General features: G+C 51.0%; 3 protein-coding genes across 6 annotated transcripts; 1 reads left to right on the top strand and 2 right to left on the bottom strand.

Annotated features, from left to right (window-relative positions):
* Window positions 1-41,402: 41,402 nt before the first annotated feature.
* Window positions 41,403-52,612, bottom strand: NDUFB9 (NADH:ubiquinone oxidoreductase subunit B9). The gene is made up of 4 exons (XM_066578821.1): window positions 52,454-52,612; window positions 48,687-48,879; window positions 41,843-41,956; window positions 41,403-41,629 (listed from the first exon to the last, which is right to left on the bottom strand). Exons 1-4 carry the CDS (start codon window positions 52,537-52,539, stop codon window positions 41,501-41,503), a joined length of 522 nt encoding a protein of 173 aa, XP_066434918.1. The 5' UTR covers window positions 52,540-52,612; the 3' UTR covers window positions 41,403-41,500.
* A 150-nt stretch (window positions 52,613-52,762) lies between these two features.
* Window positions 52,763-111,371, top strand: TATDN1 (TatD DNase domain containing 1). Of its 4 annotated transcripts, XM_066578816.1 has the most exons (12): window positions 52,769-53,017; window positions 53,328-53,393; window positions 54,446-54,495; window positions 62,724-62,787; window positions 72,198-72,341; window positions 72,632-72,674; window positions 73,563-73,648; window positions 75,168-75,208; window positions 77,028-77,104; window positions 81,466-81,536; window positions 109,625-109,751; window positions 111,219-111,371. In XM_066578816.1, exons 1-12 carry the CDS (start codon window positions 52,978-52,980, stop codon window positions 111,322-111,324), a joined length of 915 nt encoding a protein of 304 aa, XP_066434913.1. In that variant the 5' UTR covers window positions 52,769-52,977; the 3' UTR covers window positions 111,325-111,371. The 4 variants fall into 4 exon arrangements, with proteins under 4 accessions (XP_066434914.1, XP_066434913.1, XP_066434915.1 ...); XM_066578817.1 differs by lacking the exon at window positions 72,198-72,341 and having other exon boundaries at window positions 52,763-53,017; XM_066578818.1 differs by lacking the exons at window positions 52,769-53,017; window positions 53,328-53,393; window positions 54,446-54,495; window positions 62,724-62,787; window positions 72,198-72,341 and adding an exon at window positions 72,533-72,551.
* Window positions 111,372-115,437: 4,066 nt separating this feature from the next.
* On the bottom strand, window positions 115,438-121,205 carry RNF139 (ring finger protein 139). Its single transcript, XM_066578815.1, has 2 exons — window positions 120,938-121,205; window positions 115,438-117,444 (listed from the first exon to the last, which is right to left on the bottom strand). Exons 1-2 carry the CDS (start codon window positions 121,083-121,085, stop codon window positions 115,634-115,636), a joined length of 1,959 nt encoding a protein of 652 aa, XP_066434912.1. The 5' UTR covers window positions 121,086-121,205; the 3' UTR covers window positions 115,438-115,633.
* Between the last annotated feature and the right edge of the window lie 22,974 nt (window positions 121,206-144,179).

The raw sequence follows: 144,179 nt of genomic DNA, 5'->3' as shown, positions 1-144,179 counted from the left end.
TTCAATATCGAGCGCGCTCCCTGGTCTCTAGTGGGCCTTCAATATCGAGCGCGCTCCCTAGTCTAGTGGGCCCATAATATCAAGTGCACTCCCTGGTGTCCAGTGGGCCCTCAATATCGAGTGCACCCCCTGGTGTCTAGTGGGCCCTCAATATCAAGTGGGCTCCCTAGTCTAGTGGGCCTTCAATATCGAGCGCGCTCCCTGGTCTCTAGTGGGCCCTCAATATCGAGCTCGCACCCTAGTCTAGTGGGCCATCAATATCGAGCGCACTCCCTGGTCTAGTGGGCCATCAATATCGAGCGCGCTCCCTGGTCTAGTGGGCCCTCAATATCGAGCGCGCTCCCTAGTCTAGTGGGCCATCAATATCGAGCGCGCTCCCTAGTCTAGTGGGCCATCAATATCGAGCGCACTCCCTAGTCTAGTGGGCCATCAATATCGAGCGCACTCCCTAGTCTAGTGGGCCATCAATATCGAGCGCGCTCCCTAGTCTAGTGGGCCCTCAATATTGAGCGTGCTCCCTAGTCTAGTGGGCCCTCAATATTGAGCATGCTCCCTAGTCTAGTGGGCCCTCAATATTGAGCATGCTCCCTAGTCTAGTGGGCCCTCAATATCGAGCGTGCTCCCTAGTCTAGTGGGCCCTCAATATCGAGCGCGCTCCCTAGTCTAGTGGGCCCTCAATATCGAGCGCGCTCCCTAGTCTAGTGGGCCCTCAATATCGAGCGCGCTCCCTGGTCTAGTGGGCCCTCAATATCGAGCGCGCTCCCTGGTCTAGTGGGCCCTCAATGTCAAGCGCGCTCCCTGGTCTACTGGGCCCTCAATGTCAAGCGCGCTCCCTGGTCTAGTGGGCCCTCAATATCAAGCGTGCTCCCTAGTCTAGTGGGCCCTCAATGTCGAGCGCGCTCCCTAGTCTAGTGGGCCCTCATAGTCGAGCGCGCTCCCTGGTCTAGTGGGCCATCAATATCGAGCGCGCTCCCTGGTCTAGTGGGCCCTCAATATCGAGCGCACTCCCTAGTCTAGTGGGCCCTCAATATCGAGCGCGCTCCCTGGTCTAGTGGGCCCTCAATATCGAGCGCGCTCCCTAGTCTAGTGGGCCCTCAATATCGAGCGCGCTCCCTAGTCTAGTGGGCCCTCAATATCGAGCGCGCTCCCTAGTCTAGTGGGCCCTCAATATCGAGCGCGCTCCCTGGTCTAGTGGGCCCTCAATGTCAAGCGCGCTCCCTGGTCTAGTGGGCCCTCAATATCAAGCGTGCTCCCTAGTCTAGTGGGCCCTCAATGTCGAGCGCGCTCCCTAGTCTAGTGGGCCCTCATAGTCGAGCGCGCTCCCTGGTCTAGTGGGCCATCAATATCGAGCGCGCTCCCTGGTCTAGTGGGCCCTCAATATCGAGCGCACTCCCTAGTCTAGTGGGCCCTCAATATCGAGCGCGCTCCCTGGTCTAGTGGGCCCTCAATATCGAGCGCGCTCCCTAGTCTAGTGGGCCCTCAATATCGAGCGCGCTCCCTAGTCTAGTGGGCCCTCAATATCGAGCGCGCTCCCTAGTCTAGTGGGCCCTCAATGTCGAGCGCGCTCCCTGGTCTAGTGGGCCCTCAATCTCGAGCGCGCTCCCTGGTCTAGTGGGCCCTCAATCTCGAGCGCGCTCCCTGGTCTAGTGGGCCCTCAATCTCGAGCGCGCTCCCTGGTCTAGTGGGCCCTCAATCTCGGGCACGCTCCCTGGTCTAGTGGGCCCTCAATATCGAGCGCGCTTCCTGGTCTAGTGGGCCCTCAATCTCAAGCGCGCTCCCTGGTCTAGTGGGCCCTCATTATCGAGCGCGCTCCCTAGTCTAGTGGGCCCTTATTATCGAGCGCGCTCCCTGGTCTAGTGGGCCCTCAATATCGAGCGCGCTCCCTGGTCTAGTGGGCCCTCAATATCGAGCGCGCTCCCTGGTCTAGTGGGCCCTCAATATCGAGCGCGCTCCCTGGTCTAGTGGGCCCTCAATATCGAGCGCGCTCCCTGGTCTAGTGGGCCCTCAATCTCGAGCGCGCTCCCTGGTCTAGTGGGCCCTCAATCTCGAGCGCGCTCCCTGGTCTAGTGGGCCCTCAATCTCGAGCGCGCTCCCTGGTCTCTAGTGATTCCATTGCCCACTTATAAACATTGATATTATCCACAATATGGCCGCCCCACTTCGTACAGGATCGGTTAGCACAAGGACGCAGTTGGTATGAAGTTCGTGATAGCTATTCTCCAGTTGTAGGAGAACCGCACCGCGCTCACTGTAGGATTTCACCCTCTTTTTACTTGTTTTGTGTTCTTTTCGCATATTGTATCGCAGTGTCACGGCAGAAGTGGCAACTACAATAAAGCCACTTCTGCTCTTGTGTTTAGTTGCTAGTTTGTACTGAGAGTTGACCTCTCTCCGTCATGTCGTTTTCATGACTTTTTGCTGTAACTGTGCCTCCTTGTACATTGTGACGACTGCTTCAGCCTACATAAAAAAAGAATAAAGAAAACCTGGAAAAGGCCTCGCCGTGTCTGCTGTAGTCTTTCCTGTGGCCACCAGATCTGCAGGACGCCATCTGTAAAGTCCAGCTTTGTAATAAAGTACTTTGTGTTGCCGCAAACTGGAATCCATCAGCAAGCAGGGAGCTACTTACTGACTCCTCTTCGTTTTATTTCAGGTGTTCTTGCTGACCTGACGGTGGTGAACACTGTGCACTTTGTCCACACCGCGCGCAGCGTCCGAGGAGCGGGTCCACAGCTGAGGAGATAACGCGGTAGAGAAAGCCCTTGTCACAGGGCTCTACCATCTCCTCCCTTGGGGGTGGATCGGGACCCGACCATTACTGCTGGGGGAGATCACAGGGGTTGTAACCAGGGGTTACCTTAAGTCCAATTGTCACTTGTGACGCCACCGCTCCGTCCTCTGCGGCGGATTTTCCAGGTGAAATAAAGTAGTCCACACACGGGGCAACTTTCTGAACAAGAACTGGGAACGGTCAGTTCTGTCGTTTACTGCAAACTTCTTGAACATGAAATTCCTACAAACCGTTCTGGTACAGGAACAACAAGCCAAAGTGGTGCAACAGGGAGGACTCTCGGGGCGTTCGGACAATCCACAGTCCCAGTTATCTGTGTGATTCCCACTCCCGGCGACTCTTTCTCTCTACCGGTCAACCATCACTCTGCTGTTTCTTCCCGCTTTCGCTGTAGAACGGTTCCTTTCTCTTCCAGTCCTCACCAGAGGCGTTGAGGATTCCTGGAGTAGTTGGGCCCAGGCTGAGCAGCAGGCCATCGCTTGGCTTCCTCCGTGCTCCACACACAGACCGACTCGTCTAGTGCAGAGGTCCCCAACTCCAGTCCTCAGGGACCGCCAACGGGTCATGTTTTCAGGATATCCTATGGTAAGAACACCTGTGGCAATGTCTGAGGCACTGACGATAATTACATCACCTGTGCAAGACTAAGGAAATCCTGAAAACATGACCTGTTGGTGGTCCCTGAGGACTGGAGTTGGGGAACCCTGGTCTAGTGTGTGGGTGTCAGATTCTCCTAGACAGGACTCCTCTCACAGACTGACACACTTCACTCTGCATTGCCTTCTTGCAAACATATATGTAAAACATGGTCACATGACTCCCAAAACGTTACATTAGTCAGACAGGACATCACATACCAGGCATTAACTCTTGCAGTCCTGCAGCCATCCAATACACATAAATCAAATGCATTCAAAAATTAAGACGCTGACAATATAGTGACAGAAGACATAAAACATTATGGAGGGGCCCCACTAACTGTGGGCCACTACAATAGCAGATCTGCGCTGTAGATAATCAGGATTTATGTAGTGCCAGAATATTCTGCAGCACTTTATAAATGGGGGAAATAAGTCCTCTGGTATTCAAACGATGCTTGAACAATAGGTGTGAGGACCCTGCTCATAGACTACAAGGAGGTAGGGGGACACAAGGTAGAAAAGCTTGTTTTGTACATCCGGAGGGGGAGGGATATATACCTTGTGCTGACAGAAGTATGTACCCTCCAGCAGTCTTGCAGTCAGGTGATGTGTAGCATTAGGTATAAAGTAGAGGATCACATGGGAGATCCCACAACAGAAACCATCAGATGCTACCAGGTGTAGATCTGACAACGGGGTCTGGTGGGGGGATGTCACCGGGTATAGATCTGACAACGGGGTCTGGTGGGCGGATGTCACCGGGTGTACAGCTGACAACGGGGTCTGGTGGGCAGATGTCACCGGGTATAGATCTGACAACGGGGTCTGGTGGGCAGATGTCACCGGGTATAGATCTGACAACGGGGTCTGGTGGGCGGATGTCACCGGGTGTACAGCTGACAACGGGGTCTGGTGGGCGGATGTTACCGGGTGTAGATCTGACAACGGGGTCTGGTGGGGGGATGTCACCAGGTGTACAGCTGACAACGGGGTCTGGTGGGGGGATGTCACCGGGTGTAGATCTGACAACGGGGTCTGGTGGGGGGATGTCACCAGGTATAGATCTGACAACGGGGTCTGGTGGGCGGATGTCACCGGGTGTACAGCTGACAACGGGGTCTGGTGGGCGGATGTCACCGGGTGTACAGCTGACAACGGGGTCTGGTGGGGGGATGTCACCGGGTGTACAGCTGACAACAGGGTCTGGTGGGGGGATGTCACCGGGTGTACAGCTGACAACAGGGTCTGGTGGGGGGATGTCACCGGGTGTACAGCTGACAACAGGGTCTGGTGGGGGGGATGTCACCGGGTGTAGATCTGACAACGGGGTCTGGTGGGCAGATGTCACCGGGTGTAGAGCTGACAACGGGGTCTGGTGAGGGGGATGTCACCAGGTGTAAAGCTGACAACGGGGTCTGGTGGGCGGATGTCACCGGGTGTACAGCTGACAACGGGGTCTGGTAGGGGGATGTCACTTGGTGTAGATCTGACAACGGGGTCTGGTGGGGGGGAGGGGGGAAGATTCGGGTGCCGGCACGGAGCGGGGAGCTGCAGGGGAGAGCGGGGAGGAACGGAGGGGAGATCTTTCTCTCCCTCTCTCCCGCCCGCTCTCCCCTGCTCCCCGCTGCGACTCACCTGTCAGCCGCAGTGGCACCCGAATCTTCAGACCCGAGCACAGCGATGCTCGGATAAAGCAAATTACTCGAGTGAGTAGTGCTTTTCCGAGTACGCTCGCTCATCTCTAACTGGGACCATTGGTTATAGTGAAGTCCACCCTCTAAACCAAAGGGTACAGAGACCTCCCGGACAATGTGGCATCACCTCCCCTGTGGTAATACTCTTGTACAGCTCCGTGGCTCCACCAACATGACCGATCACCATGTCATACAACACACAGGGTGGAGGAGCAGAACATTTGCAAACTTCATTGGCCGGCATAAAGTCCGGATCTCAATCCCATCAAGTGGGATAAACTAGAATGTCGTATCCGTTCGCCCAACATACCCATCATCCCCTGCATCACTATCTGAAGCTCCTCCAGGAATGGAGGCAAATCCCCCCACACATCTTTGGGGATCTATTGGAAAGTGCAGGGCAAGTGCAGTCACTGAGGACAAAGATGGCCAGGGAGAAATGGGGGAGGGGGGCTCCCATCTACAAGGGGGTGCAGAAGCAGAGAAGATGGAGAAGAGCTTACATTTGGGAATACGGTCGGCCTCCTTGAGAAGATGTTCAGAATATGCAGGATAAATTGGTGTGCTGTGACTCTATGATCTGCAACCATGGTCAACGTACGCTGCAGATTTGTGGATGAGACTTCTTCAGTTCTCACCGCCTCTGTTGCTGCTGCTCACACGCTAGAATTATCCAAAGACATACTGGATCAGAGTCACGGTAACCTCGCCTCCTCAATGTCACTTATGTCCTGGAATGGAAATCTGCACTCGAGTTGAAAAAAGAAGGAAATGCTGCTTCTAGATGCAGAATGTGAAATCTACATGGAGCTGCTGTATGGGAATCGCAAAACAATAGGACCTGCTCTATCTTGTGTTAGCGCACCAAAAAGGCCCCTAGCATTCAAGGGGAGGTGCTCAAACGCTCACATCTGCCCTAATTAGCCATTTAAATAAGGGCAGGGTCATTCCCCCATCCATGTGTACAAGTGGTGCTTGCTCAAAATACTCATTCACTACACACAAAAAATGTGCAGGAGCGAATGCATTGCGTGACAAGCTCATCTGCTTAAGCCCTTAGTCGTGGATTTTTGTTACTGATTTTGAGGTGGAAACTACATGGTAAAAATCTAATGTGAATTCTGCTGTGTGAACAGGGACTACAATGCTGCAAGCTGTCCGCAGTGAAACGCCACAATACTTCTGCTACACGTGAATATGTCCTTACACAGAGTTCTGCCTGTGCAGTAATTACAGGTGAGGCATGTGAAGAACCTGGTTTTCACCTGTAATTCCTGCAGCAGTGTGAGAGTTCTGTGTGCACAAAGCACTACTAGTGCATGACGGTAAGTACAGGGACACCCTTATGGGTATGTTCCAACATAGCAGAACATGTTGCAAAATGTCCCCAATGGACATACTGCACCAAACTCCGAATCATAACCACAACAGAAAATAGGTGCCATAGGTGAGAATTTTGATGCAGCTTCGGTTGCGGAGCTTCAGAAGATTTCACCTTTTCAATTGAAGGGAAGGTAGCCGCCGGCTCACATACGGCAGCCAAATGTTTCACTACAACATCCAAGTTGTCAAACTAGCATCTCAACACCTACTACATGCGGTGGTCAGGGTTATAACAGCATTGCTGCTTTCTTCCAAATGCAGCACCACCTCTGTTCACATGGTTGGGTGGGGTATTGCAGCTCCACTAAAGTAAATGGGAGCTGAGCTACAATATCAGATACAACCCACAGATGTTAGTGCAAATAAATGTTTGCTAATTGTTCATATTCAAGCTTGAAGAAAATTACAACTCAAGCACACACTGGATGTGATTGGAAGTCTGTTTATTCCATTAACAAGCAGAAGTATATATACAAAGACATTAGAAACGAGGATAGAACACGCCTCACTTGAAATAATTATAATTTATTAAGGTTCATTTATTATCATTAGTTATTAAAGTTCAACGAGAACAGTGACGTCTTAGTTCAAGGCAGGACTTCTCTCAGGCCGATTGGAACTGTTTTTCATGAGATTTCTGTGAAAGTGGCCTTATCTTGGAGAACTGGTGCTGATAGCACCAAGATTGTGTAATCTTGTCCTCTTGTCTCAGAGTAATAACCATACGGGATGTACTTACCAAGCAAGGTTGTGCTAGATGTACATCTGCAGTTTTCATAAAGGAAAATGTCAATATGACAGGCTGAAGTATAGATGAGCAAACACCAAAATGCTCGGGTGCTCGTTGCTCGAGTCAAACTTTTCGCGATGCTCGAGGGTTCGTTTCAAGTAATGAACCCCATTGAAGTCAATGGGCGACTCGAGCATTTTTGTATATGACCGATGCTCCGCTTAGGTTTTCACTTGTGAAAATCTGGCAAACATACGAAAGTCATGGAAACGCCACAGAAACGGATAGGGCAGGGCAGGGGCAGCATGCAGGGATGCATCTCAGGCTCCCAGGTCCCACTATTAAGCCACAATAGCGGTAAGAGTGGCGCCCCCCCCCCCCCCCCAACAATTTTTACTTCGGACAAACCCTCATTAGCAAGGCACACCTTGCCGAGCAGGTCAGATAAGAGCGGGTAGTTTTTCAGAAACCGCTGAACCACCAGATTGAAGATGTGGGCCAGGCATTGCACGTGTGTGAGGCTGCCGAGCTGCAGTTCCGCCACCAGGTTACGGCCGTTGTTACACACGACCATGCCTGGTTGGAGGCTCAGCGGCGAAAGCCAGAGGTCGGTCTGCTCTGTCAGACCCTGCAACAGTTCGGGGGCTGTGTGCCTCTTATTACCTAGGCTGAGTAGTGTCAGCACGGCCTGCTGACGCTTGCCCACCGCTGTGCTGCAGCGCGGCGCCACACCGACTGCTGGCAATGTGCTGCTCACATTTCTTAATTGAGAGGTAGAGGTTGCGTAGGAGGGGGAGGGTTTAGAGGAGGTGGCATAGACCGCCGCAGATACCAGAACCGAGGAAGGACCCGCTATTCTGGGTGTGGGTAGGACGTGTGCGGTCCCAGGCTCTGACTCGGTCCCAGCCTCCACCAAGTTCACCCAATGTGCCGTCAGGGAGATATAGTGGCCCTGCCCGCCAGCACTTGTCCACGTGTCCGTGGTTAAGTGGACCTTCCCAGTAACCACGTTGGTGAGGGCACGATTTAAGTTGCGGGAGACGTGCTGGTGTAGGGCTGGGACAGCACACCAGGAAAAATAGTGGCGACTGGGGACCGAGTAGTGCGGGGTCGCCGCCGCCATCATGTTTTTGAAAGCCTCCGTTTCCACAAGCCTGTACAGCAGCATCTCCAGGCTGATCAATTTGGCAATGTGCACGTTTAACGCTTGAGTGTGCGGGTCCGTGGTGGCGTATTTGTGCTTTCGCTCCAACACTTGCGCTAGCGACAGCTGGATGCTGCGCTGAGAGACATTGCTGGATAGGGTTGAGGACAGCGGAGGTGAGGGTGTGGGTGCAGTCCGGGAGGTGCTCGTGCCTGTATCCTGAGAGGGGGGTTGGATCTGAGTGGCAGGGTTGGGCACAGGGGGAGAGGCAGTGGTGCGACCCGGAGCCGGTGAACGGCCTTCATCCCACCTTGTGGGGTGCTTGGTCATCATATGCCTGCGCATGCTGGTGGTGGTGAGGCTGGTAGTGGTGGCTCCTTGGCTGATCTTGGCGCGACACAGGTTGCACACCACTGTTCGTCTGTCATCCGCGCTCTTACTGAAAAACATCCACACCTTTGAACACCTCGGCCTCTGCACGGTGGCTTGGCGCAAAAGGATGCTTTGGGAAACAGTTGGGGGATTCTTCGCTCTGGCCCTGCCTCTACCCCTGGCCATTCTACTGCCTTTTCAACCTGTCCTGCTGCTGCACTTGACTCCCCCTCCGAAGCCCTGTCCTCAGTTGGCTTAGCAAACCAGGTGGGGTCAGTCACCTCATCGTCCAGCGGCTCTTCCTCCGAATCCTCTGTGCGCTCCTCCCTCGGACTTACTGCCCTTACTACTACCTCACTGATAGACAACTGTGTCTTATCCTCATCGTCCTCCTCACCAACTGAAAGCTCTTGAGACAGTGGCCAGATGTCCCCAGCCTCATCACCCGGACCCCGGGAACTTTCCAAAGGTTGGGCATCGGTCACGACAAACTCCTCAGCTGAGAGAGGGATCATTTTTTCCCAATCAAGGCAGGGGCCCGAGAACAGTTCCTGGGAGTCTGCCTGCTCATCAGAATGTGTCATTTTCATGGAGTGAGGAGGCTGGGAGGAAGGAGGAGCAGCAGCCAGAGGATTCAGAGTTGCAGCAGTGGACGGTGTAGAAGACTGGGTGGTCGATAGATTGCTGGATGCATTTTCTGCCATCCACGACAGGACCTGCTCACACTGCTCTGTTTGTAATAAAGGTCTACGACGAGGACCTGTTACGGCACTCTGACCCCCGTGCGCCAGATGGTGTGCCCTGAACTTACTGCACCCCACTGTCCCTGTATACTTGCCTCAACCTGGCTAACCCCAGGCGGACAACTGGGCGTCGGTCCCTACCCTGGCTAGGGACCTGGCGACTGCACAAGATGACCCTAACTAACGGGGGACAGAGTGCCGACAAGAAAGGCAGATGGAGTTACCAAACAGGAAATGCTGAGCACAAGACAAGCTTGGGGAAGGGAGCTGACGAGCAAACTAGAGAACTGCAGACAGGACTGACTAGTAGCTAACAGAACCAATAACTGGCAGTGAGCTCAGGTCACTGCCAGCCTTATAACTACAAGGCTCCACCCAGGGGTGGAGAGTGGGAGGAGCCAAATCCCCCACTCACAGTACAAGAGAGAGGGGGGGTGCGGCTGGCGCCCTACGGATGGACCCGCCCACGCCGCCGCACATCGGCTGCCCCACGTCGCCGGGGAAGCCCTGACGTCATAGCTCCAGGATGCCGAAGCCGAAGCAGCGCGCGCCGACCGCGGGACCCCGCACGCACTGCATGGTAACATTACCCCCCCCCCCCCCCCCCTCTGACGGGGGACCTCCGGGGGACAAAGGGTTTCAACAAGGACTTGTGGAAAACCCTATGCACTTTCCACGTGGCTAGCAACTCAAGTTCGTAAGCGAGCGGGTTAATTACACGCGTGATGGTAAAAGGGCCTACAAAGCGCAGTGCAAGCTTTAAGGACGGGACCTTCAATCTTAGGTTCCTGGATGATAGATACACCTTCTGACCCACACTGTAAGGTTCAGAAACTGAGAGGCTTCTCCCACTGCGCAACTGCATGCGAGACCCCACTACCTCCAGATTCTTCTGTACTTCCTTCCATACCCCCCTGCAGCACACCAGTGGTGACAGCAGCTGTAGGACAGGCAGACGGGGTAGGAAGAGAAGTAAGGAAACAAGGATGCTGGCCATAAACGCACAAAAATGGAGAAACCCAGTGGAAGAACTGCTACGGTTGTTCAGCGCAAACTCAGCCAACGGCAGAAACTCAACCCACCGATGAGCCTTCTCGCTTGCAAATAGCCTTAAATATTGCACCAAATCCTGGTTCTTCCGCTCAGTTTGACCATTAGTCTGCGGGTGGAATGCTGAAGAGAATGAGAGCGACGTCCGAAGGTTTCTGCAGAAGGCCGGCCAAAATTGTGCCACGAACTGAACCCCGCGATCGGAAACAATGTTCTCAGGAACTCAATGGAGGCGAACAATTTCTTTAACAAAGACCTGGGCAAATTCAATTGCCGAAGGAAGTTTCTCTAACGCTACAAAATGGGCCATCTTGGAGAAACGGTCCACCACCACCAGAACGGTGGTGAATAAAGATGAGCGAGCGTACTCGTCTGACCTTGATACTCGTTCATGTATTAGGGTGTTCGAGATGCTCGTTACTAGAGGCGAGTACCACGCGATGTTCGAGTCACTTTCATTTTCTTCCCTGAGAAATTTGCGTGCTTTTCTGGCCAATAGAAAAACAGGGAAGGCATTACAACTTCCTCCTGTGACGTTCCAGCCCTATACCACCCCCCTGCAGTGAGTGGCTGGCGAGATCAGGTGTCACCCGAGTATATAAATCGGCCCCTCCCGCGGCTCGCCACAGATGCGTTCTGACATAGAGGAGGGAAAGTGGTATCTTGGTGGAGCTGCTATAGGGAGAGTGTTAGGAGTTATTTTAGTCTTCAAGAACCCCAACGGTCCTTCTTAGGGCCACATCTGACCGTGTGCAGTACTGTTGAGGCTGCTTTTAGCAGTGTTGCACAATTTATTTTTTTTGTATATCGGGCGTGCAGAGCATTGCGTCCTCAGTCTGCAGTCATTTTACAGAGTATAGGGGCAGTACTGGTGAGGCAGGGAAAGAGGTATACTGGCTATATAGGCAGTGGGCTTTTTTCCCAAAAAGTGGGGAAAAAAACTATATTTGGCCTGCCTGTGACTGTCTTCAGTTTACTGCGTGTCTGCTGGGGGGAGTAGTCGATGATTAATACCCAGCCTTGCGCATAATTGTTTCCTGGCTGCACTGGGCTTTCAGTAACCACAGTCAGCCTCCAACAGGGAAATCCAAATACAGTGTATATCCGAGGCAGTGGGCTTTTTCCCAAAAAGTGGAAAAAAACCTATATTTGGCCTGCCTGTGACTGTCTTCAGTTTACCGCGTGTCTGCTGGGGGGAGTAGTCGGTGATTAATACCCAGCCTTGCGCATAATTGTTTCCTGGCTCTGCTGTGCGCTCCGTAAGCGAAGTCAGCCTCCAACCACAGGACAATAAGCGGCACATTTAATTACAGCGTTCTGTTTCTGCTCTACTCGTAATACACCATGCTGAGGGGTTGGGGTAGGCCTAGAGGACGTGGATGGGGGCGAGGACGCGGAGGCCCAAGTCAGGGTGTGGGCACAGGCCGAGCTCCTGGTCCAGGTGTATCGCAGCCGACTGCTGCGGGATTAGGAGAGAGGCAAGTTTCTGGGGTCCCCAGATTCATCTCACAATTAATGGGTTCACGCGGTAGACCTTTATTAGAAAATGAGCAGTGTGAGCAGGTCCTGTCGTGGATGGCAGAAAGTGCATCCAGCAATCTATCGACCACCCAGTCTTCTACGCTGTCCACAGCTGCAACTCTGAATCCTCTGGCTGCTGCTCCTCCTTCCTCCCAGCCTCCTCACTCCATGAAAATGACACATTCTGAGGAGCAGGCAGACTCCCAGGAACTGTTCTCGGGCCCCTGCCCAGATTGGGCAGCAATGGTTCCTCTTCCACTGCAGGAGTTTGTCGTGACCGATGCCCAACCTTTGGAAAGTTCCCGGGGTCCGGGTGATGAGGCTGGGGACTTCCGGCAACTGTCTCAAAAGCTTTCAGTGGGTGAGGAGGACGATGACGATGAGACACAGTTGTCTATCAGTGAGGTAGTAGTAAGGGCAGTAAGTCCGAGGGAGGAGCGCACAGAGGATTCGGAGGAAGAGCAGTTGGACGATGAGGTGACTGACCCCACCTGGTTTGCTAAGCCTACTGAGGACAGGTCTTCAGAGGGGGAGGCAAGTGCAGCAGCAGGGCAGGTTGGAAGAGGCAGTGTGGTGGCCAGTGGTAGAGGCAGGGCTAGACTGAATAATCCACCAACTGTTTCCCAACGCGCCCCCTCGCGCCATGCCACCCTGCAGAGGCCGAGGTGCTCAAAGGTGTGGCAGTTTTTAACTGAGAGTGCAGACGACCGACGAACTGTGGTGTGCAAGGTTTGTCGCGCCAAGATCAGCCGGGGAGCCACCACCACCAGCCTCACCACCACCAGCATGCGCAGGCAAATGATGGCCAAGCACCCCAGAAGGTGGGACAAAGGCCGTTCACCGCCTCCAGTTTGCACCACTGCCTCTCCCCCTGTGCCCCAACCTGCCACTGAGATCTAACCCCCCTCTCAGGACACAGGCACGACCGTTTCCCGGCCTGCACCCACACGCTCACCTCCGCTGTCCCCGACCCCATCCAGCAATGTCTCTTAGCGCAGCGTCCAGCCGTCGCTAGCGCAACTGTTTGAGCGCAAGCGCAAGTACGCCGCCATGCACCCGCACGCTCAAGCGTTAAACGTGCACATAGTCAAATTGATCAGCCTGGAGATGCTGCCGTATAGGGTTGTGGAAACGGAGGCTTTCAAAAGCATGATGGCGGCGGCGGCCCCACGCTACTCGGTTCCCAGTCGCCACTACTTTTCCCGATGTGCCGTCCCAGCCCTGCACGACCACGTCTCCCGCAACATTGTATGCACCCTCACCAACGCGGTTACTGGCAAGGTCCACTTAACCACGGACACCTGGACAAGCACAGGCGGGCAGGGCCACTATATCTTCCTGACGGCACATTGGGTGAATTTAGTGGAGGCTGGTACCGAGTCAGAGCATGGCACCGCTCACGTCCTACCCACCCCCCGAATTGCGGGCCCCAGCTCGGTGCTGGTATCTGCGGCGGTGTATGATTCCTCCACTAAACCACCCTCCTCCTCCTCCTCCTCCTCCTCCTACGCAACCTCTGTCTCGCAATCAAGATGTGTCAGCAGCAGCACGTCGCCAGCAGTCGGTGTCGCGCGGCTTGGCTGCACAGCGGTGTCCAAGCGTCAGCAGGCCGTGTTGAAACTACTCAGCTTAGGAGAGAAGAGGCACACGGCCCACGAACTGCTGCAGGGTCTGACAGAGCAGACCGACTGCTGGCTTTCGCTGCTGAGCCTCCAACCGGGCATGGTCGTGTGTGACAACGGCCGTAACCTGGTGGCAGCTCGGCAGCCTCACGCACGTGCCATGCCTGGCCCATGTCTTTAATTTGGTGGTTCAGCGGTTTCTGAAAAGCTACCCACGCTTGTCAGACCTGCTCGGAAAGGTGCGCCGGGTCAGCGCACATTTCCGCAAGTCCAACACGGACGCTGCCACGCTGCGGACCCTGCAACATTGGTTTAATCTGCCAGTGCACCGACTGCTGTGCAACGTGCCCACACGGTGGAACTCTATGCTCCACATGTTGGCCAGGCTCTATGAGCAGCGTAGAGCTATAGTGGAATACCAACTCCAACATGGGCGGCGTAGTGGGAGTCAGCCTCCTCAATTCTTTACAGAAGAGTGGGCCTGGTTGGCAGACATCTGCCAGGTCCTTGGAAACTTTGAGGAGTCTACCCAGATGGTGAGCGGCGATGCTGCAATCATTAGCGTCACCATTCCTCTGCTATGCCTCTTGAGAAGTTCCCTGCAAAGCATAAAGTCAGACGCTTTGCGCTCGGAAACGGAGGCGGGGCAAGACAGTATGTCGCTGGATAGTTAGAGCACCCTCATGTCTATATCTCAGCACGTTTTAGAGGAGGAGGAGGAGGGGGAGGGGCATGAGGAGGAGGGGGAAGAGACAGCTTGGCCCACTGCTGAGGGTACCCATGCTGCTTGCCTGTCATCCTTTCAGCGTGTATGGCCTGAGGAGGAGGAGGATCCTGAAAGTGATCTTCCTAGTGAGGACAGCCATGTGTTGCGTACAGGTACCCTGGCACACATGGCTGACTTCATGTTAGGATGCCTTTCTCGTGACCCTCGCGTTACACGCATTCTGGCCACTACGGATTACTGGGTGTACACACTGCTCGACCCATGGTATAAGGAGAACCTTTCCAGTCTCATACCCGAAGAGGAAAGGGGTTCGAGAGTGATGCTATACCACAGGACCCTGGCGGACAAACTGATGGTAAAATTCCCATCCGACAGCGCTAGTGGCTGAAGGTGCAGTTCCGAGGGCCAGGTAGCAGGGGAGGCGCGGAGATCAGGCAGCATGTACATCGCAGGCAGGGGAACACTCTCCAAGGCCTTTGCCAGCTTTATGGCTCCCCAGAAAGACTGTGTCACTGCTCCCCAGTCAAGGCTGTGTCGGCGGGAGCACTGTAAAAGGATGGTGAGGGAGTACGAAGCCGATCGCACGACCGTCCTCCGTGACGCCCCTGCTCCCTACAACTACTGGGTGTCGAAGCTGGACACGTGGCCTCAACTCGCGCTGTATGCCCTGGAGGTGCTTGCTTGTCCTGCGGCTAGCGTCTTGTCAGAGAGGGTGTTTAGTGCGGCTGGGGGAATCATCACGGACAAGCGTACCCGCCTGACAACCGACAGTGCCGACAGGCTAACACTCATCAAGATGAACAAAGCCTGGATTTCCCCAGACTTCTCTTCTCCACCAGCGGACAGCAGCGATACCTAAGCAATACGTAGGCTGCACCCGCGGATGGAAGCATCGTTCTCTATCACCATCAAAAACGGGGACCTTTTAGCTTCATCAATCTGTGTATTATATTCATCCTCCTCCTTCTGCTCCTCCTCCTGAAACCTCACGTAATCACGCTGAACGGGCAATTTTTCTTAGGCCCACGAGGCTTAGTCATATGACTTTTGTAAACAATTTTTATATGTCTCAATGCTCATTAAAGCGTTGAAACTTGCACCTGAACCAATTTTTATTTTAACTGGGCTGCCTCCAGGCCTAGTTACCAATTAAGCCACATTAACCAAAGCGATTAATGGGTTTCACCTGCCCTCTTGGTTGGGCATGGGCAATTTTTCTGAGGTACATTAGTACTGTTGGTACACCAACTTTTTTGGGCCCTCGCCTACAGTGTAATTCTAGTAATTTTTATGGGCTTCGCCTGCACTCATGGTACAGCAAGGTGTGTGGGGTTGGCCTACACTTTTGCTACATAAATGTAACTGGGGCCTTGTCTATACTGCAACTACTGAAATGTGAAAGAGACTGTTATCTCCCTAAACTGCTGCAACGGGAATGTTACTGTGGCCTGTCTTGACTGCTACTACTACTGAAATGGAACTAATACTGTGCTCCCCCTATACTGCTGCTTCGGAATTGTTACTGGGGCCTGTCTAGACTGCTATTATTACTGAAATGGAACTAATACTGTGCTCCCCCTATACTGCTGCTTCGGAATTGTTACTGGGGCCTGTCTTGACTGCTACTACTACTGAAATGGAAATAGTACTGTGCTCCCCCTATACTGCTGCTTCGCAATTGTTACTTGGGCCTGTCTGGACTGCTACTACTACTGAAATGGAACTAATACTGTGTTCCCCCTATAATGCTGCTAGTGATATGTTACTGGGGCCTGTCCCTAATGCTACCGCTGAAATGTTACTAATTCTGGGCTCTGTCTATACCGCTGCTAATGCTATGTCACTGGGGTGTGGAAACGGAGACTTCCCAAAGACATGATGGCGGCGAGGCCATTTCCCACCAACGCGGTTACTGTTAAGGTGCATATCACCACGGACACGTGGAGAGGACACGTAGTGCCTCAAAAACATCCCCCTCCTCCTCCAAGAATGAAAACATTCTTGGCAAATACCTTTGCATTGGTCCGTCTGGTGGCAGTCCAAGAATTTCACCTTTAACGACACAACAAGAGAGCCCCCCCACCATGGCCCACTTAATCCTGGCCACATTCCGAAAACCAACTAAATAAAACCGCACTACTAGGTCCGCAGTCGCCACCACATTCCCACCAACGCGGTTACTGTTAAGGTACACATTACCACTCTGACTGGGGCATGCACTGTTGGCCCGAAGCCCACCTGTATTGTATGTGACGTTAGCTCTGCTGAGCAGGGCACTGCAATGGGATTTATTTATGTACCGCCGGTGGGTTCCAGGGAGCCACCCATGCTGTGGGTGCACATGCAATTCACATAGGGGAGTTGTACCTGCCTGTGACTATTTATAAAAAACCCCAGTCTGACTGGGGCATGCAGTGTGGGCCGAAGCCCACCTGTATTTAATCTGATGTTAGCTCTACTATCCGGGGCACTGCATTGGGACAAACTACAGGAGCAATACAGCGCTAATGAGACGTGCACAGCTACGCTAGCATTGGAGTCCACTGTAGGCCCGCGATTGCTGAGGGTTTGTGCAGAGGCCTATGTCCTGGGTGCAGTGACAGTCCGCTTCCTGCCTAGGATTGCTGAAGCTGTGGGCCGAGGCCTATGTCGTGGGTGCGGGGCAAGTCTGCCATGTTTGGCTGCTCAGATCAATTTTTTGTTCATGTCTTGGGCTTCCTAGGACCCCCCTATGCTATTGGTGCAAACTTAGTTCCCATTGCGGTGTTTGACCTGTCTGGCACAAAGACACTGACTGACTTGAGTAGAGGGCAGAGCGCTGACGGCTTTCCCCTTGCAGTATGGATTGAGCTATGCGACACCTTGACAGAATGAATACTGTGTGGCACATGGGTTCCCCATTACTATGCCCACGTGTGCAGCTCCAGACGGAGGTGGCACAGGATTGGAGTTCTCATTGCTTCTGTACAGCATTGTGGGCTATCGCCCCGCCCCTTTTAAAGAGAGTCGCTGCCTGGCCCTGCCAACCCTCTGCAGTGTGTGCCTCCGGTTCCTCCTCATGGCAGACGCACTTATGAATAGACATGAGGGTGGTGTGGCTATGAGGCCAGCGTGTGGCATGAGGGCAGCTGAAGGCTGTGCAGGGACACTTTGGTGTGCGCTGTGGACACTGGGTCATGCGGGGGGGTTGGGCAGCATGTAAACCAGGAGAAGTGGCAGCGGACTGTCATGCAGGCAGTGCTTGTGCTTTGTTGGAGGTAGTGTGGTGCTTAGCTAAGGTATGCCTTGCTAATGAGTGTTTGTCCGAAGTAAAAATTGTTGGGGGGGGGGGGGCACTCTTGCCGCTATTGTGGCTTAATAGTGGGACCTGGGAACTTGAGATGCAGCCCAGCATGCTGCCCATCGCCTTGACTTCAATGGGGTTCGTTACTCGAAACGAACCCTCGAGCATCGCGGAAGGTTCGACTCGAGTAACGAGCACCCGAGCATTTTGGTGCTCGCTCATCTCTAGTGGTGAACCCTTGTGACCCTGGCAAGTCGGTAACAAAATCTACCGAAAGGTGAGACCAGGGGCGCAACGGCACAGGCAACGGTCTCAGGGGACCCTCCGGACGCCGCCGGCTATTCTTGCCGCGAGCGCAAACAGAGCACCCCCTTACGAAGTCACGAATCTGACGAGACATGCCAGGCCACCAGTAGAGCCTGGAGCAGAGATCCAGAGTCTCTTGCCCTCCCGGATGACCCGCGAAAACTGATGAGTGGGACTCTTCAATAACCATGAGGCGTAATGATTCTGGCACAAACCATCTGCCCTCTGGAACCCCTGGGGGAGCGTCCTGCTGAGCCCTCTGAAGGCGGGGAATGAGACCAGAGTCCACCGCCGCACCCACAACCCCAGGTTCCAGGATATTTTCGGGAGGAAGCGACTCACAGTCTGGCAACCCAAAACTCCGCGAGAGAGCATCAGCCTTGACATTCTTAGCCCCCGGGAGATACGTCACTACGAGGTTGAATCTAGAGAAAAACAGTACCCACCTGGCCTGACGTACAGTGAGTCGCTTAGCGTTGGCGAGGTATACTAGGTTCTTATGATCGGTGTACACTGTGACGGGATGTCGAGCGCCCTCAAGGTGGTGACGCCACTCTTCTAAGGACCACTTGATTGCCAACAACTCTCGATTGCCCACGTCGTAATTACGCTCTGCCGGACTGAACTTTCGTGAGAAGAATGCACATGGACTGTAGCCAGCCCTATCGCTAACCACCTGGGACAACACCGAGCCAGCCCCCACCTCAGATGCATCAACCTCCACGAAAAAAGGGTGTTTCGGGTCAGGTTGGACGAGCACCGGGGCGGCCGAGAACGCCCTTTTGAGATGATCGAACGCCTCCAGGGCCTCAGGTGACCATCTTACCAAGTCAGCCCCCTTCCTGGTAAGATCGGTCAACGGTTGAGCGATGACCGAGTAGTTTCTAATGAACTTGCGATAGAAATTCGCAAAACCTAAAAACCGTTGAAGTGCTTTCAGATTGCCTGGTCGGACCCACTGGGAGATAGCTGCCACCTTATCTGACTCCATTTGCACGGAAGTCAGAGAAATTACGTACCCCAGAAAGGACACTTGCTGAGTGCCAAACAGACATTTTTCCAATTTGACAAACAACTGGTACTCATGTAACCGGGTTAGTACCAACCTAAGGTGCTGCACATGAGAGTCCCAGTCAGGAGAATATACCAGGATATCGTCGAGGTAGATGACTAAAAACACCCCCAGGACGTCGTGGAAGATCGTAAAACAACAGTAGGATTCCCAGCAGCACTGCACTAGTCCTCCAACAGAGTCAGGCAAATGAAAGTGCAAACGCCAGTAACGGAGCCCAAACCAGACGAGCTCCACAAATGCAGTCCAGATAAAGGAGTAATAACTGGCAGCAATCTAGAATGTAGAAAGATACAAAACTTGTTTATTTACCCCATTACATAGAATAGTAGCGACGTTTCAGTCGAGTAGACCTTCCTCAAGCGATCGTGGAAGATCGCATTCATAAACCCCTGAAATACAGCAGGGGCATTACAAAGGCCAAAGGGCATCACAAGTCATTCAAAGTGTCCCAATGGGGTATTGAATGCCGTCTTCCACTCATCCCCCTCGCGGATAAGGATCAAATTATAAGCCCCTCTTAAATCTAGTTTAGAAAACCAGTGGGCTCCCACAACTTGATTCAGAAGGTCAGGAATCAGAGGCAGAGAGCACTGGTTCTTGACTGTGATCTGATTCAAGGCCCGATAATCTACACAAGGCCTCAATGTCCCATCCTTCTTCTCGACAAAGAAGAGACCCGCCCCAGCAGGGGAACGGGATGGCCTAATATGATGTTTGGCCAGGGACTCTGTAATATAGATTTTAAGAGTTTCGTGCTCCCGCCTGGATAAGTTAAAAATGGCTCCCTTAGGGATGGGCTTATTTGGAATAAGGTCTATCCCACAATTCCACTCCCTGTGAGGAGGCAGGGTCTCTGACAGGCTTTTAGAAAACACATCCCGGAAGTCAGACAAGTATTCCGGAATGAGCGTGGTATCTACTGAGCAGAGAGGAAGGGGAGCAAGATGTCTATGGCAAGATGGTCCCCAATGAGTCAGTTCCCGGGTGGTCCAATTGAATTGGGGGTTGTGCAACGCCAACCACGGCATCCCTAGTACCATGTCTACCGACATTTTCTCCATCACCAGGAATGATAGTTCTTCCGAGTGGAGAATCCCCACCGTGAACTGCAACACTGGGGTCCTCCATCGTACCAGGCCGGTAGAGAGAGGGGTTGCATCAATACTGGTAAAACGAATTGGCATCTTCAGCGCCACAAATTCAGCCATCAGGGGTTTGACAAAACACAGGCTTATCAGGTTAGCGGCTGCTCCGGAATCAATAAACGCCTTCCCTGGGTGGGAAAAATTCCGGAAACTAACCAGACACGGTACCAGAAGCTTAGGAAGTACCGAAAGTCCTAGACGATCCTCCCTACAATCGCCTAGGACTCGGAGTTTTCCGCCGGTTCGGACTGCGAGCGCTGAAGCCTCAGGGGGCAGGTTATCACCCGATGTCCAGCTTTCCCGCAGTAGAGGCAGAGGTGATGCAACAATTGAATCCGGCGTCGCTCTTTGCTGTCCAGCGGGTCCACCTCCATCGGCTCGGGAACAGAGACTGGTAAAGAAGAAGAAGGAGCATGGCTAACAACCTCCCTGACTCTACGGGCCTGTCTATCATGCTTCCTAGATCTGAGCCTCCTATCTACCTTCACCGCTAGCTCCATAGCCTCCCTTAAAGACCCGGGAATGGGATGGGAAATCAAAAGGTCTTTTACCGCGTCCGAGAGCGCCTGCAGAAAAACGTCTTTCAGAGCGCTATCGTTCCAGGCCGTATCACCCACATAGCGTCTAAAGTTGGAGCAATAATCCTCCACACAAAGTGACCCCTGACGCAACGCTAACAGCCGAGAAACCACCAACCCCACTCGGTCCGGTTCATCGAAGATACCCCCGAGCTCCTGAAAAAAGGAGTCCACGGACAGCAGGCAGGGGGAACCCTCGGGAATGGAAAAAGCCCAGGTCTGGGCCGAGCCCCGCAGCAGGGACATTATAAGCCCGACCCTCTGGGCCTCCGACCCAGAAGAACAGGGACGCATCCGAAAAAACAAGCAACAAGCTTGTTGGAAAACAAAAAACTTGTTCCTCTCCCCTGAAAACACCTCGGGAAGAGGGCACGTGGGTTCTGGACTGGTCGAGGCGTCTGGACCCTGTGACAACCCCCACTGCTCCTGGGCTACCATACGATCGGATAAATCCTGGATCACCGGCACCAGGGCTTGCAGCTGGTTCGCGAGGGAGCTGATCGCCTCCATAGAAAACAGTTTTAAAGGGCCAGTTATTATGTTACGGCACTCTGACCCCCGAGCGCCAGATGGGGTGCCCTGAACTTACCGCACCCCACTGTCCCTGCCTACTTGCCTCAACCTGGCTAACCCCAGGCGGACAACTGGGCGGCGGTCCCTACCCTGGCTAGGGACCTGGCGACTGCACAAGATGACCCTAACTAACGGGGGACAGAGTGCCGACAAGAAAGGCAGATGGAGTTACCAAACAGGAAATGCTGAGCACAAGGCAAGCTTGGGGAAGGGAGCTGACGAGCAAACTAGAGAACTGCAGACAGGACTGACTAGTAGCTGACAGAACCAATAACTGGCAGAGAGCTCAGATTACTGCCAGCCTTATAACTACAAGGCTCCGCCCTGGGGCGGAGAGTGGGAGGAGCCAAATCCCCCACTCACAGTACAAGAGAGAGGTAGGGGTGCGGCCGGCGCCCTACGGGCAGACCCGCCCACGCCGCCGCACACCGGCCGCCCCACGTCGCCGGGGAAGCCCTGACGTCATAGCTCCAGGACGCCGTAGCCGAAGCCGGAGCAGTGCATGGTAACAGGACCCATAAATTGTGATATGAAGCTGGGGAGGCCATAAACTTGCCTCTCTCCTAATCCCGCATTAGCCGGCTTCGATTCTCCAGGACCAGGAACTTGGCCTGTGCCCACACCCTCACTTGGACCTCCGCATCCTCGCCCGCGTCCACATCCACGTCCTCTAGGCCTACCCCTACCCCTCAGAATGGTAGATTACGAATAGAGCAGACACAGGGCGGTGTAAATAATTATAGAATTATTTGCGTACACTTTCACGCTGACAGCGGTATTGTAACGCTAACTCCAGGCAGAAACAAATTATACGGTAGGCTGCAAACAGGCCTAGCTGTGCAATACTGATGCACTACAACTCCCACCAGACAACCTGTAAATTTCAGACGGTCAGAGGAAGCCCAACGAAGGAGCTTTCTTTTTTTCTTTTAGAAAAAGAATACAGGCTATATAGTGTGTATATGACTTTCCCTCTATCAGTGGCTGTGTTGGCCCTACGCTGTGTGTTAAGTTCACTGCAGACATAGACCGGTGTAAATAATTATGGAATTATTTGCGTACAGTTGGAGGCTGACAGCGGAAGTGTAACACTAACTCTAGGCAAAAAACAAATTATACAGAAGGCTGCAAACAGGCCTAGCTGTGTAATAGTGATGCACATCAACTCCCACCAGACACCCAGTAAATTTCAGACGGTCAGAGGTAGCCCAACGATGCAGCTTTAATTTTAATTTTTTTTTAAAACAATACAGGCTATATAGCGTGTATATGACTTCCCCTCTATCAGTGGCTGTGGCCGTACGCTGTGAGTTAAGTTCACGGCAGACACAGACCGGTGTAAATAATTATGGAAATATTGGCGTCCAGTGTCATGCTGAGAGCCGTATTGTAATGCTAACTCCAGGCAGAAACAAAGAATATGGAAGGCTGCAAACAGGCCTAAATGCAATAGTGAAGCACTACAACTCCCACCAGACAACCTGTAAAATGCAGATGGTCAGAGGTAGCCCAAAGAAGGAGCTTTTTTAAAAAAAAATAAAAAAAAGAATACAGGCTATATAGCATGTATATGACTTTCCTCTATCAGTGGCTGTGGCCGTACGCTGTGCGTTAAGTTCACTGCAGACACAGACCGGTGTAAAAAATTATGGAATTAATGGCATACAGATGGAGGCTGACAGCGGTATTGTAATGCTAACTCCAGGCAGAAACATAGAATACGGAAGGCTGCAAACAGGCCTAGCGGCGCAATAGTGATGCACTAGAACTCCCACCAGACACCCTGTAAAATGCAGACGATCTGAGGTAGCCCTAAGAAGGACCATTGGGGTTCTTGTAGACAGGATCCTACACTACCACTGTCCCTGTCTCAGTACCGCTTTCCCTATACTCTGTATTACAGACTGCAGACTTGGAACGCTATAGCTGTAACAGCCTGCACAGCCTGAGATTTAAAAAAAACAACAATTTTTGGTGCAAAACTGCTCCCAGCAGCCTCAACAGTAATGCACATGGTCAGATGTGGCCCTAAGAAGGACCGTTGGGGTTCTTGTACACAGGATCCTACACTAACACTCTCCCAATAGCAGCAGCAGCAGCACTTTCCCTAATCTCTCCCAGTGTGTGTCTGAGGCGAGCCGCGAGCGGGCCCGCTTTAAGTACTTGGCAGTCACTTGATCTCACCAGCCACTCACTGCAGGGCGGTGGGATAGGGCTGGAACGTCACAGGAGGAAGTGGTAATGCCTTTCCTGCATGTCTATTGGCTAAAAAATGGTGCTAAACATGCAGGGAAGGAAATGGAATTGACTCGAGTACCGCGTGGTGCTCGTCTCGAGTAACGAGCATCTCGAGCACCCTAATACTCGAACGAGCATCAAGCTCGGACCATTGTGGTCGCTCATCTCTAGTCACCATCACTATATATAGATATATCAAGGGTCAGTATAGAGATCTCTCCCATAATCTATTATACCCAGGACTGTAACAAGGGGGTGCTCTAATAACCATGTATAGATATATCAGGGGTCAGTACAGAGATCTCTCCCATCATCTATTATACCCAGGAATGTAACAAGGGGGCGCTCTAATAACTATGTATAGATACATCAGGGGTCAGTACAGAGATCTCTCCCATCATCTATTATATCTAGGACTGTAACAAGGGGGCGCTCTAATAACTATGTATAGATATATCAGGGGTCAGTACAGAGATCTCTCCTATCATATATTATACCCAGAACGGTAACAAGGGGGCGCTCTAATAACTATGTATAGATATATCAGGGGTCAGTACAGAGATCTCTCCTATCATATATTATACCCAGAACGGTAACAAGGGGGCGCTCTAATAACTATGTATAATATATCAGGGGTCAGTACAGAGATCTCTCCCATCATCTATTATATCTAGGACTGTAACGAGGGGGTGCTCTAATAACTATGTATAGATATATCAGGGGTCAGTACAGAGATCTCTCCCATCATCTATTATACCCAGGACTGTAACATGCGGGCGCTCTAATAACTATGGATAATATATCAGGGGACAATACAGAGATCTCTTCCATCATCTATTATATCCAGGACTGTAACACGGGGGCGCTCTAATAACTATGTATAATATATCAGGGGTCAGTACAGAGATCTCCCATCATCTATTATACCAGGACTGTAACAAGGGGGCGCTCTAATAACTATGGATAATATATCAGGGGTCAGTACAGAGAGCTCTTCCATCATCTATTATACCCAGGACTGTAACATGGGGGCACTCTAATAACTATGTATAGATATATCAGGGGTCAGTACAGAGATCTCTCCCATCATCTATTATAATAATAGTCTTTATTTGTATAGTGCCAACTTATTCCGCAGCACTTTCAGCATGGGGAACACAGACAATACAACCGTTACATGCAATATACAATCAGTTTGAAACAAACGGGTTGGGAGTGATAAGAGTTATGGGAGGGGGGATATGAGGCACGGAGGAACACAGGCAGTACGGGAATTACATGTGGAAATCAGTTATTAGGAAGCAAACAGGGTGGGGAGGTAAGGAGGTGCAGGGGTAGAGGTCATTGCAATAGGCAGAGTGGGGAGCTGTAGGGAGGGACAGGGGGACTAGGTCAAGAGATTTGGTATGCCTCGCTGAAGATGTTCCTTTTAAGGCGTGTCTGAAATGGGAGCTGGGGAATGGGACCGGAGGAGGTGAGAGGGAAGAGGGTCGCTAGCGCAGGTGGCGGGGCGGGCAGCGGAAAGCAGTCTGGAAACTTCTTCCTCTGTTGTTGCTTCTAACATTGAAAGTGAGTAGGTGCTGGAGGCAGTGCTGAGGAGACTGGGATCGGGGCTAACCATGCAGTTTTCGGAGATTTCTTTTCGGATGCTGTTGATTTTTTCTTTGAAATAGGCAGCTAGTTCTCCAGCACTGAGGTATGTCACGGGGCCTGTTCTTTGGGGCTGAGGAGGGAGTGGAAGGTGCTGAAGAGTCATTTGGGGTTGTGGGATGGTGAGGAGACAAGGGAGGTGAAATAAACATGTTTGGCATGGTGAAGGGCTAGGCTATAAGTTTTAAGCATGAATTTGAAGTGGAGGAAGTCTGTGGACAGCTTTGATTTTCTCCACAGCCACTTGGCACACCTAGAGCACCGCCGGATGAAGCGCGTTTGGGATGTAAGCCAAGGTTGCAGTGGTCTGCAGTGGACGGCTTGGGTCACGGGGGAAAGAGGGGTGACGCTTCATCCAGAACACATCTGAGGGAGGTCTTGTAGTGTGTGAGTGCCAGGTTAGGGTAGGAGAGGAGCGAGATAGGGAACAGGGCGAAATGATGGGTGTGGACTCTCTGAAGGTTCCTTGAGCTGCGATAGATAGGAGGGTCATGGGAGATGCTAGCATGCCTAATGGAGAAAGAGAAGAGGTTGTGATCCAGGAGTGGAAAGGGGGAGTTAGTGAAGTGGAAGGCAAAGCAGAGGCGGAGGAAGATTAGATTGAGAGTGTTGCTATCTCTGAGTGGGGGAGTCTGAGAGTTGCGGGAGGCTGAAGAAAGAGGTGAGCGTTAAAAGCTGGGAGGCAGATGAGCAGCAGCAGTCGTTAATAAGGATATTGAAATCGCCAAGCATGAGGGTTGAGATTTCACAGGATAGGAAGTGGGGGAGGGGGAGCAGGCGGCGAACTGGTTTAGGAACGGGTGGGTGGAACATGGGGGCCAGTATATAACTGCGACCCGCAGGGACAGTGGGTGGAAGAGATATAGGGTGTGGAGTTTGAACGAGTGGAAGGTGAGTGAGGGAGCCGAGCGAATGACCTCGAAGGTACAGTTCGGCAAGAGGAGGACGCCTACTCCTCCGCTGCACTTGCCTTCCAATCTGGGATTGTGGGAGAACTGCGGGTCATCATAAAGGCAATGCAGCGGACAAGGTAGAATCAGACTGCTGTATCTTCGTTTCAGTGAGGGCGAGGAGGTTGAAGTGTTCGGTCGTGAACAAGTCATGGATGGTTGAGAATGTGTTGCACGCAGATTGGGAATTCAATATGGCGCATTTAAATGGGCCGTAGGGGGCATCGGCCAGTGGGGTGGTTTGATATGAAAGGGGTGGGATTTTGGTAGAGGGCAGTATGGGGTGGGCCAGGGTTGGGAGATATGTCTCCTGTGGCTATGAGTAGTACGGTAATGAGTGAGAGCAGGTGGTTTGGAGGTTTGTGAGGGAAGTTAAGGTGTTTCTCGCAGTGTGGGAGGGATGCAGGCGTCTGAGTGAGGTGAAAGGTTCATGGGAGCAGTGGATGGGCGAGAAGAAGAGAAAGGGGCTGATATCGATGGAGTGTGTTGAGGTTAGGCATAGGAAGAAAGTGTTAAGGCTTGAAATGAGAATAGCAGTGGAGGTTAGTGGCGCTCTAATTATTATATATAAATATATCAGGGGTCAGTACAGATATCTCTCCCATCATCTATTATACCCAGGACTGTAACAAGAGGGCGCTCTAATAACCATGTATAGATATATCAGGGGTCAGTACAGAGTTCTCTCTAATCATCTATTATACCCGAACTGTGACAAGGGGGCACTCTAATAACTATGTATAATATATAAGGGGACAGTACAGAGATCTCTCTAATCATCTATTATACCCAGGACTGTAAGAAGGGGGCGCTCTAATAACTATGTATAGATATATCAGGGGTCAGTACAGAGATCTCTCCCATCATCTATTATACCCGAACTGTGACAAGGGTGCGCTCTAATAACTATGTATAATATATCAGGGGTCAGTACAGAGATCTCTCTCATCATCTATTATACCAAGGACTGTAACAAAGGGGGCGCTCTAATAACTATCTATGGATATATCAGGGGTCAGTACAGAGATCTCTTTCATCATCTATTATACCCAGGGCTGTAACAAGGGGGCGCTCTAATAACTATGTATAATATATCAGGGGGTCAGTACAGAGATCTCCCTCATCATCTATTATACCCAGGACTGTAACAAGAAGGCGCTCTAATAACTATGTATAATATATCAGGGGGTCAGTACAGAGATCTCCCTCATCATCTATTATACCCAGGACTGTAACAAGGGGGTGCTCTAATAACTATGTATAGATATATCAGGGGTCAGTACAGACATCTCTCCCATCATCTATTATACCCAGGACAGTAACAAGGGGGCGCTCTAATAACTATGTATAATATATCAGGGGTCAGTACAGAGATCTCCCCCATCATCTATTATACCCAGGACAGTAACAAGGGGGTGCTCTAATAACTATGTATAGATATATCAGGGGTCAGTACAGAGATCTCTCCCATCATCTATTATACCCAGGACTGTAACAAGGGGGCGGTCCAATAACTATGTATAATATATCAGGGTTCAGTACAGAGATCTCTCTCATCATCTATTATACCAAGGACTGTAACAAGGGGGCGCTCTTATAACTATGTATATATTGTAGTAGTGCAGTACACAGGAGGGCCTGTAGAGTGCCAGAGACAGGTCTTCTATTGCGAGGGTTAACCAAGGGGTGGAGCAGGAACAAGATAAAAGGTCAGTTCCTACCAGCAGAGACAGAGTGAGAACCAGCGCAGCAGAGTAAGGTGCTGCAGGCTAGTGGCCTGAAAAGGCGAAAGGTTGACAGGGTGACGCCCCTAACCTCAAACACCCAGGTGGGGTGTGCTAATACGGACTTAAGGTTTTTTGTTATGAAGGAATACATATTGGGACTCTGTTTCCGCTATTTGTTTATGCTGTGAATAAATGCTGGCAGGCGCCAGTCTTAAAGAGAAACCACATTTTATGAAGTGTTTCGGCACGTGTGGTGGCCATTCCGGTCAAGTAGTCACGAGAAGTCAGTACCCCCCTTGCAACAATATATATATATCAGGGGTCAGTGAAGAGATCTCTATCATCATCTATTATACCCAGGACTGTAACAGGGGGGCACTCTAATAACTATGTATAGATATATCAGGGGTCAGTACAGAGATCTCCCCCATCATCTATTATACCCAGGACTGTAACAAGGGGGCGATCTAATAACTATGTATAGATATATCAGGGGTCAGTACAGAGATCTCTATCATCATCTATTATACCCAGGACTGTAACAAGGGGGCGCTCTAATAACTATGTATAGATATATAAGGGGTCAGTGCAGAGATCTTTCCCATCATCTATTATACCCAGGACTGCAACAAGGGGGCACTCTAATAACTATGTATAGATATATCAGGGGTCAGTACAGAGATCTCTATCATCATCTATTATACCCAGGACTGTAACAAAGGGGCGCTCTAATAACTATGTATAGATATATCAGGGGTCAGTACAGAGATCTCTCCCATCATCTATTATACCCAGGACTATAACAAGGGGGCGCTCTAATAACTATGTATAGATATATCAGGGATCAGTACAGAGATCTCTCCTATCATCTATTATACCCAGGACTGTAACAAGGGGGCGCTCTAATAACTGTGTATAGATATATCAGAGATTAGTACAGAGATCTCTCCCATCATCTATTATACCCAGGACTGTAACAAGGGGGCGATCTAATAGCTATGTATAATATATCAGGGGTCAGTACAGAGATCTCTCCCATCATCTATTATACATAGGACTGTAACAAGGGGGCGCTCTAATAACTATGTACATATATCAGGGGTTAGTACAGAGATCTCTCCTATCATCTATTATACCCAGGACTGTAACAAGGGGGCGCTCTAATAACTATGTATAGATATATCAGTGGTCAGTACAGAGATCTCTGCCATCATCTATTATACCCAGGACTGTAACAAGGGGGTGCTCTAATAACTATGTATAATATATCAGGGGTGAGTACAGAGATCTCTGCCATCATCTGTTATACCCAGGACTGTAACAAGGGGGCGCTCTAATAACTATGTATAATATATCAGGGGTGAGTACAGAGATCTCTGCCATCATCTATTATACCCAGGACTGTCTAATAACCATGTATAGATATATCCGGGGTCAGTACAGAGATCTCTCCCATCATCTATTATACCCAGGACTGTAACAAGGGGGCGCTCTAATAACTATGTATAGATATATCAGGGGTCAGTACAGAGATCTCTCCCATCATCTGTTATACCCAGGACTGTAACAAGGGGGTGCTCTAATAACTATGTATAATATATCTGGGGTCAGTACAGAGATCTCTTCCATCATCTATTATACCAAGGACTGTAACAAGGGGGCGCTCTAATAACTATGTATATATATATCAGGGGTCAGTACAGAGATCTCTTCCATCATCTATTATACCAAGGACTGCAACAAGGGGGCGCTCTAATAACTATGTATAGATATATCAGTGGTCAGTACAGAGATCTCTCCCAATACATATTTTACCCAGGACTGTAACAAGGGGGCACTCTAATAACTATGTATAACAGGGGTCAGTACAGAGATTTCTACCATCATCTATTCTACCCAGGACTGTAACAAGGGGGCGCTCTAATAACTATGTATAGATATATCAGGGGTCAGTACAGAGATCTCTCCCAATACATATTTTACCCAGTACTGTAACAAGGGGGCGCTCTAATAACTATGTATAGATATATCAGTGGTCAGTACAGAGATCTCTCCCAATACATATTTTACCCAGGACTGTAACAAGGGGGCACTCTAATAACTATGTATAACAGGGGTCAGTACAGAGATTTCTACCATCATCTATTCTACCCAGGACTGTAACAAGGGGGCGCTCTAATAACTATGTATAGATATATCAGGGGTCAGTGCAGAGATCTCTCCCATCATCTATTCTACCCAGGACTGCAACAAGGGGGCGCTCTAATAACTATGTATAATATATCAGGGGTCAGTACAGAGATCTCTTCCATCATCTATTATACCCAGGACTGCAACAAGGGGGCTGGAGTAGGTTGGGAGTAGGTGGAGCCTTGCAGTCTGAGCAGAGCTGAGCTACTGAGCAGACGTGTCTGGAGCCCTTTCCCTCTCCCTGGAGAGGTGAGGGGGCCTCCATGAGTGTGCAACCTAGTACATCCTCCACCGTTCCCCGGGTGAGACCAGCAGGGAATGACGGTGTGTTACTGGTCTCAGGAGGAGAGCGACTAAGAAGATCCCAGAGGCTGACGCAGCAAGACTCCATGGAGAGTGCAGGCCATCCTGGAAAGAAAGGTGAGTCTTCCCCAGGACGGGATGGTGGCGATTCCCTTATCCAGTACAAGGGGTGGGGTGGGCGCCGTCCCGGGGAGACCACCAACAAGTATAGTACCAGAATTCATCTATGTACTAATGAATTTGAGGCATGCGGTCAGAAGCTTAAAAAGCTGCAGATGGAGCTGATATCTTTGAAGGCTCGGGCAGAGACTGCTACAAGGAGAAAGGACCGTGTTACTATATCAGAAGAGATGGGGAAGGTGAGAGAGGCTATTAAGCTTCATCTCACAAGAAAAGAGTATATTTTACAGAATGCTGGTGGATTTAAAGAAAGACTGAGCAACCAAGAGAGATTGGACAGCATGAGGAACCTCTCTGGGAAGGAGTTAGCAGTGACCTCGGTGTCTGACAGTGAGGAGGATGAGGCAGGTGTAATGGCCTCTCCAGGTGTGATGTCCTGCAGGGCGTCTCCAGATCTATCACCTGTGGAGATTTCCCAGCCCATCCCCCCAAGGCAGCCCAGCCCAAGGCTGAGTGCTTCTTACTCCTCAGATGAGGAGGAAATGGAGGGAAAAGGTGGTTATTTAATGGCAGAAATTAAAAGAATGGAATCCCCTACTAATATGTCCAATCTTTCTTTTGGGGACGACCTACCTGAGAAGGGCAAAGAAAGATCAGGAAAAGGCAAGCAGAAGAAGAAGAAGCAATTACAGGTCGTATGCACCCGTTTTGTACCATTTCCTAGCCCCTCTGGTCAAACAGACTCGGCATCTGTGGTGGTCCCGGGAATGGATCAGAGGGAGAGAATCTTTCCCAGCGGCACCCAGGGGGAGGATGGGAAAGACCTCCCTGCTCAGCCGACCCCAGTACCAGTAATGGTGTTGGATGCTGAGCAGGGAGGGAAAGGTATGGCATCCATTTTTAGTCAGGCACCTGCGGTGGGTGTTGAGACTCCCATGGACTGCACACTCGCGGGTGGCGTGCAATCTTCTGAGCTAGACCGCGCCCTCCAGAGCACGCAGGCATCCGGGGAGGGGGTGCAGGCTATCACCTTGTCAGAGGTGAATCCTGATGCCCGGAGCAGGCAGACATCAGCGGCGGTGTCTGTGTCTGGGTGCGGGATCGCAGCTGCTCCGGCAGTGCCGGCATCTAGGAAGGGGGCGGAGCCTAGTGACGTTACAGTGGCTAAATCGGTGACATCAGGTCATGGAGGTCAAATAGCAGTTGGAGTGAAGAAGGCTTCTCCTGTTTCAGGGGTACTAGTGTCAACAGGGATGCAGGTGGTGGGACGTGAAAGTGCGAAGGAGGTCCAGGGGAAGGGGCTACATAAGGGTGGGTGTACCATATCTACTGTGGTTGCAGAGGAGGAGGGTGGTAGTAGGAATGCTGGTAGGAGCACTGAGGATGGTAGTGGATCCGGAGTCACAGGAGGGGAGGAGAGGATGTCTGGGATGGTAGTGGCAGGTGCAGTGGGATGGGAAACCGTGAGTGATATAAAGAGTGTTTCTTCTGAATTAGGAAAGTCAGGAGGGTGTCCGGCTATGCAGACTAGCCCGGCCATTATAAGGGTGACCGGGGGGTCCATGCAGGGTGTAGTTGGTCCTAGATTGTGGGGAGAGGCTCAAAACCTGGTCACCTCCTCTGCCGCCGTACAACAGCCGGAGTCTAGGGATGGGAGGGCGGTTTGTCCAGAAAGGGATGCTGTGGGGCTGATTGCCCACCCATCTGCTGCTATGGTTAGTGGTGCTGCGTCTTCAGATGGTTTTGGTGGAGATGCTGCATTATCTACACTTAATAGGACTGGTGCCCAGGAACAGGCCCGGGCTGATGTTGCCGTAGTGGGGGGTGCGGTGGGGGCTGTGTCTGACCTATCTCCCCTCCCGGTGGTGCCTGGCCCCAAAAGTTATGCTGGAGCGGTTACCGGGGGGGGGCAGAAAGGCCTTTTTCCCGTGGGGCTGGACAGGGAAATTTACAGCGGTGTCTCTTGGAGGCCCTGAGACAGGGAGAATAGATGGCCAATATAGAGGGTGAGCAGGTTAACCTCGAGTTCTGGATCCAGCGGCATGGACTAGGGGCCTTCCGAGAGAATAGAGGGAATTGGTCGCTCCCAACAAGCAGGCCATCGGGGGCCAGAAGGAATGTAGTCCGTCTTCAGCATATAGGTAGCAGAGATACATGCCAAAACGGGGGAAGGTGGTTGAGCTCCTGCTGAATATGGGCTTCAGGGCATATGACATCTTTGCCCTGATCCATCCTTTTGGCACCTCGGAGTTTGATATCAGCTTTGTTCGGTCAGAAGGTCTTGAACTTTTCTGGTCGAATTAGGAGCTGGTTCAGACTAGGCCCGACTGGCGGGATTTCGAGGTGATCCCCGTTTCCCGCCAGGACACGGTGAAGTCAGTGACCGTTTGAACCCGTAATGAGTCACTGTCGTTCATTGACATCATGACCTGGATATCTCGTTACGGGGAGGTGCAGGGCAACCCCACAAAGAACCGTGACGAGTACGGCATCTGGTCTGGAGTCTGGACTTTCCTGGTGAAATTGAGGCGGTCCGGAAACTCTGTTACCCACATTCCCTCCTCTGCTTTCTTGGGAAGAGATAGGATCCTGGCCTTTTACCAGGGGCAGCCGAAGGTCTGTCACAAGTGCGGTGACTCCACACATTTCAGTGCGGCATGTACCAAAGTGATGTGTACATTGTGTGGGGGAGAGGGTCACCATGCCGCCTCGTGTACAGACATTCGCTGCAACCTGTGTGGTGTCCTAGGACACGCCTTCAGTCGTTGTCCTCATCGTGCCCGTGCTGATGTTGCTCCTGATCCGACTGGGGTACCCCGGGGCAGCGGGGCCTCAGCTGAAGAGGGGGAGGGCGGAAGTAGGGGGTCTGGAGGTCCGGTGATGGAAAAAGGTGGAAGAGTGAGTAAGACCAGACAGCAGATGTCCCGAAAGGAGGCAGGGGAAGGGGGGGAATCCAGTAGGATGACCCTGGTCCCTGTTTCCCAAGGGCCAGTGACCACCTCTGAGGACATAAGGGGCAGCGATTTGGAGGAAGAGGTCAGGAGACTGGCGAGAGAGGAGGACGAAAGGTCCAGTTCCCTATCAAGTTCCCATCCAGAAGACAGTTTGGATGAGGAGAGTAGGGAATGGCAAAAGAAAAAACGTAAGAAGGGTAAACAGAATAAAAAGAAGGGGAAAAAGAAATCATCTCCCCCTCCAGGTCAGATGCTAAAGGAGGGCCAAACCGGCTCCCCTCTGGTCATCTTAACAAACCGCTTTCAGACTCTGGAAGGAGGCGACCCTGAATCCTCCTCATTAGAGGAGCAGGAGGGGGAGCCAAGGAATAGAGTAGTGCCAGTGGGGGACGTCGCTCCCCTCCCCCCTGGGGGGCGACAAGTTCCTCTGGGGGTTAGGGGAGACTCAGTGCCACGGGACAAAGGTGAGGGCTCCTCTCCGAATCTGGAGGGGGGTTCGCAAAAAGAAATAAACAATCATGTAAAAAATATAAATATTGTAGAAATGGATATGTCGGAGTGTTTAAAAAGGGGTGGTAGGGATTCTGGTGGGGAATCAGGTAATGTAAAGAAGAGAGCTGTCCAACTCGATCACCCTTGATGGTGGCACTCACCCCGTTGACGTTGGCGACCATTAATGTCGCTAGCATTAAGTCTGATATGGCTCGCTTTATGGCCTTTGATTTTTTTCAGAAGGAATGAAGCTGATATTTTGTTTTTGCAAGAGACCAGGCTAACAGACCTGGCCAGTATCCATAAAGCAAAGAGGGAGTGGACGCATGGGCCCTCCTATTGGTCTCTTGCGGCCGAACCATATAGCGGGGTGGCAGTTCTTTTTAAAACCGCAGCGGTTGAATGCAGGCGGGTAATCGAGGTGGAAATGGGGAGGTGCTTGGTCTTGGACGTCCTTATGAGAGGTCAATAGCTTCGGCTCATAAATATTTATGGTCCTCAGAGCAAGAACGAGAGGAAGGACCTCTTCATAAGGATCAAGCCCTTTCTTTTTACGAGTCGACTGGTGATCTTTGGCGGAGACTTCAATAATGTCTCGAGGCTCTGTGATAGGGGAGGTGCCAGAGACAAGTTGGCTTACGACAGCGTCGCTTTGAATAATATAGTGAGTGAGGCTCGCCTGGTGGATGTCCACGTTCGGCACACCACAGGCGACACGGGGTTCACTTTTTATCGAGGTAGTTGTAGATCTAGAATAGATAGGTTTTATTTAAAGGAGGAGGCTGTCTCCTCACCAATTCTGGTGGTGGAGGTGGAGGTGGAATTCTCCGATCACTGTTTAATTATGTTTTCTCTGAATGTTTCAGAAACCCCTCGGATGGGAAGAGGTTTATGGAAGTTAAATTCGGCACTCCTGGAGGAGGAGGAAATAAGACAGACAGTCCTTTGAGGATTTTCTGCAGAGCCGGCTTCCACTGATGGGCCTTTGTAACAGTAAGTCAGAGTGGTGGGAGATCTTCAAGAAACGGGCTGCAAAATATTTCCGTGAGCTCTCAAACCTCAGAAGTTTGACCCAGTACCGTTTATATCAAGCTTTGAGGAGGAAACTCGAGCAAATTGTCTCGACTGGGGGCAGCCGGGAGGAGGCCTCCAGGGTGAAAGCCTTGCTGAAGGGATGTCAGTATGATAGGCACACATCTTTAGTTTTTGAGAGGGATTTCGGGAAATTCCGCTCGCCCGACCCCTACAGAAACTGTAAGTTGTCAGTGAATAGTAGGTTGGTAACGGGTCTGGTTGATAGTACAGGATCTCTGAAGGTCCAGTTCAGGGATCCTGGAGGTCGTCAGATCTTTCTACTCACACCTTTTGGCAAGGAAGGATCTAGATCGAGTCAAGATGTCGGCTTTCCTGGCTGATACCATCCCTGAGCAGGGGGTGGCGTCGTCGCTTGATGTTTTGACGGAACCGATCAGGGAAGAGGAAGTGAGACTGGCCTTTGATGGGCTTGCGCTCAAGAAAACGCCAGGTCCGGATGGCTTAACATCCAAATTTTATAAGACCTTTAAGGAGCTGTTGGCTCCCTTGTTGACCGAGATATTTAATGAATGTCTATCCTCGGGCATTCTGCCAGAGTCAATGAGGAGGTCGGCCCTGATTATTTTGTCAAAGGGTAAAGATCCATCCCGGATTGAGAATTGGCGTCCCATAGCACTTCTCAATACGGACCGGAAGGTTCTTGCAAAGATCATTTTTAACAGGCTGGTGCATTTTGCACCCAAACTACTTTCGGGGGACCAGCACTGCTCTGTTCCTGGCCGAAGTACTTTCAGTGCTGTACTGGGTGTCCGGGAGGCTGTGGAACAGGGTAGGGCCGGTAATTGGAAAGGGTTCTTGCTGTCCTTGGATCAGGCCAAGGCCTTTGATAGGGTTGACCATGAGTACCTCTGGTCAGTCCTTCTGAGATATGGTTTACCAATAGGGTTTATTGATTGGCTTAAAGTTTTGTATGCAGGGGCTGAGAGTTTCCCGCTGGTGAATGGTTGGGTCGGGCGCCCCTTTGGGGTGGGGTCCGGTGTCCGCCAGGGTTGTCCTTTGAGCCCATTGCTATATGTGTTCGCAATTGACCCCTTTTTAAGGCGGTTGAGTGGCGGACCATTGGCGGGGGTCGGGATGGGCCTGGAGGGGCCGGAGTCTGCACTTAGGGCAGTGGCCTACGCTGACGATGTCACTGTCTTTGTCTTGTCCAAGGAGGAGGCTGGATGGGTGATGTCGGAGGTGGTTAGGTATTCGGAGGCTTCCGGATCCCGAGTCAATTGGGACAAGTGTGAAAGTCTCTGGCTGGGTGGAGGAGATCCTGATTTCAGTCTCCCGGACACTCTCCCGGAGCCTCAAGAATTTGCAAAGGTTTTAGGCATCCAATTTGGCCAGGGTGATTACCCAGGGAGAAATTGGGACAGTAAACTGAAAGATGCCAGTCAGAAGGTTGACCAGTGGAAGGGATGGTCTTTGTCCCTGAGAGAAAGGGTTAGCCTTATCAAGACTTTCCTGCTCCCGTTGTTAATCTATTTGGGCAGTGTATGTATCTTGCCGGAGCCTCTCTGGACACGGGTCTATAGTCTGTTCTTCCAGCTGTTGTGGGGGAACCGACTAAACCTAGTAAAGCGGGAGGTCACATACCGCACAAGGAGACTAGGGGGGTTGTGTATGGTCAACCCTGTGGTATTCCTAGTGAATACCTTTCTTAAAACCAATATAGCAAACTTCTGGAATACAGGAAGGGCTCCTTTGTGGGTAGTCTCCTCTAAGGCATGGTTTCAGCCTTTCTTCCAGGAATGGGAGACAGGAGGGCGTGTGAAAGATTTTCGTTCAACCCATGGACATCTCCCGGCTTACGTTGCGCCGGTTCTGAAGGTTATCCGTCGCTGGGGCTTGGGAGCTGAGGAGATTAGGACTCTGTCAAGGAGGTTCCTTGACAATAGGGTTCTGGTCACCCGCTTCCAAAATCCACTGGCCCTCAGGGACTGCCCAGGTCAGGACCTAGAGGTAGGGTTAGTTTTGTTAAATTCAGTAAGGGTCCCATTGAAGTTTTGGGATTTGGCCTGGCGCTCCTTCCATGGTAAGTTGTATGTGAGGGATAACTTGAAGTACAGAAAGGTGGAGGAGAGGGACTGTCCCCGGGAGGAGTGTGGCTCTGTAGTGGAAACTATGGAGCATTTCTTACTTCAGTGTCCCTTTAATACAGAGGTCTACAGAAGGGTAGGGGCTTCCATCGGTTGGCCTAGGCTGGCTGTCCTCTCCTATCCTGAGTGGGCTTATGGGGCATTCAGAGATCTGGGTGGTCGGGACAGGTGCACATTATATCTAGTTAGTCTAGTGGTTAGGTACTACACGTGGCACGCACGGTGTTTAGTTTCGACGCGTCAAAAAATCCTCCCTGTGGATGTGGTGTGTAGGGACATCCTCGGTGACCTGGTGAAGGTGCGTTCTTTGGAGTTCAACAGGTTGGGTGCACTCAGGGCCTCTCGCCTATGGAGGGGTCTTTCTTTTGGAGTGCCCTAGCCTGGGGTCTCCTTTCCCGGTGATGGGCTAATTTTATTCTATTCACTTGATAGCTTTTTGTTTTAGGAAATAGAGGAAGAAAAGAGGGCTTGTAAGCACTGAACTTGGGCTTCTTAATGGTATAAGGTGTGTGGTATGTAGGGTATAAGGTGTGCGGTATGTAGGGTATAAGGTGTGGTATTAGTATAAACTAGGAAGAAGAAAGTAAAAAAATAAATAATAAATAAAAGAAATAAATAAAAAAATTAAATAAAAATAAAATAAAAAATATGTATGTGTATAAATATATGTATATTATTTAAAAAAAAAAGGTTTATATTTCTGTCCATTATTTCTGCAGGCGGGTATTTGGGTTATGTTTTCTTTTTGATATATGGTTTTGTTTTTAGGTTTATATTTAGGCCACATGGGGGAGAAAGGAAGAGGGGGTAAAATAAATAAACGCGTGTGTGTATATATTGCGTATGGTAAAGTGTATTATGGGGAGTATAATGATCACAAATGATGTATATATTCACGCTGTAATAGAGATGGGTCGGTGCAGCTTCTGCCGTGGCTTCTGCTACAATTTCTGTAACACATCTTTGTGCAGCATCGGTCTTGGGGTATGACCTCCTTAGTAATTGTATCCTTTTCTATTCTGTTTGCGGACGGACGGTAAATACCTGAGGAACACCTGGAGTCCGAACAAAAGGTCTCTAACCAGAAAACATCTGGCTTACCAGGAAGATCGGGGATACAATGCAAGTCTGAAGTGGGCGCATACTGGAGGTCCCATGGATACAGTTTGAAGCAAACCTGTTTCTGTTGTCTTGGACATTTCTGTTGTTTTCTTGGCTTAGTCCAAAAGGCTTGTTTTGTTATGTTTTTCATTTTTCTAATAAAATAGAGTTACAGAGATCTCTCCATCATCTATTATACCCAGGACTGCAACAAGGGGGCGCTCTAATAACTATGTATAATATATCAGGGGTCAGTACAGAGATCTCTACCCATCATCTATTATACCCAGGACTGTAACAAGGGGGCGCTCTAATAACTATGTATAGATATATCAGTGGTCAGTACAGAGATCTCTGCCATCATCTATTATACCCAGGACTGTAACAAGGGGGCGCTCTAATAACTATGTATAGATATATCAGTGGTCAGTACAGAGATCTCTGCCATCATCTATTATACCCAGGACTGTAACAAGGGGGCACTCTAATAACTATGTGTAGATATATCAGGGGTCAGTACAGAGATCTCTCCATCATCTATTATACCCAGGACTGCAACAAGGGGGCGCTCTAATAACTATGTATAATATATCAGGGGTCAGTACAGAGATCTCTGCCATCATCTATTATACCCAGGACTGTAACAAGGGGGTGCTCTAATAACTATGTATAATATATCAGTGGTCAGTACAGAGATCTCTGCCATCATCTATTATACCCAGGACTGTAACAAGGGGGTGCTCTAATAACTATGTATAATATATCAGGGGTCAGTACAGAGATCTCTCCATCATTTATTATACCCAGGAATGTAACAAGGGGGCGCTCTAATAACTATGTATAATATATCAGGGGTCAGTACAGAGATCTCTCCATCATTTATTATACCCAGGAATGTAACAAGGGGGCGCTCTAATAACTATGTATAATATATCAGGGGTCAGTACAGAGATCTCTTCCATCATCTATTATACCCAGGACTGTAACAAGGGGGCACTCTAATAACTATGTATAGATATATCAGGGGTCAGTACAGAGATCTCTCTCATCATCTATTATACCCAGGACTGTAACAAGGGGGCGCTCTAATAACTATGTATAATATATCAGGGGTCAGTACAGAGATCTCTTCCATCATCTATTATACCGAGGACTGTAACAAGGGGGCGCTCTAATAACTATGTATAGATATATCAGGGGTCAGTACAGAGATCTCTCCCATCATCTATTATACCGAGGACTGTAACAAGGGGGCACTCGCTACTTCTAGGATAGAAGTCTTCTACAACACAGAGGGAGGTTCTTTACTGTAAAAGCAGTGAGACTGTGGAATTCTCTCCCAAGGACACGGTGATGGTGATATGATATAATAGTATAAGAGGTTCTGGACGTCTTTGAGTGTTACAATGTTACATGTTGTATTACTGATTACTCAGGAGGGTCGGTGATCCGGGGATTATTCAGACTGCCAGATTGGAGTCAGGAAGGAATTTTTGCCCTTAAATAGGGAAAATTGACTTTACCTCATTTGGGTTTTATTCCTTCCTCTGGATCAACATTCAGGGAGTAACAAGCGGGACTGGATGAGCGGGGTATTTTTTCCTTCCTTACATACTATGTTAACCCCTTAATGACGCGGCCCTTTTTCTTTTTACATTTTCGTTTTTTCCTCCCCGGTTCAAAAAAATCGTAGCTCGTTTATTTATCCATCGCCCTCGCTGTATGAGGGTTGTTGTTGTTTTTTGCAGGACGAGTTGTATTTTTCTATGGTGCTATTTAACCCCTTAGTGATGGAGTTTTTTTCCATTTTTGTTTTTTCCTACTCCCTTTTAAAAAAATCGTAGCTCCTTTATTTCTCCATCGACGTCGCTGTATGAAGGCTGGTTTTTTGCGGGACGAGTTGTATTTTTCAATGACATTATTTATTGTACCATATAATTTACTGAAAAACTTTTCAAAAAATTCTAAGCGGAGAGAAATGGAAAAAAAACGACATTCCTCCATCTTTCGGCGCGTCCTGTTTCTACGGCGCACAAACGCCAACAAAAACGACCTGATATTTTTATTCTATGGGTCAGTACGATTGCTACGATACCAAACTTATATAGTATTTTTTTTTTTTTTTTTAAGATATTAAATTTTTTCAATTATTTTCTGTGGTCATTTTGTGCGCGCAATACCTTTTTTATTTTTCCATCGACGTAGTTGAGCATGGGCTCATTTTTTGCGGGATGTCCTGTAGTTTCCGATAGTATCAATTTGGAATATATAGGACTTTTTGATCGCTTTTTATTGTGTTTTTCTGGGAGACAGGGTAACTAAAAAAGTGCATTTCTGGCGCTTTTTTTTTTTTTCGGACGACGTTCACCGTGCAGGAAAAATAATGCGCTACTTTGATAGATCGGACTTTTACGGACGCGGCGATATCAAATACATATTTTTATTTTATGATTTAGATTTTTTAATGGATATGGCAAAAGGGGGGGGATTTAAACTTTAAAAAAAATTTTTTTTAACAATTAAAAAAATGTTATTGCTTTTTTTTTTTTTTTTTTTTTAACTTCACTTTAAAGTCCCCCTAGGGGACTACAACCAGCGATGCTTTGATCGCTCCTGCAGTATGACGTTATACTGCCATATAACAGGCAGCCTATCAAGCCATGCCACAGGGATGGCTTGATAGGCAGTCTGGTAAGGCAGCCCTGGGGCCTTTCATTAGGTCCCCGGCTGCCATGACACCTGCACGGCTCCCCCGATCTCACCGGCGGGGGGCCGTACGGGATTTAAATGCTGCTGTCAGAATTGACATTGGCATTTAAATGGTTAATAGCCGCGATCAGCCGATAGCGGCTATTGCTTGCGGGTGTCAGCTGTAATAAACAGCTGACGCCCGCACTGTAAGGAGAGGTTGCCCCGCAACCTCTCTTAATACATACCCCACTGCTCCATGACGTACCTATACGTCATGGAGCGGGAAGGGGTTAATCACAGCTGCCCATCTATTACCCGCTTCCATAGCTCCCGCCACAGCTACTCTCACCGCGAACGTCGCAGCACAGCGTCACACACATCTCACGGCATCACTGACCCCACACAGCAAACACTCGGAAACAAAGAGGATTTTCTTTTTAGCACATCTTTATTAAAGAGCAGCAGAGGCATCTGGAGACATTTACAACATATTGGTGGCCTCGTACCCCGTAAGGTATCAGTCAGCACTATGGATTCTCACGGGGTCTTGTCACATAATCCCACCAGAGTGGGGGCAGGTCACCTTCTGTGCGGGCCGGCGGCAATGCTTCAGTGCTTGAACCTTCAGCCGGGGTCTCCTCCATAATCTGCTGAATCTGTGGAAACAAGAGCAGTAGATCAGCGGCACACAATCCTCGTGACCCCGCCCATTAGGACTCCCTTCATGCGCTTGATGACACTTTGATGACCCCAACTAGTTTTTGATTTTTTCACTTTGTAGTTCTCATTGCAGCAAAAAAGTTGCAACCAACAAAATGCAACGGGCAGTTTATAGGCCCACTGGGGAGTATCTGCTGCAGCGCACCAACCTCGCGGTCCCAGCTCGCTTCACGAAGCTTCTTCCACTGCTCTCTCTTAGCAAAGTAGTCGGGGTACATGGCCTTCTCTGAGGGATGCCAGTGATCGAGACACCACTCCGGCACCTGCGGACAACATCACACACAGTCAGCATCAAGGGCAGGAGGTAGACACAGGAGCCTCATCACTAACACGTACCGCACACTAGAAGGTGCAACAACAGCTCCGTCCGACCGATGCAAACTGCCAGAGAACAGGAAGAGTTGCATCAACACCTTCCACTCCCTCCTCAGCCCCCAAAGACCAGCCCCCTGTGACGGATCGGACAGCTGGAGAACTAGCCGCCCACTTCAAGGGAAAGAAAAAAAAAGGAAAACATCTGAAAAGAAAGCTCCAAAAACTGCAGAGTTAGCCCCAATCAGGGTCTCTCCAGCACCAAATCCATCACTCATTCACTATACTAGGACCAACGACAGAAGAAGTCTCCAGACTGCTCTCCGCCGCTCGCACCATCACCTGCGCTAGCGACCTTCTTCCCTCACACTCCCTCCGAACCCTCTCACTGGCTGTCAATACCCACCTCACCACCATTTTCAACCTCTCTCTGACCTCTGGCACCTTCCCCATCTCATTCAAACATCCCATAATATCCCCTCTGCTAAAGAAACCGACCCTTTACTCGACCGACACTGCTAACTACCGACTCATCTCCAACTTCCCCTTCGGTCTACTCCCGCCTTACACGCCTTCCCTCTGACAAATCTCTCTTCGATCCTCACAACAGTGCCCAACAACCTGATGATAGCGAAGTCAGAGGGTGACTACTCCCTACTAATGCTCCTCAAGCTCTCCGCCGCATTGGACACTGTTGACCACAAACGCTGCTTTGCTCCATCGGCTGAAGGACTCTGCTTTCTCCTGGTTCTTCTCCTACCTCTCTGACTCTACCTCCTCTCCCCTTCGCTGTCGGGGTACCCCAGGGCTCGGGCCTTGGTCCCCTCCTCTTCTCTATCTACACAGCCCCAATGGGATACACCATCCACAGATTCGGCCTCCAATACCACCTCTATGCTGATGACACGCAACTATACACCTCTTCCAGCAACATCTTTGTCCATTCCTCCTAAAATCTGACCCGACTGTCTGTCTGCTGTCTCTAACACCAGGTCCTCCCCCTTTCTTAAAACTTAACCTCTCTAAAACTGACCTTTTTATCTTTCCGCCTTCAACATCTCCATATCTGGCACCACCATAACCCCCAGACAGCCCGCCCGCTGGAGTCACACTGGACTCCGACCTCTCCTTTACCCCCCACATCCAATCTCTGGCCCACACATGCCACCTGCACCTCAGGAACATTGCTAACATCCGGCCGTTCCTCACCATGGACACGCTAAAGACACTCGTGGTCGCCCTCATCCACTGCAACTCGCTGCTCAATGGCCCCCGCACCAGACTCGCTCCACTCCAATCCATCCTGAATGTGGCAGCCAGGCTCATCTTCCTTTCCAGCCGCTTCTCAGCTGCCTCTGCACTTTAGAAGTAACTTTACTGGCTGTCCATACACTAGAGAACTCAATTCACACTCCTCACCGTCACCCACAGAGCTCGCCATGGTGCCACACCCCTGTACATCGCCTCCCTCCTGTCCGTACATCACCCAGCCCGCTCACTCCGATCCGCTAACTAACTCAGACTAAACACCCCTCTAATATGAACCTCACATGCTCGCCTCTAGGACTTCTCTAGAGCTGCACCAATCCTCTGGACTGTTATACAAATAAACAAGTTAGGACAGCGCTCCAAGATGGTCCCAAAGTGAAGTTTCAAAATACCATCCAACAACGTCAACAGCAGAAAAGAAGAAAAGGTGGGGTATGCCTTACCCGGTGTATAGTGGAGCCCTCTTAGGAGGATCCCTACTAACACCCCATGTCCAAGTGAGCCTAGAAACAAATCCTCCGGAGGTTCCTATAATCCAGCCGGGCTAGACAGCAGGAGAGTGAGCAGGTCCTCCGTATCTCAAACAAGAGAGCCGCAGAGAAAGAGTAAATGAAGAAAAAAATGTGGATCCGCGCTCCTCTGGAACATACATTGCATAAACACTATTTAATGTACAACGCGTTTCGGCCATACAGGACGCAAGACACGGGGCGGGACGCCACAGGACGCTGGAGGAGGCGGGGGAGATGGTGGATCATATACCAGGTAGGTAATAACTATTTAAAGTGTGTGTTCTGTACTTGATCAAGTCCCGTATGGACGAAACGCGTTGTACATTAAATCTGGTTTATGCAATATTGCTGCCGGAGAGTGTATGTTCCAGAGGAGCGCGGATCCAGATTTTTTTCTTCATTTACTCTGGAACATTCTACACAAAGGCATCCGGACAATCCCTGATGCACGGAACTTCAGATGCATCCTAAAAACGCACCTCATCAGGGAGGCTTACCAAATCTCCTGACCTAGTCCCCCATCCACAATATGCTCCCTGCCCCTCCCTATGACTTCCATATGAAGTTTTTCGTACCGTTTGTGTTGCCTCGTGCTCATCCATTGCCCCACTACCTCCTGTGTCACTCCCGCCCTGTTTGCGTCCCAATTAGTGAATATCACATGTAATTACCATACCATTTGTGTTTTGAGGATAAAAAAAGGAAAAAAAGCCCTCAGCGCTCACATCATAGAAAATGGAAAGTGTGCATATGGAAATGTAGGTTATGTCACTTACTTCGAGGAGGCGCCTTTGACATAGGCGCCTCCTAATCCAAGTTGGCGTGTCAAGGGATGGCACAAACCAGCAGTGATGAAAGGGTTCCACGGTTTAATGTATAAGATAAAATGCTATGCAATACACAGCGCGTTTCGGCCGCACGGCCTTTTTCAGGTGTATAGAATACAGACATGCAGTCAAACAATTATAGTAAAAATCATTAAAATACCTCCTAATTGATAATCTGTAGCAGATGAAGTTGGTAGGGCATGTGCAGGGGTCGCGTTAGCCTGGCGTCCGATGTGTCGGCACTGAATGACGTGGCTGCGTGCTGCGAGGAGGTCACTGATGACGTAGTTACAGTGCGTCACATGACGCGACTATGGGCGTGTAAGTAACGTCTGACGTTGTGGCGCAAGGTCATGTGACTGGACGTCAGAGAAATTACTAATAGTTGGAGTTGGGGGCGTCCCTAATAGCGTGATTACTATGAACACGCCGACAGGGTCTGACGTTGCGATGCAAGGTCATGTGACTAAGCATCATAAGGAAATCAATGATAGTTTAGACTGTGGGCGTATCAATAAACAGCCATATGATCGCACCATATAGTGATGCGGCGACCACGTGACGACAGCGGGGGATATGGTTATACATAATACACAGATAAAGACATGTTCAACAATAATATATGTCTAACACCGAACATAATAAACATGATATAGAAATAGGAGGAATATAAGAAGGGCATGGAAACCATTACTGACCATTATTGTAGGTAGATTCTTCTACTATAGACCAAAAAGACTTCGATTTGGTGGGGAATATGTAATATAATGATAGTTGGTTGAAGTTAATGGAATCATTTAAAAAGGAGTAGAATATATGGGCTAAAATGGGGTAAAATCTATAAATCAATTGGTTGGACTATATAAGATACCGATTCACCATTAGATCGATTATAGCAAAAAGTTATATATATAAATAATGGAAATAAGATAAGAAATATATTAATGTTAGGACTTTATGAAAATAAAATATTTAAATATATATATATTTTTATTTTTACTATTTCTATTATTGTTTTTATTATAAAAATGTTAACATTTCTCTAAGGTCTCACTTAAGCCGTACGGAACGAGGGTGTTGGAGTGGAAGATATGGAACATCTCCTTAGTTCTCAACTTTGAAAATTCACCACTTGGGATTTGTTCAACTGGGTGATTCTGAGGCGAGTGGATCTGATGAACGGTATATGGAACAAGGTCTGAGATGCTGAGTGTGAGGAAATTGGTTTTTATGTTTGATCTGTGTTGGTTTAAGCGACTACGTAAAGCATTGCCAGGGCGTCCAATGAACTTCGATTTACAAGGACATTCTATTAGGTAGATGACGTGGCTGGCTGAACAGTTCAAGAACTGATTCATATGGAACGGGGGGTATCTGAGCCTATTTCTATGATTGATATAGAACGGGGGGGGGTATCTGAGCCTATTTCTATGATTGATATGGAACGGGGGATATCTGAGCCTATTTCTATGATTGATATGGAACGGGGGGTATCTGAGCCTATTTCTATGATTGATATGGAACGGGGAGGATATCTGAGCCTATTTCTATGATTGATATGGAACGGGGGGGATATCTGAGCCTATTTCTATGATTGATATGGAACGGGGGGGATATCTGAGCCTATTTCTATGATTGATATGGAACGGGGGGGGATATCTGAGCCTATTTCTATGATTGATATGGAACGGGGGGGATATCTGAGCCTATTTCTATGATTGATATGGAACGGGGGGGATATCTGAGCCTATTTCTATGATTGATATGGAACGGGGGGATATCTGAGCCTATTTCTATGATTCATATGGAACGGGGGGTATCTGAGCCTATTTCTATGATTGATATGGAACGGGGGGTATCTGAGCCTATTTCTATGATTGATATGGAACGGGGGGGATATCTGAGCCTATTTCTATGATTGATATGGAACGGGGGGATATCTGAGCCTATTTCTATGATTGATATGGAACGGGGGGATATCTGAGCCTATTTCTATGATTGATATGGAACGGGGGGATATCTGAGCCTATTTCTATGATTGATATGGAACGGGGGGATATCTGAGCCTATTTCTATGATTGATATGGAACGGGGGATATCTGAGCCTATTTCTATGATTGATATGGAACGGGGGATATCTGAGCCTATTTCTATGATTGATATGGAACGGGGGATATCTGAGCCTATTTCTATGATTGATATGGAACCCCGGGGGATAGCTGAGCCTATTTCTATGATTGATATGGAACGGGGGGATATCTGAGCCTATTTGTATGATTGATATGGAACGGGGGATATCTGAGCCTATTTCTATGATTGATATGGAACCCCGGGGGATATCTGAGCCTATTTCTATGATTGATATGGAACGGGGGGGATATCTGAGCCTATTTCTATGATTGATATGGAACCCCGGGGGATAGCTGAGCCTATTTCTATGATTGATATGGAACGGGGGGGGGGATAGCTGAGCCTATTTCTATGATTGATATGGAACGGGGGGATATCTGTGCCTATATCGATGTCTTTGCGCTTATGGCAGATGTTCTGACAGCATTTGCAGGTGGACTTGCTGCATCTAAAGACTCCTGAGGTTTGTGATAGAGAAGTGGGTATCCTTATTTTGGGTTGGGGCCTGAATTGTCGTGGTTGTGAGGGAGCTAGGATACTGGCTAGAGTTCGACTTCTTCTGAAAGTGATTTTTGGGAGAGAGGATATTTCTGATGTTAGATATGGATCCGTGTTTTCTGACAGTCTTTGAGTTCCTTGTGATTAAATTACAGTCTTGGTTTGTAGGCATTGGTTTTCTATATTGAGGGGCATCAGTAGGATTTAGAGGTTGGATGTCCCTACCTTCTACTTTGGCTCTAATATGAGAATTGGAAATTAATGTTTTGGGAGATCTTTTGTCTGTGAATCTTTTGGTCAGGATCTCTGATTGGTTCTCATATTCTTGGATGGTAGAACAATTGCGCCTGATACGCTTGAACTGGCCGAAAGGTACGTTTAGCTTCCACTGCTTCGCGTGGCCACTGCGAAAGTCGAAGAAGCTATTCGCATCCACGGTTTTAAAGTGGGTCTTAGTTTGTATTTTCCCTGCTTCGATATAGATGTCCAAGTCTAAGAAGGTGGCTTTGGTTTGGCTGATGGATCCCGTAAACTCCAAATTCAACGTATTAGAATTTATGTGGTGGATAAAATTGGAGATTTCTTCTGGGGTGCCGTCCCATATGAGGAGCATATCATCTATACATCTTTTATAGAATTTGCTGTGTGGGTCAAGAAATAGTTCCTCAAACGCACCCATATACAGGTTAGCATAAACTGGTGCGCACTTAGTACCCACTGCAGTCCCACATGTTTGTGTTTTGAGAGCGCTGCTGAATACCTTGGTGCTATACAATGATTTTCACAGTGAAAATAGAGAGATAATTATTATTACTACTACATCCTGTATTATACTCCAGAGCTGCACTCACTATTCTGCTGGTGGAGTCACTGTGTACATACATGACTTATCCTGTACTGATCCTGAGTTACATGCTGTATTATCCTCCAGAGCTGCACTCACTATTCTGCTGGTGGAGTCACTGTGTACATACATTACTTATCCTGTACTGATCCTGAGTTACATCCTGTATTATACCCCAGAGCTGCACTCACTATTTGGCTGGTGAAGTCACTGTATACATACATTACTTATCCTGTACTGATCCTGAGTTACATCTGTATTATACTCCAGAGCTGCACTCACTATTCTGCTGGTGGAGTCACTGTGTACATACATTACTTATCCTGTACTGCTCCTGAGTTACATCCTGTATTATACTCCAGAGCTGCACTCACTATTCTGCTGGTGGAGTCACTGTGTACATACATTACTTATCCTGTACTGCTCCTGAGTTACATCTGTATTATACCCCAGAGCTGCACTCACTATTCTGCTGGTGGAGTCACTGTGTACATACATTACTTATCCTGTACTGATCCTGAGTTACATCCTGTATTATCCTCCAGTGCTGCACTCACTATTCTGCTGCTTTAACGAGCTGCACTGATGTCCCTGACCCCACCTTGTAGCAGTCATATCTCTCGTAAGACGTCCCTCCGGGGGAGTCGGGGAAGAAGTACGGCTCCGGGTGTTGGCGCAGGTAGAGTTCCTCCTCCCCGGCCTTCAGCAGTAGGGTCGCCCTCACCAAATCCTTCTCATTCTTTTGCTCCTCGAAGCGGGCGCGCAGCAGGCAGGCCTCATAACGGAACTGGTCTCTGCAGAGGGGGTGGGACACACACGAGGGTTAACATACACCAACTGCTGCATCGTAAACATCCATCAGGGTCAGGACCCTCCATGGCCGCACACACCAGCGAAGTCCCAGGCCCCCCCATCACATGAGGGAAGCAGGCGAGTGCTCAATGGCATCCACCTACAGCTCTCCCCCGTTCCCATGGGGCCCGCCCTCCCCCCACATAGGCCACTCTCCTGTTCCCATGGGCCCTGCCATCCCCCACAGGCCCCTCACCCCCACACACGCCCCTCTCCTGTTTCCATGGTCCCCGCCGTCCCCCGCCCCACACATAGGCCCCTCTCCTGTTCCCATGGGCCCCTCCCCCCCACACAGGCCCTCTCCTGTTCCCATGGGCCCCACCTTCCCCTCAGGCCCCTCCCCCCCACACAGGCCCTCTCCTGTTCCCGTGTGCCCCACCAGGCCCCATCACTTGCTTCGGGCTTAATCCTCCCCTGTTCCCATGGGCTTCGCCCTTCCCCACACGGGCCCCTCTCCCGGGCCCCTCTCCTGTTCCCATGGGCCGCCGCCCTCCCCCACAGGCCCCTCTCCTGTTCCCATGGGCCGCCGCCTTCCCCCACCCACAGCCCCTCTCCTGTTCCCATGGGCCGCCGCCCTCCCCCACCCACAGGCCCCTCTCCTGTTCCCATGGGCCGCCGCCCTCCCCCACCCACAGGCCCCTCTCCTGTTCCCATGGGCCGCCGCCCTCCCCCACCCACAGGCCCCTCTCCTGTTCCCATGGGCCGCCGCCCTCCCCCACCCACAGGCCCCTCTCCTGTTCCCATGGGCCGCCGCCCTCCCCCACCCACAGGCCCCTCTCCTGTCCCAATGGGCCGCCGCCCTCCCCCACACACAGGCCCCTCTCCTGTCCCTATGGGCCGCCGCCCTCCCCCACACACAGGCCCCTCTCCTGTCCCTATGGGCCGCCGCCCTCCCCCACACAAGGCCCCTCCCCTGTTCCCATGGATCCCGCCCTCCCCCTTACACAGGCCCCTCTCCTGTCCCTATGGGCCGCCGCCCTCCCTCACACACCGGTTCCTCTCCTGTTCCCATCGTCCCCTCCCTCCCCCACAAGTCCCATCCTCCCCCATAGGCTCCGCCCTCCCCAACACAGTCCCCTCCCCTGTTCCCATCGTCCCCATCCTCCCCCATAGGCCCTGCCCTCCCCACAGGTCCCTGCCCCCACACAGGCCCTCTCATGTCCCCATGGGCCGCCGCCCTCCCCCACACACAGGCCCCATCTCCTGTCCCCATGGGCCGCAGCCGTCCCCCACAAACCCCATCCTCCCCCATAGGCCCTGCCCTCCCCACAGGCCCCATCCATCCCTATGGACCCCGCCCTCCCCCCACACAAAGGCCCCTCCCCTGTTCCCATCATCCCGCCCTCCCCCATAGCCCTCGCCCTCCCCACAGGCACCATCCTCCCCAAAGGCCCCTGCCACACACACAGACCCCTACCCTGTTCCCATGGGCCCCACCCTCTGGGCCCCACCCTCCCCCACAGGCCCCTCTCCTGCCCCCATGGGCCGCCGCCCTCCCCCACACACGGGCCCCTACCCTGTTCCTATGGACCCCGCCCACCCCCACACGGGCCCCTCTCCTGTTCCCATGGGCCGCCGCCCTCCCCCACACACAGGCCCCTATCCTGTTCGCATGGGCCGCCGCCCTCCCCCACACACAGGCCCCTCTCCTGTTCACATGGGCCGCCGCCCTCCCCCACACACAGGCCCCTCTCCTGTCCCTATGGGCCGCCGCCCTCCCCACACACAGGCCCCTCCCCTGTTCCCATGGACCCCGCCCTCCCCCACACAAAGGTTCCTCTCCTGTTCCCATCGTCCCCTCCCCCACAAGCCCCATCCTCCCACATAGGCCCCACCCTCCTCAAAGGCCCCCATCCTCCCCCATGGACCCCGCCCTCACCCACAAACAGTCCCCTCCCCTGTTCCCATCGTCCCCCATAGGCCCTGCCACACACACAGGCCCCTCTCCTGTTCCCATGGGCCGCCGCCCTCCCCCACACACAGGCCCCTCTCCTGTCCCCATGGGCCGCCGCCCTCCCCCACACACAGACCCCTTTCCTGTCCCAATGGGCCGCCGCCCTCCCCCACACACAAGCCCCTCCTGTCCCAATGGGCCACCGCCCTCCCCCACACACAGGCCCCTCCTGTCCCAATGGGCCGCCGCCCTCCCCCACACACAGGCCCCTCTCCTGTCCCTATGGGCCGCCGCCCTCCCCCACACACAGGCCCCTCTCCTGTCCCTATGGGCCGCCGCCCTCCCCCACACACAGGCCCCTCTCCTGTCCCTATGGGCCGCCGCCCTCCCCCACACACAGGCCCCTCTCCTGTTCCCATGGGCCGCCACCCTCCCCCACACAAAGGTTCCTCTCCTGTTCCCATCGTCCCCTCCCCCACAAGCCCTCAACTCTCTTACAGGACATTATCACACTGAAAACACAACAGTAACACTATTTAGCAAGTATACACACGGCCAACCAATCACAGAACTGACATTTATACAAACAGTAAGAATGTACCTTCAAATAGCGCTCCTATTTTTAAGACCGTATAATTCACCGGATTCATTACAAGTTTCTATTCCATGCATGCAAGCAGAGTACGGCTGCAAGATTGGGTCAATCACACACTACTTTTATCTATGAGAAGCTGAGAGGCAGGGAAGGGGGGCTGTGAGGCAAGGGAAGGGGGGCTGTGAGGCAGGGAAGGGGGGCTGTGAGGCAGGGAAGGGGGGCTGAGCCCACAGCTCCTCCCCCACACACACTCGCTGAAAGGCACAGCTTCACCCTCACCGAAGGGGGCGAAAGGGGTACGGAGCGAGCATTCACCATTTATCTATGTCTAGTATCGTATATATATCCACCTTCAGAGGAAATAGCTAGCAGTTAAATAGTTAACAAGCTCCCGATCCCACCCTCCCCCAGGAGGCCCCTCCCCCCACACATGTCCTCTCCTGTCTCCATGGGCCCCGCCCCCTCCCTTGCTCCCACGGTCCCGCCCTCATGCGGTCTTTGGCGCGGCCCGGAGGCAGTTTCCGCATCCAGAAGCGACATGAATGTTCCTGACACAATTGGCGCAGCGCCTCCAGACGCAGAATTCACCTTGAGGGATCCGCGCCCAAAAGCACCTGGAAGCCTCCGCGGTGCGTCTCGCCGTCCGCACTCCGGTCACGCAGGATTGGCGCAGCTTCCGTCTCAACAAGTCGCTATTTTTTGTCCCCACCAAGATTCAACGAATCGCAGCGTGAAGACTTTGGCGCGGTTTTACTGCAAAGTCTCAGAGGGCACGAGGACGTATAACCCGCGGGGCGCCGCTGACCGCGCAGCGTTAGTAGCGGCCGACGACTGGAAACGCGGAGGTCCCAGCAGCTGCGCTCCCTGATGGGCCGGCCGTATGCAGTGTACGCGGTCACATGACTGCGCATCTCCACCACCGCGTAAACGCAGCGCAACACTGAAAACAATGGCGTAAAAATCAGGCAGAAGCCACCAAGGAGCAGCGCTGACCCTCGGAGCCTCCTCCTGGCACTCCTTCCAGTACCTGAAGACGCACCAGGACTCCAGGTGCCGCAGCGCCCTCTTGTATAGCCGCTGCACCTTCTGCTGGTGGCTCAACAACGCCGCCATCTTACTGCCCCTCCCCCAGCCTTGTCCTTCCGACCCTGGAGACAGACTCGGCGTCCAGCCGTTCTCTTTAGCGGTTGGTCAGCTGGGAATCACGTGGCGAGCCGACGGGCTGACGTAAGCTCTTCTCCGCTAGAGGGAGGCGTCGGCCATTTTGTCTGAGCCCAAATTCCTCTAGCAGCGAAGGGGAAATGGTCTTCAACAAAATGTCTTCCGGGATGCCGCTCTTCTGTCGGCTGCGCTCATATAGCGGATGGGAGAGATTTCCTTACATTGTAAATTGTTACATTGTTGCTTTTGGTGGCTCCATTCCTTCCTGTTAGTACCGGCATGATGGCGGATTCCTAGGGGTGGCGGAAGATGGAGGAAAGAATTTTTGGAAGGGTGTACCAAGATGGCTGACGGCTCAGTGCATGCTGGGAAAACGAGGAAGAGCGTGTGATGCGCGCGGGTCTCAGTATGGCCGGCTTCCGATTCATTGGTAAGAGCTGCTGGAGCGGCATGCTGGGGGTTGTAGTGCGGCGCAGCCGTACGGTGACTTGGTTTTAATGCTGCCATTTTGGGTAGAAATAGCTGTATTACGTCACAGTTTTTGGGGGGTGGAAATAAAGCGCGTCGGCCATTGTGTGTGGGGACTTTTACTTTACGCCCCTGTGCAGTATACATAGAGTTACGGGGGTCTGCCGGGTGAGCTCGGACCGCCCGTCGATAGTCGCTCAGTTGGGGGTCCGCCGCTCTGTAATACTGCCCGGCGCTCCTCACGCCATCTAACACTCGGGGCTTCTCCTCAGATGTCGCAGTAAATCTGACCGATCCCGTCTTCAGAGGAGTCTACAGGGGCGCGAGGAAGCACCAGGGTGAGTGACGCCGACTCGTGCCGCCGCCCGCTAATAGCACTGCCGTACCGGCCGCCAAGAGCGCCCCCGCGCGCTGCCGTACCGGCCGCCAAGAGCGCCCCCGCACGCTGCCGTACCGGCCGCCAAGAGCGCCCCCGCACGCTGCCGTACCGGCCGCCAAGAGCGCCCCCCGCACGCTGCCGTACCGGCCGCCGAGAGCGCCCCCGCGCGCTGCCGTACCGGCCGCCGAGAGCGCCCCCGCGCGCTGCCGTACCGGCCGCCGAGAGCGCCCCCGCGCGCTGCCGTACCGGCCGCCGAGAGCGCCCCCGCGCGCTGCCGTACCGGCCGCCAAGAGCGCCCCCGCACGCTGCCGTACCGGCCGCCAAGAGCGCCCCCCGCGCGCCGCTGCCGTACCGGCCGCCAAGAGCGCCCCCCGCGCGCCGCTGCCGTACCGGCCGCCAAGAGCGCCCCCCCGCGCGCCGCTGCCGTACCGGCCGCCAAGAGCGCCCCCCGCGCGCCGCTGCCGTACCGGCCGCCAAGAGCACCACCACACACCGCCGTACCGCCCGCTAAGTGCACTGCAGCAGCGCACACCAGGAGCGCCCCCGTACACTGCCGTAGCATTCCGCTAAGAGCACTGCAGCAGCGCCCGCCAAGAGCGCCCCCGCACACTGCCGTACCGCCCGCTAGGAGCACTGCAGCAGCGCCCGCCAAGAGCGCCCCCGTACACTGCCGTAGCATTCCGCTAGGAGCACTGCAGCAGCGCCCGCCAAGAGCGCCCCCGCACACTGCCGTACCGCCCGCTAAGTGCACTGCAGCAGCGCCCGCCAAGAGCACCACCACACACCGCCGTAGCGTCCGCTAAGAGCACTGCCGCGCGCATCTGTAGCTGTACACCGTACTTGTTATCTGAGGTCGTGGCTGCGGGGGACGCTGCAGGTGCCCTGAGGTTAGCGCTGTCCAGCCTCCACTAGTTATGTCCCTGACTCTAGTCACCTGTCCACCACGTACCCCCCCCCCCCCCCCCCCCGAATGCGGAGCAACCATTAAAACCATTTATCTTCCTTCTGCAGATGACTTTGCAGATATTATTGAACGTGCCGCGGGAGCCGGAGTGGAGAAGGTAAGAGGCACGGCCCCCCTGGACAGCCGCACTAAATCTTCCTGGAAGTACTTGTAGGGTCTGTGATGTAATAATACTGCCAGGTCGTCACCCAGCTTTCCCTGTCAACCTATCTGGTCCGGGGAAAGCTGAGTGGATCTAGGCTCCTGGAAGTGTATTCCCTGCCAAGCAACTACAACTACACCCAGACAGTATGGAGACCAAAAGGGATAAATCATAGATCATACCGGTCTATGAAGTTGTTTCACATAGTCCTCGGGGGGAGGGGGGGCAGGCTGGTATTAGATGCCACTTCTGGGTCATAGAATCGTAGAGTTGGAAGGGACCTCCAGGGTCATCGGGTCCAACTCCCTGCTCAGTGCAGGATTTACTAAATCATCCCAGACAGATATTTGTCCAGCCTTTGTTTGAACACTTCCATTAAAGGAGAACTCCCCACCTCCTGTGGTAACCTGTTCCACATATTGATCCCCTCACTGTCTAATATCTAATCTGTGTCTCCTCCCTTTCAGTTTCATCCCATTACTTCTAGTCTTTCCTTGTACAGATGAGAATAGGGCTGATCCCTCTGCACTGTGACAGCCCTTCAGGTATTGTGTTTGCCTTTTTGGCTGCTGCATCACATTGTTGACTCATGTTCAGTCTATGATCTATTAGTATACCCAAGTCTTTTTCACATGTGCTGCTGCTTAGCCCAATTCCTCCCATTCTGTATGCGCTTTCCTCATTTTTCTTGCCCAGATGTAGGACTTTGCATTTCTCCTTGTTAAATACCATTCTGTTAGTCGCTGACCACTGTACAAGCTTGTCTAGATCTTTTTGAATCCTCTCTCTTCCCTAGTGTTAGCTATCCCTCCTAGCTTTGAGTTGTCGGCAAATTTGATCAGTTTCCACAATTCCCTCCTCCAGATCATTTATAACAATGTTGACCAACACTGGGCCCAGGACAGAGCCTTGTGGTACCACTTGATACATTCTTCCACTTGGATGTGCAGCCATTTATGACCACTCTTTGAGTACGATCACTCAGCCAGTTGTGAATCCACCTAACAGTTGCCTTGTCAATCCCAGATTTGGTCATTTCATCAATAAGGATGGTATGAGATACTTTGACAAATGCTTTACTAAAGCCAAGATATACTATATCCACTGTATTTCCCTGATCAACCCAGTCGGTGATTCTGTCATTGAAGGAAATTAGATTAGTCTGGCATGACTTGTTTGTTACAAACCCATGCTGGCTCTGGTTAATTACTCCATTCTCATCCAAGTACTTGCATACATGCTGTTTAATAATCTATTCAAAGATCTTTTCCGTCATAGAAGTCAGGCTCACAGGTCTGTAGTTTCATGGATCCGCCTTCTTCCCTTTTTTGAAGATAGGGACAACATTTGCCCTTTTCCAATCTTCTGGGACTTCTCCTGTTCTCCAGGTATTTTCAAAGATTATGGTGAGTGGTTCAGCAATTACCTCGCTGCTTCCTTTAGTATCCTAGGATGTAATTCATCTGGACCTTGAGACTTGGATTCATTTAAGTTACCTAAGTGTTCCCTCACCATCTCTTTGCTTACAGATAGTCTGTGTTCTTGTATCTGTAATGGGAATAAATCATATTCCAGAAGATTTCACTGATCTGCTCCAGATTGGTTATAATGAGATGCTTCATGCATGAATATATGTATTTGAACGGACAGATGTTATCCGTCAGACCCCAATACTCTTCTGATTTATTCAAAGAAAGTACAATACAAATATAATTGACCATGACGCACCAATTACATGCACCCCCAACATCATAACTCACGATTTGCCTAGTATGTAATGACGCTAATGATTAACATGTTTACGCCCCAGGTGTATGTCACTATGTGAACATGTAATTCCTATATACCCAAGTAGCATAGACTTTATTAATATTCCAATCCGAGAGAAGGAATGCAGTGAGATAAGAAGTTCTTCCCCTTGATAGCTAGCGCTGGGAAGATGCTGGGGGGTTTAGCTTCAACATTGTACTTTTACATACCAGGGTATAATATTGAGCTTAACTATTTAACTGCTAGCTATTTCCTATGAAGGTGGATAAAAATCTCCCTTTCTGAAATCCAACCTTGAGGTCTGAGTCTTCTCAGGTCTTCCTCCCCTTGTTATCCAACATCCAAGGATATCATGATCACTGCCTCCTAAGGTCCCGGCCACCCTTACTTCCCCAACCATTCCCTCCCTGTTGGTAAGAATTAGGGCCAAGATAGCAGATCCCCTTGTTTTCTCTTCTACCTTTTGGTAGATAAAGTTGTCACAAGAGCGGATAAGAATCTGTTGGATCCATTACTTTTACCTGAGAGATTCCCAACGAATGTCTGGATCGGTAAAATCTCCCATGATCCCTATGTTGGGCTTCTTTGAGAGCTTGGCCATCTGATGTAGAAAGAGTTCCTCCATATCTTCTGCTTGTCCAGGCGGCCTATAGTAAATGCCTACAATGGTGTCCTTTCTGCTGTTCTCTCCTTGTATTCTTACCCAATCAGTATCAGGTCCATGAAGTCTAGGTCTGTGTATTGGAGAGTGGGGGATGAGATATAAACATACGACACTCCCTTGTACTTGATACCAGGAGCATCCCAGGCATTATAGACAAACGAACGCAATCCAAGCTCCTCAACTGCTGCGGATTAACATGCAGATTGTAGGCGCATCTCAGCAACTGATGGTTTCCTTGTGTCTTATTTAGATGAAATGAGAGTGGTCTAAACAACTGCTACTGGAAGGACCAAATGCGCAAAACTGGAAGAAGCAAACCAGCAAGGCCACACCTAAGCACTCCGCCCAGGTGAAGCAAACCAACAAGGCCACGCCTAAGCACTCCGCCCAGGTGAAGCAAACCAGCAAGGCCACGCCTAAGCACTCCGCCCAGGTGAAGCAAACCAGCAAGGCCACGCCTAAGCACTCCGCCCAGGTGAAGCAAACCAGCAAGGCCACGCCTAAGCACTCCGCCCAGGTGAAGCAAACCAGCAAGGCCACGCCTAAGCACTCCGCCCAGGTGAAGCAAACCAGCAAGGCCACGCCTAAGCACTCCGCCCAGGTGAAGCAGAAGCGGGCGCTGTTCGTACCACGCAAGGCAGCCCCAATCAAAGACTGGAATGGCAAATTATTACAAGAAGAAAATCAAATCAAGCATAGGTGGCGAGAATAGAATATACGGCAGAGCTCTATGCAGGCGATCAGACAGACAACCCGTTGGATCACGTACATCAAGTAAAACAAGAACTGGGCATTCTGAAGGAAGAGGTCACATGGGCCCTGAAACCACTACCACTAACAGGAAAGCTCCGGGGTTAATCACATACCAGCTGAACTGCTCAAACCAGTGTCAGTCAGGATCCTCACCGACCTATGTCAGAAGATCCGGAGCTCCAAATCATGGACCAAATCGCAAACCGGCGCTGAATCATGGAGAAGACCCAGGAGTATTGTCAGGACGTGTACATGTGATTCATCGACTACAGCAAGGCATGTGATTGTGTCAAACATGACAAGCTTTGGAAGTGTCTGAGGCAAATGGGCGTCCCAGAACATACTGAACAGCTTAGAAGGTCGCTTTACAACAACCGAGAAGCAAGAGTCAGGACGGCTTATGGAAACACGGATTGGTTGGGAATCGAGAAAGGCGTACGGCAAGGCTGCACTATATCACCAGTCCATCTGTACGCAGAAACAATCATGAAGCGACGCAACCCGGACAAATCAGAAATCGGAGTCAAAAATGGGTGGCGGAAATGTCACCAACCTCCGATATGCCGATGACACCACCCTGCTGGGGAAAGTGAGAGGGAGCTGGAATACCTTATCTAACGAGTGCAGAAGGAAAGCCAACGCATAGGACTGTACCTCAGGAGCAAAAAGATGAAAGTCATGACCGCGGTGGGCAACGGGACAGGGAGCATAAAGATTAAAAAACGGAGAAGTCGAGTCGGTCCAAGATTTCATATTCTTTGGATCCAAAATCGCAACAGGCAATCTGGACCCGAGATCAAGAGACGGATTACACTTGGTAGGAATGCAATGCAAGGAATGGAAGAGATCTGGGAAAGCAGGGATATTAGCTTAGCAACAAAAACCAGACTGGCTGATGCAATTGACTTTCCCATAATCCCATATGGCTGCGAAAGTTGAATGCTCAGGAAAACACAGAAGGAACGTTGATGCGTTTGACCTCTGGTGCTGGAGGAGAATGCTGCGAATACCGGACCGCCATGACAGCGAACAAGGTAGAGTTAGATCACGTCAAACCCAAAATATCACTAGAGGGCAAAATCATCAAACAGTGACTCTCGTGATGCGCATGAACTAACTGGAAACAGTACTGATGGCAAGGTCAGTGGGAAGAGAAGTTCAGGATGGCGAGATACAACATGTCAATCGCCGAACTAAAAGAAGCGGTGAAAGACAGGAATGCAGGGAGAACATTGATCCATGGAGTGTCCGAAGGTCTGATGCGACTGAACGGACAATCCTCAAACGACTGCACGCCGCTGACCTCACCGCTGGATCGCGGGCTTTTTGCTCAGCGCTGCACCGTCTATGTGTAACCCGGAACGGGGAGCTTTTACACGCAGAGAAAATCCTGCAATCGTTTTCATGCTCCCAAAGTCATCGATTGCCAAGAAGTGAACGAATAGGAAAGGATTTCTAGCATTCCGTCCATCCTGACTGCACACATGGAGGTTGCCCTCTTGACCTTGGGACAGGAAGAGGAGAGTTCTTAAGGTCATTTCCCACCACCATTCTCCAAAGTTCTTCCTGTCCCAACGGGATACAGAGGGACGTTTCCATGTATACTGGAGGAAGCACTTACCGTGGACGTTCGGTCCAGTACCCGCTCAGGAAAGTGGAGGTAGTCTATGGATCGCTGCCCTCAGCAAATCCTACGGCATCCCTGCAGAAGGGCCCGGACTGAGCACCCTGTGGGGTACAAGCTCACTCAGTCTGGATACCCATTCAGGAGAGCAGAGTTGGTCTTCGGATCGCTGCCCCTCTGCAAATGCTTGGCATCCCTGCAGAGAGGTCTGCGTCTAGTGGCGGACGATGCAGGGGCACTGGATGATGGCTCCACTACCCCAGAGAGCCCCCTGCAGGGCTATGAGGGAAGGTTGCAGGTTTGAATCCGTAATGAGCTGTTCCTGTGGGATTACAACTCGGTCTCCTCCTAACGCTATGGACAGCATGGGGGTAGCAGGGACAGTCTACAAACCCTGAGGAGCCCACTTGGTATAATGGTACTCATCTGTTAATGCAAGATGAAACTCCATAGCCGAGGCTTGGGGAAGGCTAATCAGGGTGGAGCTGGAATCCTTGATTGGTAATCTCCACCAGATGCTCAGAGAACCAGTCTCTAACCCCAGCCGGGTCCCTGTAGACCAGCAGACAAGGACCCGTATTCATGAGCACCCGGAGGGAATGTGGCACTATACCTTAGCTAGATTAGAGCGCATGTCTAGTAAACAGGCGATCCTGAGTTCAGCTCAGCAGTTCCTTCGCTCTATACGGAAAGGGAATATAATATATAAAGATTCGGCCGGTAGAACTGATGTCTGTGATACTAGAGTCACAGGGGCAAGGACGAAACGAAATCCAACAGCTGAAGCAGAAAGGAGCAACTTTGTAAAAGCCTGGCTAACTTCCATAGAGTTTAAAACTTTGAACTCCTGGAGTGAAGTGCCTAAAATTGATTTACAAGCGACCACCAAATCGAGTGAGACGGCATGTAGTCTCCCAGAAACTCTTCTAGTAGCCACCTCGGTAGCACGCTCAATGTGCCTGTGGCTCTCATAGCTAGGAAACCATCTGAAGTTGGCAGGTGCCACGGCAGAGCCATACACTTTCAGCCAAGTAAACACCCGGTGTGAGAACTCTGCAAGGCGGGCCCTATGGCCTAAAGCACCGCCTCAAAAATAAGCTATGCTCCATTCCCGTTTCGGGGGAAAAAAAATTAAAAATCGTATTTTGAAAAAAGCGCAGGCAAGGGCAAAATGGGTAGACGAACCTACCCAAAAGATGACTAGTGTAATGGCCTCTCTTTGCCCCAGATCCAGGATCCAAAATATAATTTTTGCTTTTTCCCCTAAAAGGGTTAGAGTTATGCCAGATCCAGTCCCCTCGTCTCCGAGAGAGATAGGAGCAGGGCGTTCGGACTGAACACAGTGGAGCGGTTATCCAGTTCCTTCAGTGAAACGGTTGTTTTTTATTACTTGTCTTTGCCTGTGCTGCTAACCTAACGGTTCCTTTTGAACCACACTTAAAGTCCCTTAATCGGTAAATTTCTGAATTTAGTCTAAATGAAGACTTAGGTCTACTATTCCCCGGGTTAAGGAGGGCAGCGTCATTTGCACGTTGAACTCGGACGCACACTACATATTCCAATCCACCCGGCGTGCCAAAAAAGGTGCTTGACGATAGCCTCGTCATGCGACTAGATTATCTCTTTCTCCTAAAGTGGTGCCGACGTTCCACATGGAACAGGGAATAATCTGCCTTCGGTCAGGAGTTTACCATGACGGCTCTGGCACAGCTTGGACCTCGGACTGGCAGTCTGGACCTATTCGCAGCTCTCATAGACCTTTAGGAAATCAGATAACTTATTCCTTTAACTTCAGGGTCAGAAAAAAGAAAAAGCAGCATCTAAAGATCCCATCGCTGGATGGATTAAAACCTCAATTCAGGAGGCCTATAAAGCCAGAGATCTGCGCCTCTCGGAGGGGTTAGGAGCTACAAGGCGCCTCGCCTCCTCGTGGGCGAAAGGTGGCGAAGCTCCCCAGAGCAGATCTGTAAGGCCACACCGTGGGGTAGCGTCCATACACGTTCTAAGCATTATCGATCGGACTTCCATACTAGTAGGGAGCTGGCATTCAGGTGTAGGGTCCTCCAGGCCATGGCGCTCTCCAGGCCTCAGTGATCTGGTATTACCTCCATACTAGTGGGGAGCTGGCCTTCGGGTGGAGGGTCCTCCAGGCCATGGCGCTCCCCAGGCCTCAGTGATCTGGTATTACCTCCATACTAGTGGGGAGCTGGCCTTCGGGTGTAGGGTCCTCCAGGCCATGGCGCTCTCCAGGCCTCAGTGATCTGGTATTACCTCCATACTAGTGGGGAGCTGGCCTTCGGGTGGAGGGTCCTCCAGGCCGTGCCCCATCCTTGGCCTCGGTGATCTGGTATTACCTCCATGTGTGCCGCCATGAATAATTCCTAATTTTTGCATTTACACAGGACAATTATCACTCATTTTAGTTAATTTGAAATTTTTTAGCAGTAATCGTCCCGTGTAAATGTCCCTTTAGAAAGAGCTTGTCCCAGGCACAGGTGGCAGATAACAGAGAATAGTGATAATCTACCAGTACAATTTCATCTCAAGATTAATAAAGTCCTTTAAATATTGTTGAATTAAAGTATTAAATATTTCAAAACTTCTTTTCGCATACATCACATAAAGCATGAGCACCAGCCCCCCGAAAACCGGGTTTAACAGACCCCCTGCATGGTGACCGCCATCCGAAGCGAGGTTACGCTGCAGGAATTACCTTTTTGGGTTGTCCTATTTCCAAGAAAAATTGAACAAAAAGCAATCTGTCGTCTGGCAGAAAAGAGCCTCGTTCCGCCCGTCAACGGAAAACTAAATTAGTTGCGGCGGTCAGAAGATGGCGGCAGAAAATAATAACTTTTAAAAAGGGTATTTTATTTTTTAATTCGTACAACATCTAAAACTAAATCTGACAATCGTAGGGACCCGAAAGTAAAGGCAGCGGACGCCGTGTCCTCCATCATGGCCACATCGGGCTGCTCCTCCATCATGGCCACATCGGGCTGCTCCTCCATCATGGCCACATCGGGCTGCTCCTCCATCATGGCCACATCGGGCTGCTCCTCCATCATGGCCACATCGGGCTGCTCCTCCATCATGGCCACATCGGGCTGCTCCTCCATCATGGCCACATCGGGCTGCTCCTCCATCATGGCCACATCGGGCTGCTCCTCCATCATGGCCACATCGGGCTGCTCCTCCATCATGGCCACATCGGGCTGCTCCTCCATCTCCCTGTAGACCTTTTTACGGTTCTCCAGCACGTTGTATACAGTTCATTCTCGCGGCGGCACCGGACAACAATGAAAAATATTTTTTAAAGTGGGGATAAAAAAAAATTAAAAAGGTGAAATAAGTTAATATTTTTATCTTCTGCAGTTTATGATCACCGGAGGAAACCTTCCTGAGAGCAGAGAGGCGGCAGCAATGACGCGGACCAACGGTAATCCCCCCTGTAGATGGTGGCGCCGGCGGTGACCGCATCTCACGGTCTGCATACATAGATTGGCCGTCGTCTTCCCTCACGCTCACAGTAGTAGAATTGCACCATGATGCTCAGATGACCTAAGGGCACTCACGGTAATCGCGGTATAACGCTCCTGTTCATTTCAGTGCAGTCTCGCAATCATGGTCGATTTTGGAGCGCTGTCTGCTGTATTTACTGCGTTTAGTGCTAAAAGCCGCTGTCAGAGGCAGGAACTTGTCTGAACACTGCGGCGCTGTGCGTAGAGCGGGTGAGAGCGGCCTTAATGGTCACACCTAAAGAACACTGCGGCGCTGTGCGTAGAGCGGGTGAGAGCGGCCTTAATGGTCACACCTAAGGAACACTGCGGCGCCGTGCGTAGAGCGGGTGAGAGCGGCCTTAATGGTCACACCTAAAGAACACTGCGGCGCTGTGCGTAGAGCGGGTGAGAGCGGCCTTAATGGTCACACCTAAGGAACACTGCGGCGCTGTGCGTAGAGCGGGTGAGAGCGGCCTTAATGGTCACACCTAAGGAACACTGCGGCGCTGTGCGTAGAGTGGGTGAGAGCGGCCTTAATGGTCACACCTAAAGAACACTGCGGCGCTGTGCTTAGAGCGGGTGAGAGCGGCCTTAATGGTCACACCTAAAGAACACTGCGGCGCTGTGCGTAGACCGTGTGAGAGCGGCCTTAATGGTCACACCTAAAGAACACTGCGGCGCTGTGCGTAGACCGTGTGAGAGCGGCCTTAATGGTCACACCTAAAGAACACTGCGGCGCTGTGCGTAGAGCGGGTGAGAGCGGCCTTAATGGTCACACCTAAAGAACACTGCGGCGCTGTGCGTAGAGCGGGTGAGAGCGGCCTTAATGGTCACACCTAAAGAACACTGCGGCGCTGTGCATAGAGCGGGTGAGAGCGGCCTTAATGGTCACACCTAAGGAACACTGTGGCGCTGTGCGTAGAGCGGGTGAGAGCGGCCTTAATGGTCACAGCTAAGGAACACTGCGGCGCCGTGCGTAGAGCGGGTGAGAGCGGCCTTAATGGTCACACCTAAAGAACACTGCGGCGCTGTGCGTAGAGCGGGTGAGAGCGGCCTTAATAGTCACACCTAAGGAACACTGCGGCGCCGTGCGTAGAGCGGGTGAGAGCGGCCTTAAAGGGGTTGTCTCGCGGCAGCAAGTGGGTCTATACACTTCTGTATGGCCATATTAATGCACTTTGTAATATACATCGTGCATTAAATATGAGCCATACAGAAGTTATTCACTTACCTGCTCCGTTGCTGGCGTCCCCGTTGCCATGGTTCCGTCTAACTTCGGTGTCTTCTTGCTTTTTTAGACGCGCTTGCGCAGATGGATCTTCTCCCTTCGGCTGGTCTTGGAAGCATCGGCGTTTTGGCTCCGCCCCCTTTTCGCGTCATCGCGTAGCTCCGCCCCCGTCATGTGCCGATTCCAGCCAATCAGGAGGCTGGAACCGGCACACGTCATGGGGCGGAGCTACGCGATGATGCGTACAAGGGGGCGGAGCCAAAACGCCGATGCTTCCAAGACCAGCCGAAGGGAGAAGATGCATCTGCGCAAGCGCGTCTAAAAAAGCAAGAAGACACCGAAGTTAGACGGAACCATGGCAACGGGGACGCCAGCAACGGAGCAGGTAAGTGAATAACTTCTGTATGGCTCATATTTAATGCACGATGTATATTACAAAGTGCATTAATATGGCCATACAGAAGTGTATACCCCCACTTGATTTCGCGAGACAACCCCTTTAATGGTCACATCTAAGGAACACTGCGGCGCTGTGCGTAGACCGGGTGAGAGCGGCCTTAATGGTCACACCTAAAGAACACTGCGGCGCTATGCGTAGAGCGGGTGAGAGCGGCCTTAATGGTCACACCTAAAGAACACTGCGGCGCTGTGCGTAGAGCGGGTGAGAGCGGCCTTAATGGTCACACCTAAAGAACACTGCAGCGCTGTGCGTAGAGCGGGTGAGAGCGGCCTTAATGGTCACACCTAAGGAACACTGCGGCGCTGTGCGTAGACCGTGTGAGAGCGGCCTTAATGGTCAAACCTAAAGAACACTGCGGCGCTGTGCGTAGAGCGGGTGAGAGCGGCCTTAATGGTCACACCTAAAGAACACTGCAGCGCTGTGCGTAGAGCGGGTGAGAGCGGCCTTAATGGTCACACCTAAGGAACACTGCGGCGCTGTGCGTAGACCGTGTGAGAGCGGCCTTAATGGTCACACCTAAAGAACACTGCGGCGCTGTGCATAGAGCGGGTGAGAGCGGCCTTAATGGTCACACCTAAGGAACACGGCGGCGCTGTGCGTAGAGCGGGTGAGAGCGGCCTTAATGGTCACACCTAAGGAACACTGCGGCGCTGTGCGTAGACCGTGTGAGAGCGGCCTTAATGGTCACACCTAAAGAACACTGCGGCGCTGTGCATAGAGCGGGTGAGAGCGGCCTTAATGGTCACACCTAAGGAACACGGCGGCGCTGTGCGTAGAGCGGGTGAGAGCGGCCTTAATGGTCACACCTAAAGAACACTGCGGCGCTGTGCGTAGAGCGGGTGAGAGCGGCCTTAATGGTCACACCTAAAGAACACTGCGGCGCTGTGCGTAGACCGTGTGAGAGCGGCCTTAATGGTCACACCTAAGGAACACTGCGGCGCCGTGCGTAGAGCGGGTGAGAGCGGCCTTAATGGTCACACCTAAGGAACACTGTGGCGCTGTGCGTAGAGCGGGTGAGAGCGGCCTTAATGGTCACAGCTAAGGAACACTGCGGCGCCGTGCGTAGAGCGGGTGAGAGCGGCCTTAATGGTCACACCTAAAGAACACTGCGGCGCTGTGCGTAGAGCGGGTGAGAGCGGCCTTAATGGTCACACCTAAGGAACACTGCGGCGCCGTGCGTAGAGCGGGTGAGAGCGGCCTTAATGGTCACATCTAAGGAACACTGCGGCGCTGTGCGTAGACCGGGTGAGAGCGGCCTTAATGGTCACACCTAAAGAACACTGCGGCGCTATGCGTAGAGCGGCCTTAATGGTCACACCTAAAGAACACTGCGGCGCTGTGCGTAGAGCGGGTGAGAGCGGCCTTAATGGTCACACCTAAAGAACACTGCAGCGCTGTGCGTAGAGCGGGTGAGAGCGGCCTTAATGGTCACACCTAAGGAACACTGCGGCGCTGTGCGTAGACCGTGTGAGAGCGGCCTTAATGGTCACACCTAAAGAACACTGCGGCGCTGTGCGTAGAGCGGGTGAGAGCGGCCTTAATGGTCACACCTAAAGAACACTGCAGCGCTGTGCGTAGAGCGGGTGAGAGCGGCCTTAATGGTCACACCTAAGGAACACTGCGGCGCTGTGCGTAGACCGTGTGAGAGCGGCCTTAATGGTCACACCTAAAGAACACTGCGGCGCTGTGCATAGAGCGGGTGAGAGCGGCCTTAATGGTCACACCTAAGGAACACGGCGGCGCTGTGCGTAGAGCGGGTGAGAGCGGCCTTAATGGTCACACCTAAGGAACACTGCGGCGCTGTGCGTAGACCGTGTGAGAGCGGCCTTAATGGTCACACCTAAAGAACACTGCGGCGCTGTGCATAGAGCGGGTGAGAGCGGCCTTAATGGTCACACCTAAGGAACACGGCGGCGCTGTGCGTAGAGCGGGTGAGAGCGGCCTTAATGGTCACACCTAAAGAACACTGCGGCGCTGTGCGTAGAGCGGGTGAGAGCGGCCTTAATGGTCACACCTAAGGAACACTGCGGCGCCGTGCGTAGAGCGGGTGAGAGCGGCCTTAATGGTCACACCTAAGGAACACTGCGGCGCTGTGCGTAGACCGTGTGAGAGCGGCCTTAATGGTCACACCTAAGGAACACTGCGGCGCCGTGCGTAGAGCGGGTGAGAGCGGCCTTAATGGTCACACCTAAAGAACACTGCGGCGCTGTGCGTAGAGCGGGTGAGAGCGGCCTTAATGGTCACACCTAAAGAACACTGCGGCACTGTGCGTAGAGCGGGTGAGAGCGGCCTTAATGGTCACACCTAAGGAACACTGCGGCGCCGTGCGTAGAGCGGGTGAGAGCGGCCTTAATGGTCACACCTAAAGAACACTGCGGCGCTGTGCGTAGACCGTGTGAGAGCGGCCTTAATGGTCACACCTAAAGAACACTGCGGCGCTGTGCGTAGAGCGGGTGAGAGCGGCCTTAATGGTCACACCTAAGGAACACTGCGGCGCTGTGCGTAGACCGTGTGAGAGCGGCCTTAATGGTCACACCTAAAGAACACTGCGGCGCTGTGCGTAGACCGTGTGAGAGCGGCCTTAATGGTCACACCTAAAGAACACTGCGGCGCTGTGCGTAGACCGTGTGAGAGCGGCCTTAATGGTCACACCTAAAGAACACTGCGGCGCTGTGCGTAGACCGTGTGAGAGCGGCCTTAATGGTCACACCTAAAGAACACTGCGGCGCTGTGCGTAGAGCGGGTGAGAGAGCGGCCTTAATGGTCACACCTAAAGAACACTGCGGCGCTGTGCGTAGAGCGGGTGGGAGCAGCCTTAATGGTCACACCTAAAGAACACTGCGGCGCAGTGCGTAGAGCGGGTGAGAGCGGCCTTAATGGTCACACCTAAAGAACACTGCGGCGCTATGCGTAGAGCGGGTGAGAGCGGCCTTAATGGTCACACCTAAAGAACACTGCGGCGCTGTGCGTAGAGCGGGTGAGAGCGGCCTTAATGGTCACACCTAAAGAACACTGCGGCGCTGTGCGTAGAGCGGGTGAGAGCGGCCTTAATGGACACACCTAAAGAACACTGCGGCGCTGTGCGTAGAGCGGGTGAGAGCGGCCTTAATGGTCACACCTAAAGAACACTGCGGCGCTGTGCGTAGAGCGGGTGAGAGCGGCCTTAATGGTCACACCTAAAGAACACTGCGGCGCTGTGCGTAGAGCGGGTGAGAGCGGCCTTAATGGTCACACCTAAGGAACACTGCGGCGCTGTGCGTAGAGCGGGTGAGAGCGGCCTTAATGGTCACACCTAAAGAACACTGCGGCGCTGTGCGTAGAGCGGGTGAGAGCGGCCTTAATGGTCACACCTAAAGAACACTGCGGCACTGTGCGTAGAGCGGGTGAGAGCGGCCTTAATGGTCACACCTAAAGAACACTGCGGCGCTGTGCGTAGAGCGGGTGAGAGCGGCCTTAATGGTCACACCTAAAGAACACTGCGGCGCTGTGCGTAGAGCGGGTGAGAGCGGCCTTAATGGTCACACCTAAAGAACACTGCGGCGCTGTGCGTAGAGCGGGTGAGAGCGGCCTTAATGGTCACACCTAAAGAACACTGCGGCGCTGTGCGTAGAGTGTGTGAGAGCGGCCTTAATGGTCACACCTAAGGAACACTGCGGCGCTGTGCGTAGAGCGGGTGAGAGCGGCCTTAATGGTCACACCTAAAGAACACTGCGGCGCTATGCGTAGAGCGGGTGAGAGCGGCCTTAATGGTCACACCTAAGGAACACGGCGGCGCTGTGCGTAGAGCGGGTGAGAGCGGCCTTAATGGTCACACCTAAAGAACACTGCGGCGCTGTGCGTAGAGCGGGTGAGAGCGGCCTTAATGGTCACACCTAAAGAACACTGCGGCGCTGTGCGTAGAGCGGGTGAGAGCGGCCTTAATGGTCACACCTAAAGAACACTGCGGCGCTGTGCGTAGAGCGGGTGAGAGCGGCCTTAATGGTCACACCTAAAGAACACTGCGGCGCTGTGCGTAGACCGGGTGAGAGCGGCCTTAATGGTCACACCTAAGGAACACTGCGGCGCTGTGCGTAGACCGTGTGAGAGCGGCCTTAATGGTCACACCTAAAGAACACTGCGGCGCTGTGCGTAGAGCGGGTGAGAGCGGCCTTAATGGTCACACCTAAAGAACACTGCGGCGCTGTGCGTAGAGCGGCCTCAATGGTCACACCGTTGGTGCGGATCCAAAGCCCTCACCGGAGGGTGTGAAATGTGCTGGCGATCCGCCTCAAAATCCGTGCCAAGTGCTGCAGATTGACCGCAGAAAAAACACAGTAAATCCACCAAGAACGTCCTTCCAGCGTCCGCACACCTCTGTCTAGTCACATGTCTGAGGTATACACTGAGGCGAGAACATCCAACACACAGACCTATAGGGCCATACATCGCCCGTAGGCTCCCATATGCTTGGCGTAACATACTGTACTAAGCCATATAGCTGAAAAGGTGTATCAGTGTAAAGCAGCCGCATAGATGCCAATAGGGTCTGAGACCCAGGAGATATATTGTGCATATGGACGAGGATATTTCCCCATACAGACACGGCAAACACAGTTCTTAATTGACCCGTACACACAGATACATACAGCCTATATCTTACTCCAGAGCTGCACTCATTATTCTGCTGGTGGATTCACTGTGTTCATACATTACTTATCCTGTACTGCTCTTGAGTTACATCCTGTATTATACTCCAGAGCTGTGCTCACTATTCTGCTGGTGGAGTCACTGTGTACATACATTACTTATCCTGTACTGCTCTTGAGTTACATCCTGTATTATACTCCAGAGCTGCACTCACTATTCTGCTGGTGGAGTCACTGTGCACATACATTACTTATCCTGTACTGCTCCTGAGTTACATCCTGTATTATACCCCAGAGCTGTGCTCACTATTCTGCTGGTGGAGTCACTGTGTACATACATTACTTATCCTGTACTGCTCCTGAGTTACATCCTGTATTGTACTCCAGAGCTGCACTCACTATTCTGCTGGTGGAGTCACTGTGTACATACATTACTTATCCTGTACTGATCCTGAGTTACATCCTGTATTATACCCCAGAGCTGCACTCACTATTCTGCTGGTGGAGTCACTATGCACATACATTACTTATCCTGTACTGATCCTGAGTTACATCCTGTATTATACCCCACAGCTGCACTCACTATTCTGCTGGTGGAGTCACTGTGTACATACATTACTTATCCTGTACTGACCCCGAGTTACATCCTGTATTATACCCCAGAGCTGCACTCACTATTCTGCCGGTGGAGTCACTGTGTACATACATTACTTATCCTGTACTGCTCCTGAGTTACATCCTGTATTATACCCCAGAGCTGTGCTCACTATTCTGCTGCTGGTGGAGTCACTGTGTACATACATTACTTATCCTGTACTGATCCTGAGTTACATCCTGTATTATACCCCAGAGCTGCACTCACTATTCTGCTGGTGGAGTCACTGTGTACATACATTACTTATCCTGCACTGCTCCTGAGTTACATCCTGTATTATAGCCCAGAGCTGCACTCACTATTCTGCTGGTGGAGTCACTGTGTACATACATTACTTATCCTGTACTGACCCTGAGTTACATCCTGTATTATAATCCTGAGCTGCACTCACTATTCTGCTGGTGGAGTCACTGTGTACATACATTACTTATCCTGTACTGCTCCTGAGTTACATCCTGTATTATACTCCAGAGCTGCACTCACTATTCTGCTGGTGGAGTCACTGTGTACATACATTACTTATCCTGTACTGATCCTCAGTTACATCCTGTATTATACCCCAGAGCTGCACTCACTATTCTGCTGGTGGAGTCACTGTGTACATACATAACTTATCCCGTACTGACCCTGAGTTACATCCTGTATTATACCCAAGAGCTGCACTCACTGTTCTGCTGCTGGTGGAGTCACTGTGTACATACATTACTTATCCTGTACTGCTCCTGAGTTACATCCTGTATTATACCCCAGAGCTGCACTCACTATTCTGCTGGTGGAGTCACTGTGCACATATATTACTTATCCTGTACTGATCCTGAGTTACATCCTGTATTATACTGCAGAGCTGCACTCACTATTCTGCTGGTGGAGTCACTGTGTACATACATTACTTATCCTGTACTGACCCTGAGTTACATCCTGTATTACACTCCAGAGCTGCACTCACTATTCTGCTGGTGGAGTCACTGTGTACATACATTACTTATCCTGTACTGACCCTGAGTTACATCCTGTATTACACTCCAGAGCTGCACTCACTATTCTGCTGGTGGAGTCACTGTATACATACATTACTTATCCTGTATCATACCCCAGAGCTGCACTCACTATTCTGCTGGTGGACCTCTGTATGTATTTTGATGATTCCCTTCAGGCTCTGTGGACGTGACTAGTTCCCTGTGTTCTAGCGGTGACCTTACAGGCCGCGGCTGAGGAATGTAGGGTAGTCACGATCGCCATAAGACCAGCACAATGGCTGTAGAACCTAACAATATGCAGCCAGCCGACTCTCACTGTAAAGTAAGTTAACGTCCCGTTGGTGAGGGGGACACAAAAACATTTCACTGGAAAAGAGCCAAAAATGCAATCCCTGATCCGGTGCCGAGGCGGCACAATGGCCGTAGGGTCGGCGCTGTTGTGAGATGGTCTAGGTTCTGCCGGACGCGGTGAGGCCTTGCCGTCGGCCCATCAGCTTATGCGTCTTGGCCAAAATGCTAACTAACACCCGCATAATATTAGTGCGGTTTGCTATAGACTTCTGGGGGAACCCAAGATGGCAGCCAGTGCGGCCCACTGGTGGGTGACGGGGCAGCCCACTGCCATGTCCGTGTGAGCTGTAATCCTGTACGGTGGGACGCTATCGTTCACAGTGCAGATTTAGTTGCATGCAGTCGCTCCCCCCCAATCTGGGCTGGGATGAGTGGGGGGCTTCATATTAGTCTGCAGTGGACAGTTTAGCTCCACTGGTTTTATAGTCTGGCTTGCTGCATTGTTAGGTTCTACGGCCATTGTGCCCCCTTAGCGGCGATCGTGCCTACCCTACAGCCATTGTGCCCCCTTAGCGGCGATCGTGCCTACCCTACGGCCATTGTGCCCCCTTAGCGGTGATTGTGCCTACCCTACGGCCATTGTGCCCCCTTAGCGGCGATCGTGCCTACCCTACGGCCATTGTGCCCCCTTAGCGGCGATCGTGCCTACCCTACGGCCATTGTGCCCCCTTAGCGGCGATTGTGCCTACCCTACGGCCATTGTGCCCCCTTAGCGGCGATTGTGCCTACCCTACGGCCATTGTGCCCCCTTAGTGGCGATCGTGCCTACCCTACGGCCATTGTGCCCCCTTAGCGGCGATCGTGCCTACCCTACGGCCATTGTGCCCCCTTAGCGGCGATTGTGCCTACCCTACGGCCATTGTGCCCCCTTAGCGGCGATTGTGCCTACCCTACGGCCATTGTGCCCCCTTAGCGGCGATCGTGCCTACCCTATGGCCATTGTGCCCCCTTAGCGGCGATCGTGCCTGCTCTGCACTGTATAAGGTATTACATTTTTGGCTCTTTTCCAGTACAATATGTTTGTGCCCCCCCTGACCTCTGTGTTTTTGGCAGGTCAGTTCTTCAGCACGGTCGGCTGCCATCCCACGCGGTGCGGAGAGTTTGAGGCTGGAGATCCGGAGCGGTACTTGTCGGACCTGCAGCAGCTGATCGCTGATAATAAAGGGCGGGTGGTGGCGGTCGGAGAGTGCGGCCTGGGTGAGTGCGGCCTGGGTGAGTGCGGCCTGGGTGAGTGCGGCCTGGGTGAGTGCGGCCTGGGTGAGTGCGGCCTGGGTGAGTGCGGCCTGGGTGAGTGCGGCCTGGGTGAGTGCGGCCTGGGTGAGTGCGGCCTGGGTGAGTGCGGCCTGGGTGAGTGCGGCCTGGGTGAGTGCGGCCTGGGTGAGTGCGGCCTGGGTGAGTGCGGCCTGGGTGAGTGCTGCGCTGCCCTGCGCTCCTTTATACACAAGTGGAAGACGTGAGACGCAGCGGCTTTCTTTATCTCCTTTCAGACTTTGACAGACTGCAGTTTTGCCCGAAGGAAACACAACTCAAGTAAGAAAACTTCTCTGATTCTTCCTGCGGGATCAAAAAAAGTTAGGTATTAGTATCCGGCCGCGCTGGCGGGGGTGCGTGGCGGGGCGGCCGCTGGCGGGGGTGCGTGGCGGGGCGGCCGCTGGCGGGGGTGCGTGGCGGGGCGGCCGCTGGCGGGGGTGCGTGGCGGCTGCTGGCGGGGGTGCGTGGTGGGGCGGCCGCTGGCGGGGGTGCGTGGCGGGGCGGCCGCTGGCGGGGGTGCGTGGCGGGGCGGCCGCTGGCGGGGGTGCGTGGCGGGGCGGCCGCTGGCGGGGGTGCGTGGCGGGGCGGCCGCTGGCGGGGGCGCGTGGCGGGGCGGCCGCTGGCGGGGGCGCGTGGCGGCCGCTGGCGGGGGCGCGTGGCGGGGCGGCCGCTGGCGGGGGCGCGTGGCTGGGCGGCCGCTGGCGGGGGGCGCGTGGCGGGGCTGGCGGGGGCGCGTGGCGGGGCGGCCGCTGGCGGGGGGCGCGTGGCGGGGCTGCCGCTGGCGGGGGGCGCGTGGCGGGGGCGCGTGGCGGGGCGGCCGCTGGCGGGGGCGCGTGGCTGGGCGGCCGCTGGCGGGGGCGCGTGGCTGGGCGGCCGCTGGCGGGGGCGCGTGGCGGGGCGGCCGTGCCAGCGGGGCTGCGTGGCGGAGCAGGCGGCTGATTGCTTTGTGCTTCAACATTGCAGACACAGTTTAAATCGGTTCGTTAGGATAGGCAAATCCTCCCCAAAATTGGGCACCGTCCTGCAGGATTTGTGCCGGTCGGGGCTTCAGGTGACAGTGGCCAAGAGTGCCATCATGGTGGCGGCTGGTATTGGACATTAGACGTGGTCTCTCCTGCCGACCTGGCAGCAGTGCCTGCTGTTGACTCTCTTCTCCCTTCTCTGCAGGTACTTTGAGCAGCAGTTCTCTCTGGCCGAGACGTCTCGGCTCCCCATGTTCCTGCACTGTCGGAACGCACACAAGGAGTTCTTCGGTAGGTCTGTGAGTCTCGTAGAGGGCTGTAGAGCTCTGCCGCCGCCATCTACCCCCATTTCTCATGCTCCCCTTGCTCCGCTCACATGGGCTCTTCCCTAGTCCATCACTTATTGACAGTAAGCCGTAGGGACCACCCACTTGACACGTTATCAGTGCAGTTCTAAGTAGAGTTCGTTCAGGCGAAGGAAGGGAAGTATGAAGAATACGTCTTCAGGGCCACAGAGCAATTAATGCACCCAGCCTGCTGACTACACCATAACCGAAAAGGGTGCCCTCTAGTGTTCCTGGAGTGACCGGTGGGGACTTTCCCGTTAGTCCTTTGGTCTGACTTCAGCTGATGGTTTTAGGAGCTAATTTACTTTTTAGCTCTGGCGTTGTGCTGGTGGAGTATTAACCCCTTAGGGCCCGGCCCTTGTGCTTCTCCTACCGTCTGAGGGTATTATTTAATGTACCGTGTAACGGAGGGGGTCTTGTTTCTGCGGCAGAACTGACCTGATGCCTTAGTTCTGCGGGTCGGGACGATGACAGCCGGGCCAACTGTCTAGAGTTTGTTTGCTGCCCCCTCTTCTGACCGCCGTTGTGGGAGGGCCGTCATTTTGGAGTAAATACTACATTTTGATTTGCTTTTTATTACAATTTTGCCTAGAGACGAAGAGAGCGCGCCGCTGCCGCTGGGTGATGCCGTGCGGGATTAGGGCCGCAGGATTTGGATAGATTGGGCTTTTATGGATGCGGCGATACCAAATGTTTTGTGTATTTTTCCTGTTTTTATTTAAAGTATGAGGAAGCAGTTTTTGGGGTTTTTTACTATTCATTCTTTATTTTTTTACTGTAATACAAAACTTTTCTTCACTGATTTCACTTTTTTTAGGCCCCAGAGAGGACTTGAACTTGTAATCATTTGATCACTCATCAAGTATAATGCATGGCCATAGTACTGCATTATACTGCACTCTGACAGGCACACCTTGATGGGTATTTATTCACAATGCCGCCATGATAACCGAACTGAACCTCACGATCTCATTTGGAAGGGTTAAGAGCGTGATGCCAGCTGTCACCAGCACCTACTGTGTGTTGTCTCCCCATCCCACCCTATACAAACATGCACTTGAAGGACATACATTTATGGGGTTAATGGAGCTGGAACTTTGATTTTCGGATACAAAGCTCCAAATCATCTGCTTCTCTTCAGGCACAGTAGAGGAATTAAAACTCTAGCTGCTTGCAGTCACCACCAGGGGGAGCTCACTGAATTCATTGCAGAAACATTTGCAGAGAGCTCCCTCTGGTGGTAGCTGTGTGAAGAGCAGCAGGAGATTTAGTTACAAAGCAACAGCTCTTCTGCAGTAGATGGTAAATGTGACCACACTGGTGTACTGAGTGACGGTACAGTGTTCTGGGAGACTGGAGACCCCCTAACGAGCCACATCAGCCTGGCTCAGCTACGTCCAGTGATTCGGGACCCCGAAGGGCCGTTTCTTACTAATCAGGGATTTCCTAATTCCCCATTTCAGATATAATGCGGAGGAATCGCCATCGTTGCGTTGGAGGTCTGGTAAGTGGCAGCCGATTTACTCACTAATTATCCATCCCTCTTTTACTAAGGAGCTTCAAAATCTCTGCTTGCTGTTGCTGAACAAAAACCTTTTTTTTTTTTTTACCTGTAAAGACCCGTGCAGACCTAATACTCCTGCAGCTGGCATTTCGTTACAGTGTATACAATTCACTGTCAGTTAGAAATGCATCAGTTGCGTCAATTTCTTCGGTCTAGATAACTTGTTACAATGTAAGAGCTGCCTGTCCATATTAGAATCCTAGACGGGTAGAGTTGGAAGGGTCCCCGGTTCCTCTGGGGTCCCCGGTTCCTCTGGGGTCCCCGGTTCCTCTGGGGTCCCCGGTTCCTCTGGGGTCCCCGGTTCCTCTGGGGTCCCCGGTTCCTCTGGGGTCCCCGGTTCCTCTGGGGTCCCCGGTTCCTCTGGGGTCCCCGGTTCCTCTGGGGTCCCCGGTTCCTCTGGGGTCATCAGCTCTAACCCCCTGCTCAGTGCAGGATCACAAAATCAGACAGATATTTGTCCAGGCTTTGTTTGATCATTTCCATTGAAGGAGAACTCCCCACCTCCTGTGGCAACCTGTTTCACTCATTGATCCCCCTCACTGTCTAATATGTAATCTGTGTCTCCTCCCTTTCAGTTTCCTCCCATTGCTTCTGGTCTTTCCTTGTGCCAATGAGAATAGGGCTGATCCCCCCTGCACTGACAGCCCATCAGATATTTGTAGACGGCTATTAAGTCTCCTCTCAGCCTTCTCTTCTGCTAAACATTCCCAGATCCTTTAACCGTTCCTCATAGGACATGATTTGCAGACCGCTCACCATCTTGGTAACTCTTCTCTGAACTTGCTCCAGTTTGTCTAGGTCTGTTATAAAGTGGGGTGCCCAGAACTGGACCCAGTATTCCAGATGAGGTCTGACTAAGGAGGAGTAGAGGGGGATAATGACCTCACGTGATCTAGACTCTATGCTTCTCTTAATACATCCCAGAATTGTCTTTGCCTTTTTGGCTGCTGCATCACATTGTTGACTCATGTTCAGTCTGTGATCTATTAGTATACCCAAGTCTTTTTCACATGTGCTGCTGCTTAGCCCAATTCCTCCCATTCTCTATGCGCTTTCCTCATTTTTCATGCCCAGATGTAGGACTTTGCATTTCTCCCTGTTAAATACCATTCTGTTAGTCGCTGACCACTGTGCAAGCTTGTCTAGATCTTTTTGAATCCTCTCTCTCCCCTAGTGTTAGCTATCCCTCCTAGCTTTGTGTCGTTAGCACATTTGATCAGTTTCCCACAATTCCCTCCTCCAGATCATTTATAACAATGTTGGCCACCACTGGGCCCAGGACAGAGCCTTGTGGCCCCACCTGATACATTCTTGAGGGCTTGTCATTGTTCTGTCTCCATCTGAAGTGCTGCAGAGGATATAGAATCGCCTTTGCGCGGGCCGACCTGGCGGACTTCGATGTGGTATTGACAATGGCTTTAATCTGCCGGCAGTTCTGTATCAGAAGCCGCGTTTGGCCTGCAGATTCATCCGCGTCCGGGTGCAATTATTCCGCCCGTGGAAAGGGCCTTAAGAAACGTCTTTGTCGCCATCTGCCTCCGTGTGTCCGGCGTGGCTTTGTAGATCAGCAGCTGAATGACAACCGCTGGTTGCCCTCCCCCGCTGCAGCCTGCGGCATGCTGGGAATGACAAGTATTTCCTATGTAAGGACCAGTGCGTGGTTGGAAAAATGGCGCTAATGTTTTGCACATGCTTGTAGTGAGAGCGCTGCCTACGTGCCGTGTGCTGCTGCCAAACAACTTGGTGTCTCTTCATTTAGGTTCACTCGTTTGACGGTACCAGAGAAGAGGCGGCGGCGCTGATCGGCCTGGACCTTTATATCGGCATTAACGGCTGGTAAGACCTCTCCCACCATGGCAGCAAACGGAGCGCCACTTGCCGGCCGTTACCAACTGCGGCCTGCTACTTTGAACAACCTCCGGTGCCCAGACCCCCGCAGGTCACTACCTCAGCGCGGATCCTGCTGCCAACACCCCCGCAGGTCACTACCTCAGCGCGGATCCTGCTGCCAACACCCCCGCTGATCACTACCTCAGCGCGGATCCCACTGCCGACACCCCTGCTGATCACTACCTCAGCGCGGATCCTGCTGCCAACACCCCCGCAGGTCACTACCTCAGCGCGGATCCTGCTGCCAACACCCCCGCAGGTCACTACCTCAGCGCGGATCCTGCTGCCGAGACCCCTGCTGATCACTACCTCAGCGTGGATCCTGCTGCCAACACCCCTGCTGATCACTACCTCAGCGCGGATCCTGCTGCCGACACCCCTGCTGATCACTACCTCAGCGCGGATCCTGCTGCCGACACCCCTGCTGATCACTACCTCAGCGCGGATCCTGCTGCCAACACCCCTGCTGATCACTACCTCAGCGCAGATCCTGCTGCCGACACCCCTGCTGATCACTACCTCAGCGCGGATCCTGCTGCCGACACCCCTGCTGATCACTACCTCAGCGCGGATCCTGCTGCCGACACCCCTGCTGATCACTACCTCAGCGCGGATCCTGCTGCCGACACCCCTGCTGATCACTACCTCAGCGCGGATCCTGCTGCCGACACCCCTGCTGATCACTACCTCAGCGCGGATCCTGCTGCCAACACCCCTGCTGATCACTACCTCAGCGCGGATCCTGCTGCCAACACCCCTGCTGATCACTACCTCAGCGCGGATCCTGCTGCCGACACCCCTGCTGATCACTACCTCAGCGCGGATCCTGCTGCCGACACCCCTGCTGATCACTACCTCAGCGCGGATCCTGCTGCCGACACCCCTGCTGATCACTACCTCAGCGCGGATCCTGCTGCCGACACCCCTGCTGATCACTACCTCAGCGCGGATCCTGCTGCCGACACCCCTGCTGATCACTACCTCAGCGCGGATCCTGCTGCCAACACCCCCGCTGATCACTACCTCAGCACGGATCCTGCTGCCGAGATCCCCGCTGATCACTACCTCAGCGCGGATCCTGCTGCCGAGACCCCCGCCGATCACTACCTCAGCGCGGATCCTGCTGCCGACACCCCTGCTGATCACTACCTCAGCGCGGATCCCGCTGCCGACACCCCTGCTGATCACTACCTCAGCGCGGATCCCGCTGCCGACACCCCTGCTGATCACTACCTCAGCGCGGATCCCGCTGCCGACACCCCTGCTGATCACTACCTCAGCGCGGATCCTGCTGCCGACACCCCTGCTGATCACTACCTCAGCGCGGATCCTGCTGCCGACACCCCTGCTGATCACTACCTCAGCGCGGATCCTGCTGCCGACACCCCCGCTGATCACTACCTCAGCACGGATCCTGCTGCCAACACCCCTGCTGATCACTACCTCAGCGCGGATCCCGCTGCCGACACCCCTGCTGATCACTACCTCAGCGCGGATCCTGCTGCCAACACCCCCGCTGATCACTACCTCAGCGCGGATCCTGCTGCCGACACCCCTGCTGATCACTACCTCAGCGCGGATCCTGCTGCCAACACCCCCGCTGATCACTACCTCAGCACGGATCCTGCTGCCGAGATCCCCGCTGATCACTACCTCAGCGCGGATCCTGCTGCCGAGACCCCCGCCGATCACTACCTCAGCGCGGATCCTGCTGCCAACACCCCCGCAGGTCACTACCTCAGCGCGGATCCCGCTGCCGACACCCCTGCTGATCACTACCTCAGCGCGGATCCCGCTGCCGACACCCCTGCTGATCACTACCTCAGCGCGGATCCCGCTGCCGACACCCCTGCTGATCACTACCTCAGCGCGGATCCCGCTGCCGACACCCCTGCTGATCACTACCTCAGCGCGGATCCCGCTGCCGACACCCCTGCTGATCACTACCTCAGCGCGGATCCCGCTGCCGACACCCCTGCTGATCACTACCTCAGCGCGGATCCCGCTGCCGACACCCCTGCTGATCACTACCTCAGCGCGGATCCCGCTGCCGACACCCCTGCTGATCACTACCTCAGCACGGATCCTGCTGCCGAGATCCCCGCTGATCACTACCTCAGCACGGATCCTGCTGCCGACACCCCTGCTGACCACTACCTCAGCGCGGATCCTGCTGCCGAGATCCCCGCTGATCACTACCTCAGCACGGATCCTGCTGCCGACACCCCTGCTGACCACTACCTCAGCGCGGATCCTGCTGCCGAGATCCCCGCTGATCACTACCTCAGCGCGGATCCTGCTGCCGACACCCCTGCTGATCACTACCTCAGCGCGGATCCTGCTGCCGACACCCCTGCTGATCACTACCTCAGCGCGGATCCCGCTGCCGACACCCCTGCTGATCACTGCCTCAGCGCGGATCCCGCTGCCGACACCCCTGCTGATCACTACCTCAGCGCGGATCCCGCTGCCGACACCCCTGCTGATCACTACCTCAGCGCGGATCCCGCTGCCGACACCCCTGCTGATCACTACCTCAGCGCGGATCCCGCTGCCGACACCCCTGCTGATCACTACCTCAGCGCGGATCCCGCTGCCGACACCCCTGCTGATCACTACCTCAGCACGGATCCTGCTGCCGACACCCCTGCTGACCACTACCTCAGCGCGGATCCTGCTGCCGAGATCCCCGCTGATCACTACCTCAGCACGGATCCTGCTGCCGACACCCCTGCTGACCACTACCTCAGCGCGGATCCTGCTGCCGAGATCCCCGCTGATCACTACCTCAGCGCGGATCCTGCTGCCGAGACCCCCGCCGATCACTACCTCAGTGCGGGTCCTGCTGCCGACACCCCTGCTGATCACTACCTCAGTGCGGGTCCTGCTGCCAACACCCCCGCCGATCACTAACTCAGCGTGGATCCTGCTGCCAACACCCCCGCCGACCACTACCTCAGCGCGGATCCTGCTGCCGACACCCCCGCAGGTCACTACCTCAGCGCGGATCCTGCTGCCAACACCCCCGCTGATCACTACCTCAGCGCGGATCCTGCTGCCGACACCCCCGCTGATCACTACCTCAGCGCGGATCCTGCTGCCAACACCCCCGCCGATCACTACCTCAGTGCGGGTCCTGCTGCCGAGACCCCCGCCGATCACTACCTCAGCGCGGATCCTGCTGCCAACACCCCCGCAGGTCACTACCTCAGCGCGGATCCCGCTGCCAACACCCCGCTGATCACTATCTCAGCGCAGGTCCCGCTGCCGACACACCTGCTCACCACTACTTCAGTGCTGACACCCACCCCTGCTGACCACTATCTCGGCGCGGGTCCCGCTGCCACGACCCCTGCCGATCACTACCTCAGCGTTAGTCCCGCTGCCAAGACCCCGCTGATCACTACCTTAGCGTTAGTCCCGCTGCCGACACACCTGCTCACCACTATCTCAGCGCAGGTCCCGCTGCCGACACACCTGCTCACCACTACTTCAGTGCTGACACCCCTGCTGATCACTACTTCACTGCTGACACCCACCCCTGCCGATCACTACCTCGGCGCGGGTCCCGCTGCCACGACCCCTGCCGATCACTACCTCGGCGCGGGTCCCGCTCCCGCGACCCCCGCTGATCCGACATCAGCGCTGTTCGCCCTCGGCTGGCTGCGCCTCTGTGCGGCTGTCCTCAGACGAGCGGGTGCAGCCCTCAGGTAAGGGCTAGAAGTGCCCTTATTCTTCCATCTAGTCGCTGACCGACAACTTTCACTTTGCACAGTCATGGAGACAAGGTTTTCAATCAGCAGCGGGAGGGCGGTGGGGCCCCGGATCTCCGTATGTCCTGGAGTCTTCCCACACAGTACAGTGTAGAGCAGAGGGGGTGGCAGGGTCCCTGTGGAGCGCTAGGACCCTCACCAACCAGCGCACTGATCTGTATGGGTGGCAGCGGCTGGCATCATACATCGGCCCCCAGGAGTCCTGAGACCCCTTCAGTGGTTATAGCCGGCCTCCCTACTTGAGGACACTAGGAGGATGGGTTTAGGACGCGCCAATGGACTGGCACGTCCTAAACCCATCACTGGCATCGCTCATAGGGCACTGAATCTCCAGAACGCCTGCTATGTAGTTGTTTTCAGTTTTTTGCTCTCTGTTATCAGCCATTTCAGTCTGGGGAGGGGCTAACTGTCTGATAGGAAGTTTAGAGTAATCTTTTGCGCCGTGATCTCTAGGATCTGCCATTAGTCGCTGACTAGACATCCCCGTCCGCCATCGGTGTCGCTCGCTCACCTCTTTACTTTTCCCTTTCCTAGTTCCTTAAAAACAGCGGCTAACCTGGAGGTGCTGAAGTCCATCCCCAGCGAGCGGCTGATGATAGAGACAGGTAGGTGGCCACCATGGACCTAACCTCTTCCTGACCGGGCCCATCGGACGGCTTGACTGCTATTTGCTCGACTGAAAAACGTTAAAAAAAACAGTGAAGAGAAATGGAAAAAAATAAGCTGCGCCACAAACTGCAGCAAACGTGCCCTGATAGCGGCCCACCAGGCGCCGCTGCCGTTAGGGCCCACCAGGCGCCGCTGCCGTTAGGGCCCACCAGGCGCCGCTGCCGTTGGGGCCCACCAGGCGCCGCTGCCGTTAGGGCCCACCAGGCGCCGCTGCCGTTAGGGCCCACCAGGCGCCGCTGCCGTTAGGGCCCACCAGGCGCCGCTGCCGTTAGGGCCCACCAGGCGCCGCTGCCGTTAGGGCCCACCAGGCGCCGCTGCCGTTAGGGCCCACCAGGCGCCGCTGCCGTTAGGGCCCACCAGGCGCCGCTGCCGTTGGGGCCCACCAGGCGCCGCTGCCGTTGGGGCCCACCAGGCGCCGCTGCCGTTGGGGCCCACCAGGCGCCGCTGCCGTTGGGGCCCACCAGGCGCCGCTGCCGTTGGGGCCCACCAGGCGCCGCTGCCGTTGGGGCCCACCAGGCGCCGCTGCCGTTGGGGCCCACCAGGCGCCGCTGCCGTTGGGGCCCACCAGGCGCCGCTGCCGTTGGGGCCCACCAGGCGCCGCTGCCGTTGGGGCCCACCAGGCGCCGCTGCCGTTGGGGCCCACCAGGCGCCGCTGCCGTTGGGGCCCACCAGGCGCCGCTGCCGTTTGGGGCCCACCAGGCGCCGCTGCCGTTTGGGGCCCACCAGGCGCCGCTGCCGTTTGGGGCCCACCAGGCGCCGCTGCCGGTGGGGGCCCACCAGGCGCCGCTGCCGGTGGGGGCCCACCAGGCGCCGCTGCCGGTGGGGGCCCACCAGGCGCCGCTGCCGGTGGGGGCCCACCAGGCGCCGCTGCCGGTGGGGGCCCACCAGGCGCCGCTGCCGTTACGGCCCACCACATTTGTAGAGGGGTTTTTCCTGCACTAGTATTTTTTCTCAAAAATATTCAAATTTTAAAACTTCTTTTCTGCCGCCATCTTCTGCGCAATAACTTCACAGCTGTGCGAGGGCCCAGTATGGGCAGTATGGGGCCCCCGAACACCGACCGGGGCATTTAAAGGGTTAATACCTCCCATGAGCAGTGCTGTTTATGGGATCTGTTGCAGGTGAGTGCCGGCTGTAAGAAATAACCGCTACCTGCGATCTCCCTCCATACACACCCCGAACGTGCAGGACGTAACCTCACATCCTCCGGCACTGAGCACAAAGAGATTGTCTATATTCCATTACGAAAGGGCTCGTAGTTTGTGGGACGGGTTGTAGATGTTACTGGCTGCACTCTGGGGGACATATAATGTGTTGGAGATGTTACTGGCTGCACTCTGGGGGACATATAATGTGTTGGAGATGTTACTGGCTGCACTCTGGGGGACATATAATGTGTTGTAGATGTTACTGGCTGCACTCTGGGGGACATAATGTGTTGGAGATGTTACTGGCTGCACTCTGGGGGACATATAATGTGTTGGGGATGTTACTGGCTGCACTCTGGGGGACGTATAATGTGTTGGAGATGTTACTGGCCGCACATTGGGGGACATATAATGTGTTGGAGATGTTGTTGGTCGCTCTCTGAGGGACATATAATGTGTTGGTGATGTTACTGGCTGCACTCTGGGGGGACATATAATGTGTTGGAGATGTTACTGGCTGCGCTCTGGAGGAGATATAATGTGTTGGAGATGTTACTGGCCGCACTCTGGGGGACATATAATGTGTTAGAGATGTTACTAGCTGCACTTTGAGGGACATATAATGTGGTGGAGGTGTTACTAGCTGCACTCGGGGGGACATATAATGTGTTGGAGATGTTACTGGCCGCACTCTGGGGGACATATAATGTGTTGAAGATGTTACTGGCTGCACTCTGGGGGACATATAATGTGTTGGAGATGTTACTGGCTGCACTCTGGGGGACATATAATGTGTCGGAGATGTTACTGGCTGCACTCTGGGGGACATATAATGTGTCGGAGATGTTACTGGCTGCACTCTGGGGGACATATAATGTGTTGGAGATGTTACTGGCCGCACTCTGGGGGACATATAATGTGTTGGAGATGTTACTGGCTGCACTCTGGGGGACATATAATGTGTTGGGGATGCTACTGGCTGCACTCGGGGGGACATATAATGAGTTGGAAATGTTACTGGCCGCACTCTGGGGGACATATAATGTGTTGGAGATGTTACTGGATGCACTCTGGGGGACATATAATGTGTTGAAGATGTTACTGGATGCACTCTGGGGGACATATAATGTGTCGGAGATATTACTGGCTGCACTCTGGGGGACATATAATGTGTCGGAGATGTTACTGGCTGCACTCTGGGGGACATATAATGTGTTGGAGATGTTACTGGCTGCACTCTGGGGGACATATAATGTGTTGAAGATGTTACTGGATGCACTCTGGGGGACATATAATGTGTTGGAGATGTTATTGGTCGCTCTCTGAAGGACATATAATGTGTTGGAGATGTTACTGGCCGCACTCTGGGGGACATATAATGTGTTGGGGATGTTACTGGCTGCACTCTGGGGGACATATAATGCGTTGGGGATGTTACTGGCCGCACACTGGGGGACATATAATGTGTTGGAGATGTTACTGGCCGCACTCTGGGGGACATATAATGTGTTGGAGATGTTATTGGTCGCACTCTGGGGGACATATGTGTTGGAGATGTTACTGGCCGTACTTTGAGGGACGTATAATGTGGTGGAGATGTTACTAGCTGCACTCTGGGGGACATATAATGTGTTGGAGATGTTACTGGCCGCACTCTGGGGGACATATAATGTGTTGCAGATGTTACTGGCTGCAGTCTGGGGGACATATAATGTGTTGGAGATGTTACTGGCTGCACTCTGGGGGACATATAATGTGTTGGAGATGTTACTGGCCGCACTCTGGGGGACATATAATGTGTTGGAGATGTTACTGGCTGCACTCTGGGGGACATATAATGTGTTGGAGATGTTACTGGCTGCACTCTTTGGGACATATAATGTGTTGGTGATCTTATTGGTCGCACTCTGGGGGACATATAATGTGTTGGAGATGTTACTGGCCGCACTCTGGGGGACATATAATGTGTTGCAGATGTTACTGGCTGCAGTCTGGGGGACATATAATGTGTTGGAGATGTTACTGGCTGCACTCTGGGGGACATATAATGTGTTGGAGATGTTACTGGCCGCACTCTGGGGGACATATAATGTGTTGGAGATGTTACTGGCTGCACTCTGGGGGACATATAATGTGTTGGAGATGTTACTGGCTGCACTCTGGAGGACATATAATGTGTTGGAGATGTAACTGGCCGCACTCTGGAGGACATATAATGTGTTGGAGATCTTATTGGTCGCTCTCTGAGGGACATATAATGTGGTGGAGATGTTCCTGGCTGCACTCTGGGGGACATATAATGTGTTGGAGATCTAATTGGTCGCTCTCTGAGGGACATATAATGTGTTGGAGATGTTACTAGCTGCACTCTGGGGGACATATAATGTGTTGGAGATCTTATTGGTCGCTCTCTGAGGGACATATAATGTGGTGGAGATGTTACTGGCCGCACTCTGGGGGACATATAATGCGTTGGGGATGTTACTGGCTGCACTCTGGGGGACATATAATGCGTTAAGGATGTTACTGGCCGCACACTGGGGGACATATAATGTGTTGGAGATGTTACTGGCTGCACTCTGGAGGACATATAATGTGTCGGAGATGTTACTGGCCGCACTCTGGGGGACATATAATGTGTCGGAGATGTTACTGGCTGCCCTCTGGGGGACATATAATGTGTTGGAGATGTTACTGGCCGCACTCTGGGGGACATATAATGTGTTGGAGATGTTATTGGTCGCAGTCTGGGGGACATATGTGTTGGAGATGTAACTGGCTGCACTCTGGGGGACATATAATGTGTTGGAGTTCTTATTGGTCGCTCTCTGAGGGACATATAATGTGGTGGAGATGTTACTGGCCGCACTCTGGAGGACATATAATGTGTTGGGGATGCTACTGGCTGCACTCTGGGGACATATAATGTGTTGGAGATGTTACTGGCTGCACTCTGGGAGACATATAATGTGTTGGGGATGTTACTGGCCGCACTCTGGGGGACATATAATGTGTCAGATGTTACTGGCCGCACTCTGGGGGACATATAATGTGTTGGAGATGTTACTAGCTGTACTCTGGGGGACATATAATGTGTTGGAGATCTTATTGGTCGCTCTCTGAGGGACATATAATGTGGTGGAGATGTTACTGGCCGCACTCTGGAGGACATATAATGTGTTGGGGATGTTACTGGCTGCACTCTGGGGACATATAATGTGTTGGAGATGTTACTGGCTGCACTCTGGGAGACATATAATGTGTTGGGGATGCTACTGGCCGCACTCTGGGGGACATATAATGTGTCAGATGTTACTGGCCGCACTCTGGGGGACATATAATGTGTTGGAGATGTTACTAGCTGTACTCTGGGGGACATATAATGTGTCGTACCTGTTACTGGCCGCACTCTGGGGGCATATAATGTGTTGGAGATCTTACTGGTCGCTCTCTGAGGGACATATAATGTGGTGGAGATGTTACTGGCTGCACTCTGGGGGACATATAATGTGTTGGAGATCTTATTGGTCGCACTCTGGGGGACATATAATGTGTTGGAGATGTTACTGGCCGCACTCTAGAGGACATATAATGTGTTGGTGATATTAGTGACCGCACTCTGGGGGACATATAATGTGTTGGAGATATTACTGGCTGCACTCTGGGGGACATATAATGTGTTGGAGATGTTATTGGTCGCTCTCTGAAGGACATATAATGTGTTGGAGATGTTACTGGCCGCACTCTGGGGGACATATAATGTGTTGGGGATGTTACTGGCTGCACTCTGGGGGACATATAATGCGTTGGGGATGTTACTGGCCGCACACTGGGGGACATATAATGTGTTGGAGATGTTACTGGCTGCACTCTGGAGGACATATAATGTGTCGGAGATGTTACTGGCCGCACTCTGGGGGACATATAATGTGTTGGAGATGTTACTAGCTGCACTCTGGGGGACATATAATGTGTTGGAGATGTTACTGGCCGCACTCTGGGGGACATATAATGTGTTGCAGATGTTACTGGCTGCAGTCTGGGGGACATATAATGTGTTGGAGATGTTACTGGCTGCACTCTGGGGGACATATAATGTGTTGGAGATGTTACTGACTGCACTCTGGGGGACATATAATGTGTTGGAGATGTTACTGGCCGCACTCTGGGGGACATATAATGTGTTGGAGATGTTACTGGCTGCACTCTGGGGGACATATAATGTGTTGGAGATGTTACTGGCTGCACTCTGGGGGACATATAATGTGTTGGAGATGTTACTGGCTGCACTCTGGAGGACATATAATGTGTTGGAGATGTTACTGGCCGCACTCTGGGGGACATATAATGTGTTGGAGATGTTACTGGCCGCACTCTGGGGGACATATAATGTGTTGGAGATGTTACTAGCTGTACTCTGGGGGACATATAATGTGTTGGAGATGTAACTGGCCGCACTCTGGAGGACATATAATGTGTTGGAGATGTTACTGGCCGCACTCTGAGGGACATATGTGTTGGAGATGTAACTGGCTGCACTCTGGGGGACATATAATGTGTTGGAGATCTTATTGGTCGCTCTCTGAGGGACATATAATGTGTTGGAGATGTTACTGGCTGCACTCTGGGGGACATATAATGTGTTGGAGATCTTATTGGTCGCTCTCTGAGGGACATATAATGTGGTGGAGATGTTACTGGCTGCACTCTGGGGGACATATAATGTGTTGGAGATCTTATTGGTCGCTCTCTGAGGGACATATAATGTGGTGGAGATGTTACTGGCTGCACTCTGGGGGACATATAATGTGTTGGTGATCTTATTGGTCGCACTCTGGGGGACATATAATGTGTTGGAGATGTTACTGGCTGCACTCTGGGGGACATATAATGTGTTGGAGATGTTATTGGTCGCTCTCTGAAGGACATATAATGTGTTGGAGATGTTACTGGCCGCACTCTGGGGGACATATAATGTGTTGGGGATGTTACTGGCTGCACTCTGGGGGACATATAATGCGTTGGGGATGTTACTGGCCGCACACTGGGGGACATATAATGTGTTGGAGATGTTACTGGCCGCACTCTGGGGGACATATAATGTGTTGGAGATGTTATTGGTCGCACTCTGGGGGACATATGTGTTGGAGATGTTACTGGCCGTACTTTGAGGGACGTATAATGTGGTGGAGATGTTACTAGCTGCACTCTGGGGGACATATAATGTGTTGGAGATGTTACTGGCCGCACTCTGGGGGACATATAATGTGTTGCAGATGTTACTGGCTGCAGTCTGGGGGACATATAATGTGTTGGAGATGTTACTGGCTGCACTCTGGGGGACATATAATGTGTTGGAGATGTTACTGGCCGCACTCTGGGGGACATATAATGTGTTGGAGATGTTACTGGCTGCACTCTGGGGGACATATAATGTGTTGGAGATGTTACTGGCTGCACTCTGGAGGACATATAATGTGTTGGAGATGTTACTGGCCGCACTCTGGGGGACATATAATGTGTTGTAGATGTTACTGGCCGCACTCTGGGGGACATATAATGTGTTGGAGATGTTACTAGCTGTACTCTGGGGGACATATAATGTGTTGGAGATGTAACTGGCCGCACACTGGGGGACATATAATGTGTTGGAGATGTTACTGGCCGCACTCTGGGGGACATATAATGTGTTGGAGATGTTATTGGTCGCACTCTGGGGGACATATGTGTTGGAGATGTTACTGGCCGTACTTTGAGGGACGTATAATGTGGTGGAGATGTTCCTGGCTGCACTCTGGGGGACATATAATGTGTTGGAGATCTTATTGGTCGCTCTCTGAGGGACATATAATGTGGTGGAGATGTTCCTGGCTGCACTCTGGGGGACATATAATGTGTTGGAGATCTTATTGGTCGCTCTCTGAGGGACATATAATGTGGTGGAGATGTTACTGGCTGCACTCTGGGGGACATATAATGTGTTGGAGATCTTATTGGTCGCTCTCTGAGGGACATATAATGTGGTGGAGATGTTACTGGCTGCACTCTGGGGGACATATAATGTGTTGGAGATCTTATTGGTCGCACTCTGGGGGACATATAATGTGTTGGAGATGTTACTGGCTGCACTCTGGGGGACATATAATGCGTTGGGGATGTTACTGGCTGCACTCTGGGGGACATATAATGCGTTAAGGATGTTACTGGCCGCACACTGGGGGACATATAATGTGTTGGAGATGTTACTGGCTGCACTCTGGAGGACATATAATGTGTCGGAGATGTTACTGGCCGCACTCTGGGGGACATATAATGTGTCGGAGATGTTACTGGCTGCCCTCTGGGGGACATATAATGTGTTGGAGATGTTACTGGCCGCACTCTGGGGGACATATAATGTGTTGGAGTTCTTATTGGTCGCTCTCTGAGGGACATATAATGTGGTGGAGATGTTACTGGCCGCACTCTGGAGGACATATAATGTGTTGGGGATGTTACTGGCTGCACTCTGGGGACATATAATGTGTTGGAGATGTTACTGGCTGAACTCTGGGAGACATATAATGTGTTGGGGATGTTACTGGCCGCACTCTGGGGGACATATAATGTGTCAGATGTTACTGGCCGCACTCTGGGGGACATATAATGTGTTGGAGATGTTACTAGCTGTACTCTGGGGGACATATAATGTGTTGGAGATCTTATTGGTCGCTCTCTGAGGGACATATAATGTGGTGGAGATGTTACTGGCCGCACTCTGGAGGACATATAATGTGTTGGGGATGTTACTGGCTGCACTCTGGGTACATATAATGTGTTGGAGATGTTACTGGCTGCACTCTGGGAGACATATAATGTGTTGGGGATGTTACTGGCCGCACTCTGGGGGACATATAATGTGTCAGATGTTACTGGCCGCACTCTGGGGGACATATAATGTGTTGGAGATGTTACTAGCTGTACTCTGGGGGACATATAATGTGTCGTACCTGTTACTAGCCGCACTCTGGGGGCATATAATGTGTTGGAGATCTTACTGGTCGCTCTCTGAGGGACATATAATGTGGTGGAGATGTTACTGGCTGCACTCTGGGGGACATATAATGTGTTGGAGATCTTATTGGTCGCTCTCTGAGGGACATATAATGTGGTGGAGACGTTACTGGCTGCACTCTGGGGGACATATAATGTGTTGGAGATCTTATTGGTCGCACTCTGGGGGACATATAATGTGTTGATGTTACTGGCCGCACTCTAGAGGACATATAATGTGTTGGTGATATTAGTGACCGCACTCTGGGGGACATATAATGTGTTGGAGATATTACTGGCTGCACTCTGGGGGACATATAATGTGTTGGAGATGTTATTGGTCGCTCTCTGAAGGACATATAATGTGTTGGAGATGTTACTGGCCGCACTCTGGGGGACATATAATGTGTTGGGGATGTTACTGGCTGCACTCTGGGGGACATATAATGCGTTGGGGATGTTACTGGCCGCACACTGGGGGACATATAATGTGTTGGAGATGTTACTGGCTGCACTCTGGAGGACATATAATGTGTCGGAGATGTTACTGGCCGCACTCTGGGGGACATATAATGTGTTGGAGATGTTACTAGCTGCACTCTGGGGGACATATAATGTGTTGGAGATGTTACTGGCCGCACTCTGGGGGACATATAATGTGTTGCAGATGTTACTGGCTGCAGTCTGGGGGACATATAATGTGTTGGAGATGTTACTGGCTGCACTCTGGGGGACATATAATGTGTTGGAGATGTTACTAGCCGCACTCTAGAGGACATATAATGTGTTGGAGATGTTACTGACTGCACTCTGGGGGACATATAATGTGTTGGAGATGTTACTGGCTGCACTCTGGGGGACATATAATGTGTTGGAGATGTTACTGGCTGCACTCTGGGGGACATATAATGTGTTGGAGATGTTACTGGCTGCACTCTGGGGGACATATAATGTGTTGGAGATGTTACTGGCTGCACTCTGGAGGACATATAATGTGTTGGAGATGTTACTGGCCGCACTCTGGGGGACATATAATGTGTTGGAGATGTTACTGGCCGCACTCTGGGGGACATATAATGTGTTGGAGATGTTACTAGCTGTACTCTGGGGGACATATAATGTGTTGGAGATGTAACTGGCCGCACTCTGGAGGACATATAATGTGTTGGAGATGTTACTGGCCGCACTCTGAGGGACATATGTGTTGGAGATGTAACTGGCTGCACTCTGGGGGACATATAATGTGGTGGAGATGTTACTGGCTGCACTCTGGGGGACATATAATGTGGTGGAGATGTTCCTGGCTGCACTCTGGGGGACATATAATGTGTTGGAGATGTTATTGGCTGCACTCTGGGGGACATATAATGTGGTGGAGATGTTACTAGCTGCACTCTGGGGGACATATAATGTGTTGGAGATCTTATTGGTCGCTCTCTGAGGGACATATAATGTGGTGGAGATGTTACTGGCTGCACTCTGGGGGACATATAATGTGTTGGAGATCTTATTGGTCGCTCTCTGAGGGACATATAATGTGGTGGAGATGTTACTGGCTGCACTCTGGGGGACATATAATGTGTTGGAGATCTTATTGGTCGCTCTCTGAGGGACATATAATGTGGTGGAGATGTTACTGGCTGCACTCTGGGGGACATATAATGTGTTGGAGATCTTATTGGTCGCTCTCTGAGGGACATATAATGTGGTGGAGATGTTACTGGCTGCACTCTGGGGGACATATAATGTGTTGGAGATCTTATTGGTCGCACTCTGGGGGACATATAATGTGTTGGAGATGTTACTGGCTGCACTCTGGGGGACATATAATGTGTTGGAGATGTTATTGGTCGCTCTCTGAAGGACATATAATGTGTTGGAAATGTTACTGGCCGCACTCTGGGGGACATATAATGTGTTTGGGATGTTACTGGCTGCACTCTGGGGGACATATAATGCGTTGGGGATGTTACTGGCTGCACTCTGGGGGACATATAATGCGTTAAGGATGTTACTGGCCGCACACTGGGGGACATATAATGTGTTGGAGATGTTACTGGCTGCACTCTGGAGGACATATAATGTGTCGGAGATGTTACTGGCCGCACTCTGGGGGACATATAATGTGTCGGAGATGTTACTGGCTGCCCTCTGGGGGACATATAATGTGTTGGAGATGTTACTGGCCGCACTCTGGGGGACATATAATGTGTTGGAGATGTTATTGGTCGCAGTCTGGGGGACATATGTGTTGGAGATGTTTCTGGCCGCACTCTGAGGGACATATGTGTTGGAGATGTTACTGGCTGCACTCTGGGAGACATATAATGTGTTGGGGATGTTACTGGCCGCACTCTGGGGGACATATAATGTGTCAGATGTTACTGGCCGCACTCTGGGGGACATATAATGTGTTGGAGATGTTACTAGCTGTACTCTGGGGGACATATAATGTGTCGTACCTGTTACTGGCCGCACTCTGGGGGCATATAATGTGTTGGAGATCTTACTGGTCGCTCTCTGAGGGACATATAATGTGGTGGAGATGTTACTGGCCGCACTCTGGGGGACATATAATGTGTTGGAGATCTTATTGGTCGCTCTCTGAGGGACATATAATGTGTTGGGGATGTTACTGGCTGCACTCTGGGGGACATATAATGTGTTGGAGATCTTACTGGTCGCTCTCTGAGGGACATATAATGTGGTGGAGATGTTACTGGCTGCACTCTGGGGGACATATAATGTGTTGGAGATATTACTGGCTGCACTCTGGGGGACATATAATGTGGTGGAGGTGTTACTAGCTGCACTCGGGGGGACATATAATGTGTTGGAGATGTTATTGGTCGCTCTCTGAAGGACATATAATGTGTTGGAGATGTTACTGGCCGCACTCTGGGGGACATATAATGTGTTGGGGATGTTACTGGCTGCACTCTGGGGGACATATAATGCGTTGGGGATGTTACTGGCCGCACACTGGGGGACATATAATGTGTTGGAGATGTTACTGGCTGCACTCTGGAGGACATATAATGTGTCGGAGATGTTACTGGCCGCACTCTGGGGGACATATAATGTGTCGGAGATGTTACTGGCCGCACTCTGGGGGACATATAATGTGTTGGAGATGTTACTGGCCGCACTCTGGGGGACATATGTGTCGGAGATGTTACTGGCTGCACTCTGGGGGACATATAATGTGTTGGAGATGTTACTGGCCGCACACTGGAGGACATATGTGTCGGAGATGTTACTGGCTGCACTCTGGGGGACATATAATGTGTTGGAGATGTTACTGGCTGCACTCTGGGGGACATATAATGTGTTGGAGATGTAACTGGCCGCACTCTGGGGGACATATAATGTGTTGGAGATGTAACTGGCCGCACTCTGGGGGACATATAATGTGTTGGAGATGTTACTGGCCGCACTCTGGGGGACATATAATGTGTTGGAGATGTTACTGGCCGCACTCTGGGGGACATATAATGTGTTGGAGATGTTACTGGCTGCACTCTGGGGGACATATAATGTGTTGTACCTGTTACTGGCCGCACTCTGGAGGACATATAATGTGTTGGAGATGTTACTGGCTGCACTCTGGGAGACATATAATGTGTTGGGGATGTTACTGGCCGCACTCTGGGGGACATATAAAGTGTTGTAGATGTTATTGGCTGCACTCAGGGGACATATAATGTGTTGGAGATGTTACTGGCCGCACTCTGGGGGACATATAATGTGTTGTATCTGTTACTGGCTGCACTCTGGGGGACATATAATGTGTTGTATCTGTTACTGGCTGCACTCTGGGGGACATATAATGTGTTGGAGATGTTACTGGCTGCACTCTGGGGGACATATAATGTGTTGGAGATGTAACTGGCCGCACTCTGGAGGACATATGTGTTGGAGATGTAACTGGCTGCACTCTGGGGGACATATAATGTGTTGGAGATCTTATTGGTCGCTCTCTGAGGGACATATAATGTGTTGGAGATGTTACTGGCTGCACTCTGGGGGACATATAATGTGTTGGAGATCTTATTGGTCGCTCTCTGAGGGACATATAATGTGGTGGAGATGTTACTGGCTGCACTCTGGGGGACATATAATGTGTTGGAGATCTTATTGGTCGCTTTCTGAGGGACATATAATGTGTTGTACCTGTTACTGGCTGCACTCTGCGGGACATAAAATGTGTTGTACCTGTTACTGGCCGCACTCTGGGGGACATATAATGTGGTGGAGATGTTACTGGCCGCACTCTGGGGGACATATAATGTGTTGGAGATGTTACTGGCCGCACTCTGGGGGACATATAATGTGGTGGAGATATTACTGGCTGCACTCTGGGGGACATATAATGTGTTGTATATATTACTGGTCGCTCTCTGAGGGACATATAATGTGTTGGAGATGTAACTGGCTGCACTCTGGGGGACATATAATGTGTTGGAGATCTTATTGGTCGCTCTCTGAGGGACATATAATGTGGTGGAGATGTTACTGGCTGCACTCTGGGGGACATATAATGTGTTGGAGATCTTATTGGTTGCTCTCTGAGGGACATATAATGTGGTGGAGATGTTACTGGCCGCACTCTGCGGGACATAAAATGTGTTGTACCTGTTACTGGCCGCACTCTGGGGGACATATAATGTGGTGGAGATGTTACTGGCCGCACTCTGGGGGACATATAATGTGGTGGAGATGTTACTGGCCGCACTCTGGGGGACATATAATGTGGTGGAGATATTACTGGCTGCACTCTGGGGGACATATAATGTGTTGTATATATTACTGGTCGCTGTCTGAGGGACATATAATGTGTTGGAGATGTTACTGGCTGCACTCTGGGGGACATATAATGTGTTGGAGATGTTACTGGCCGCCCTCTGGGGGACATATAATGTGTTGGAGATGTTACTGGCCGCACTCTGGGGGACATATAATGTGTTGGAGATGTTACTGGCTGCACTCTGGGGGACATATAATGCGTTGGGGATGTTACTGGCTGCACTCTGGGGGACATATAATGCGTTAAGGATGTTACTGGCCGCACACTGGGGGACATATAATGTGTTGGAGATGTTACTGGCTGCACTCTGGAGGACATATAATGTGTCGGAGATGTTACTGGCCGCACTCTGGGGGACATATAATGTGTCGGAGATGTTACTGGCTGCCCTCTGGGGGACATATAATGTGTTGGAGATGTTACTGGCCGCACTCTGGGGGACATATAATGTGTTGGAGATGTTATTGGTCGCAGTCTGGGGGACATATGTGTTGGAGATGTTTCTGGCCGCACTCTGAGGGACATATGTGTTGGAGATGTAACTGGCTGCACTCTGGGGGACATATAATGTGTTGGAGATCTTATTGGTCGCTCTCTGGAGGACATATAATGTGTTGGGGATGTTACTGGCTGCACTCTGGGGACATATAATGTGTTGGAGATGTTACTGGCTGCACTCTGGGAGACATATAATGTGTTGGGGATGTTACTGGCCGCACTCTGGGGGACATATAATGTGTCAGATGTTACTGGCCGCACTCTGGGGGACATATAATGTGTTGGAGATGTTACTAGCTGTACTCTGGGGGACATATAATGTGTCGTACCTGTTACTGGCCGCACTCTGGGGGCATATAATGTGTTGGAGATCTTACTGGTCGCTCTCTGAGGGACATATAATGTGGTGGAGATGTTACTGGCCGCACTCTGGGGGACATATAATGTGTTGGAGATCTTATTGGTCGCTCTCTGAGGGACATATAATGTGTTGGGGATGTTACTGGCTGCACTCTGGGGGACATATAATGTGTTGGAGATCTTACTGGTCGCTCTCTGAGGGACATATAATGTGGTGGAGATGTTACTGGCTGCACTCTGGGGGACATATAATGTGTTGGAGATATTACTGGCTGCACTCTGGGGGACATATAATGTGGTGGAGGTGTTACTAGCTGCACTCGGGGGGACATATAATGTGTTGGAGATGTTATTGGTCGCTCTCTGAAGGACATATAATGTGTTGGAGATGTTACTGGCCGCACTCTGGGGGACATATAATGTGTTGGGGATGTTACTGGCTGCACTCTGGGGGACATATAATGCGTTGGGGATGTTACTGGCCGCACACTGGGGGACATATAATGTGTTGGAGATGTTACTGGCTGCACTCTGGAGGACATATAATGTGTCGGAGATGTTACTGGCCGCACTCTGGGGGACATATAATGTGTCGGAGATGTTACTGGCCGCACTCTGGGGGACATATAATGTGTTGGAGATGTTACTGGCCGCACTCTGGGGGACATATGTGTCGGAGATGTTACTGGCTGCACTCTGGGGGACATATAATGTGTTGGAGATGTTACTGGCCGCACACTGGAGGACATATGTGTCGGAGATGTTACTGGCTGCACTCTGGGGGACATATAATGTGTTGGAGATGTTACTGGCTGCACTCTGGGGGACATATAATGTGTTGGAGATGTAACTGGCCGCACTCTGGGGGACATATAATGTGTTGGAGATGTAACTGGCCGCACTCTGGGGGACATATAATGTGTTGGAGATGTTACTGGCCGCACTCTGGGGGACATATAATGTGTTGGGGATGTTACTGGCTGCACTCTGGGGGACATATAATGCGTTGGGGATGTTACTGGCCGCACACTGGGGGACATATAATGTGTTGGAGATGTTACTGGCTGCACTCTGGAGGACATATAATGTGTCGGAGATGTTACTGGCCGCACTCTGGGGGACATATAATGTGTCGGAGATGTTACTGGCCGCACTCTGGGGGACATATAATGTGTTGGAGATGTTACTGGCCGCACTCTGGGGGACATATGTGTCGGAGATGTTACTGGCTGCACTCTGGGGGACATATAATGTGTTGGAGATGTTACTGGCCGCACACTGGAGGACATATGTGTCGGAGATGTTACTGGCTGCACTCTGGGGGACATATAATGTGTTGGAGATGTTACTGGCCGCACTCTGGGGGACATATAATGTGTTGGAGATGTTATTGGTCGCACTCTGGGGGACATATGTGTTGGAGATGTTACTGGCCGTACTTTGAGGGACGTATAATGTGGTGGAGATGTTACTAGCTGCACTCTGGGGGACATATAATGTGTTGGAGATGTTACTGGCCGCACTCTGGGGGACATATAATGTGTTGCAGATGTTACTGGCTGCAGTCTGGGGGACATATAATGTGTTGGAGATGTTACTGGCTGCACTCTGGGGGACATATAATGTGTTGGAGATGTTACTGGCCGCACTCTGGGGGACATATAATGTGTTGGAGATGTTACTGGCTGCACTCTGGGGGACATATAATGTGTTGGAGATGTTACTGGCTGCACTCTGGAGGACATATAATGTGTTGGAGATGTTACTGGCCGCACTCTGGGGGACATATAATGTGTTGTAGATGTTACTGGCCGCACTCTGGGGGACATATAATGTGTTGGAGATGTTACTAGCTGTACTCTGGGGGACATATAATGTGTTGGAGATGTAACTGGCCGCACACTGGGGGACATATAATGTGTTGGAGATGTTACTGGCCGCACTCTGGGGGACATATAATGTGTTGGAGATGTTATTGGTCGCACTCTGGGGGACATATGTGTTGGAGATGTTACTGGCCGTACTTTGAGGGACGTATAATGTGGTGGAGATGTTCCTGGCTGCACTCTGGGGGACATATAATGTGTTGGAGATCTTATTGGTCGCTCTCTGAGGGACATATAATGTGGTGGAGATGTTCCTGGCTGCACTCTGGGGGACATATAATGTGTTGGAGATCTTATTGGTCGCTCTCTGAGGGACATATAATGTGGTGGAGATGTTACTGGCTGCACTCTGGGGGACATATAATGTGTTGGAGATCTTATTGGTCGCTCTCTGAGGGACATATAATGTGGTGGAGATGTTACTGGCTGCACTCTGGGGGACATATAATGTGTTGGAGATCTTATTGGTCGCACTCTGGGGGACATATAATGTGTTGGAGATGTTACTGGCTGCACTCTGGGGGACATATAATGCGTTGGGGATGTTACTGGCTGCACTCTGGGGGACATATAATGCGTTAAGGATGTTACTGGCCGCACACTGGGGGACATATAATGTGTTGGAGATGTTACTGGCTGCACTCTGGAGGACATATAATGTGTCGGAGATGTTACTGGCCGCACTCTGGGGGACATATAATGTGTCGGAGATGTTACTGGCTGCCCTCTGGGGGACATATAATGTGTTGGAGATGTTACTGGCCGCACTCTGGGGGACATATAATGTGTTGGAGTTCTTATTGGTCGCTCTCTGAGGGACATATAATGTGGTGGAGATGTTACTGGCCGCACTCTGGAGGACATATAATGTGTTGGGGATGTTACTGGCTGCACTCTGGGGACATATAATGTGTTGGAGATGTTACTGGCTGAACTCTGGGAGACATATAATGTGTTGGGGATGTTACTGGCCGCACTCTGGGGGACATATAATGTGTCAGATGTTACTGGCCGCACTCTGGGGGACATATAATGTGTTGGAGATGTTACTAGCTGTACTCTGGGGGACATATAATGTGTTGGAGATCTTATTGGTCGCTCTCTGAGGGACATATAATGTGGTGGAGATGTTACTGGCCGCACTCTGGAGGACATATAATGTGTTGGGGATGTTACTGGCTGCACTCTGGGTACATATAATGTGTTGGAGATGTTACTGGCTGCACTCTGGGAGACATATAATGTGTTGGGGATGTTACTGGCCGCACTCTGGGGGACATATAATGTGTCAGATGTTACTGGCCGCACTCTGGGGGACATATAATGTGTTGGAGATGTTACTAGCTGTACTCTGGGGGACATATAATGTGTCGTACCTGTTACTAGCCGCACTCTGGGGGCATATAATGTGTTGGAGATCTTACTGGTCGCTCTCTGAGGGACATATAATGTGGTGGAGATGTTACTGGCTGCACTCTGGGGGACATATAATGTGTTGGAGATCTTATTGGTCGCTCTCTGAGGGACATATAATGTGGTGGAGACGTTACTGGCTGCACTCTGGGGGACATATAATGTGTTGGAGATCTTATTGGTCGCACTCTGGGGGACATATAATGTGTTGATGTTACTGGCCGCACTCTAGAGGACATATAATGTGTTGGTGATATTAGTGACCGCACTCTGGGGGACATATAATGTGTTGGAGATATTACTGGCTGCACTCTGGGGGACATATAATGTGTTGGAGATGTTATTGGTCGCTCTCTGAAGGACATATAATGTGTTGGAGATGTTACTGGCCGCACTCTGGGGGACATATAATGTGTTGGGGATGTTACTGGCTGCACTCTGGGGGACATATAATGCGTTGGGGATGTTACTGGCCGCACACTGGGGGACATATAATGTGTTGGAGATGTTACTGGCTGCACTCTGGAGGACATATAATGTGTCGGAGATGTTACTGGCCGCACTCTGGGGGACATATAATGTGTTGGAGATGTTACTAGCTGCACTCTGGGGGACATATAATGTGTTGGAGATGTTACTGGCCGCACTCTGGGGGACATATAATGTGTTGCAGATGTTACTGGCTGCAGTCTGGGGGACATATAATGTGTTGGAGATGTTACTGGCTGCACTCTGGGGGACATATAATGTGTTGGAGATGTTACTAGCCGCACTCTAGAGGACATATAATGTGTTGGAGATGTTACTGACTGCACTCTGGGGGACATATAATGTGTTGGAGATGTTACTGGCTGCACTCTGGGGGACATATAATGTGTTGGAGATGTTACTGGCTGCACTCTGGGGGACATATAATGTGTTGGAGATGTTACTGGCTGCACTCTGGAGGACATATAATGTGTTGGAGATGTTACTGGCCGCACTCTGGGGGACATATAATGTGTTGGAGATGTTACTGGCCGCACTCTGGGGGACATATAATGTGTTGGAGATGTTACTAGCTGTACTCTGGGGGACATATAATGTGTTGGAGATGTAACTGGCCGCACTCTGGAGGACATATAATGTGTTGGAGATGTTACTGGCCGCACTCTGAGGGACATATGTGTTGGAGATGTAACTGGCTGCACTCTGGGGGACATATAATGTGGTGGAGATGTTACTGGCTGCACTCTGGGGGACATATAATGTGGTGGAGATGTTCCTGGCTGCACTCTGGGGGACATATAATGTGTTGGAGATGTTATTGGCTGCACTCTGGGGGACATATAATGTGGTGGAGATGTTACTAGCTGCACTCTGGGGGACATATAATGTGTTGGAGATCTTATTGGTCGCTCTCTGAGGGACATATAATGTGGTGGAGATGTTACTGGCTGCACTCTGGGGGACATATAATGTGTTGGAGATCTTATTGGTCGCTCTCTGAGGGACATATAATGTGTTGGAGATGTTACTGGCTGCACTCTGGGGGACATATAATGTGTTGGAGATCTTATTGGTCGCTCTCTGAGGGACATATAATGTGGTGGAGATGTTACTGGCTGCACTCTGGGGGACATATAATGTGTTGGAGATCTTATTGGTCGCTCTCTGAGGGACATATAATGTGGTGGAGATGTTACTGGCTGCACTCTGGGGGACATATAATGTGTTGGAGATCTTATTGGTCGCACTCTGGGGGACATATAATGTGTTGGAGATGTTACTGGCTGCACTCTGGGGGACATATAATGTGTTGGAGATGTTATTGGTCGCTCTCTGAAGGACATATAATGTGTTGGAAATGTTACTGGCCGCACTCTGGGGGACATATAATGTGTTTGGGATGTTACTGGCTGCACTCTGGGGGACATATAATGCGTTGGGGATGTTACTGGCTGCACTCTGGGGGACATATAATGCGTTAAGGATGTTACTGGCCGCACACTGGGGGACATATAATGTGTTGGAGATGTTACTGGCTGCACTCTGGAGGACATATAATGTGTCGGAGATGTTACTGGCCGCACTCTGGGGGACATATAATGTGTCGGAGATGTTACTGGCTGCCCTCTGGGGGACATATAATGTGTTGGAGATGTTACTGGCCGCACTCTGGGGGACATATAATGTGTTGGAGATGTTATTGGTCGCAGTCTGGGGGACATATGTGTTGGAGATGTTTCTGGCCGCACTCTGAGGGACATATGTGTTGGAGATGTAACTGGCTGCACTCTGGGGGACATATAATGTGTTGGAGATCTTATTGGTCGCTCTCTGGAGGACATATAATGTGTTGGGGATGTTACTGGCTGCACTCTGGGGACATATAATGTGTTGGAGATGTTACTGGCTGCACTCTGGGAGACATATAATGTGTTGGGGATGTTACTGGCCGCACTCTGGGGGACATATAATGTGTCAGATGTTACTGGCCGCACTCTGGGGGACATATAATGTGTTGGAGATGTTACTAGCTGTACTCTGGGGGACATATAATGTGTCGTACCTGTTACTGGCCGCACTCTGGGGGCATATAATGTGTTGGAGATCTTACTGGTCGCTCTCTGAGGGACATATAATGTGGTGGAGATGTTACTGGCCGCACTCTGGGGGACATATAATGTGTTGGAGATCTTATTGGTCGCTCTCTGAGGGACATATAATGTGTTGGGGATGTTACTGGCTGCACTCTGGGGGACATATAATGTGTTGGAGATCTTACTGGTCGCTCTCTGAGGGACATATAATGTGGTGGAGATGTTACTGGCTGCACTCTGGGGGACATATAATGTGTTGGAGATATTACTGGCTGCACTCTGGGGGACATATAATGTGGTGGAGGTGTTACTAGCTGCACTCGGGGGGACATATAATGTGTTGGAGATGTTATTGGTCGCTCTCTGAAGGACATATAATGTGTTGGAGATGTTACTGGCCGCACTCTGGGGGACATATAATGTGTTGGGGATGTTACTGGCTGCACTCTGGGGGACATATAATGCGTTGGGGATGTTACTGGCCGCACACTGGGGGACATATAATGTGTTGGAGATGTTACTGGCTGCACTCTGGAGGACATATAATGTGTCGGAGATGTTACTGGCCGCACTCTGGGGGACATATAATGTGTCGGAGATGTTACTGGCCGCACTCTGGGGGACATATAATGTGTTGGAGATGTTACTGGCCGCACTCTGGGGGACATATGTGTCGGAGATGTTACTGGCTGCACTCTGGGGGACATATAATGTGTTGGAGATGTTACTGGCCGCACACTGGAGGACATATGTGTCGGAGATGTTACTGGCTGCACTCTGGGGGACATATAATGTGTTGGAGATGTTACTGGCTGCACTCTGGGGGACATATAATGTGTTGGAGATGTAACTGGCCGCACTCTGGGGGACATATAATGTGTTGGAGATGTAACTGGCCGCACTCTGGGGGACATATAATGTGTTGGAGATGTTACTGGCCGCACTCTGGGGGACATATAATGTGTTGGAGATGTTACTGGCCGCACTCTGGGGGACATATAATGTGTTGGAGATGTTACTGGCTGCACTCTGGGGGACATATAATGTGTTGTACCTGTTACTGGCCGCACTCTGGAGGACATATAATGTGTTGGAGATGTTACTGGCTGCACTCTGGGAGACATATAATGTGTTGGGGATGTTACTGGCCGCACTCTGGGGGACATATAAAGTGTTGTAGATGTTATTGGCTGCACTCAGGGGACATATAATGTGTTGGAGATGTTACTGGCCGCACTCTGGGGGACATATAATGTGTTGTATCTGTTACTGGCTGCACTCTGGGGGACATATAATGTGTTGTATCTGTTACTGGCTGCACTCTGGGGGACATATAATGTGTTGGAGATGTTACTGGCTGCACTCTGGGGGACATATAATGTGTTGGAGATGTAACTGGCCGCACTCTGGAGGACATATGTGTTGGAGATGTAACTGGCTGCACTCTGGGGGACATATAATGTGTTGGAGATCTTATTGGTCGCTCTCTGAGGGACATATAATGTGTTGGAGATGTTACTGGCTGCACTCTGGGGGACATATAATGTGTTGGAGATCTTATTGGTCGCTCTCTGAGGGACATATAATGTGGTGGAGATGTTACTGGCTGCACTCTGGGGGACATATAATGTGTTGGAGATCTTATTGGTCGCTTTCTGAGGGACATATAATGTGTTGTACCTGTTACTGGCTGCACTCTGCGGGACATAAAATGTGTTGTACCTGTTACTGGCCGCACTCTGGGGGACATATAATGTGGTGGAGATGTTACTGGCCGCACTCTGGGGGACATATAATGTGTTGGAGATGTTACTGGCCGCACTCTGGGGGACATATAATGTGGTGGAGATATTACTGGCTGCACTCTGGGGGACATATAATGTGTTGTATATATTACTGGTCGCTCTCTGAGGGACATATAATGTGTTGGAGATGTAACTGGCTGCACTCTGGGGGACATATAATGTGTTGGAGATCTTATTGGTCGCTCTCTGAGGGACATATAATGTGGTGGAGATGTTACTGGCTGCACTCTGGGGGACATATAATGTGTTGGAGATCTTATTGGTTGCTCTCTGAGGGACATATAATGTGGTGGAGATGTTACTGGCCGCACTCTGCGGGACATAAAATGTGTTGTACCTGTTACTGGCCGCACTCTGGGGGACATATAATGTGGTGGAGATGTTACTGGCCGCACTCTGGGGGACATATAATGTGGTGGAGATGTTACTGGCCGCACTCTGGGGGACATATAATGTGGTGGAGATATTACTGGCTGCACTCTGGGGGACATATAATGTGTTGTATATATTACTGGTCGCTGTCTGAGGGACATATAATGTGTTGGAGATGTTACTGGCTGCACTCTGGGGGACATATAATGTGTTGGAGATGTTACTGGCCGCCCTCTGGGGGACATATAATGTGTTGGAGATGTTACTGGCCGCACTCTGGGGGACATATAATGTGTTGGAGATGTTACTGGCTGCACTCTGGGGGACATATAATGCGTTGGGGATGTTACTGGCTGCACTCTGGGGGACATATAATGTGTTGGAGATGTTACTGGCTGCACTCTGGAGGACATATAATGTGTCGGAGATGTTACTGGCCGCACTCTGGGGGACATATAATGTGTCGGAGATGTTACTGGCTGCCCTCTGGGGGACATATAATGTGTTGGAGATGTTACTGGCCGCACTCTGGGGGACATATAATGTGTTGGAGATGTTATTGGTCGCAGTCTGGGGGACATATGTGTTGGAGATGTTTCTGGCCGCACTCTGAGGGACATATGTGTTGGAGATGTAACTGGCTGCACTCTGGGGGACATATAATGTGTTGGAGATCTTATTGGTCGCTCTCTGGAGGACATATAATGTGTTGGGGATGTTACTGGCTGCACTCTGGGGACATATAATGTGTTGGAGATGTTACTGGCTGCACTCTGGGAGACATATAATGTGTTGGGGATGTTACTGGCCGCACTCTGGGGGACATATAATGTGTCAGATGTTACTGGCCGCACTCTGGGGGACATATAATGTGTTGGAGATGTTACTAGCTGTACTCTGGGGGACATATAATGTGTCGTACCTGTTACTGGCCGCACTCTGGGGGCATATAATGTGTTGGAGATCTTACTGGTCGCTCTCTGAGGGACATATAATGTGGTGGAGATGTTACTGGCCGCACTCTGGGGGACATATAATGTGTTGGAGATCTTATTGGTCGCTCTCTGAGGGACATATAATGTGTTGGGGATGTTACTGGCTGCACTCTGGGGGACATATAATGTGTTGGAGATCTTACTGGTCGCTCTCTGAGGGACATATAATGTGGTGGAGATGTTACTGGCTGCACTCTGGGGGACATATAATGTGTTGGAGATATTACTGGCTGCACTCTGGGGGACATATAATGTGGTGGAGGTGTTACTAGCTGCACTCGGGGGGACATATAATGTGTTGGAGATGTTATTGGTCGCTCTCTGAAGGACATATAATGTGTTGGAGATGTTACTGGCCGCACTCTGGGGGACATATAATGTGTTGGGGATGTTACTGGCTGCACTCTGGGGGACATATAATGCGTTGGGGATGTTACTGGCCGCACACTGGGGGACATATAATGTGTTGGAGATGTTACTGGCTGCACTCTGGAGGACATATAATGTGTCGGAGATGTTACTGGCCGCACTCTGGGGGACATATAATGTGTCGGAGATGTTACTGGCCGCACTCTGGGGGACATATAATGTGTTGGAGATGTTACTGGCCGCACTCTGGGGGACATATGTGTCGGAGATGTTACTGGCTGCACTCTGGGGGACATATAATGTGTTGGAGATGTTACTGGCCGCACACTGGAGGACATATGTGTCGGAGATGTTACTGGCTGCACTCTGGGGGACATATAATGTGTTGGAGATGTTACTGGCTGCACTCTGGGGGACATATAATGTGTTGGAGATGTAACTGGCCGCACTCTGGGGGACATATAATGTGTTGGAGATGTAACTGGCCGCACTCTGGGGGACATATAATGTGTTGGAGATGTTACTGGCCGCACTCTGGGGGACATATAATGTGTTGGGGATGTTACTGGCTGCACTCTGGGGGACATATAATGCGTTGGGGATGTTACTGGCCGCACACTGGGGGACATATAATGTGTTGGAGATGTTACTGGCTGCACTCTGGAGGACATATAATGTGTCGGAGATGTTACTGGCCGCACTCTGGGGGACATATAATGTGTCGGAGATGTTACTGGCCGCACTCTGGGGGACATATAATGTGTTGGAGATGTTACTGGCCGCACTCTGGGGGACATATGTGTCGGAGATGTTACTGGCTGCACTCTGGGGGACATATAATGTGTTGGAGATGTTACTGGCCGCACACTGGAGGACATATGTGTCGGAGATGTTACTGGCTGCACTCTGGGGGACATATAATGTGTTGGAGATGTTACTGGCTGCACTCTGGGGGACATATAATGTGTTGGAGATGTAACTGGCCGCACTCTGGGGGACATATAATGTGTTGGAGATGTAACTGGCCGCACTCTGGGGGACATATAATGTGTTGGAGATGTTACTGGCCGCACTCTGGGGGACATATAATGTGTTGGAGATGTTACTGGCCGCACTCTGGGGGACATATAATGTGTTGGAGATGTTACTGGCTGCACTCTGGGGGACATATAATGTGTTGTACCTGTTACTGGCCGCACTCTGGAGGACATATAATGTGTTGGAGATGTTACTGGCTGCACTCTGGGAGACATATAATGTGTTGGGGATGTTACTGGCCGCACTCTGGGGGACATATAAAGTGTTGTAGATGTTATTGGCTGCACTCAGGGGACATATAATGTGTTGGAGATGTTACTGGCCGCACTCTGGGGGACATATAATGTGTTGTATCTGTTACTGGCTGCACTCTGGGGGACATATAATGTGTTGTATCTGTTACTGGCTGCACTCTGGGGGACATATAATGTGTTGGAGATGTTACTGGCTGCACTCTGGGGGACATATAATGTGTTGGAGATGTAACTGGCCGCACTCTGGAGGACATATGTGTTGGAGATGTAACTGGCTGCACTCTGGGGGACATATAATGTGTTGGAGATCTTATTGGTCGCTCTCTGAGGGACATATAATGTGTTGGAGATGTTACTGGCTGCACTCTGGGGGACATATAATGTGTTGGAGATCTTATTGGTCGCTCTCTGAGGGACATATAATGTGGTGGAGATGTTACTGGCTGCACTCTGGGGGACATATAATGTGTTGGAGATCTTATTGGTCGCTTTCTGAGGGACATATAATGTGTTGTACCTGTTACTGGCTGCACTCTGCGGGACATAAAATGTGTTGTACCTGTTACTGGCCGCACTCTGGGGGACATATAATGTGGTGGAGATGTTACTGGCCGCACTCTGGGGGACATATAATGTGTTGGAGATGTTACTGGCCGCACTCTGGGGGACATATAATGTGGTGGAGATATTACTGGCTGCACTCTGGGGGACATATAATGTGTTGTATATATTACTGGTCGCTCTCTGAGGGACATATAATGTGTTGGAGATGTAACTGGCTGCACTCTGGGGGACATATAATGTGTTGGAGATCTTATTGGTCGCTCTCTGAGGGACATATAATGTGGTGGAGATGTTACTGGCTGCACTCTGGGGGACATATAATGTGTTGGAGATCTTATTGGTTGCTCTCTGAGGGACATATAATGTGGTGGAGATGTTACTGGCCGCACTCTGAGGGACATATAATGTGTTGTACCTGTTACTGGCTGCACTCTGCGGGACATAAAATGTGTTGTATATATTACTGGTCGCTCTCTGAGGGACATATAATGTGGTGGAGATATTACTGGCTGCACTCTGGGGGACATATAATGTGTTGTATATATTACTGGTCGCTCTCTGAGGGACATATAATGTGTTGGAGATGTAACTGGCTGCACTCTGGGGGACATATAATGTGTTGGAGATCTTATTGGTCGCTCTCTGAGGGACATATAATGTGTTGGAGATGTTACTGGCTGCACTCTGGGGGACATATAATGTGTTGGAGATGTTACTGGCTGCACTCTGGGGGACATATAATGTGTTGGAGATGTTACTGGCCGCACTCTGGGGGACATATAATGTGGTGGAGATGTTACTGGCCGCACTCTGGGGGACATATAATGTGGTGGAGATGTTACTGGCCGCACTCTGGGGGACATATAATGTGGTGGAGATATTACTGGCTGCACTCTGGGGGACATATAATGTGTTGTATATATTACTGGTCGCTGTCTGAGGGACATATAATGTGTTGGAGATGTTACTGGCTGCACTCTGGGGGACATATAATGTGTTGGAGATGTTACTGGCCGCCCTCTGGGGGACATATAATGTGTTGGAGATGTTACTGGCCGCACTCTGGGGGACATATAATGTGTTGGAGATGTTACTGGCTGCACTCTGGGGGACATATAATGTGTTGTACCTGTTACTGGCCGCACTCTGGGGGACATATAATGTGGTGTACCTGTTACTGGCCGCACTCTGGGGGACATATAATGTGTTGGAGATGTTACTGGCCGCACTCTGGGGGACATATAATGTGTTGGGGATGTTACTGGCTGCACTCTGGGGGACATATAATGTGGTGATGTTACTGGCCGCACTCTGGGGGACATATAATGTGTTGGAGATGTTACTGGCCGCCCTCTGGGGGACATATAATGTGTTGGAGATGTTACTGGCTGCACTCTGGGGGACATATAATGTGGTGGAGATGTTACTGGCTGCACTCTAGGGGACATATAATGTGTTGTACCTGTTACTGGCCGCCCTCTGGGGGACATATAATGTGTTGGAGATGTTACTGGCCGCCCTCTGGGGGACATATAATGTGTTGGAGAGGTTACTGGCTGCACTCTGGGGGACATATAATGTGTTGTACCTGTTACTGGCCGCACTCTGGGGGACATATAATGTGGTGGAGATGTTACTGGCTGCACTCTAGGGGACATATAATGTGTTGTACCTGTTACTGGCCGCCCTCTGGGGGACATATAATGTGTTGGAGATGTTACTGGCCGCCCTCTGGGGGACATATAATGTGTTGGAGAGGTTACTGGCTGCACTCTGGGGGACATATAATGTGTTGTACCTGTTACTGGCCGCACTCTGGGGGACATATAATGTGGTGGAGATGTTACTGGCTGCACTCTAGGGGACATATAATGTGTTGTACCTGTTACTGGCCGCCCTCTGGGGGACATATAATGTGTTGGAGATGTTACTGGCCGCCCTCTGGGGGACATATAATGTGTTGGAGATGTTACTGGCCGCACTCTGGGGGACATATAATGTGGTGATGTTACTGGCCGCACTCTGGGGGACATATAATGTGTTGTACCTGTTACTGGCCGTACTCTATAAGTCAAGGTACTGTTACTTCTGTTTAATAAGGTGGTACTAATTATTTAAACCCCTCCCCATATTCATAATAAACCAGCGGTTCTATCAGGTTTGGTTGGGTTTTCCTCATTCTGGCTCCAAGAAAAATCCTAACAAAGAGTGACCGGCCGCCCACAGCTGGTTGTGGCGCTCGGAGGACGGGGGCAGAAAGTTACAATGATGTAGCATGCGCAGCGCCCCCAGAATACAGCCGGTGTGTACCCCACAGATGGCCCGGTGTGGATTGCATCGCTGAAGCGCAGCTTGATAAATGAGACAGAAAGGTGCAATACCCCATGTGGCCAGAGTCAGTGTGAAGAGCTCTAATGCATTTTAGTCACCTCTTCTGCCTCTCTTGGGGGGTCATTGAGGGTACACGGGCGTCCGCCTGCGGACTGTGCAGCATGCTACCAGATGTGATTTCCTGCGGGCTATGCATGGCTGGCCCCCATTGAAGTTGATGCCAGCTGTCCATCCTGCGGCCTTTCTACAATCTACGTTGCAGAATGGTCGCAGGAGCCGCGTCATCACCATAGTGTCGGCGCGGCGTCCTCTGTGCTGCGCTCCGGCCGGCACAGAGGTAAGCTGGGGTATCCCACAGGTCCGACCCGCCCATGTGCAGGCGGTCTAGGACTGGATTTCCCCGGCGCACACCTCCTCATGTATTAGGTGCCGCCCAATATGCGCCTTTGCTGACCTGTTCAGCGGTTTCTGGGGTAGACACACCCCCTTTCCGTCACACTCTGCCTAGTTTTTAACGAGTCCTGGATTATTCCCCGGATGTCTGACGCTGCCCCCCTGTTCTTGTGACAGACGCTCCCTGGTGTGGAGTGAAGAACACTCATGCCGGGTCAAAGTTTGTGAAAACCACTTACCCAACGAAGAAGAAGTGGGAGGCGGGACATTGCCTGAAGGAGCGGAACGAGCCGTGCCATATCGTGTGAGTATGAAGCCCTCTGCCTGTACCCTACTGCTGTGACATCACCTCTGCTAATCTGGAGTCCACACTGACCGCCCTGTGGGGGTGGGGGGTGGCCAGGCGGGGCGGTCCACACTGACAGCCCTGTGGGGGAGTTCACTGACGACCCTGCAACTGTGGGGGTCTACACTGACAGCCCTGCAGGGGGAGAGGGGGTTCCGCACTGACAGCCCTGCAGGGGGAGAGGGGGTTCCGCACTGACAGCCCTGCAGGGTCGGGGAGGGGTCCCCCAGAGTGCGGCCAGTAACATCTCCACCACATTATATGTCCCCCAGAGTGCAGCCAGTAACATCTCCACCACATTATATGTCCCCCAGAGTGCAGCCAGTAACATCTCCAACACATTATATGTCCCCCAGAGTGCAGCCAGTAACATCTCCAACACATTATATGTCCCCCAGAGTGCAGCCAGTAACATCTCCAACACATTATATGTCCCCCAGAGTGCGGCCAGTAACATCTCCAACACATTATATGTCCCCCAGAGTGCGGCCAGTAACATCTCCAACACATTATATGTCCCCCAGAGTGCGGCCAGTAACATCTACAACACATTATATGTCCCCCAGAGTGCGGCCAGTAACATCCCCAACACATTATATGTCCCCCAGAGTGCGGCCAGTAACATCCCCAACACATTATATGTCCCCCAGAGTGCGGCCAGTAACATCCCCAACACATTATATGTCCCCCAGAGTGCGGCCAGTAACATCTACAACACATTATATGTCCCCCAGAGTGCAGCCAGTAACATCTCCAACACATTATATGTCCTCCACAGTGCAGCCAGTAACATCTACGACACATTATATGTCCCCCAGAGTGCGGCCAGTAACATCTCCGACACATTATATGTCCCCCAGAGTGCGGCCAGTAACATCTCCAACACATTATATGTCCCCCAGAGTGCAGCCAGTAACATCTCTAACACATTATATGTCCCCCAGAGTGCGGCCAGTAACATCTCCAACACATTATATGTCCCCCAGAGTGCAGCCAGTAACATCTCTAACACATTATATGTCCCCCAGAGTGCAGCCAGTAACATCTCCGACACATTATATGTCCCCCAGAGTGCGGCCAGTAACATCTCCAACACATTATATGTCCCCCAGAGTGCAGCCAGTAACATCTCCAACACATTATATGTCCCCCAGAGTGCAGCCAGTAACATCTATAGCACATTATATGTCCCCTAGAGTGCGGCCCCATTACCACATTGTGCCCCGTCTGCAGTGAAGAGGTTATGGACCCCCATCAGTTAGATATTAATGGCCTATCGCAGTTCAGTCCTGCTAACTCCAAGCAGCTGCACCTCTGTGCCCGAGCGGAGCCTATAGATGCATCCATAGGGACTCCCTCCGCAGCGCGGACAGTTTGGCTCTAGTTGTGAAGAGTCTTTAGTGGCTTCTCTTATTTCTTCTGCAGACAAGTCCTGGAAGTAATGGCAGCGGTGAGAGAAGAGGACCCTGCGGTGCTGGCGACCACGCTCTACAACAACACAAGCAGAGTCTTCTTTCCAGACATGTGCTAGATACCATGTAGTAGAGGAACATATCCTAATAAATGGGTGACATGTAACGTGGGGCTAGAGGAGTTCTCCGCGACCCACCTATTGACTTGTAATCGGGAACGTCCATGTGGGGGGGGGCATAATCCGCCATAAGAGATCTCTCCCCACCCTGCAGCAGAGGTTGACCGGCCGCAGATGAGGGGATAAATCTGCGCTGTGTGGTCACCGCCCAGCGCTGACTGCGGATGGTCATGTATCCGAGCTGTGACCGCCCAGCGCTGACTGCGGATGGTCATGTATCCGAGCTGTGACCGCCCAGCGCTGACTGCGGATGGTCATGTATCCGAGCGGTGACCGGGCCGCCGTAGAGGACTGCAGCGACAGTTCGGACACCTTGTCCATACATTACAGGGCTGCAGTTTAGTCTCTCACAGGAGAGAGCGCACAGAACCATTTAAAGACCGTGTTCGCCGCCTCATCAAGAGAGACACGCAGTCTGCAGGGGGCAGGCGGTCACCGTATCTGGGCTGATCCGTCCGTCCGTCCGCCCTTCAGATCCCTCACAGCCTGCATTTTTTTCCTGATAAACTCTGGGCTTCAGCTGTAGCGATTTTGGTCATCACCACATCCCCCAAGCGCCGCCTGTCCACGCGGGCGCCGCCACATTCCCCCCCAAGCGCCGCCTGTCCACGCGGGCGCCGCCACATTCCCCCCAAGCGCCGCCTGTCCACGCGGGCGCCGCCACATTCCCCCCCAAGCGCCGCCTGTCCACGCGGGCGCCGCCACATTCCCCCCCCAAGCGCCGCCTGTCCACGCGGGCGCCGCCACATTCCCCCCAAGCGCCGCCTGTCCACGCGGGCGCCGCCACATTCCCCCCAAGCGCCGCCTGTCCACGCGGGCGCCGCCACATTCCCCCCAAGCGCCGCCTGTCCACGCGGGCGCCGCCACATTCCCCCCAAGCGCCGCCTGTCCACGCGGGCGCCGCCACATTCCCAAGCGCCGCCTGTCCACGCGGGCGCCGCCACATTCCCCCCAAGCGCCGCCACATTCCCCCCAAGCGCCGCCACATTCCCCCCAAGCGCCGCCTCTCCACACGGACATCGACACATCCCACAAGCGCCGATAAATCGCCAGGCCCAGATGGATTACACCCAAGGGTACTAAGGGAACTAAGTGATGAGATAGCTAGGCTGCTATACCTAATATTTTAGACACTATAGAGACCGGGGTTGTACCATTGGATTGGCGCATTGCCAACGTGGTTCCAATTTACAAAAAGGGGAGCAAAAGTGAGCCTGGTAACTACAGGCCTGTAAGTCTCACTTCAGTAACGGGAAAAATATTCCAGGGGATTCTGAGAGACGCCATCGATGAGTACCTCAAGGAGATTAAGGGAATAACTCCTCACCAGCATGGATTCATGAAGGGCCGCTCATGTCAGACCAATCTGATCAGCTTCTATGATGAAGTAAGCTCTAAGCTGGACCTGGGAGAGTCTATTGGTCTCGTATATCTGGACTTCTCTAAAGCCTTTGACACCGTGCCGTATAATAGGCTAATATACAAAATGAGAAGCTCGGATTGGGTGAAAACGTGTGTAATTGGGTAAAGAACTGGCTCAATGATAGAAAGCAGAGGGGGTAATAAATGGTTCATACTCTGATTGGGCCCCCGCTGCTAGGGGGGCCACAGGGTTCAGTATTGGGCCCTATTCTGTACAATATATTTACCAACGCCCTGATAGAGGGGCTGCACAGTAATATATCAATATTTGCAGATGATACAAAATGATACAATATAATTAGTACAACGCGGACGCCGCCACATCCCCCAAGCGCCGCCTGTCCACGCGGACATCGCCACATCCCCCAAGCGCCGCCTGTCCACGCGGACATCGCCACATTCCCCCAAGCGCCGCCTGTCCACGCGGACATCGCCACATTCCCCCAAGCGCCGCCTGTCCACGCGGACATCGCCACATTCCCCCAAGCGCCGCCTGTCCACGCGGACATCGCCACATTCCCCCAAGCGCCGCCTGTCCACGCGGACATCGCCACATTCCCCCAAGCGCCGCCTGTCCACGCGGACATCGCCACATTCCCCCAAGCGCCGCCTGTCCACGCGGACATCGCCACATTCCCCCAAGCGCCGCCTGTCCACGCGGACATCGCCACATTCCCCCAAGCGCCGCCTGTCCACGCGGACATCGCCACATTCCCCCAAGCGCCGCCTGTCCACGCGGACATCGCCACATTCCCCCAAGCGCCGCCTGTCCACGCGGACATCGCCACATTCCCCCAAGCGCCGCCTGTCCACGCGGACATCGCCACATTCCCCCAAGCGCCGCCTGTCCACGCGGACATCGCCACATTCCCCCAAGCGCCGCCTGGCCACGCGGACATCGCCACATTCCCCCAAGCGCCGCCTGTCCACGCGGACATCGCCACATTCCCCCAAGCGCCGCCTGTCCACGCGGACATCGCCACATCCCCCAAGCGCCGCCTGTCCACGCGGACATCGCCACATCCCCCAAGCGCCGCCTGTCCACGCGGACATCTCCCAATAGCCTCCATCGAAATCTTACTGGCCACGGATCGGACAGCTTCCATGGACTGCGATGGAAGCCATCTATGGGGTAACCACACAAAAATGGTGCAGCCAAAGGTCTGCAAAACAAATCTGCGTGCTTAAATCCATCTGCGGACGCCCACGTTTCCTTATGGGCGGCTTTATTTTGTGGGTTTTCCACACGGATTCTGCACATCATATCCGTCAGTAGACATTTGGCCCAATTCAGAGTCTAATATGGAATATTCCGGGCCATTTCTAACAGTTACCCTGCAGGCACAGGTTTACCACTTTTCATGCATTCTGGGTCGGCCTGCAATGCTGATGGTCTCCCCTTTCAATATGTGAGGTGTGATGGGCTGCCATCAGGCCCACCAGTGTGGCCATGTTAGTGCGCGGTCACATGGGTGTCCTACCTGTATAGGTGTCATGGCCGTAATGCGCACAAGACAATTGATGCAGCCGTGCACATTTTATTGTTTTTATGCTTTGTTCATTAAAGTCTATGGGCGCTGCGCGTGGCTGCGCACTTCCTGCATGGTTCCAGGACACTCAGTGACAATCATTGCACGTTTTTGCAGTAAATACAGAGGCTGTGCCAATGAGCTCCTTCCTTCCCCTTTCTAGCAGCCCCAGAAGCACGGCTCTGCAGATCAGCAAAGTGTAACACCACAACCAAAGCCAGGAAGTGTCCCGGGCCGGCGTGTATTTACCATTAAGGGTTAAACGTCCCTGCATCCGCTCGTTCGGGGATATTTTTAATCAAGGCTACCTGCAGTTGCAGGACGACACAACCCCTTTAAAGCAACCCTCCAGTTTTAGGACCTAGTTCAGGCCTGGGATCAGAGGGGTCTACAACCTGCAGTTCTCGCCCGGGCCGCCGGATCCGGTCCCAGTTTTCAGCCATCCAAGGTAGCTGCAGCAATTGTATAAAAACCAAAAGCACACTGTGCTCCACTTTCCACTTGGCCAATCAGTGAGCAGATAAGAGGACACTGGGGGAATGCGGATTGTTGCAATGGCTATCGTGGAAGGCTAAAAAACGGGAGATGGACTCGGCCGCAAACACCTGCGGGTCCTATAACTGACCCCCCCCCCCCCCTCCCCCCTTCCCCCAAGCTCAGGAGAGAATTTCGGCCTAAAATTGGAGGGTCATTAATTCCTTTTTATCTTGGCCGACCAAAGTAGTAGACGGGCTACCGGCGCTTCAGCAGGTTGCCAGAGAATTGCCAAAAAAAAACAAACCACACTCCTCGTCCTGAATTTTGTCCTAAATCCAGAGGGCCGCTTTACATCGATGCGTTGTGAGCTGATTGAGCCCACAAGGCAGATCTCTACAGCACCCATCACTCATGTAATGACAGAGCGCCTGTGCAGGTAAGTCCTCACGTATCTACGGCTGTTTGTGAAAGCGGTCACAGGACAGATCTGGTTTGCAGCTCACGATGGTACAGCAGACAGCTGACCGGCGGTGTGCCGGCTTGTATGTTGGACCCAGTAAGTGATCTCCAACACCATAGGAACCCCTGCAATGTGGACGTCAACGCAGCAACAGATGCTAAACGATTCACCTTTAATTTCATGTACAAGAATGTACACATTTTTAATCAGGTCACACAAGAGACCAAGAGATATTTACAGCAGCACTTGGACGCGTCTTCGCGCCGACCTTCACCATTCAGATTTGTGCTTTCAAAATGACATTCCTTTTTCTTGAATCCCCCTTTAAATGTCTTAGCACAGGAGAGAAAATAAATAACACTTAATCCCTCAGACCATCGAGATCATGAAGAAACTCGTCTTCAGAGGTGGAGCGGTGCTGCTCGGTCGTCCACTCTTCCTCCTCCTCTTCTGTGCTCTCGTCTTCGCTCAGGTCATGGCCATCCAGCTCCCGTTCGGGTTCCCCATCAACAAGATCTTGCAATGGCTCTTCATTTGGCACGACCAGTACGTTGTTGTTGGAGGAGGATGCGGTTTCTTTCGACTCGTCATCAATGTAGACTTTTTGATGGCACATTGGACATGTGTCTTGTATATACAGCCACTTTCGAAGGCAGAGTGCGTGAAAGTAATGGTGGCAAGGTGTAACCCGTGCCGACGTACGAAACTCCTGGTAGCAGATTGCACATACATCATCAATTTCATTGTTCTCAGAGACTTCGACTTCTGGAAGAGAGTTGATCTTCTTGACGGCTGTCCTACGGTTGATAAACGTCTTCCACCCGTTCTTGGCTTGCAAGTAGATGTTGAAATAGGCGTGAAGACACATCATACAAGCTCGGATCTTGCTTCCTGACTCAAACATCATTGTGTAGGCTCCATTGCCAAACATAATGACGCCGAATATGAACTCTATAATGCTGCCGGTGGAGCGCACGTAGTAGACGTAGTCATCCAGCTTCTCCCACACTACACTGTAGTGGCCATCGATCATGAACAACGTGTAGACAGTCAGGGAAACAATGACTTTAAGACAAAGTTCAACGCAGAAAGCAGAGACTGCGAATAACCAGGTGTTGAGGGCATAGTAGTGCCACAAGATACAGCTAAGGAGAATCGGAAGCACAAAGAGGAATGTTGAGATCAAGAGCACTGGGAAGTGCCTGCGAAAAGAAGACACATGGGAGGCACTGAGTGACATTAACACCGGGTCAGTCATTCCGTGGATAAAATGCAAGATTGCTGTCAACAGAAGGCACATGTTTCGACAAAGGCGAATAAGTCTCTCTTCGGGCTTCAGTCCGCTCAGGCCAGTCTGTAGGGCCAAAATAAAGAACAGGACGGGAGCTACAAAGCCAAGGCGTTTGTCTTCTTCTTCGGTGGAGCCGATGAAGGCAAGTATTCCAAGTCCGAGGTAATGTGCTATGGAAGAGATCACAGCGCTCATCCCCAAGACTGTTAATGTGGAGTCGCAGCCACTGATGAGGAGGTGACAGACGAGTTCCCAGAAGTCACTCCACTGCATAAAGTAGGAGGCTTCTCCTGCATTTGAGAGCCTTACCATGTAGACCAAGAACACAGCTTGCGCGGCTAGTCTAGACAACCAAAATACTCTCAACACATCAGAGAAGTGGATTATTTTCCAGGCGTCCTCCAACATGACCCGCAGTCCATAAACCTGGTACATGTGCTTCATCAGGAGGAAGGTGTATTTTGTGCAGTAGTAGAACCATTTGAAACGGAGGGACAGGCATACTGTAGTGTATGAGGCAAGTACAATGCCAGAAACGATGACTAGCCCTTCCTGCACCTCCGGTGGAAGTTCAATGATGGAACCCACAGCAGGGACTAGCATATTCACGATGATCAGATGAGAGAACACAGAATGGATCTCAAGCAAAGTGATGAATCCGATCCCGAATATGAGCTGTAAGACAATCAGAGGCATCCAGAGAGAAGATCCGCTAGAGGGAAGGTCCACCAGTCCTGAAGGGGAATTCAAGTTAATGTGCAAAGTGGTATAGTAGTTCATCAACACTGACGTTGCAGCAATTACAAGGGCCGTGGTGATGGTGTAGAACTTGAAAAGTGCTCTACGGGACAACACGAGGACTACAGCGGATGCCAGGACACCTGAAAGACAAACACAACGGGTCAGCCGAGGAGGAGGCCAAAAACCAAGACAATGTTCTACAGTTCTAGGAAAAGATCTTAAAAAACCAACAACTTCATAGATGATTAAAACAGGATGCAGAGAGCCACAGACTCACGCCATCTCTCCTTCATTTTCCACTGCAGCACCAGGGTCGCAGGAGCCCCTTCCCAGAGGTGGAACGTCAGACGTGTACTGCTTTTATTTACTTAACCTGATGGAAGGTGAGAATATCCCTCCTCCTCGATCCCACTGACTGCACCCCTCCACATCTGGGGGACATCACCATATCCTTCCTACCGACCCCAATGACTGCATCCCTCCACATCTGGGGGACATCACCATATCCTTCCTACCGATCCCAATGACTGCATCCCTCCACATCTGAGGGACATCACCGTATCCTTCCTACCGACCCCACTGACTGCAGCTCTCCACATCTGAGGGGTTACATCATATCCTTCCTACTGACCCCACTGACTGCATCCCTCCACATGTGAGGGGTTACACCATATCCTTCCTACTGACCCCACTGACTGCATCCCTCCACATCTGAGGGGTTACACCATATCCTTCCTACTGACCCCATCCCTCCACATCTGAGGGGTTTCACTATATCCTTCCTACCAACCCCACTGACTGCATCCCTCCACATCTGGGGGACATCACCAGATGCTTCATACCGACCCCACTGCCTGCACCTCTCCACATCTGAAGGGTTACACAGTATCCTTCCTACCAACCCCACTGACTGCATCCCTCCACATCTGGAGGATACCACCATATCCTTTCTATCAACCCCACTGACTGCACCCCTCCACATCTGGGGGGGTTTCACCATATCCTTCCCACTGACTGCACCCCTCCACATCTGGGGGACTTCATATCCTTCCTACCAGACCCCACTGACTACACCATATCCTTCATACCAGACCCCACTGACTGCACCCCACATCTGAGGGGTTTTACTATATCCTTCCTACTGACCCGGCTGACTGCACCTCTCCACATGTGGGGGACATCACCATATCCTTCATACCGACCCCACAGACTGCACCCCTCCACATATGGGAGACTTTACCATATCCTTCCTACCCCACTGACTGCTCCCCTCCACATCTGAGGGGTTTCATTATATCCTTCCTACCGACCCCACTGAATGCATACTGACCCCATTGCACCCCTCCACATATGGGGGACTTTACCATATCCTTCCTACCAACCCCACTGACTGCACCTCTCCACATCTGAGGGGTTTCACTATATCGTTCCTACCGACCGCACCTCTCCACAAGTGGGTGCCATCATCATATCCTTCGTACCCCACTGACTGCTCCCCTCCACATCTGAGGGGTTTCATTATATCCTTCCTACCGACCCCACTGAATGCACCCCTCCACATATGGGGGACTTCACCGTATCCTTCCTACAGACCCCAGTGACTGCACCTCTCCACATCTGAGGGGTTTCACCATATCCTTCCTACCGACCCCACTGAATGCACCCCTCCACATATGGGGGACTTCACCGTATCCTTCCTACAGACCCCAGTGACTGCACCTCTCCACATCTGAGGGGTTTCACCATATCCTTCCTACAGACCCCACTGAATGCACCCCTCCACATATGGGGGACTTCACCGTATCCTTCCTACAGACCCCAGTGACTGCACCTCTCCACATCTGAGGGGTTTCACCATATCCTTCCTACCGACCCCACTGAATGCACCCCTCCACATATGGGGGACTTCACCGTATCCTTCCTACAGACCCCAGTGACTGCACCTCTCCACATCTGAGGGGTTTCACCATATCCTTCATACCAGAAAAACATGAATTGGGAACAAGGCTGTGTGTGAAGTATTTCCTGATTTGTTAAAGTGCTTCCATATCAGGACAATCGCAGAGAACGCGTTTCAATTCCAAAGAATCTTGGTTCACCACTAGTCCCCAACAGAGGGGATTTCAACATCCTTGATGTGTTGTCCCCATGGAAGACGACACCACCAGGCGGCTTACTCCTTTGTTCTCATTAAAGCATAGACGTGGATTTAGGTGCAGAATGAAATAATGCCGCCCCGTGTAGGAGCAACCGTAAAGGTGCCGCTATCACACGGTGCCTGGGTTAGAGTTACGCCGATTGTGGCCGGCGCCTAGACACTTCAAACATCGGTGCCGGCCGCAGCCCTAGGCGCCCCTCTGGCATTCAGTGCCAGAGAGACACGCATTGACACGGGCGAGTACGACGCCCGTCTGCCATCACACTTCTGGACCTGCGATGGGTGAGAGTGTTTATATCGCATGAAATTCGGATTTGCGGGAAGCAATTATTTCTAGTGAAGTTTGTGAACAGAATCGCCTCAAAAATAAGATGTGCAGCAAGAAAAATGGCAAGTTGGAGATCCTACTGGACCTCATCCCCTCGCAGCAAATGTAGTTCCAATGGCAGACTGAGGATGGCGCTTCGCTTGGTCTATATCATCACAGCAAACCACTGGGGCCTCAGCACATCCGCCAACGTCTACAAGGGAAGTACGAAGCCTCGGACGGCCCCTGACTCGTCCCTATAGTGTGTGATGGGAAGGGTCCACCGGCCAGGACCCCCAATGGCCACAAGAGCGGGGTCCATAGCGCCCCCGCTGTGGAGAGATCAGCGACCGCCGGGGATATTACAGGAGGCAGCGGGGTCATAGGGATGACGGCCGGTACCATGTGACCTCAGACGGCCCGACTCGTCCCTATAGTGTGTGATGTGGAGGGTCCACCGGCCAGGACCCCCAATGACCACAAGAACAGGGTCCATAGCGCCCCCCCATGGAGAGATCAGCGACCGCCAGGGATATTACAGGGGGCAGCGGGGTCATAGGGATGACGGCCGGTACCATGTGACCTCAGACGGCCCGACTCGTCCCTATAGTGTGTGATGGGAAGGGTTCACCAGCCAGGACCCCCAATGGCCACAAGAGCAGGGTCCATAGCGCCCCCCATGGAGAGATCAGCGACCGCTGGGGATACTACAGGGGGGATCGGGGTCACGGGGATGACGGCCGGTACCATGTGACCTCAGACGGCCCGACTCGTCCCTATAGTGTGTGATGTGGAGGGTCCACCGGCCAGGACCCCCAATGACCACAAGAACAGGGTCCATAGCGCCCCCCCATGGAGAGATCAGCGACCGCCGGGGATATTACAGGGGGCAGCGGGGTCACGGGGATGACGGTTGGCACCATGTGACGCTGGGCGCAGCAGTTGGCGTGTTTTGGGCCTTTACAGAGATGTACCACGGACGGGAGATAAACGGCCGCCACAGAATGGCGCAGGCGACGAGGGGCGCTGGACGTGCGGGCGGCGCAGACAGGTTGACGCCATTTGTCCCTCTCTAGTCACACGGGCTTCGCACCGCCAACAACACGTTCTACAGGCGGCCCAGAGGCTGAGGGGGTCATTCACCACACACATCTACGGGGTCTCTTACCCAGGAGCCGCAGGACCAGCTGCCCCAGCAAGGACGGGTATCCGGCCGCCGCATCCTGCCGACTGTTCACAACGGCATCAATGATGAAGACGGGAGGAACCCGCAGCGCCACATCCAGCACAGCCCGGAGCCGCTGACCCGCCGCCATGGGCTGCCGGTGGGCGCTGAACCCCCCCGGGCTACTGGCGGCCGCTTCCGATGGAGCCCAACCGCAGGCCCATCCTCCCCGCACCTGCCAAACGGCAGCCGCTGCGTCACCTCCTGCAACGTGCTGACGTACGGGACGTGTGGCGTCAGAGCTGCGCGTGCGCATCTCCCGGCTTGCGGGAGTGCCAGACTTTTTTTTACTGCAACTTTATTAACAACGCACAGACAGGCGGAGCGCAGCATGGTGTTTTTAATTTCGATCTTATTGCTAAAGCTCTGTTTCCAAAACTCATAAGATTTCTATTTGTCATCTACCGCTCACAGGTCGCGGGGCCTCATAGGTCGCGGGGCTGGTAGGTCGCAGGGCCTCATAGGTCGCGGGGCTGGTAGGTCGCAGGGCCTCATAGGTCGCGGGGCTGGTAGGTCGCAGGGCCTCATAGGTCGCGGGGCTGGTAGGTCGCGGGGCTGGTAGGTCGCGGGGCCTCATAGGTCGCGGGGCTGGTAGGTCGCGGGGCCTCATAGGTCGCGGGGCTGGTAGGTCGCGGGGCTGGTAGGTCGCAGGGCCTCATAGGTCGCGGGGCTGGTAGGTCGCAGGGCCTCATAGGTCGCGGGGCTGGTAGGTCGCGGGGCCTCATAGGTCGCGGGGCTGGTAGGTCGCGGGGCCTCATAGGTCGCGGGGCTGGTAGGTCGCGGGGCCTTATAGGTCGCGGGGCTGGTAGGTCGCGGGGCCTCATAGGTCGCGGGGCTGGTAGGTCGCAGGGCCTCATAGGTCGCGAGGCTGGTAGGTCGCAGGGCCTCATAGGTCGCGGGGCTGGTAGGTCGCAGGGCCTCATAGGTCGCGGGGCTGGTAGGTCGCAGGGCCTCGTAGGTCGCAGGGCCTCATAGGTCGCGGGGCTGGTAGGTCGCGGGGCCTCATAGGTCGCGGGGCTGGTAGGTCGCAGGGCCTCATAGGTCGCGGGGCTGGTAGGTCGCAGGGCCTCATAGGTCGCGGGGCTGGTAGGTCGCAGGGCCTCATAGGTCGCGGGGCTGGTAGGTCGCGGGGCTCGTTGATCGTGTGGGCACGTCGGTCGCGGGGTCTCATAGGTTGCGGGAGCTCGCAGGTCACTGGGCTGGTAGGTTGCGGGGGCTGGTAGGTCGCTGGGCTGGTAGGTCGCAGGGCTCGTTGATCGCGGGGGCTCATCGGTTGCGGGGCTGGTAGGTTCGCAGGCTTAGATCACGGAGGGTCATAGGTCGCGGGGCCTCATAGGTTGCGGGCTGGTAGGTCGCGGAGGCTCGCAGGTCGCTGGGCTGGTAGGTCGCAGGGCTCGTAGGTCGCGGAGGCTCATAGGTCACAGGGCTCGTAGGTCGCGGAGGCTCATAGGTTGCGGGGCTGGTAGGTTCGCAGGCTTAGATCGCGGGGGCTCAAAGGCCGCGGGGCCTCATAGGTTGTGGGCTGGTAGGTCGCAGGGCTCGTTGATCACGGGGGCGCGTAGCTTGCAGGGCTGGTAGGTTTGTGGGGCTCAGATCGCAGAGGCTCGTAGGTCACAGGGCTCGTAGGTCGCGGGGGCTCATAGGTTGCGGGGTTGGTAGGTCGCGGGGACTGGTAGGTCGCAGGGCTCGTTGATCGCGGAGGCTCATAGGTCACAGGGCTCGTAGGTCGCGGAGGCTCATCGGTTGCGGGGCTGGTAGGTTCGCAGGCTTAGATCGCGGAGGGTCATAGGTCGCGGAGGCTCATAGGTTGTGGGCTGGTAGGTCGCAGGGCTTGTTGGTCGCGGGGGCTCATAGGTTGCAGGGCTGGTAGGTTTGTGGGGCTCAGATCGCGGAGGCTCGTAGGTCGCTGGGCTGGTAGGTCGCAGAGGCCCCTTGATGCTTCCAGCCTTACATGGAGGCCCTCCAGTGTTGGAGTTTGTGTGGAGCCGTGTCACAGACAGTGGGCACCCGCAACAGCCACAACTGGCGCTTACGCTGATCGTGGCTGTTAGCCCTCAACATCCCCCGATCAGAGTTAGGGATTGTGAGGAGTAGAAATAGCATATATTGCAATACTGAAGTACTGCAGTGTAGGGAGCAGTGATCAATCGCGTGTCCCTGCTGGGTCCACCAAACCGTTCCTGTATTCATAATAAAACAACAGATTTGGTAAAAGGCCGGTGAATGTCAGCGCAAAAGAAATACACTCCAAGAAAACAGTTATTAAAAAGCGATCAAAAAGTCGTCTACCCTGAAATGAGAGCGAAGAGAGACTACAGGACGCCCCGCAAATAATGCCCCCCCCCAGATGGTCAGCAGAGGGTGACGGACGCAGAACATAGATCTTTAAAATTATATTCTATTTTTTAATAGAACTGACCACTAATATACATAGTTATTAGAGCGCCCCCTTGTTACAGTCCTGGGTATAACAGATGATAGGAGAGATCTCTGTACTGACCCCAGATATATTATACATAGTTATTAGAGCGCCCCCTTGTTACAGTCCTGGGTATAATAGATGATGGGAGAGATCTCTGTACTGACCCCTGATATATCTATACATAGTTATTAGAGCGCCCCCTTGTTACAGTCCTGGGTATAATAGATAATGGGAGAGATCTCTGTACTGACCCCTGATATATCTATACATAGTTATTAGAGCGCCCCCTTGTTACAGTCCTGGGTATAATAGATGATGGAAGAGATCTCTGTACTGACCCCTGATATATCTATACATAGTTATTAGAGCGCCCCCTTGTTACAGTCCTGGGTATAATAGATGATGGGAGAGATCTCTGTACTGACTCCTGATATATCTATACATAGTTATTAGAGCGTCCCCTTGTCACAGTCCTGGGTATAATAGATAATGGCAGAGATCTCTGTACTGACCCCTGATATATCTATACATAGTTATTAGAGCGCCCCCTTGTTACAGTCCTGGGTATAATAGATAATGGCAGAGATCTCTGTACTGACCCCTGATATATCTATACATAGTTATTAGAGCGCCCCTTGTTACAGCCCTGGGTATAATAGATGATGGGAGAGATCTCTGTACTGACACTGATATATTATACATAGTTATTAGAGTGCCCCCTTGTTACAGTCCTGGGTATAATAGATGATGGCAGAGATCTCTGTACTGACCCCTGATATATTATACATAGTTATTAGAGCGCCCCCTTGTTACAGTCCTGGGTATAATAGATGATGGGAGAGATCTCTGTACTGACACTGATATATCTATACATAGTTATTAGAGAGCTCCCCTTGTCACAGTCCTGGGTATAATAGATGATGGGAGAGATCTCTGTACTGACACTGATATATTATACATAGGCATTAGAGCGCCCCCTTGTTACAGTCCTGGTATAATAGATGATAGGAGAGATCTCTGTACTGACCCCTGATATATGTACATAGTTATTAGAGCGCCCCCTTGTTACAGTCCTGGGTATAATAGATGATGGGAGAAATCTCTGCACTGACCCCTGATATATCTATACATAGTTATTAGAGCGCCCCGTTGTTACAGTCCTGGTATAATAGATGATGGAGAGATCTCTGTACTGACACTGATATATTATACATAGTTATTAGAGTGCCCCCTTGTTACAGTCCTGGGTATAATAGATGATGGCAGAGATCTCTGTACTGACCCCTGATATATCTATACATAGTTATTAGAGAGCTCCCCTTGTCACAGTCCTGGGTATAATAGATAATGGCAGAGATCTCTGTACTGACCCCTGATATATCTATACATAGTTATTAGAGCGCCCCCTTGTTACAGTCCTGGGTATAATAGATAATGGCAGAGATCTCTGTACTGACCCCTGATATATCTATACATAGTTATTAGAGCGCCCCTTGTTACAGCCCTGGGTATAATAGATGATGGGAGAGATCTCTGTACTGACACTGATATATTATACATAGTTATTAGAGTGCCCCCTTGTTACAGTCCTGGGTATAATAGATGATGGCAGAGATCTCTGTACTGACCCCTGATATATTATACATAGTTATTAGAGCGCCCCCTTGTTACAGTCCTGGGTATAATAGATGATGGGAGAGATCTCTGTACTGACACTGATATATCTATACATAGTTATTAGAGAGCTCCCCTTGTCACAGTCCTGGGTATAATAGATGATGGGAGAGATCTCTGTACTGACACTGATATATCTATACATAGGCATTAGAGCGCCCCCTTGTTACAGTCCTGGTATAATAGATGATAGGAGAGATCTCTGTACTGACCCCTGATATATCTATACATAGTTATTAGAGCGCCCCCTTGTTACAGTCCTGGGTATAATAGATCATGGGAGGGATCTCTGTACTGACCCCTGATATATCTATACATAGTTATTAGAGCGCCCCCTTGTTACAGTCCTGGGTATAATAGATGATGGGAGAGATCTCTGTACTGACACTGATATATCTATACATAGGCATTAGAGCGCCCCCTTGTTACAGTCCTGGTATAATAGATGATAGGAGAGATCTCTGTACTGACCCCTGATATATCTATACATAGTTATTAGAGCGCCCCCTTGTTACAGTCCTGGGTATAATAGATGATAGAGAGATCTCTGTACTGACCCCTGATATATCTACACATAGTTATTAGAGCGCCCCCTTGTTACAGTCCTGGGTATAATAGATGATGGGAGAGATCTCTGTCCTGACCCCTGATATATCTATACATAATTATTAGAGCGCCCCCTTGTTACAGTCCTGGGTATAATAGATGATGGAAGAGATCTCTGTACTGACCCCTGATATATTATACATAGTTATTAGAGCGCCCCCTTGTTACAGTCCAGGGTATAATAGATGATGGGAGAGATCTCTGTACTAACCCCTGATATATTATACATAGTTATTAGAGCGCCTCCTTGTTACAGTCCTGGGTATAATAGATGATGGGAGAGATCTCTGTACTGACCCCTGATATATTATACATAGTTATTAGAGCGCCCCCTTGTTACAGTCCTGGGTATAATAGATGATGGAAGAGATCTCTGTACTGACCCCTTATATATTATACATAGTTATTAGAGCGCCCCCTTGTTACAGTCCTGGGTATAATAGATGATGGAGAGGTTTTTCTGTACTGACTACTAATATAGCTATACATAGTTATTAGAGCGCCCCCTTGTTACAGTCCTGGGTATAATAGATGATGGGAGAGATCTCTGTACTGACCCCTGATATATTATATATAGTTATTAGAGCGCCCCCTTGTTACAGTCCTGGTATAATTGATGATAGGAGAGATCTCTGTACTGACAGCTAAAATATTATACATAGTTATTAGAGCGCCCCCTTCTTACAGTCCTGGGTATAATAGATGATGGGAGAGATCTCTGTACTGACCACTGATATATTATACATAGTTATTAGAGTGCCTCTTTTTACAGTCCTGGGTATAATAGATGATGGACAGAGATCTCTGTACTGACCCCTGATATATTATACATAGTTATTAGAGCGCCCCCTTGTTATTGTCCTGGGTATAATAGATGATGGGAGAGATCTCTGTACTGACCCCTGATATATTATACATAGTTATTAGTACGCCCCCTTGTTACAGTCCTGGATATATTAGATGATGGGAGAGATTTCTATACTGACCTCTGATATATCTATACATAGTTATTAGATCACATTCTTGTTACAGTCCTGGGTATAATAAATGATGAGAGAGATCTCTATACTGACCCCTGATATATTATATACAGTTATTAGAGTGCGCCCTTGTTACAGCCCTGGTATAATTGATGATAGGAGAGATCTCTGTACTGACCCCTGATATACATAGTTATTAGAGCGCCCCCTTGTTACAGTCCTGGGTATAATAGATGATGGAGAGATCTCTGTACTGACCCCTGATATATTATACATAGTTATTAGAGTGCCCCCTTGTTACAGTCCTGGGTATAATAGATGATGGGAGAGATCTTTGTACTGACCCTTGATATATCAATACATAGTTATTAGAGCACCCCCTTGTTACAGTCCTGGGTATAATAGGTAATAGAGAGTTCTCTGTACTGACCCCTGATATAATATACATAGTTATTAGATCACATTCTTGTTACAGTCCTGGGTATATTAGATGATGGGAGAGATCTCTGTGTTAACCCCTGATATACATAGTTATTAGATGGCCTCCTTGTTACTGTTCTGGGGATAATAGATAATGGGAGAGATCACTGTACTGACCCCTGATATATTATGCATAGTTATTAGAGCGCCCCCTTGTTACAGTCCTGGGTATAATAGATGATGGGAGAGATCTCTGTACTGACCCCTGATATACATAGTTATTACAGCGGCCCTTGTTACAGTCCTGGGTATAATAGATGATGGGATAGATCTCTGTACTGACCCCTGATATACATAATTATTAGGGTGCCCCCTTGTTACACTTCTGGGTATAATAGATGATGGGAGAAATCTCTGTACTGACCCCTGATATATCTATACATAGTTATTAGAGCACCCCCTTGTTAAAGTCCTGGGTATAATAGATGATGGGAGAGATCTCTGTACTGACCCCTGATATATCTATACATAGTTATTAGAGCACCCCCTTGTTACAGTCCTGGGTATAATAGATGATATATCAGGGGTCAGTACAGAGATCTCTTCTACCTATACATAGTTATTAGAGCACCCCTTGTTACAGTCCTGGGTATAATAGATGATGGCAGAGATCTCTGTACTGACCTGTGATATATTATACATAGTTATTAGAGCGCCCCCTTGTTACAGTCCTGGGTATAATAGATGATGGCAGAGATCTCTGTACTGCCCTGTGATATATTATACATAGTTATTAGAGTGCCCCCCTGTTACAGTCCTGGGTATAATAGATGATGGCAGAGATCCCTGTACTGACCTCTGATATATTATACATAGTTATTAGGGTGCCCCGTTGTTACAGTCCTGAGTATAATAGATGATGGGAGAGATCTCTGTACTTATTTTTGATATATTATACATGGTTATTAGAGCACCCCCTTGTTACAGTCCTGGGTATATTACATGATGGGAGAGATCTCTGTACTGACCCCTAATATATCTATACATAGTTATTAGAGCGCCCCCTTGTTACAGTTTTGGTATAATAGATGATGGGAGAGATCTCTGTACTGTCCCTGATATATCTATACTAGCTGATATACCCGGCTTCGCCTGAGTTAATTTGGTACTGGTGTTTATCTGGTGTTCACATGAAGTCGTGGTTACTTTAGAGATACTGAGGAAAAACATATGTTCACCATTTTGCATAGTTCTCTGCGTTACCCAGGAAACACCACGTGGAGGCAACCATGCGACGTTTCCTTTATATAAAATGACATCAGGAAGTGAGAGAATTAGATTCCGTACGTAAAATTTGGACGCTAATTCTTTTGCGCTTAGAATTTAATAATCGAGTTGGGACCCATTAGCTTTTCCTTTTTGTGACATAATCAATGCTCGTGCCAAATTTCGAGTTACTATGACCCTGGGAAGTGAGAGAATTAGATTCCGTACGTAAAATTTGAATGCTAATTCTTTTGCGCTTAGAATTGAACAATCGAGTTGGGACCCATTAGCTTTTCCTTTTTGTGACATAATCAATGCTCATGCAAAATTTCAAATTTCTATGACATTGGGAAGTTGGAGAATTAGATTCCGTACGTAAAATTTGGACGCTAGTTCTTTTGCGCTAGAATTGAATAATCGAGTTGGGACCCATTAGCTTCTCCTATTTATGACATAATCAATGCCCGTTCCAAATTTCATGTTTGTATGGAACCAAGAAGTGAGAGAATTAGATTCCGTACGTAAAATTTGGACGCTAGTTTTTTTGCGCTAGAATTGAATAATCGAGTTTGGACCCATTAACTTTTCCTATTTTTGACATATTCAATGCTTATGGCAAATTTCATGTTTCTATGACATTGGGAAGTAAGAGATTTAGATTATGTACATAAAATGTGGACGCTAATTCTTTTGCGCAGAGAATTGAATAATCGAGTTGGGACCCATTAGTTTTTCTTATTTATGACATAATCAATGCCCGTGCCAAATTTCCCGTTTCTATGACATCGGGAAGTGATAGAATTAGATTCCGTATGTAAAATTTGGACGCTAATTCTTTTGCGCTTAGAATTGAATAATCGAGTTGGGACCCATTAACTTTTCCTATTTATGACATAATCAATGCCCGTGCCAAATTTCACGTTTCTATGACACCGGAAAGGGAGAAAATTACCGTACGTAAAATTTGGACGCTAATTCTTTTGCGCATAGAATTGAATAATCGAGTTGGGACCCATTAGCTTTTCCTATTTTGGAGATAATTTATGCTTGTGCCAAAATTCATGTTTCCACGACTTCGGGAAGTTGGAGAACTTTAGGCGACTCAGTCAGTCAGTCAGTCAGTCAGTCAGTGAGTCAGTGAGGGCTTTCGTCTTTATATATATAGATATAGTTATTAGAGTGCCCCTTGTTACAGTTCTGGGTATAATGGATGATGAGAGGGATCTCTGTACTGACCTGTAATATATTATACAAAGTTATTAGAGCGCCCCCTTGTTATAGTTCTGGGTATAATAGATGATAGGAGACATCTCTGTACTGACCCCTGATATTAATAGTTATTAGAGCGCCCCCTTTTTACAGTCTTTGGTATAATGGATGATGGGTGAGATCTCTGTACTGACCCCCTGATATATCCATACATAGTTATTAGAGCGCCCCCTTGTAACTGTCCCGGGTATAATAGATGATGAGAGAGATCTCTGTACTGACCCCTGATATATTATACATAGGTATTACAGCGCCCCCTTGTTACAATCCTATGTATAAAAGATAATGGGAGAGATCTCTCTACTGACCCCTGATATGCATAGTTATTAGAGCACCCCCTTGTTACAGTCCTGGGTATAATAGATGATGGGAGAGATCTCTGTACTGACCCCTGATATATTATACATAGTTATTAGAGCGCCCCCTTGTTACAGTCCTGGGTATAATAGATGATGGTAGAGATCTCTGTACTGACCCCTGATATACATAGTTATTAAAATGCCCCCTTGTTACAGTCCTGGGTATAAAAGATGATGGGAGAGATCTCTGTACTGACCCCTGATATTCATAGTTATTAGAGCGCCCCCTTGTTACAGTCTTTGGTATAATTGATGATGGGTGAGATCTCTGTACTGACCCCTGATATATCCATTCATAGTTATTAGAGCGCCCCCTTGTTACTGTCCTGGGTATAATAGATGATGAGAGAGATCTCTGTACTAACCCCTGATATATTATACATAGTTATTAGAGTGGCCCCTTGCTACAGTCCTGGGTATAATAGATGATGGGAGAGATCTCTGTACTGACCCCTGATATTAAACATAGTTATTAGAGCGCCCCCTTGTTACAGTCCTGGGTATATAACTGATGATGGGAGAGTTCCCTGTACTGACCCCTGATATATTATACATAGTTATTAGAGCTCCCCCTTGTTACAATCTTGGGTATAAAAGATGATGGGAGAGATCTCTCTACTGACCCCTGATATACATAGCTATTAGAGCACCCCCTTGTTACAGTCCTGGGTATAATAGATGATGGGAGAGATCTCTGTACTGACCCCTGATATATTATACATAGTTATTAGAGCGCTCCCTTGTTACAGTACTGGGTATAATAGATGATGGGAGAGATCTCTGTACTGAGCCCTGATATATCCTTACATAGTTATTAGAGCGCCCCCTTGTTACAATCTTGGGTATAAAAGATGATGGGAGAGATCTCTCTACTGACCCCTGATATACATAGCTATTAGAGTGCCCCCTTGTTACTGTCCCGGGTATAACAAATGATGGGAGAGATCCCTGTACTGACCCCTGATATATTATATATAGTTATTAGAGCGCCCCCATGTTACAGTCCTGGGTATAATAGATGATTGGAGAGATCTCTGTACTGACCCCTGATATATTATACGTAGTTTTTAGAGCGCCCCCTTGTTACAGTCCTTGGTATAATAGATGATGAGATAGGCCTCTATACTGACCCCTGATGTATTATACATAGTTCTTAGAGCGCCCCCTTGTTACAGTCCTGGGTATAATAGATGATGAAAGAGATCTCTTTACTGACCCCTGATATATTTATACAAAGTTATTAGAGCGCCCCCTTGTTTCAATCCTGGATATAATAGATGATAGGAGAGATCTCTGTACTGACCCCTGATATATTATACATAGTTATTCGAGCGCCCCCTTGTTAGAGTCCTGGGTATAATAGATGACGGAGAGATCTCTGTACTGACGCCTGATATATCTATACATAGTTATTAGAGTGCCCCCTTGTTACAGTCCTGGGTACAATAGATGATGGGAGAGATCTCTATACTGACCCCTGATATATTATACATAGTTATTAGAGCGCCCCCTTGTTACAGTCCTGGGTATAATAGATGATGGGAGAGATCTCTGTACTGACCCCTGATATATCCATACATAGTTATTAGAGCGCCCCCTTGTTACAGTCCTGGGTATAATAGATGATGGAAGAGATCTCTGTACTGACCCCTGATATATTATACATAGTTATTAGAGCGCCCCCTTGTTACATTCCTGGGTATAATAAATGATGGAGAGATCTCTGTACTGACTCCTGATATATTATACATAGATATTAGAGTGCCCCCCTGTTACAGTCCTGGGTATAATAGATGATGGGAGAGATCTCTGTACTGACCCCCGATATATCTATACATAGTTATTAGAGCACCCCCTTGTTACAGTCCTGGTATAATAGATGATGGGAGAGATCTCTGTACTGACCCCTGATATATCTATACATAGTTATTAGAGCGCCCCCTGGTTACAGTCCTGGGTATAATAGATGATGGGAGAGATCTCTGTACTGACCCCTGATATATCTATACATAGTTATTAGAGCGCCCCCTTGTTACATTCCTGGGTATAATAAATGATGGAGAGATCTCTGTACTGACCCCTGATATATTATACATAGTTATTAGAGCGCCCCCTTGTTACATTCCTGGGTATAATAAATGATGGAGAGATCTCTGTACTGACCCCTGATATATTATACATAGTTATTAGAGCGCCCCCTTGTTACATTCCTGGGTATAATAAATGATGGAGAGATCTCTGTACTGACCCCTGATATATTATACATAGTTATTAGAGCACCCCCTTGTTACAGTCCTGGGTATAATAGATGATGGCAGAGATCTCTGTACAGACCCCTGATATATTATACATAGTTATTAGAGCGCCCCCTTGTTACAGTCCTGGGTATAATAGATGATGGCAGAGATCTCTGTACTGACCACTGATATATTATACATAGTTATTAGAGCGCCCCCTTGTTACAGTCCTGGGTATAATAGATGATGGCAGAGATCTCTGTACTGACCACTGATATATCTATACATAGTTATTAGAGCGCCCCCTTGTTACAGTCCTGGGTATAATAGATGATGGCAGAGATCTCTGTACTGACCCCTGATATATTATACATAGTTATTAGAGCACCCCCTTGTTACAGTCCTGGGTATAATAGATGATGGAAGAGATCTCTGTACTGACCCCTGATATATTATACATAGTTATTAGAGCGCCCCCTTGTTACAGTCCTGGGTATAATAGATGATGGCAGAGATCTCTGTACTGACCACTGATATATCTATACATAGTTATTAGAGCGCCCCCTTGTTACAGTCCTGGGTATAATAGATGATGGGAGAGATCTCTGTAACTCTATTTTATTAGAAAAATGAAAAACATAACAAAACAAGCCTTTTGGACTGAGCCAAGAAAACAACAGAAATGTCCAAGACAACAGAAACAGGTTTGCTTCAAACTGTATCCATGGGACCTCCAGTATGCGCCCACTTCAGACTTGCATTGTATCCCCGATCTTCCTGGTAAGCCAGATGTTTTCTGGTTAGAGACCTTTTGTTCGGACTCCAGGTGTTCCTCAGGTATTTACCGTCCGTCCGCAAACAGAATAGAAAAGGATACAATTACTAAGGAGGTCATACCCCACCAAGACCGATGCTGCACAAAGATGTGTTACAGAAATTGTAGCAGAAGCCACGGCAGAAGCTGCACCGACCATCTCTATTACAGCGTGAATATATACATCCTTTGTGATCATTATACTCTCCATAATACAGTTTACCGTACGCAATATATATACACACACGCGTTTATTTATTTTACCCCCTCTTCCTTTCTCCCCCATGTGGCCTAAATATAAACCTAAAAACAAAACCATATATCAAAAAGAAAACATAACCCAAATACCCGCCTGCAGAAATAATGGACAGAAATATAAACCTTTTTTTTTTAAATAATATACATATATTTATACACATACATATTTTTTATTTTTTTTTTATTTAATTTTTTTATTTATTTCTTTTATTTATTATTTATTTTTTTACTTTCTTCTTCTTAGTTTATACTAATACCACACCTTATACCCTACATACCGCACACCTTATACCCTACATACCGCACACCTTATACCCTACATACCGCACACCTTATACCCTACATACCATACACCATATACCCTACATACCGCACACATTATACCCTACATACCACACACCTTATACCATTAAGAAGCCCAAGTTCAGTGCTTACAAGCCCTCTTTTCTTCCTCTATTTACTAAAACAAAAAGCTATCAAGTGAATAGAATAAAATTAGCCCATCACCGGGAAAGGAGACCCCAGGCTAGGGCACTCCAAAAGAAAGACCCCTCCATAGGCGAGAGGCCCTGAGTGCACCCAACCTGTTGAACTCCAAAGAACGCACCTTCACCAGGTCACCGAGGATGTCCCTACACACCACATCCACAGGGAGGATTTTTTGACGCGTCGAAACTAAACACCGTGCGTGCCACGTGTAGTACCTAACCACTAGACTAACTAGATATAATGTGCACCTGTCCCGACCACCCAGATCTCTGAATGCCCCATAAGCCCACTCAGGATAGGAGAGGACAGCCAGCCTAGGCCAACCGATGGAAGCCCCTACCCTTCTGTAGACCTCTGTATTAAAGGGACACTGAAGTAAGAAATGCTCCATAGTTTCCACTACAGAGCCACACTCCTCCCGGGGACAGTCCCTCTCCTCCACCTTTCTGTACTTCAAGTTATCCCTCACATACAACTTACCATGGAAGGAGCGCCAGGCCAAATCCCAAAACTTCAATGGGACCCTTACTGAATTTAACAAAACTAACCCTACCTCTAGGTCCTGACCTGGGCAGTCCCTGAGGGCCAGTGGATTTTGGAAGCGGGTGACCAGAACCCTATTGTCAAGGAACCTCCTTGACAGAGTCCTAATCTCCTCAGCTCCCAAGCCCCAGCGACGGATAACCTTCAGAACCGGCGCAACGTAAGCCGGGAGATGTCCATGGGTTGAACGAAAATCTTTCACATGCCCTCCTGTCTCCCATTCCTGGAAGAAAGGCTGAAACCATGCCTTAGAGGAGACTACCCACAAAGGAGCCCTTCCTGTATTCCAGAAGTTTGCTATATTGGTTTTAAGAAAGGTATTCACTAGGAATACCACAGGGTTGACCATACACAACCCCCCTAGTCTCCTTCTGCGGTATGTGACCTCCCGCTTTACTAGGTTTAGTCGGTTCCCCCACAACAGCTGGAAGAACAGACTATAGACCCGTGTCCAGAGAGGCTCCGGCAAGATACATACACTGCCCAAATAGATTAACAACGGGAGCAGGAAAGTCTTGATAAGGCTAACCCTTTCTCTCAGGGACAAAGACCATCCCTTCCACTGGTCAACCTTCTGACTGGCATCTTTCAGTTTACTGTCCCAATTTCTCCCTGGGTAATCACCCTGGCCAAATTGGATGCCTAAAACCTTTGCAAATTCTTGAGGCTCCGGGAGAGTGTCCGGGAGACTGAAATCAGGATCTCCTCCACCCAGCCAGATACTTTCACACTTGTCCCAATTGACTCGGGATCCGGAAGCCTCCGAATACCTAACCACCTCCGACATCACCCATCCAGCCTCCTCCTTGGACAAGACAAAAGATAGTGACATCGTCAGCGTAGGCCACTGCCCTAAGTGCAGACTCCGGCCCCTCCAGGCCCATCCCGACCCCCGCCAATGGTCCGCCACTCAACCGCCTTAAAAAGGGGTCAATTGCGAACACATATAGCAATGGGCTCAAAGGACAACCCTGGCGGACACCGGACCCCATCCCAAAGGGGCGCCCGACCCAACCATTCACCAGCGGGAAACTCTCAGCCCCTGCATACAAAACTTTAAGCCAATCAATAAACCCTATTGGTAAACCATATCTCAGAAGGACTGACCAGAGGTACTCATGGTCAACCCTATCAAAGGCCTTGGCCTGATCCAAGGACAGCAAGAACCCTTTCCAATTACCGGCCCTACCCTGTTCCACAGCCTCCCGGACACCCAGTACAGCACTGAAAGTACTTCGGCCAGGAACAGAGCAGTGCTGGTCCCCCGAAAGTAGTTTGGGTGCAAAATGCACCAGCCTGTTAAAAATGATCTTTGCAAGAACCTTCCGGTCCGTATTGAGAAGTGCTATGGGACGCCAATTCTCAATCCGGGATGGATCTTTACCCTTTGACAAAATGATCAGGGCCGACCTCCTCATTGACTCTGGCAGAATGCCCGAGGATAGACATTCATTAAATATCTCGGTCAACAAGGGAGCCAACAGCTCCTTAAAGGTCTTATAAAATTCGGATGTTAAGCCATCCGGACCTGGCGTTTTCTTGAGCGCAAGCCCATCAAAGGCCAGTCTCACTTACTCTTCCCTGATTGGTTCCGTCAAAACATCAAGCGACGACGCCACCCCCTGCTCAGGGATGGTATCAGCCAGGGAAGCCGACATCTTGACTCGATCTAGATCCTTCCTTGCCAAAAGGTGTGAGTAGAAAGATCTGACGACCTCCAGGATCCCTGAACTGGACCTTTTCAGAGATCCTGTACTATCAACCAGACCCGTTACCAACCTACTATTCACTGACAACTTACAGTTTCTGTAGGGGTCGGGCGAGCGGAATTTCCCGAAATCCCTCTCAAAAACTAAAGATGTGTGCCTATCATACTGACATCCCTTCAGCAAGGCTTTCACCCTGGAGGCCTCCTCCCGGCTGCCCCCAGTCGAGACAATTTGCTCGAGTTTCCTCCTCAAAGCTTGATATAAACGGTACTGGGTCAAACTTCTGAGGTTTGAGAGCTCACGGAAATATTTTGCAACCCGTTTCTTGAAGATCTCCCACCACTCTGACTTACTGTTACAAAGGCCCATCAGTGGAAGCTGGCTCTGCAGAAAATCCTCAAAGGACTGTCTTATTTCCTCCTCCTCCAGGAGTGCCAAATTTAACTTCCATAAACCTCTTCCCATCCGAGGGGTTTCTGAAACATTCAGAGAAAACATAATTAAACAGTGATTGGAGAATTCCACCTCCACCACCAGAATTGGTGAGGAGACAGCCTCCTCCTTTAAATAAAACCTATCTATTCTAGATCTACAACTACCTCGATAAAAAGTGAACCCCGTGTCGCCTGTGGTGTGCCGAACGTGGACATCCACCAGGCGCGCCTCACTCACTATATTATTCAAAGCGACGCTGTCGTAAGCCAACTTGGCACCTCCCCTATCACAGAGCCTCGAGACATTATTGAAGTCTCCGCCAAAGATCACCAGTCGACTCGTAAAAAGAAAGGGCTTGATCCTTATGAAGAGGTCCTTCCTCTCGTTCTTGCTCTGAGGACCATAAATATTTATGAGCCGAAGCTATTGACCTCTCATAAGGACGTCCAAGACCAAGCACCTCCCCATTTCCACCTCGATTACCCGCCTGCATTCAACCGCTGCGGTTTTAAAAAGAACTGCCACCCCGCTATATGGTTCGGCCGCAAGAGACCAATAGGAGGGCCCATGCGTCCACTCCCTCTTTGCTTTATGGATACTGGCCAGGTCTGTTAGCCTGGTCTCTTGCAAAAACAAAATATCAGCTTCATTCCTTCTGAAAAAAATCAAAGGCCATAAAGCGAGCCATATCAGACTTAATGCTAGCGACATTAATGGTCGCCAACGTCAACGGGGTGAGTGCCGCCATCAAGGGTGATCGAGTTGGACAGCTCTCTTCTTTACATTACCTGATTCCCCACCAGAATCCCTACCACCCCTTTTTAAACACTCCAACATATCCATTTCTACAATATTTATATTTTTTACATGATTGTTTATTTCTTTTTGCGAACCCCCCTCCAGATTCGGAGAGGAGCCCTCACCTTTGTCCCGTGGCACTGAGTCTCCCCTAACCCCCGGAGGAACTTGTCGCCCCCCAGGGGGGAGGGGAGCGACGTCCCCCACTGGCACTACTCTATTCCTTGGCTCCCCCTCCTCCTCCTCCTCCTCCTCTAATGAGGAGGATTCAGGGTCGCCTCCTTCCAGAGTCTGAAAGCGGTTTGTTAAGATGACCAGAGGGGAGCCGGTTTGGCCCTCCTTTAGCATCTGACCTGGAGGGGGAGATGATTTCTTTTTCCCCTTCTTTTTATTCTGTTTACCCTTCTTACGTTTTTTCTTTTGCCATTCCCTACTCTCCTCATCCAAACTGTCTTCTGGATGGGAACTTGATAGGGAACTGGACCTTTCGTCCTCCTCTCTCGCCAGTCTCCTGACCTCTTCCTCCAAATCGCTGCCCCTTATGTCCTCAGAGGTGGTCACTGGCCCTTGGGAAACAGGGACCAGGGTCATCCTACTGGATTCCCCCCCTTCCCCTGCCTCCTTTCGGGACATCTGCTGTCTGGTCTTACTCACTCTTCCACCTTTTTCCATCACCAGACCTCCAGACCCCCTACTTCCGCCCTCCCCCTCTTCAGCTGAGGCCCCGCTGCCCCGGGGTACCCCAGTCGGATCAGGAGCAACATCAGCACGGGCACGATGAGGACAACGACTGAAGGCGTGTCCTAGGACACCACACAGGTTGCAGCGAATGTCTGTACACGAGGCGGCATGGTGACCCTCTCCCCCACACAATGTACACATCACTTTGGTACATGCCGCACTGAAATGTGTGGGGTCACCGCACTTGTGACAGACCTTCGGCTGCCCCTGGTAAAAGGCCAGGATCCTATCTCTTCCCAAGAAAGCAGAGGAGGGAATGTGGGTAACAGAGTTTCCGGACCGCCTCAATTTCACCAGGAAAGTCCAGACTCCAGACCAGATGCCGTACTCGTCACGGTTCTTTGTGGGGTTGCCCTGTACCTCCCCGTAACGAGATATCCAGGTCATGATGTCAATGAACGACAGTGACTCATTACGGGTTCAAACGGTCACTGACTTCACCGTGTCCTGGCGGGAAACGGGGATCACCTCGAAATCCCGCCAGTCGGGCCTAGTCTGAACCAGCTCCTAATTCGACCAGAAAAGTTCAAGACCTTCTGACTAAACAAAGCTGATATCAAACTCCGAGGTGCCAAAAGGATGGATCAGGGCAAAGATGTCATATGCCCTGAAGCCCATATTCAGCAGGAGCTCAACCACCTTCCCCCGTTTTGGCATGTATCTCTGCTACCTATATGCTGAAGACGGACTACATTCCTTCTGGCCCCCGATGGCCTGCTTGTTGGGAGCGACCAATTCCCTCTATTCTCTCGGAAGGCCCCTAGTCCATGCCGCTGGATCCAGAACTCGAGGTTAACCTGCTCACCCTCTATATTGGCCATCTATTCTCCCCGCCTCAGGGCCTCCAAGAGATGCCGCTGTAAATTTCCCTGTCCAGCCCCACGGGAAAAAGGCCTTTCTGCCCCCCCGGTAATTGCTCCAGCATAACTTTTGGGGCCAGGCACCACCGGGAGGGGAGATAGGTCAGACACAGCCCCCACCGCACCCCCCACTACGGCAACATCAGCCCGGGCCTGTTCCTGGGCACCAGTCCTATTAAGTGTAGATAATGCAGCATCTCCACCAAAACCATCTGAAGACGCAGCACCACTAACCATAGCAGCAGATGGGTGGGCAATCAGCCCCACAGCATCCCTTTCTGGACAAACCGCCCTCCCATCCCTAGACTCCGGCTGTTGTACGGCGGCAGAGGAGGTGACCAGGTTTTGAGCCTCTCCCCACAATCTAGGACCAACTACACCCTGCATGGACCCCCCGGTCACCCTTATAATGGCCGGGCTAGTCTGCATAGCCGGACACCCTCCTGACTTTCCTAATTCAGAAGAAACACTCTTTATATCACTCACGGTTTCCCATCCCACTGCACCTGCCACTACCATCCCAGACATCCTCTCCTCCCCTCCTGTGACTCCGGATCCACTACCATCCTCAGTGCTCCTACCAGCATTCCTACTACCACCCTCCTCCTCTGCAACCACAGTAGATATGCTACACCCACCCTTATGTAGCCCCTTCCCCTGGACCTCCTTCGCACTTTCACGTCCCACCACCTGCATCCCTGTTGACACTAGTACCCCTGAAACAGGAGAAGCCTTCTTCACTCCAACTGCTATTTGACCTCCATGACCTGATGTCACCGATTTTGCCACTGTAACGTCACTAGGCTCCGCCCCCTTCCTAGATGCCGGCACCGCCGCCGATGCCCTGGTGTCCCGTGCTGCCGGAGCAGCTGTGATCCCGTGCCCAGACTCAGACACCGCCGCTGATGTCTGCCTGCTCCGGGCATCAGGATTCACCTCTGACAAGGTGATAGCCTGCACCCCCTCCCCGGATGCCTGCGTGCTCCGGAGGGCGGGGTCTATCTCAGAAGACTGCACGCCACCCGCGAGTGTGCAGTCCATGGGAGTCTCAACACCCACCGCAGGTGCCTGACTAAAAATGAATGCCATACCTTTCCCTCCCTGCTCAGCATCCAACACCATTACTGGTACTGGGGTCGGCTGAGCAGGAGGGTCTTTCCCATCCTCCCCCTGGGTGCCGCTGGGAAAGATTCTCTCCCTCTGATCCATTCCCGGGACCACCACAGATGCCGAGTCTGTTTGACCAGAGGGGCTAGGAAATGGTACAAAATGGGTGCATACGACCTGTAATTGCTTCTTCTTCTTCTGCTTGCCTTTTCCTGATCTTTCTTTGCCCTTCTCAGGTAGGTCGTCCCCAAAAGAAAGATTGGACATATTAGTAGGGGATTCCATTCTTTTAATTTCTGCCATTAAATAACCACCTTTTCCCTCCATTTCCTCCTCATCTGAGGAGTAAGAAGCACTCAGCCTTGGGCTGGGCTGCCTTGGGGGGATGGGCTGGGAAATCTCCACAGGTGATAGATCTGGAGACGCCCTGCAGGACATCACACCTGGAGACATTACACCTGCCTCATCCTCCTCACTGTCAGACACCGAGGTCACTGCTAACTCCTTCCCAGAGAGGTTCCGCATGCTGTCCAATCTCTCTTGGTTGCTCAGTCTTTCTTTAAATCCACCAGCATTCTGTAAAATATACTCTTTTCTTGTGAGATGAAGCTTAATGGCCTCTCTCACCTTCCCCATCTCTTCTGATATAGTAACACGGTCCTTTCTCCTTGTAGCAGTCTCGGCCCGAGCCTTCAAAGATTTCAGCTCCATCTGCAGCTTTTTAAGCTTCTGACCGCATGCCTCAAATTCATTAGTACATAGATGAATTCTGGTACTATACTTGTTGGTGGTCTCCCCGGGACGGCGCCCACCCCACCCCTTGTACTGGATAAGGGAATCGCCACCATCCCGTCCTGGGGAAGACTCACCTTTCTTTCCAGGATGGCCTGCACTCTCCATGGAGTCTTGCTGCGTCAGCCTCTGGGATCTTCTTAGTCGCTCTCCTCCTGAGACCAGTAACACACCATCATTCCCTGCTGGTCTCACCCGGGGAATGGTGGAGGATGTGCTAGGTTGCACACTCATGGAGGCCCCCTCACCTCTCCAGGGAGAGGGAAAGGGCTCCAGACACGTCTGCTCAGTAGCTCAGCTCTGCTCAGACTGCAAGGCTCCACCTACTCCCAACCTACTTCAGCCCCCTTGTTGCAGTCCTGGGTAGAATAGATGATGGGAGAGATCTCTGTACTGACCCCTATTATATTATACATAGTTATTAGAGTGCCCCCTTGTTACAGTCCTGGGTATAATAGATGATGGGAGAGATCTCTGTACTGACCCCTGATATATCTGTACATAGTTATTAGAGCGCCCCCTTGTTATAGTCCTGGGTATAATAGATGATGGGAGAGATCTCTGTACTGACCCCTGATATATTATACATAGTTATTAGAGCGCCCCCTTGTTACAGTCCTGGGTATAACAGATGATGGGAGAGATCTCTGTACTGACTGATATATCTATACATAGTTATTAGACCACCCCCTAGTTACAGTCCTGGGTATAATAGATGATGGGAGAGATCTCTGCACTGACCCCTGATATATCTATACATAGTTATTAGAGCGCCCCCTTGTTACAGTCCTCGGTATAATAGATGATGGGAGAGATCTCTGTACTGACACTGATATATCCATACATAGTTATTAGACCACCCCCTAGTTACATTCCTGGGTATAGTAGATGATAGAGAGATCTCTGTACTGACCCTGATATATTATACATAGTTATTAGAGTGCCCCCTTGTTACAGTCCTGGGTATAATAGATGATGATAGAGATCTCTGTACTGACCACTGATATATTATACATAGTTATTAGAGCGCCCCCTTGTTACAGTCCTGGGTATAATAGATGATGGGAGAGATCTCTGTACTGACCCCTGATATATTATACATAGTTATTAGAGTGCCCCCTTGTTACAGTCCTGGGTAGAATAGATGATGGTAGAAATCTCTGTACTGACCCCTGTTATACATAGTTATTAGAGTGCCCCCTTGTTACAGTCCTGGGTAAAATATGTATTGGGAGAGATCTCTGTACTGACCACTGATATATCTATACATAGTTATTAGAGCACCCCCTTGTTACAGTACTGGGTAAAATATGTATTGGGAGAGATCTCTGTACTGACCCCTGATATATCTATACATAGTTATTAGAGCGCCCCCTTGTTACAGTCCTGGGTATAATAGATGATGGGAGAGATCTCTGTACTGACCCCGGATATATCTATACATGGTTATTAGACAGTCCTGGGTATAATAGATGATGGCAGAGATCTCTGTACTGACCCCTTATATATCTATACATAGTTATTAGAGCGCCCCCTTGTTACAGTCCTGGGTATAATAGATGATGGGAGAGATCTCTGTACTGACCCCTGATATATTATACATAGTAATAAGTAACCCCTCCAATACAACGCCCTGTTGTATCCGACTATTAACAGTAACACCCTCCAATAAAGACACCTCTGGTACCCCACTAGTAATGGTGAGCCCTTCAATACTGCCGCCTCTTGTAACCAACTAGTAAACCCTCCAATGCTGTCCACTGTCGTACCCCTCTAGTAACCCCTTCAATATTATCCCCTGTGGTACCTCAATAGTAACAGTGACCCCTCCAATACTGACCCCTGTGGTAACACATTAGTAACTGTGACCTCTTGCAATACTGCTCCCTCTGATACCTCACTAGCAACAGTGACCCTGCAAATACTGTCCATGTGGTACCCAACTAGTTAACCCTCTAATACTGCCCCCCTCAAGACTGACCCCTGTGATATTCCAGTAGTAACAGTGACCCCTTTTAATTCTTCCACCTATGGTATCTCACTAGTAATTGTGACCCCTCTAATACTGCCCCCTTTGTTACCCCAACTAGAAACCTCTCCCATATTGGCTTCTTTGGTACCCCACTAGTAATGGGGACCCTTCGAATGCTGTCCCCTGTGGTACCAAATTAATAAACTCTACAATACTGACCCCTTTGTTACCCCACAAGTAATGGTGACCCCTTCAATACTACACCCTCAGGTACCTCGAGAGGAACCCCTCTAATACTGACCCTGGTGTTAACCCACCACTAGTAACAGTGCCCCCCTCCAAGACTGCCCCTTATGGTACTCCACCTGTAATGGTGATCCCTGAAGTACTGCTCCCAGTAGTAGCCTACTAATAATGATGAACCCTCTAATACTGTCCTCTGTGGTACCCCACTAGTAACTGTGACCATTCCATACTGTCCTCCATGGTACCCAACTAGTAACTGCTCTAATACTGATCTCTTCAAGAATAACGCCTGTGGTATCCCAATAGTAACACTGACCCCCTCCAATTCTTCCCCCTATGGTATCCCACTAATAATGGTGACCCCTCTAATACTGCCCCTTTGGTACCCCATTAGTAACCCCTCCTGTTTTGCCCCTGTGATATCCCACTAGTAACCCCTCCTATACTGACCCCTGTGGTACCCCACTAGTAAATGCCCCCCTCCACCACTGACCCCTGTTTGCCCTCACTAGTAACGGTATCCCTTAAGTACTGCTTTATGTGGTACGCCACTAGTAATGATGAACCCTACCCCCTGTCTTACCCAACTAGTAAGCTCTCCAATACTGACCAATGTAATAACCCACTAGAAACCCTCCCAATTCTGCCTCCTGTGGTACCTCACTAGTATTGATGACCCCTCTGATACTGCCCCCTGTGGTACCCCACTAGTAACCCCTCCTATGCTGCCCCATATGTTACCCCACTAATAACAGTGATCCTCCAATACTGACCCCTGTGGTACTCCCGAAATGGTGACCCCTCTTATACTGCCCCTTACGGTACCCCACTAGTAACTCCTCCAATTCTGACCCCTGTCAAGCTCACTATCATTGGGGACCCCTCCAATACTTCCCTCTGGTACCCCACTAGAAACAGTGACCCCTTCAATACTGACAGCTGTGGTATGTAGTATATATAATAGTAGCCATGAGGGAAGAACAGGGAGGGGAAGGGGAGGAGGGAGAGGTGACAGAGGGGTGGAGACTTCATTGTCCCACCCATGGGCTGCACAGGGTGTATCCCATTGGATGACGGGGTTACCCTGTCCAATCATCTTAATTTCCTTTTGATTTTTTCTGTATTGTCGCGGGCAATGTGACCGCAAGAATGACCTGGCTTAACAGTCACACGACCGCCGCCACGTCA

Source organism: Eleutherodactylus coqui, chromosome 9 (assembly GCF_035609145.1).
Source record: "Eleutherodactylus coqui strain aEleCoq1 chromosome 9, aEleCoq1.hap1, whole genome shotgun sequence".
Lineage (NCBI taxonomy): Eukaryota > Metazoa > Chordata > Amphibia > Anura > Eleutherodactylidae > Eleutherodactylus > Eleutherodactylus coqui.
Note: the sequence above shows the minus strand (reverse complement) of the source record. Positions and strands in the feature narration are given on the sequence as shown.

Coding starts and splice junctions, on each gene's coding strand:
- RNF139 (XM_066578815.1), bottom strand. CDS start 121,085: ATGGCGGCGGGTCAGCGGCTCCGGGCTGTGCTGGATGTGGCGCTGCGG. Junction 117,445..120,937: donor GCTGGTCCTGCGGCTCCTGG/GTAAGAGACCCC, acceptor TTTGTCTTTCAG/GTGTCCTGGCATCCGCTGTA.
- NDUFB9 (XM_066578821.1), bottom strand. CDS start 52,539: ATGGCGGCGTTGTTGAGCCACCAGCAGAAGGTGCAGCGGCTATACAAG. Junction 48,880..52,453: donor GAGTCCTGGTGCGTCTTCAG/GTACTGGAAGGA, acceptor CCCCCTCTGCAG/AGACCAGTTCCGTTATGAGG. Junction 41,630..41,842: donor AAGCGAGCTGGGACCGCGAG/GTTGGTGCGCTG, acceptor TTGTTTCCACAG/ATTCAGCAGATTATGGAGGA.
- TATDN1 (XM_066578816.1), top strand. CDS start 52,978: ATGCGCGCGGGTCTCAGTATGGCCGGCTTCCGATTCATTG. Junction 53,018..53,327: donor GGCCGGCTTCCGATTCATTG/GTAAGAGCTGCT, acceptor GCTTCTCCTCAG/ATGTCGCAGTAAATCTGACC. Junction 73,649..75,167: donor CGCACACAAGGAGTTCTTCG/GTAGGTCTGTGA, acceptor TCCCCATTTCAG/ATATAATGCGGAGGAATCGC.